Source organism: Colius striatus, chromosome 4, assembly GCF_028858725.1.
Source record: "Colius striatus isolate bColStr4 chromosome 4, bColStr4.1.hap1, whole genome shotgun sequence".
Classification (NCBI taxonomy): domain Eukaryota; kingdom Metazoa; phylum Chordata; class Aves; order Coliiformes; family Coliidae; genus Colius; species Colius striatus.
The window spans coordinates 34321985-34465761 of NC_084762.1; the positions used below are offsets into that span (position 1 = coordinate 34321985).

A 143777-nucleotide genomic window follows, 5' to 3' on the forward strand; every position below is an offset into this window, starting at 1 on the left:
GTGACTGCAGAATTGATTCGGGGGTTTTTTTGGGTTTTTTTTTGGTGTGGAGTAGGGCTGCACTAGCCAACAGTTGAAAAGTTACTGTGCTTTGGAACAGCTCAACAAGAACGAGATAAAAGTACTTCTTGTGGATACAGAGGGCAAAAAAAAAGTGCTGAGATGCTACAAAATAAGTCATTGAGGAAGATAACTTTTGTTAGACTGGATGGTTAAGATCAGTAAATAGCAAAGACACAGGCATACAAACTAGCAGGGAAAAATTATGCTGCCTGAAATACAAAGATGGAGCAGGGAGAAGGAGGGCCCAGGTGTCCATGTGAGGTGAGCTGGTTTTATTTATGTTAAGTTAGCCTATCTTGAGGGAAGGAGCAACGTGCTCCCCTGGGGGACAGATTTCTGGAAGAAAAAGGCATACTGCAAGTGATGTAGGGGAGGCTGCTGTCAAGGGAGGATGTGGAAATGGGAACGAATCAAAGCAACTCCTCTTTGTGCATCTCCAATTGAGACTGAATCATTGCCATTTATCACCAGCCTGGCTGCTGCGTTCATTCTGGTGACAGTTGTTTTCAGGAGAGAGGACAGCTTTTGATGCCTATTAATTCCCCAAAAATAAAGAAAAAAAGAGCTGTCAAGGTAACAGGCATCCAGAGAGGCTGACTGAAAACAGTGGGTAATAAAACAACTTTAAGTCCCAGGGAAGTGCAGCAAAAAAGGGAGCTGCCACAAAAACCAGGACAGTGTGGCTTGTTCCTTCATGTTTCTGGAGGAAGCAGTCAGTGTCTAAAACTTTCCATGCTCAATTTACAAGTGAGGGCCAGTTGCAGGACAATACATGAAAGTTAGCATTGCTGTTGCAGAGTATTTTCTCCAGGTTTCTGCCTGCTAGGCTGTCAGTTTTTAGTCATTCACATATGTATGTGTAGCATTGCTCATCTTGCAACTTATCCAAATCAAGCCCCAAAGCCCTCCTCAGCAGGAACAGTGAAACCTCTTCTGGCCCACACCACTCCTCAGAGACTGATGTGCTCCACAGCACCCTGGGGCAGTTTAGCTATTGACATTCACGTACCGCTGTTTCAAGGAAATGATATGGCAGCAGCCACCCATTGCCAGGAAGTTTTAAGGGAAGGTACACCCTGTGACTGGTCCTTCAGAACTTCTCCTTTCCCTCACCCCTGGCAACCTTCTCACATGTTGGCCCTGACAGGCTTTGCAAGCTCATCAGTTTCCAGCTCCGACCCTGGGAGCCAGCACTCAGAGAGGTATCATCACCCTGAGTTAGCATCTCTTCCCTCCAGATTGATGCTTTTCCTCTGCAACTTTCACGTCCCCATCTTGATATTCCTCTTCTTACACCTCTCTCCTTTTCTTACTGATACCCTTTTCTGCTCTGTTTCCCCTCATCATCCCATAATGCTGCTTCTCTCTTTTTACAATCTACTACTACATTTCCTTCATCTACTCACGAGTGTGGCAGGAGGGCATTACTGATATGCAGCTACCGCCTAATCAGAAATGGCTCTTGCCTGAAGAAATCCCTTCAAATAAGCAAGGCAGGAAAAAGTGCCAGGGGAGTAAGTCTAGAAAGAAGAATTATCTTCCACAAGCCTGTCCAGCAGGGCAAGAAACAACTAATCTCTCTTACCTGTTGGTCCAAACTATTGTCTTTACTCTGTGGGGACTTAAACAAAGAAAAGCAAAGCACCAGAGGGCCCTCCTAGGAACAGAGTTCCCCAACGAGCCTTGCTGCTGCAGCACAGGAAAAAACAGGTAATCGAGACACACTGCCCCACCAAAAACCAGTTCTGGAAGGGTCTTGGCTTTGGCCACATCCACAAAACACAGCTTCCCAGCCCTGCAAAGACAGCAGCCTCCAGGCTGCATAGCCAAGACGTCCAACATGACAGCAAGGGAGAGGTATGAGCTCTGCAGGAAGCAGTGCACTTTTCAGGGACCAGAAGGTACCTTACCCTCAGCCCAGGGGAAGGCTGTGCTTGGGGTGAGATGGTGATTTTCCCCTTCCTGTGATGACCAAATGGCTGCCACATGACTTGCTACAGGAGCTAATGAACCCGGTCCTAAGGTGTGGGCTGGCATTAGGTCAGGTACTACAAATGGACTTGTTCCATCTTCTGTCTTCTGCATCTGGACTAGGTCAAGTGGTGCACTGCCTAGGAGACTAGCTGTCTCAATTTTCAGTCCTGCAGAAACCCACTGCTAGAGCTTTAAAGAAAGTCACAGAATAATTAGAGAGAGGCTCATGATATCTGCTTGTGACACATGTACAGGAAGCTGAAGCGAGCACCGCTGTTGTGCTGGAAGTCTCGCTTTCAGGGGAGTGGCAACACATACAACTACTATACAGAATAATCAAAACTCGCTATAGGTTTACTCTCATTACACATCAACTGCTGGTAGCAGAGATGTGAGGGACTACGGGTGTTAGGCCCCATGTCTATATGTGCACACACATGCACATGTATATATCTGAGCGCTCCAATGAAGTCAGCAGGACTATGCAAGGCACAGATACTACCTAAAGCCCAACTGCATTTACATCTCTCATAAATTGAGAGACCTGACAGGGAGGAGTCAACTTGCTTTATAAAGCTCAGGAAACACCAGTGTGATGCAGAATTAGTAGTGACAGATATATTCAAATAGAATCACAGAATCATAGAGTTATTTTGGCTGGAAAAGACCTTTAATATCACTGAGTCCAACTCCTAACCTCACACCGCCAAACTCATCACTAAACCATGTCTCTCACCACCTCATCTATGCATCTTTTAAATATCTTCAGAGACAGTAACTCTACCATCCCCCTGGGCAGCCTGTGCCAGCGTATGGAGTATAGAAGATGCCTATTATTGACAGACAGCAAGTTTTACTTTGATGTTTTCCTCTTGTTAACCTGATTGTCAGGGAGGTCCTTAGAGTCACCAAAGACAGTAACTCAGGAAATCCTAACTGCTAGCACCAAAACTCTGCTAGTGCATGTGCTGACGGGACAACTGGCATCACCTGAAGCTTTCCAGCCTGTCCTTAGGTCCGTTGCCATAGCTCACTCCAGTGTGGGTGAGGGTGTGCTGTCACTCCATCATGCTAAATTAAAAAATAAAATCCCATCAACACAGGCACTGGGAGAGCCTGGGGGTTTACCCTGCTTAAACTATCGCTGGGGTGAAAACGAGCTGCTCTCTAGATAAGCAGGGTGAGTGGTTCCCTGGCTGTACCTCTGCCACCAGAAAAGATTCACATTCATATGCAAAACCCCTACACCACGGGCTACCAGGGCTGCCAGCAGCATTCAGCATTTGCAGCAACAGGGCAGGGTGCTTTGTAAGCCCGTCCTTCCTGCCTCTGCTCTCAAAATCAACTTCTCTCTCAGCAGTAAGGACACCCCACCTCAAAACCCACCTCAAAGGCTGTCAGCAAAAACAAGCAGCATTATTCATATGAATGGGGCTATTTTCATAAGTGCAGATGCGGAAGCTGTTGCCACCAAAATGTGGAAACCAGTGAAAGGAAATAGTCGAGCTGTAGCATAGGAACCAGTTCAAGCACTCGGCTCTGGCTGCTCTCGGAGCTGTGTCCTTGCCACCATGCAGCACACCCAAGAAGATCTGACTGCACCCGGAGAAGAAGATGATGCCTTTGAGGAAGGTAAAGTCATCTTTTATCAAACTAATATTTCTCCTTTATTCATATTAGAGACCAGTTTCTAGCTTGGGTGGTATTTCTTGGGTAAATCTGAAGTTGTCTATGAGCTCCAAGGTGATAGGGTGATCAGACCTACTTTTTCTCCTGAGAGAATGAAGAACAAAAGCACCACAAACAAAACAACCTTCACATTGGTTTAGCAGCTTGCTTCCTCACTGCAGAATAAGGTCACTGCAGAATAAGAAAGCTCAGGGGACACCAAGTGTGTTTTGTACAGTGGCTGCACTATGCAAAGTCATATGCCGGGCATTCAACACCACAGGTATAGCTGTCGTTAAAGTAGTAGGGGCTTTTTACAGAGGAAGAATCTGGCCCACAGTGTCTAATTTCTGCCACTGTTCACAGCTCCCTTTTGCACTTGAGCAGGGGCCAGAGAAAGAACTTGCTCATGCAAATCTCCTGGCCCCCCCTCAGCCCTTCACAATTTCCAATGAAGTTGAAGGCACAAAGAGCTGACTGGATCTGCTCCAAAGACTGTGAACCTTTAAACTCACTTTCAGCTCAGCTTCAGCAAACTTCATTTAAACAAAGCTCAGCTGTGGCTGGTATGAAAAACTTAGCTGTGAATAGTGCCAAATCAAGTTATTTGAGCCCCAGTGAAAGGCAACAAGATAGAAAAGCAAGGACTTTCAGTGATGTACTGTCTGTACTCAAACACGTTTCTCACGTATATATGCCCCCACTCCTCATTCTGTGTCCCACTCCAGGCTCAGAGGGAAATGGAATTGCAGAGGTCAGAGCATTTGCATTCAGGAAAAAAATTCTGATAGTCCAGGGAAGACTTGATGCCATTGGGCAAATCAACTGGCATGGAAAGCACCCTGTTGCATTCCCTGCATCCTGTCCTGTGTAAACCAACTGCGTGCTCCGATTGGATATGGAAATTTTCAAGTCCTCTGAAGAGCCAGTAGGATTTAGGCTTCATTGCTGTTTCTGAAACCTCAAGCCCATATTCTTAATCACAAATGTAGGAGGGAAGGAGATTAATGTGTGCAGGTTATTTGACATTTATATTGTGTTATCTAAAGGGAAAGATACAATGCTTAAGAACTTCTTTCCAGCCTCTCAGCTAAGTTGTTCTTGGCAGGGCTGATCCAGCAACAGCTAGAGAACACTGGCTTTTCAAAGGCAGGAACATTTTTAAAACCTCCCCATGACCCTGCTCAAAGCAGGAGATTGGACTAGGTAATCTCCTGAGGTCCCTTCCTACCTGGGTTATCCTAAAAGCCTGTGAGTGGGTGACAGCCTCTTCAAGTCATCTGCCTGTATTTGGGAACAAATCTACCCCAGCTACTCTCGGCCAGGCAGTCTGGTGGCTCCCAAACTTGCCATCTGGAAAGCCCAAACCACACAGGCACAGTGCTAGCCTTCCCCTTCAGCCTTCTCTCCTCTCTTTCCAATGGGTCTGGACAACACAGCACATTCCCCCGGGCTGAGTGGGATGCAAGGTGGGAGGAGCGAGGCCCATTTCGGTCACCCCACTCATGCTGTAGAGACCTATGCGCCAACAAAAACTCAGTTGCAGATTTTCAGGCCAGATGGAGGCAGTTGTCAGGTGCTGAACTCTGACTCCCAGCTCAGCACAGACCACAGCTCTTAGGGTGTGGGCTATTTTCTTTTATTTCCCACATCCGGCTTGATTTGGAAAGCAGCGATGGCAGATCTCCCACACACCTTTTTCACTTGTCCCGGTGCTTAGCTTCTCTCACAGTTAAAGATAGCTGCATCTTATTTCTTCCAGTGTTGATTTATCTGGGTTTTTTTTGAGTCTGTTGTCCTCTTGTCTAGAAGAGCAATTGTATTTGCTCGTACTATTGCTTGTACTTAAAAATGTCTCATATAACTATCCACAGACTGTATTCAAACCACTCGTACCCATTGCCAAGCGGATTGTTATCAGTGATTGTTTCTTTATAAAGTGAGAGTTTTAATCCTTTAAGCTTTTTCATTGTTCTTTTTGGGACCGATCCCTTGGAGTTGTGGAGAGTAGCATGGAGCCTTCCTCTCCAAAACTATTTCACCAGGGGCAAATCTAAAAGTTACAGATCTGTACGCTCATGCTTTATAATATACATGTTTGTCTGCATACATATATACTGAGATCAGTTCAATAGTCAGTTAATATGTACAGGGACTGTGAGTCCTTTTGTGTCCCCACATCATAACAGGGTCACCTCTTCATCAGGTTTTTCTCTATAATCCTCAGGTCTTTCGACATCACAGTTTCTCCAGGTAGGGTCAATACTATCACATAATTATGGCTTATCTCCTTTGCTTCCAGTTCAGCTCCCTTTCTCAAGTATTTCTCAAGTAGTCTGTTCTTGGAGTGATTTACTGCTTCCCCAGTCATTGTGCCAGCTGCATTACTGTTTAAAGTTCCCTTTCAGGTCATTGACATAAAAACAGTTAAATACCATAGGGACTAAACCAATCTGTGAAGGTACTCACTAGAAACAGGCTTCCCTGATGGTTCCTAAGCTGAATGTCAATACAATTATTTTCTATAAAACCCTAATGAGTGCCACTGATTGTTTTCCATCTCTTTTAATTTGTTTATATGACCCCTAGCTCAGCTATTCTGTAAGGAGGCCAGGACCACTCCCAGGCTATCACATCGATAGTGACAAAACTTTTAACTCATAGCTTTCTGGAAATCCTCTGGTGTTTCAAATCTTTTTTTAAAAAAGCTACAAAGAGCTTAATGAATAGCTCTTTCCAAAGTTATAGATTCAAATTCTCCTTTGGGAATGACAAGGGGGAAAATATTTTCCCATTGATATAGACTGTAAGATGGCACTGATATTTTCCTACATCCAACCAAAAACATTTCTTGAAAATGTCTATATTTTCTGCAGCACCAGTGATAATCCCACCATTGTCATCTACTTATGCTCCAATAGCATTCTTTTTCCTTATTTTACATTGAAATCCCACACTACAGAGCTGGGTGTGGCAAAACATACCATAATGTATCTTCACAAAAAACCAGGCTGACTCTTGCAACAGCTGGAAACCTTTATACTCAAAGAAAACCTGGTAGTTAGTTTTATTGTTTTCTAATAACAACCTTGTACTTACATTGCACTGTCTCCTTCAGAGGATTGGCAGAGGCTCTATGAATGACTGTGCTAAGGTTCTGTGAAGCACAACTCCCTCTCCTCTGCCAGTTTAACAGGGCACAGCTCTGGTATGCAGAAGTTCCAAGAAGGAAACATTTTAGCCTCTTGAAAGTATGGGTAGTGAAATGTTTTGTTTCTTTGATGGCCTTACTCTCTATGTTAATACAAGGCATATGACTTCAGTTATTCTTATGCCTTTGTTAGGTCAAAACACCCACTTTGGAGAAAATGCTTTCTGATTTTTAGTTACTCTAAGTGCCTCAGGTTCTGAAGTTTTAGTTTGTGAAAAAAGACCAGCACAAGGCTTCCCTTCATCCCTGCAGCCAAACAGCCATGAATTTTCCTTTGGTCAGTCAAAGCTGAGGAGCCAGGAAGGGAGGGAGATTTGAGCAGGAGTCAGCTTTCTCGGCAGACCCTGGTCTTCCCAGGGAGGAGAGCTGATCACTCACGTGGAGATATGACGCCACTGCTCCAGTACAGCCTCTGACCAGGAACGGGGCCTTGGTACAGCAAGAGCTCCTTGATCAACATAGACACATCCATGCACAGAGTTTTAAAGCACTCAGCAAACACAGCAAGCATATGGGTCCAGGTATTTTGTTACCAGTGATCAATATATCCAAATTGAGAATGCACAGGAGAAAGAGAAATTAGACCGTGATTTAGTACAGATCTTCTCATACAGCTGCTCCACACTGACCTCTCCTCACATCTCCACTTCTCATATCGTTTATGTGCCCTCCGGTTGTACTCATGGTAGTCACAATCTGCCCCTCAGGCCAGAGTCAATGCAAAATCCCATCTGTGTTTACAAGTATGGATTAAAAAAAAAGCAAAGATGACGTTTTCATAATGTTTGGTGAGATTCATATGTACATATTAGTACAGCATTCCAGCAGATGTCTGCCTCAGAGATACCATTATTTTCTTATGTTACACTGCAAACAGGGTTTGATACATCTACTTTCTGCAGTATACGAGTGTCTAATATCTAAGGAGGCTGTAGTAACGATGAGCAGCCTTGCAATGTATTAAGCATGGGAGCTTCTCCTCCCTGGCTCCTGGGAGACTACAAATCATTGTCTTTAAAGTATTTTCAGGTCCCACCAGCCCTAACTATCCTTTAAGCTTATCTTGCATTCCCAGAGACTGAGAATGTGTGTGCTGGACTCACTGCAACCCAGAAGGAGAGAAGGCTGAGAATTATAGACTTGTTTTGGTTGGAAAAGACCTTTAAGAGCATTGAGTCCAGCCACTAATCTAACACTACCAAGCCCAGCACTAAACCATGTCCCTCAGCACCTCATCTACATGGCTTTCAAATATCTCCAGGGATGGTGACTCCATCACCTCCCTGGGCAGCCCATTCCAGTGTGTAACAACCCTCTGGGGGGGGGAAAAGCATTACGTAATATTCAATCTAAACCTCCCCTGGGGCAACTTGAGCCCATTTCCTCTTTTCCTATGACTTCTTACTTGGGAGAAGAGACCAACCTTGCTACAACCCCCTTTCAGGTAAAGAGTGATCATGTCTCCCTTCAGCCTCATCACTAAGGCAACTGTGTCTGCTTCAACTGGAGAGATAGACCATAGTAACAGGTACTTGGCCTATAAACTGGGAATGAAGGACCTCTCCCCAAGGGCATGGGCAGACCTCTTCATGTGCAGCACAAGGATGATGTGTCTCTTATAGGGCAGCTTTGCTTATTCCTGTCTACGCTAAATGCTTCACTCACCTGCTTCTTGCAGCTGCTTCTTTTTGGTTATGGTCCATGGGCAGATGCAGAGTCCTGCAGATGGGTAAGAGAGCTTTTTGTGGTGAGAGGAATCAGTGTGAGCTGCCCATCCCCACCCAAGGCACCCCTACACCCACTTACCCACCCATGGTGCTTCCAGCTGTCTTGGGCAGCTGGAGGGCTATTTTTAACAGGGCATTGCACTCCGTGTCTGAACCAGAAACACTTGAGTCCATGAGGCCTGGAAAGAAAAAATTAAATGAGAGACATTTTCTGCTTTATTGTTTCCCCTTTTTGTAATTAATGATCTTTGATCTTTTTCTTGTATTCCTTCTCTGTGTCTCAAAGGCAATTTATTTGGTTCATATTTGTCGACAATGCCTATAGATCACTAATAGTAACAACAGTGAGGGGAAAAAACAGGTCAAATAAACAAGTGGCATTTAACAGTCGCTCAGAGAAAAGAGGAGAAACCACTGATTAGCTGTGCTCAGGCCACCTTCTAAGTTTTGCAAAACAAGTGTCTCACCAAAGGCTGAAGCAAAATCACCTTCCTTCTCATTCATTTTTTTTTCACTCCTGTTTTTAGGTGGCATCTTTACAAAGCTCAGTGAAACACAAGGTTTTTGTCATCCAGTCACGTCATTAAGGTCACAAAATAAATGTGGCTTGGCTGGCATGAGCTGGTGGTGTAAACAACTTCAAGCCCTTTAACAATTCGAGGCACAGCTCAGCTGCCTCTGAAATGAGCTTCCTGCCTGCCTGGATGCCTTGTGGTCGGCATACCAAGGGTGTGACAGTCACAAAACAACCGGGTCAGGAAGTGCAGAGTTAAAAGGCTACGAGTGAAAACAGCCTGAGAACAACTGAATTAGAGAAGGGAGAGTAGTCAAGCACATGACAATGTCACAGAGGCACTAAAAAGTTGATGGTGGGATGATTTCCTGATGGTAGGATTTCTCCTGTATCTCAGCATAGCTTGGGGGGGTGAGGGGTGTTGTCAGAACAACCACCCCCACATACCCACACCCCCCCCACCCCCGTAGAATTTTAACCAATGCTGATCTTGATCTGGCATGTAAGAGTAGGGAAATGGTTTGAAGAGGGGCCCTGCTATGTCTGTCACCTAAACAATCCTTCCGTGCTGCTGAAATTCACAGCTCAACCTACAGACCTTCTGCCAAGAGGAATGGGTTTATGTGTGTGTATTTGCACCCCTCAAAAAAGATTGGGTGGGGAGGGTGCACAAAAACACTTATGCTGTGCAGAACCACCATGTCTTTGACAACTGGAAAGCAGGTGAAGAAAACTGCTATGGGAATTCTGAGCACACTAGGCTTAATGCTGCATAACTTAGGGGGCTAATAGTGGCTTACTCTGGCTTAATCACAAGTAGTCTGGGAAGTGGGAAGTTCAGAGTCCCAGAGATTGGAAGTGAGCAGTCGGAAAAAAGATTGAAAGGTAAAAAGTGAGGTGGAAAGAAAGGAAGCCACAGAGAGAGAGAGAGAAAATAAAGAGGGGTTTGGAAGACAATCCTACTGTGACCCAGTCCCTGACCAAACAAATGGCCAGTGACAAACACATCTGGCTGCACACAAATTGGGGCAGTTTGAATCACCTCTATTCTAACCTTTGCAGATATTTAGAATCCTAAATCTTCAAACTAGTTACCTTAAGTTCCCATTACAGTCAATACAGAGCGTGTGGGCAGGGACGGAAACAAGAAGTGCCTCCAGGTGCCAACTCAGAGCATGGAAATGCAAATCCTTCAGTGCTGGAAGACCCTAGCTTTTTCCCTGCCCATGGTAGCAGCCTGGCAGCAGCAGGCACAAGTGTGACTGGTGCCCAAAGGGCAGCATGCATGTCCCTGAGGGTGGCTGGTCCCCAGGCATCTGTGGTGAGAGGTAGATGCACTCTAAGAGCCAAGCAGACTCATCTTTGAGACAATAGGTCCCAGCTATGAAGCCCTGCAGCAATTGCTTACCATGAAAGTGATACTCTACTTGTACTTTGCCTCTAAACAGGTTTCAGTAGCTGAGATACTGCCTGCACAGGCCTAGAGTAAGGTTCCCTCTGTACACAGAACTGCTTTTAGTAATGCCTCCCTGGGAAAACTGCCTACCCTTGTTGCTGCCCTGTTGTACAGTGGTGGGGGAGGTCAGTGCCCAGGTTGCTCCTGCAGCATCACTCACCAGACCTTTGCCAGGACAGCACCTGTCCTGCACTGCCCACATAGTGGCATTGAATGAGCCTCCCTGTAATCAATAACAATCCATCCCACAGAGAAGAAAAGACACTGAAAATAGCCCAGCCCCATGAATACTCAAGCCCATAATCCCAGGTGAAATGAGTGTCCTGGGAATCAAAATCTAAAACTGCCCCAAAAACTCTGAACTGTCAGGTGCATGTAGCACTCACATGCAAGGGCTTGCAACATCTCCCCTTTCATCATGCTCTCTAGGCCAGCCCTGCCTTCCTGTCTGTCCTGTGCCCAGCCTGCGGGGAAGTCACCCACAGTGAGGAAATTTTGTGCAAGTGATACTCTCTTTGCCAGGCAACACTGGAGAGGAAAGCCCCTTGGGATTCCCTGGGGAGTGTGCCTATGATTTGGGAATAGCAGCAGTCAGTCAGCGATACAGGAGATTTAGCAGGTCAACGGGGGTTCTGCTCCCCCTCTACTGCTCCCTGGTGAGGCCTCATCTGGAGTCCTGTGTCCAGTTCTGTGCTCCCCAGCTCAAGAGGGACAGAGAACTTCTGGAGAGAGTCCAGTGCAGGGCCACCAAGATGATCAGGGGACTGAAGCATCTTCCTTGTGAGGAAAGACTGCAATACCTGAGGCTGTTTAGCCTGGAGAAGAGAAGAATGAGGAGGAACCTGATCAGCACTTATAAGTACCTAAAGGGTGGATGTCAGGAAGATGGGGTGACACTTTTTTCTGTAGTGTCCAGCAAAAGGACAAAGAGTAACGGACATAAGCTGCAATACAAAAAGCTCCACTTAAGCACAAGGAAAAATTTATTTCCTATGAGGATGAGGGAAGTTGTGGAGTCTCCTTCTCTGGAGGTTTTCAAAACCTACTCTGGGGAGCTTCCTGCCCTTTCTATTCCTGTGGTCTGTTGTGAGGAAGGGTTAGCTCAATCATTTCTGTGCAACCTGACTGAGGTGAATTTGCTTTAGTAGGGAGATGGACTAGATGATCTCTAGAGTGCCCTTCCAACCCTACCATTCTATGATTCCCCAGAAGAGTTTCAGAGCCACCTGCGGGAGAAGAGAGACAGACTCTCTGAGGAGCTTGAAAGGATGGCTAAAAGCTCTGTGAATATTATGTGAATATAATTAATTAATTAATGTGAATATAATTACCACAGACATTAAGTTTTCAAGGAATCCTGCAGGATCATCTTGGAGATGAGCTTAAAAAATCTTACGTCTTTGCACTACAGCTCTCTGAAGTTTGTGATTAAGATGCTGGTGACTAACAAGTTTGGCCAGCATTCAGGCTCCACAGCATAAACAGAGCTTTATTTGCATTCTTGTCACTTCATGGTAGCTCGGGGGGGGGGGGAAAAGCTCTGCTATGAACTTGGATGTGACATACAAAGCACCATGTTCATTTTAGCAGGGTGGGTGTGACCGTGTAGAAGTCCAGTTTGCCAAATGAGAGCTCCTTGTAAGTTTTGGAGTCCCACTTGATGCATTTTCTGACTCAAGAAAGAAGAAAAGACTAGGATAGGGTTCAGGTAATGTCACAGAGCTAACAGAGTTATCAGTGAGCAAGTAACATCTTTTTTTCTGTCTCAAATACCACTAGCAGACCAGAGGTCCCTGTAGTTTCTTAATAGTGGAGATATAAAGAGCAGAGGAAGTACAGTCTGCTTCCTCTGGAGAACGCCCGAGTTCTGGGGTGGCATCTGGAGAATCTATCTGGTTTACAAATTGAATAATGTGAGGAGTTTGGGTTACATCAGGACTGAAGGATAGGATCATAATGTGCAGCCTTCACACTGAACTAACAGATTTCCTTCTCTTGAGAGTCTTTGAGAAAAAATAAAAGTTGTTGTAGATGTCGATAGATTGGAAGCTAGATAGCATCACAGAAATCCTCCTACAAACAGATGCAAGGAGTGGCACACTACCAATACTAGCATACAATTAACAAGTGAGGCACTTTTTTATGGAGGGGAGCGGGAATGTGGAAAAGAGTCCATATAAAAATATTTTCAAAGTGAAACGGAGCCATAGGAGGAGCAGAGTCCTCCAGCACCGCTGAGCTCAGCTCTGGAGTTGGATTGCTACAGGGTTGGGTTTATTTAAAATGTTCCTGTGAAAAAGCATCTCGGGAGGTCCTGATCTGCTCTGCCTCTTCTGTCACTCTGGGGAGCTTCCTGCCCTTTCTATTCCTGATGCCTGTTGTGAGCCAAGGAAGAGTTAGCTTAATCAGCAACACCAGCCACTGATTAGTGCCAAGCCTTTATCATTAATCACTTCAAAAAATCACTGCGCTGAAAATAGTGCCCAGGGTCAGATGTTCAGAAACTGGTACAGTTTAACCGCTGACATTTAACCTCAGTCACAAAGCCAGACCACACCCCTAAAGAAACACTGTTGCTTTGCTATCCATTGCATTTGTGATTTTTCAGTTCAGATCCACTCACAGGCCCAGTGTGTTCTTCACCTTCCTTAGAGGAAATGACTGCTGCGAGTGGTTAAACACCTCCAGCCAAAGGCGGGCTGGACCAACAAGCAACCTGCATTCCCTCCAAAAGATGCACAGGGACACTTGCCTGAGGGTTTGGTCTTGAGCTTCTTCGTGCTGTGGCTCACCCCCCTCTCTCCTTTGGAATCTCAGCCCAAATACTTGGCAGATGCACTTGGGGCTCATTACATTACAGAGGCAGCGTGTTCATTGCGCTCCCCCGAATGGCATTTCGTGTGTGCTGCACTTGTTTTATATTTGCTATATTTAAGCTACAGAAATATGCACTGATGAGGAAAAGAGGGCTGTGGTGATATCTAGGAGGCAGGAAGGAATGCAAATCATTTCTCAGAGCTGCAGTCCTCTGTGCAGAACTGTGGCCCAAGAGAAGGAAAGAGGACTGTGGTCAGCTGGGGTCACTGGCCACACTGACCCCAGCTGGATCACCCATACTGCTGTCCATCTGGAAATGATTTCAATGCCACTCCAGTTTTATATTAGCACCAGTGAGGATGGAAATCACTTGGAGCCTTTGCCCCAGAGGACTCTTCCGAGGTTTCTATTATGAGACTGCTATGTTTGGAACATGCAGGAATACGGGTGTACAGGACTGCAGAGTTTGTACATGGAAACTTGTCTGGTATGATTTACTCCTTTCCCTCCAGCCCAGCCTTTGCATCCTTCTGCTGTCTGACCATCATTTTCCTCAGATGATGCTCCTCATCCCTGCAGCTCCCCCCCTTCTTGCTATGACCTGTGGGACCTGAGGGTGAGCAGGAGAGAGGCAGAGGCTGTCTCTACATTGCTACTGGAGGGCATTGCAAGACCGGCCAAAGCCTTGGCTACTCCCGACCAGCTCTTTCATTCATGGACCTAGGATACCTTTGGTGGTTCCTAATATGTCTCACAATGTCTTGTCCACATAATAACAGCTATTCTTTGTGATCCTTGGCCCTCTCAGACCAATTGCCTGCTTCGGCATGAGGCGGGCAATGATGAGGCTGACCCAGACATGCCTGGAATTGCTAACCAGAGTGTGCTTACACATGTACAAAGAAAGGCTTCCTCCTCCTCTGTGCTTCAGAGCTTGACTAAAATGTGCCTCTCACGTGCAAGTGAGGCTGAAAGAGGAATCTTGAAGTGAATATGGTCTGGGTCCACATTTTAACTGCATTCCTGATGTAGCCAACAAGTTTCAGCGGCAAGCTCTACTGCCTGGTAATGTGAGTAGAGATGAGCATCAATCCCTAAGAGACTCCCAAACAGTGAGGAAGCTCAGTCAGCTGCTGTGATCAAAGATGAAGTGTGTGGCAGCAAGTCACTGGAGAACCAAGAAACATGAAAAAGCCAAGACATTATATAAGATTCAAGAGGATCCCAATGAGGAAGCTAGGATCAGATTAACTTTTTATCTACAAAGCTCAATCCTTTCCTGGACATGGTCTAACAGGGTCTTCATGATACATATTGGTTGTACTGGGAAAAGCAGCCCTGAGCAGGTATCTCACATGTTGCAGACCTGTGGGGAGCACCGTGTGCCACTCTCCACACTCCTATGGGCAAGGTGGGAGAGAGGGTTTTAAAGCCATCCAGCAGCAGGACTTCAAGCTAGCCCATCACCAAGTGCATGGAAGAGGTTATCTGACAGCCCTGCTCTCAAGTAGGCTGACAGCACCATGCCTGTTGCTTCAGATCTCTGATCACTACCACAGCTTTGATCATTGTGTTGCATAGCTGCCTTCCAGCTGTCCAGGAAAGTAAAAATAAATTTCCAGCAGTTTTTCATGAACCTTAATTAGAAAACAAAGAAGGCTTTTCAAAAAAAAGAGAAGGGGAAAAAAATAAGGGTAGAGCTGCAGTGCTAGACATGCCATCTACACACTTGGCGTGCACTTAAGAGCAGCTCAGCTGGCCCTGGTTGCTAAGCAGTCTGAGAAACTGGAATGTGCTGTTCCCTCCAACCCTCCACTAACATTTCCACTCAAAACTTGCCCTGAAGAGGCATCGGAGATGATTTTGAAATGAGGACAGAGGCACAGGACATCAGTGGGAAGTGTTCTTGCCCTGAAGGTAGCTATCTCAGACCATCACAAATGCAATAAGGTGGGACAAAGAAGAGATAAAGGGAGGTTTGCCTATGGAAAGTGTTATCTCTTCCAGTACATTACAGGCTAAAGGCAACTCCCTTTTCTGTCCCTAGACCTCTCCCACAGCAGCCATAGCTCTTCTCTGGTATCCCAAGTGTGTCCTGACCACCATGGCACAAGGCCCAACCACTGTATTATACTTTGGTCATTCCCAAAGACCGAGCTGTGCTGAGCATCTGGCCTAAAGGCCCAAAAGATTGAATCTGTTTCTGAATCACTGCAGAAGATGAGCTCAGGTAACTTGGTGCCCCAAAAGCTGCAGGTCGAAAGCTTTGCAAAAGCAGCATCGAGAGAAATGAGGAACTTGAGGGTGGAGCAGCAACACAGTGATGGGAAGTAAAGGGGGAAATGGTTGCATAGTGGTTAGAGGATGTCAGCTGTGAAAAACAAGTGTATATCAAACTCTTTTAGAAGAAGAGCAAAAAGTTTTACAGGGTGATGAGTGCAAGTTACATGTACTGGGCAAGCCAGAGAAGGTATAAACATGGGAATGGAGTCAGCCCAAAGAGCAGCATGGGCACGGTGTAGTACAGAGAGTAGAAAAGATGTGGCAACACTTCCATGCATTTAGCTAGAAAGAGTAATGGTGAATTCGTGTGCAGTCAGCAAGTTAAAACTCACATCTTACGCAGAGTGCACTTGTCTTTTACGTCTTAGGTCTTAGGCTCTTGTCTTTTATGGCTCCTCTAAAAGCCTTTACAAGTGATGGCTCTGGCATCTGCCATCCTCTCCACTCTCCAGTATGATCATTCAGCTCTTTTTTTTTTTTTTTAATCAAGGTTCCCAGGTTATGAACATTTAGGTTTGCTACCTGTGCTCCCACAGAGGCTTGCCTGAGTGTGATATGTCCTGTGAAGTGTCTGTCAGAGGTGTGAAGATGCCATGTGCTTCCAAGCATCCCTTTCTAAGCAACAGAGTTACATGGAAACAGCAAAGAGGAGCCACAACAGAAAAAGTCCATATACAAACTTGTCTTCCTTAAAGGTTAGGCAGGCTTGATTCACTTCAGATATCCAAAGCTCAAAGCCATGGTCTACCCAGCCATTCCCTCACCTCCTTTGGCTTCTTGCTGATCTGAACATGCTAATGAGAGACCTCCATACGAATTTCCATCTGCATGGTCTGCTGAGCTTTGCCACGTACTACCATCCCTTGCTTTCAGGTGAATGTAGTCACTCAGGACTGGGATGACTCTTGATATCTGTGTAACAGACACATCCTCACAGTAAGCAGGGAAATTGAGCAAAATCTCAGGCTTCCTCACACAATTCTTTTGCAGAGTGTTACATGGTGGAAAGCGGGTTTCCCCCAGACCTCTGTCTGGCTCCACCTTTCCAGGTTTCTCTAGATGTATCTGCAGTAGATTTGAAAGCCAGGGAGTCCTGCTCTTCTGATTCAGTAGATGCTGTGGGCTGGAGCCTCTGAGGCAATGGGAAAAGTGAAGTACTTCTCATTATATCCACCCCCCAGAGCGATTTGTAACTGATGCTTATCAGCCAGAAAATCCTGCTCAGCCCTTCTGAGAAGCCTGGGAGGAGCAGGGCACTGAGGTATTCTCAGACTATAACCTCTTCTCTGATAATCCCGATTTACAGTTTGGCCTGAGACCAAAGGCTAATAGAAAGCAAAGTGCTCTGGCAAAGCCCAGCAGGTAATTTAGGGATTCTGGCTTAATTGTGTCAAGTATGAAGCAGGATTGCTGTTACTGGGAATTAGTATTTGCAAAGGTGCACTGGGGCTGGCAGAGAGATGAAAGTGCAGCATAATTTGCAAGTTACTGCTTTGGAAAGGTCACTCTTTTCTTGAGAAAGCTAAAGTCAGCTCTTGTCACTTAGAAATTTCACTGGGGACGTTCACACTGACCTATTTTTAACATAACAGCAGATTACACTGCAACACAGTGAATAATGCATAAGAGTAGTAGCATGATCATAGCCACAATACAATGGCAGCTTTGGTTCCTGCCTAATGATGGAGGGAGGCACAGCTCTACAGCATTTTGCACTGAATTGGCAAAACAAGACACATGTAGAACGACCAACCTGAGCCTTTTGAAAGCCTGTGTGTCGGGATAAATACATGTCCAAAAGGACTAAGTGGGGCAAAGATCTTATCTAGAGCACCAATAAACTGCTTCAGCAAGCTACAGAGCTGGGAGCAGGGAAGTGGGAATGCGTGTAGTGTGGGGGGTGATGGAAAGAAGGAAGTTATCTTTCTGTGTTTGCTATGCAAAACTATATTGAGAAACCAAGAGAAACAGATCTTACATCCGTAGCACATCTATTTGCATAGGACAGAGAATATTTCCTTGAAAGAGGAGGCTGCAAATGAATGAGGTATTTGTATCTCCAACCTTAAATTTCAAAAGTCTTCTGCAAGACTAAAAGGGCCAGAGGGAATTTGTAACATGGGTTACACATGGAGTAATTGCCAGGAACTACTGTAGGAGGCTCAAGGTTGAAGTAAGATGCTTCAATTAGTACATAGCACAGAAACCCTTCAACGAATTAACCAGGCTTCCACAGTGAGAGCTGCCACCCCCTAAAAGGCTGAAATGGACTCAAAAGCATATTAAGTATGCATGATGAGACATTTATAGCTTTCAGCATTGCCACAAATATTCCTTCTCCTCTTCCCTTGGCATTCCACAGCCCGAAGCACATTACAGCTGCTTTTTTCCAGAAAGCAACTTCCCTTCCCTTGGTCTCAAAGCTCATGCCCTATGTGAAATGCACAAAACGGGGGCACAGTCGGTTCAGCTAGAGACATGGAAAGATCGCCCCAAAAATTTCACCCTGGAGCTACAGCAGTAGCACTGTGTTGGCAGCTTCTGGCAGTGAAGAAGTGAGTGCCTCTGGAAATGCCACCACTGTGATCGCTGTAGAGCCCATCTGAACTCAGAAACCTTGGAAACAGCCCCCAGGCCCCAGAAGTCTGCTCATCAGTGTGAACAGCATCCTTTTCTGCTTTTGATGAATCTGGTGTTGTTTTCTCTCATTTTTATTTCCTAAGGCTACAGGGTGCTGTTTATTTTCAGCATACAGTAAGAATAACAGATGTTCATTATTACTGTTAAAGATTACTTAAGATGATAGGTCAGTTGGAATTGGCAACTTGGATGTTTTTATTCAGAGAGGGTTCTTTTTTTTTCCATGCACAATGCTCTGTGAAACTCCAGCTCCTTTTCTTTGTTGCCACTTCCTAATCATCATCAGCATCATCCTCTCCGTGACAGGCCTCTGTGTTCCATGAAGAACATTTGTGTTCAAACAGGTGACTCTACCTAGCCTGACTCAAATGGGCAAAGATATAGGGATAGAGGGAGGGTATCAGTATTGCCTTCTCAAGCCACCTTCCCAATGGTGTCTATTTACCAGTCCCATAGACTTGCCAGGGATTCCCTCTGCCTGCCCTTCTGCCCCCACCATGAGAAGATGCGCTTGCATCTGTTTAAGAGGCACAAGGGAGAGCTTGCTGAAGGACTCTGCAACAGCTTTAAATGTTAGAAGAGGAAAAGCAAACCATGTAGAAAATATAACATGGGTGTTTGGTACTTCAGTTGGGTGATGGCTGATATTAAGTTGCAGAAGAGAAATGGAGAAGTCCTAAGGGCAGCAATAAGTGAGAAATACAGGCAGAATTCTTATCTCTGTAGAGATATATTCACAGTAGATAGGACTACACATTTTGGAAAGACGACTGTATTTACCCCATAATCTCTGAGAAAACACACTATTCCTGCCTTTCTTTCCCCCCCCCCCCCCTTCGATCTCAGGCTAATAAAGGGAAGATGCTCAAGGGCAAAAATGCAAGGTCCATTCATTGCAATGTTCTTTCATTTACATTGACCTTTAACTGCTGCTTTCAGTCCTCCCAATGCTCAAATTCAAAGCCTGCTTTCACACACACTCCTTAAGGCAACGGAGGCTATGGCTAGTAGCCCACCGGCCCCGGGGGAGGGAAGGGGAGCGGCGGCAGCCCCTTCCCTGCCCCAGTCCCCGCGGAAGGCTCAGACGTATTTTGCAGATGTCCCTGCTTTTGACCAAAGCGGCCGAGGGGCCACAAGCAACCAACGACAAAACGGAACAGCCCCGCCGCGGCCGCTCCCAAAACAGTCGCGGGGCAGTGGGCAGCACCGACTGCCCCGTGTCCCACGAGGTGACCTGGCGGGTGTCTCCGGGGCCCGGAGCTCTCCATACCATTCCTCATCGCCCACGGGGGCCGCCAACGGCTCCGCAGCACCCGCGGGGGGCGGGCCACGGCCGCGTAGCAACAACAGCAGCAGCAGCTCCAGCTCCGCCTCCTCCTTCTCCTCCGCCTCCGCCTCCTCCTCCCGCAGCTCCACAAGGGAAAGCCGGCAGCGGCTGCCCTGGCTGCCAGAGCGGCGGTAGGCTGCGAGCGGAGTAGGGTCATCCTCGCTCCTTTCCTTTTTCTTTCCTTTTTTTCTTTTAACATTTTAAACGATTAGGTTTTAGTTATCGTTAGCCTTGATTAGCTTTCCGGCTGCGGGCGTGCTGCCGGGAATGGGGGCCTGCGGTGCCCGAGGAGCGCTCGGCAGCAGCGGCGAACGAGCGGCGTCCCGGGGCGGGCTGTGAGCAGCGGCGGGGCCGGCAGCCTCCCGGCAGCTCCGGACAGGTACCTGGCTGCGCTTGGCGCGGGGCAAGAAACACGCGTGGGAAGGAAGGAGGGCTGGCTGCCTGCTGCCGAGGCTGGCCGTGGCCGTGCCCAGCCCGAGGGCTGCACGGAGCGGCCCCCAGCCCCTTTCCTCCGTCGCACCCCGTTTAGCCCTTGCGGAGGTTCTAGGGGCTTCAGTTGGGCTTCTCGGGGTATGGTTTTAGGCTGGGAAGGTGAAGAAGAGCTTAGTTGTGGATTCTTGCTGAGAGACGTGAAGAGCTGTGCCAGAAAACCGGTTTAATGTTTTCTCTCAGCCTGGCTTCCACCACAAAGTAAAAAATAATAATTTTTTTAAAATCTCAGCGTTTCCTTGGATCTTGTCTATTTCCAGTGAGCTTTTATGGTATTACTCATTGGTGGAAAGCTTAGACCTTCTTAAGTTCTCTTTTCAGTCTCTGGCTCATTCCCAAGGACTGAAGCCAACATATTACACACTGGCATTGCACTTCAGTTTACCTTTCAATGCCCTGGTTACAAAAGGTCATCCTAATCCTGTGACCAGTCTTTCTATTGCCGTGTTAACTGAGTGTTTTGCTGTCTCTCATTCAAAGTTCCAAAAAGCTTTCTGGAAACTGTGTGTATGTGCCCATTTATGTGCGTGTGGCCATTCTGCTTTTGCACCCTTTCGTACGTCTCCCTGGGAAGAGCTGAGTGTGTTTACAGCGTAATTTCTGGATTAATTAATCTGGCCGTGCATTCAGCCACGTTCATTTTAATTACTGTGTTAGAGCTGCTGTCATACATCTGGAGCCTGGGGCAGGGAATACGCTCCCAAACAGAAACATTATCTTCATCTCCTCCAGTGGCTAATTAGATTTCACAGGCAACCTTCTCCTGAATAAACAGAAAGTGGGAGCGTACCCAAACAGGGAGCTTGAGGAAGGAGGTGAGAGGAACGTATCTTTCCTGGAAGATGTCTGTGCTCTCTGCCTGGCCATCTCTGAAGTCTTTGCACCCTGGGATCTGGTTTATTGTGGCCAGACTGGAGGAAGGTATCCCCCACAGATATGGGTTAGGAGACCTGCTTTATAACCATAGTGAGCAACCATGACAAATTACACCTAAATAAGTCTGGGTGGAAGTATATTACACAATGGGAGTCTAAAGGCAGATAAATCTATCTTTTCTTCCATAAATTCAGCATTTTCTCAACCACTGACTAAATCACTAGGGCTGTCATTTAAGATGGTGTCTATGCTGCTTATAAGTACAGATAAGTGCTTGTGCAACGTGAACTTTTAAAATCTCAGCATCCATAACCTGATGCTGGTTTAACTTTTGACATCCCAGCAGCGTTTCCTTGGCAAGTTGTGGGCTTTGAGTTTTTGTTTGTTTGTTTACTTTTTAAGAAGCAACAGGTTGAATGTCTTTACAACATGCTGTTGCAGGAACAGAGAATTTCCCATGTTGCTATGGCTCTTTAGAATGATGGCACAGTTATATCTTGGAGGTTTTTCTGTAGAAGAATTAGTCTTTCTCAAATACTTGGGAATGTGTAAAGGGAAAAGTCTGTGGTTTGTGAAGGACATCTCTAAGTGCAAAGGTTGTTTTACCTCCTTATGGTCTCAAGGTCCATGACCATTTTATTCCCCTGTATCATAGAGCACACACTCAGGGTAAGAGCAGCACAAAGTATGGCCTCAAAACTCCCAGCAGGGCGTTCATGAGCCACGCAGGGTTACCTTGTTCTCTGTGGTGCTTTTCAACCTGACCAAGCAGAAGGGTAGCTTTCAGAGACAGCACACTGCTGGGAAAGGTCTGGTTCTGGGCGAAGCCACCATGCATCCCTACTGGCAAGAAGTGGGAGTGAGAAATAAAGGCAGCGTTGGCTTTTTCCAAAAAAGGGATGGCTGGTCTGACTGTTTCCTCCCCCCTCAGCCGCATGCTGTACATATGGCAGTAAGAAGCTGCTCACAGACAACCCGCTTATTGGGGTAGTTTACATCAGCTGAGCTAAGCTGCAAGCAGGGGGGAGGTAGCTTGCACTTGTGGCCATTAGGTCAGCACAGAGCATCACTTGAGAGCAGGCAGTGAAAGGAGAGCAATGCCTGAACACACAGGTTTGTTAGAGAGGACTGGATGTGATTCCCTATCAAAAAGGGATCTATCTCATCGCTTCCAAGCTATGTAGTTTCTGGATGACCTTATTAACAAAATAAAAGGAAACCTGGTTCTTTTCACACTTTGCAAGAGCATGGAGGTCACTGTTTTGTTCACTCAGCTTACAGTGCTCTCTGCTCTTCAGGCAGGGAGATTGTTACTGAAGTTTCTCAGCAAGAGATTTTCAAAATTAATTAGCAAGGGCATGCACTGACTATTTTTTTTTTCCTCTGCTAGTTTTTCACAGATTGTTTCACTGACTCCAAGATATGCTTGCCCTTTTAGAAGGCAGAAAGAATTGAGGCCACTGTAAATTTAAATCAAATTTAAAGCCTTTTGACAGCAGAAGCAGCTTTGCTCCAGGGGACTTCACAAACTGTGGTGGCGCCACCTTGGATATGCAACAGTTTAAATGACAATTTATTTTTTTCCCTGTAGCAAAGTTCCAAATGTGTTTGTTTCCCTTGCTGTCCATCAGACAATTTAGGTTTATCAGAGCAAGGTGGGAGGACAGTCAGTGTGGAAAGGAACCATGTAGCTGGAGAAGGAATGGCAGGATGGGCTTTGCGAACTCCCCGGAGAGGGCTGGAAGGAGAGCGACAGTGGGAGCCAACCCTGAGTGCAATAAACTGGATCATATTGTATCTCTCTGCCTAATGTCAGGAACGGCTTAGCTAAGGATGGGCAGCTAGTTCACTTGGAACTCCATGACTGTCCTTCTCTGCATACCCCAAATTAAAGCAGAAACTGCATATTTTCCCAGCTGCAGCTGCTCAGCGGCTTTGTTTCTGCTCCTTGGTGCCAACACTGCTCTTGCCTTTGCTCCCCGGCACCCATGTGGGCTGCACTAGCAGCTAGGCTGTGGCTGACTCACTCCTGTCCCATCCTGCAAAGCTGTTCCCCTGGCTCGTGCTGCAGACAGGTATTTCAAGGGGAAAGAAAGCAGGAGATACTGAGAAATAGTCTTTGGGAGCTGGTTTTATCCCAGTTTGGCAACCTAGAGACAGCTGTCATGCCAAAACTTTGTTGAGCATCCTCCTGTGAGTGAGCACTGCAGTTTGTTTCGTAGAGCACCTTGAGCTCTTGTTTTACTGGTAATAGGAAGCAGTTTCTCAACTTCAGTAGAATCATAGAATGGTTTGAGTTGGAAGAGACCTGTAATGTTCATCTCGTCCAGCCCCCCGGCAATGCGCAGGGAGATCTTCAACTAGATCAGGTCGCTCAGAGCCACGTTCAACTTGGCCTTGAATGCTTGCAGGGATGGGACATCTACCATCTCTCTGGGCAACCTGCTCCAGTATTTCACCACCCTCATCTTAAAGAATTTCTTCCTTCCTGAAACTGCCTTTTAGCTTAAAACCATTACTCCTTCTCCTCTTAATACAAGTTTGCATCCAGGAGACTTGGATTCAGTCCTGAGTTTTGGCTGTCCAACTCTAGCTTTGAAGTATCTGTGCTGCTGAGCCTGGTGCTGTTGGGAAGAAAGCAGACCACCCCATCCCTGACAATATCCTGGTTAATTAGGGAGCAGCAGTGAGGCTCCGGGAACCAGCTGTATCCCAGCCATGATCAAAACGCAGGTTGTGGTATGCTGTGCCCCACTCCCCAGAAAGTGCAGAGAAGAGCAGGTTCCCTGCTGCTTTTTGAATTACTTTTTGGCAGCCATGACCACAGACCTTGCCATGGTCTTTGAATCCAGACTCTGTACCCAGAGGCCTCAATAAGAAGCAAGTCCTCTAAGCATGACCCAAGGAGTACCTGTGGGCTTTTTTCTTAAAATTATCTTTTTCTGCTGTGTTTTTATGTTAAAAGGAAATCCTGTAATTTTTGCTCCCCAACCAGCACAAAAGAAATGACAAACTAGTACCCAAGTATGTGAGCATCTTTCTTTTTTTCAATGGGAGGAACAAATTGGAGCTGACAGTTCCCTGGAACCAACACACTACATGAAGTAGACACGATAATACATTTTATTTTCGAGCCCTTTTAAAGCATCAGAAACTCTCCAGTCTCTGATGCCTCCAGTAAGCTGACCTTGGCTGGCAAAGCCAGCCACCTCATTACTGCTGTCCCACTGCTCACAGCCTGCCCTCTCCCAGCCCTCAAACAGCCAGATTAGCTGCAACAGCTAGAGCTTCCCAGATCAGACAGCCTGCTGGTAACACCTGCTTCAGTGATACCAGATCCGTTTCAAATAATCCCTTCTGCAATAAACCATTTATTTTTCTTTTAATTAAAAAACTCATTGAGGTACAACACCCAGAGATTCATCTGACTTGATTTTATCCTGGAAATATCACCAAAAGGAAAACTTCAAGCCATCCATCTACTCCGAAGAGCAGTTGCAGCAGAGAAAGTCTATCTAGTCACTGCTGAGGTTCTGGTTTTGCTTGTGCCTTCACCCCTACAAGAGACCAGGCTAGACTGACCCTATCTATTTAAACCTTTCTATTCCAAGCTGACCAAAGGGAAGAACTCATTTACAGTGAAATCTGTTGGAGACAGACAAATACACATCTGCAAATAGCTATAAGTGGCTTGCTTTTCCATAGAGAGGACAAGATTGAACACTGAAGCATCCTACCTACAAATTATCATCTCTCTATCTGAGCAGCCAAAACAGCTTGATTTGTCCTTCAGTGAGGTGTCATTCTTCTTTGTCAAATTTATCTTGCATCTTCTGGAAGACTGAGGCAAAACAGAGGAAGAGAAAATACGGTTTCCATTGAACACACCCTGTGGAGATACCTCAGAAGTCTTGGGGAGTGGGGCATGTGCTTGGGGTTGAGATGACAGTACAGCCTCGGGCAGGCAGGTAGGGCAACTGATGTGTCTCAGTGTTCAAAGTGATGGGCATTTTCTAATTGTGTAACAAGAGGGAAAGGGATTCTTCTGTAATTAAGCAACTTGATGTCCTCTGTTGGTATTTAATTTTAAAATATTTGGGTTTGTAGTTTTGGTTGTGGTTGGGAAACAAGGGTATATGTGACAGCTTTGTGCAGTAATAGCCCTATAAGTAGTCTTTGGTCAGAAAGCCTCCCTGGGTATGGAGACACTTTCTTCTCTGTTCAACCCTGCAAGCATCCCTGGATTGTGGTAGCAATAGCTGTCCCTGTGCACTTTCCCAACCATACTGGCACGTCTGGGTGACGATCCTGCTGGAAAAATGCCTCTGCTCAATTAAGTGTATAATGTGTGAAGTCCTGCATGGCTGACTGCCCTTTTCTTGTCTTATTTGGTACATCTGCAAAATACTATTTTGCTAGTTCAAAGAAAGACTTGGGATTTCACACAGAGATGATTGTGGTATAGGAAGCAACTGGCTGTGAGGTGCTCTTTGAACCGTGAGGCTTTTGCCCCAATTCTGTGTAACACTCACAGGCTGTGTCTGCTTAAATATACACAGAATCTTATGAATAAGAACAGACATCTGCTAAAGTAGAGATGAGCGTTTAGTTTATTAGATGTTCAGTTTAATAAAGCCAAGAGCTGGAATTGCTCACTAAATCATCTGTGCTACACAAAACCAAACTGAAGCCATATTAAAAATGCTAAGACTTCAGCTGAGGCTCGAGAATAATCAGCTTAAAATTCTGCCTGCATATACTAAGGTTCTGCATTCTTTGAAATCAGAGGGAGACGCTGCCATCATCTCCCCAGATGGCAGCTGGACCACAAAGCCCTGTTTCCATGCACGCAGGTGCTGGACTGCAAGTGCTTGCAATGTATTAGATTTCCACACCCTATGCTTAAAACCAGAAGCTCCCTGAAGGTTAGATGGCTTTTCATCTGCAGTTATCCAGCAAGGGGTTGCTTTTCCTGTTTTTCCTGGCTCTACCCTTAAGGAGAAAATAACATTCCTTCTTCCCGGTAGAGAAGAAGGCACCAGTGGGTGCAGGGTAAAAGCTCCTATGTGAGCGTACCCAAACGCTGCATGCAGGATTTCTCCAGCCACTGTATTTCTTGTGGGCCTGTCATGCTGCCACCAGGTGAGGAAGACAATTGCTTCCATTGGCAAAAGGACAAAATGGTTTTCCATTGTTTTATAAAACCATTATATCCTCCTTTTCCTATACCCAGAATGACAGTCCATTACTGTGATGTGAATTGGAACATGCAGAAATGTCAAAAGAGAAGGAAAGGGAAAAGAGTGGGAAGGCAGTGGAGGACAAACCATGGGGTCATTCCTATAAGCTTGTCATTGGCCTACAATGGCTATGATGGGCTTTTACTTTAGGTATCAGGCTGTGGGAAGGCAGAGCTGTGCTCAATTTGTGTGCTGCCTTAATTTATGCAATGAAAAGCTATGCAAGATAATCGCCTTGTAGTTCAGTGACAGTAAATACTGTCAGATTGGTTCAATACATGCTTGGTTTATCCATAGGGTCTCTGTGTCTAAAAGATTCAAATGGTAACTAAAATACTATAGCATGACAGGAGCATATGACATTTTAAATTCAAAATTTCTTTTTAATGTAAGATTAATTTGTCAATTTAACCTGACTAGATTGACATACCATATATTTAAAGAGTTCATCAGGTTTGCATTGGCTGTGTTTGTGACAGCAAACTATTGTCATTTGGGGTTGTTCTCAGACACTAATGGCAACTGGCACAAACTAGCCTGTGTATGGCATTAAATTCCCCTGCCCCCCCAAAGAGGGAAGCACATGAACACTGCTTTGGGAATGGTCCTTGGCCCGTGCTGCATCCTGAGCCATGCCCAATAGTTGCATGGAAGAGTACTAACTGGCCCAAGCCAAATCTGTACTAGGGAATGCTCAAACAGTATAACCTCCTTTGCCCGAAGGAGCAGGGAGCAGAAAGCAGAAAGCCCTTGCAGATCCAAGAGGGAACAGCTTTTCTGTACTGAGCAACTTAGAATTGTGGAGTAGTTTGAGATGGAAGGGACCCTTAAAGGTCATCTAGTCCAACCTCCCTGCAGTGCAGGGAGCAGGGACATCTTCAACTAGATCAGGTTATTCAAAGCCCTATCCAGCCTGGCCTTGAATGCTTCCAGGGATGGGGCATCTACCACCTGTTTAGGCAACCTGTTCCAGTCTTTCACCACCCTCACTGCAAAAAATGTCTTCCTTGTAGCTAGTCTAAATCTACTCTCTTTTAGTTTAAAATCGTTACTCCTTGTCCTATTGCAGCAGACCTTGCTAAAAGGTTTGACCTTCTCTTTCTCATAAACTCTCTTTAAGTACTGGAAGGCTGCAATAAGGTCTCCCAAAGCCTTCTCTTCTCCAGGCTGAGCAACACCAACTCTCTGGGCCATTCCTTACAGGAGACGTGTTCCGTCCCTCTGATCACCTCTGTGTCCCTCCTCTGGACCTACCTCAAAAGGTCCATGTCTTTCCTGTGCTGAGGACTCCAGAGCTGCACACCATACTAAAGGTAGGGGCTCACCATAGTGGAGTAGAGAGGCAGAATCCCCTCCCTTTACCTGCTGGCTACACTGCTTTTGATGCAGCTCAGGATACAATTGGCTTTCTGGGATGTGAGTGAACATTGCTGGCTCAACTTAAAAGCTCCTGAAAGGAGATGTGGTTTCACAAAGTGGCAGCAAGGACAGCAGTTCTCCATAAAATTCTAGATATTTTTTTGAGAGGTTCCTTTAAACACTTGTGTGTATATAAAGCTCTCCCTTTTTTGTGCTGGTAGCCTATGACTTCTCAGTGCAAAAGAGCAGTGAGGGACAGGGAGCTGGCATACCTGTGCTTTCTGACAGTCCCTACATAGCGATTGCCTTCCTGGTTTTGCTCAGTTGCCCTGTTGGTTATCATATCTCTTCTCCATTAGTGTCATCATTAACACAAGCTTTTCCAAGAGAGACTCTGTACCTAGCACAGACTTCTCTCAACCCATTTATCTTGCATCAAATTTCTTTCAGCTCCTTTTTATAGCTCATCAAATGATCCTGGCTAGAGAAGGCGGTGGTGGTTTGGCAGGTCTGGGGGAAGTTTAGGCTGTTTGGTGTTATTAAATGTGCATTGTTGTCTCCTCTATCTTTGAGGGTTTTTTAAAGAACACAGTACTTTAGCCAGAAGAATAATAACCTCTGTTATAACTTTAAATGAAAGTTCTGAAAGTCATAGATATCTTCTGTAGCATGAGATTCAAGTTTCAAATTTAAATGCATTGGAGAAAAGATAGTTACCTCAGAGTACACAGGCTCTCTTGGTTGTGCATAGACAGTGTTCAGCTACTTGATGTACTGGAAGATGGCTTCAGACACGTGCTATAGCCAAATAGAAATGAAGTAACACAGGACTTTCATGGCAGTGCTCTTTAAATAACCACACTCATGAGGTTTTGAAAAGATTAAATAAATCCCTTGCTGCAATGCTTGTGTCTGGGACAAGAACACCCAGCTTTGAAGGTCTTCCATCCTAAAACATGTAGCGGTGTATCCTCAACATTTCAGTGAATGATGCACCAGCAAGACACGCCTTGAAACAGAATGATCATGTAAACATCCAGGGCGTTTTAAGTCACCCTAATCCCATATATTTAAAGAGGAGCAGCAAAGCATTTTGATCTCATTAGCAACTGAAAGGATTTGACAACGATGATGTTCTACTTTCCTTTCGGGGATGAAAAGCCTGTCTTATTTGTTTAATTTAGCTCACTCATGCTATTAGAGCATACCTGAAGTGGATACAGAGTACAGCTACAGTTTGTCCGTCTCTGCTGAAGCAAAAACAAATAATCTCTATTATAATAGTCCACAGGTTACCTAAACCATCCTACATGCATTTACTTTATATATTTGCCTCCCTGCAGATGTAAAGAGGTAGTAACTTCAGCTTGCTTTCTGTCCTTGCCTGTGCTGCTGCCATCGGTATTAAATGAGTGTTGTAAACAATACAAATACTGGTGCAAAGTAATAAAAGAAAGCAGAACTCTGAATGATGATTTTACGCTAAATGTTGCTGGGTCATTGCTTTTCTTTCTTGCCAGTGAAGAGGTTTTTATGATCATTGCTTAGATAGTCTGAGAAAGTGAAGCCACTCTACTGCTTGCACTTGACACACAAATTTGGGTCACTGCTCAGAGTCAGCATGGATTATACCAAAAGGCTCCCACTGGAGTTGCATCTGTTGACATCAGGGCTGACTCACCTGACTCATTCTCAGATCTCACTCATGGACTCATCTAAATGTTGCTGTTGGTCAGTGAGGGACAAGGGAGGGTACCACCACCACACATTGTTTCTGAGGCCTCTTCCGCTAATGCTTGCAAAAGTGAAGAACAGGTTGATCACTTTTTGTGATCTGAGCCAAGAAATTGAAATTCCACCCAAACTGTGTGGTCAGCCAGGCAGTGTTCAGAGGCATATGCCAAAGGAGACTGAGAAGTAGCCAGGCTGCTGGTGGGCAGAGCAGTTCCCACAGCCTCTTTTGCGTCTTGCTAGTCTTACTGCATCTTAGGAGATCACTCCTTATAGTTTATCTCCTAGTATCAGGACAGAAAACAGAACTGCACAAAGCCTTCCACCTTTGCTGCTGCATGTCACTGCCAAAATGACAGGTGTGATGTTACATGCGTGGGTCACTCGTGACAGATTTGGTGTGAGGTGAGCTTAACACACCAGAAGATTGGTCTCAGTCGATTTTCAGAAATGCTTTTTCTTTAGATTACTTACTGGCACTTGAATGGTGGGGGGGAGGGGGTCGGCTTTGTTTTAATTAAAATCTTTAATTGACATAAAGAATAATCAATGGTGAGTAAAATTGGAGTTGACTTCTAATCAAAGATAATCCTGCATACCCGGTTGGGTTTGAAATGAGTGGACGTCACATCCAATTAGATGGCTGGATTCTGATCCCTCAACCCCTCTCATACATACTGTTACAGACCCAATTCTGCTTATCTACACTAACACCAGCTGAGTATGATTGCTCTGTGCCTCTGGTGCCGTGAGGGAATGGCATTAAGGGAGGGCACTACGTGTGCTCGTGCACACAATTGCTCTGGCTGCCAGCGCAAACCGATTGTTGGAAGGAAGAAAAAGGAGGTCAGCTACCACAAACCCATCTGTCATGCACAGGAGGCATTTAGGATCAAATGAATTTTCTTTGGGTTTCTTACAGGAAAAAAAAAGCCTATTTGCATTCTCCTCTTCTTATGTTTTCAACACATGCTATACCAAGGGTAACAGGGGTACTGTAGGTGTTTCTCTGAGGGGAAGTTAAGCAGAGGAAAAGACAGTCTGTGGCTCCCTGGTTGGAGAAACAGGGCATATACCAAGAGCTCTGTGAAAGAGTAGCTACAAAAAGGGCAAGACGAAAGCTAATCTTGGTACAAAACTGAAGGGGTGTTGCTTTTTCCTTTACTGCTGTCAGTCATTATTGCTGTGCTAGTGAGGTGATGAGTTAGAACCAAAGGCGACTTTTACATGAAAAATAAAAGATGAAATTAATGAGTCCCCACACTAACTTTGTGAAAGATGACTGATGCTTACTGAATTTATGGTGCTATATTGTGGTGGGAGTATCAAATATCAGGGCCTGTGCATTTAGAGACACATATTCTTTACCATTGCTATTGACCTGGATTCTTAGCTTTTTTTGTTACTATAGCTTTTTGCTTTATGTACTTCATCCAGTTTGGGAAGGAGGAGCAGAACAAACAGCATGAGCTATTCCAGATGGTCGACAATTTGTTGTTTCTGCTCAGGGTGTCTAGTGATGAGCTAGCAAATACTGTAGTGTTTGAGTTGAAAATGTCCTTACATACAACATAAAAAATGTTCTTAGGGAAATCGGGAGCACAAAGTACAAGTCTTGCTATTACAATCAAGTATTGGGGAAAAAAACCTTATTTGAAATGAAAGCTAAAATTTGGTACCAAAATACCCAAAGCTAACATTTCTGTTTGTTGGAAACAAGTAAGGGCCTTATGCTCATTTGAAGGGATTTCTGCATGGCAAAGTAAAACCCTCAGCTATGGGCTCAAGCAGAGCTATAAAAAATGCAGGAGTTGCATAAACACTTCTTTGTGCATAGTAAAAATTGAATCTATCCAAATTGAAGTTATTGAAATACAACTAATGAAAGAATTGCTGCACGTGTCACTGACACAGATAAAGCTGTCAGTGGAAAGTGAGGAAAAGCCTTCAGAGAGATCCAATCTGGCTGGATATTTGGTGGCAGGGTTTGGATGTCCATGGTGGGGGAAGAGACGCACCTCAGGCTGCCAGCAAGGGCAGGACAAGCTGCATTGCATTAGACTAGTGTTCTTGTTGCTGCAAGAGGCAGGGCAGAAGTTTGTCTCCTTATGCTGGCGCAGGAGTACAGGTGGCTACCAACCGTGTGAGCCAGGTGCTTCCACATCTCCCATTTGAAGGAGAGTGTGCAGTCCTGACTATAGCTCCTTCTCTGTACAGTACCGCTCTCCACAGCCATGCTGGTAAGCCCACATGGCTCTTTCTGTATGCTAAAATTAACATTTGAAGCTCACAGATCTGTTGGCCTTTCACCGCCTGATGTAGGCTCAGAAACTGTGTTTGTCAGTGTAGCCATATGCTGCTATTTAGGAATATCTTGTAGCCTTGGACTTTGATGGAACAAATGCACATGATTTTGTTCTGGAAACCAAGAATAGTTCATCAGATGGACCTCATGTTTGTAGAACTCTGGCAAATGCCACCCTGCACCAGGGCACTGCAGCCCAAACACTGGGAGCATAAAATCTGTCATTAAAGTTGTAGTTAATGTAATCTAATGACCAGCAAAGATACCCTTCTATGAATGCTTCCAGAAGATCTGAACCCTCAGAAATGTTTTTGGCACATCTAGGATTTATAAGCCTGTGCACAAACGCTTAAGAGTTTTTGTCCTAAAAGTGTAAAAACTCCTGTACAAGAATTAAATTTCATGCAAAACTTTTATAATGCTCCTGAGTGCTCTTACCCATATATTATTGTCAAATTTTTATATGAAAAAAAACCCCAAACCATCCCCAAGAATGTCTACATTCTCATCCAAGATGCATACCTGTAGGTGTCTAAAGAACATGGAAACCATAAATTCCAGGTGGTTATTTGGGCTACTAGCCATGCTGGCCTCATATTGCCAGGGTGACTCAAGTCAGAAGGAAGAAGCTGGAAAATAAAAATTACTAGACTTTTTAGGCTACAAAAGCAAGCGATGCCAGCTTAAGGTGTACTGAATGAGCTTAGCATTGAACTGAGCCTGAGTAAGTTTAGAATTGAATTGTGCTCTTTGGGTTTATCAGTGCAAAGCAGAAAGAATTGGCTTGCTGGGAGGCGTACGTGACTTCTCGGGTATAATCAGTTTCTTCCCTTATTAGGTTTATTCCTTTGGAAATGCACGCTCCTAAATGTGATATTACAAAGGTAAAAGCTTTTAATTGTAGTAAGCTGGCCATCTAGCCTGATAAGAAGAACATAGACCTTGACACAGGTGAGAGAGGAACATTATTATTAAAAAAGATATCAGTTTGTTTATTAGATTTACCCTGGATTTGCACTTAAGAAATGTTCCTAGCACACAAATCAGGATCAGTTGACTTCTGTAGCTATGCTCTCATATCTGTTTAGCAAAACCCCTCAGCTTACCTTAACCTAAGTAATTATTGCCAATTTTTAATAGACAGCCTGCAGACCACAGATTGGCAAAAGGAAAACCAAGCAGCAAACTATCTCATGGTTGGGATTGCAGTTGGTATTGCAACTCCTTTGATCCAGAGTGGACCTGTAAACGTCACACACAGATTAAAATGGGAACAAAGGAAGATCAAGGATCCTTTCAGTCCTACACCACATTCCCGTTTAATCAAGGGTTTATACGTAATCCTAAAGTGTCTTCAAAGCCTCTATTCTGTGAACCATCATCTGCAGATAGCTCTCTAACACTGTACAGCAAACCCTAGACCCAGAGCTGTAACTATAGCTGCTACAGTGAGAGAACAAGAGGGATCAAGGGCACCATCACCACTAGTGCAGTTATTGCAGCTTTATGTGGTTGCTAGCTCATGTGGAGCAAAACCAACTTCCCCATATCGTATGGTCAACAAAAAATATCACCTCCAATCTGTCATGGGGAAAAGGCAAACAGAAAAGGAACATGCCAAAGTCATTCTAGATTTAGCAAATGGGTTTCTGACTGAATTTTCCCCCTCTTAGCTTGGATTGAAGTCCACACTTCAGATTGCCAAATATTTCAGCGTTATGGAAGGTGGAGGTCTGTGCTGAGAGTGATGAAGAGAAGGCAGCCCCGTGAAAGTGATGGGCTTGATGATTCCTTCCCCTCTCATTAGCTCAGGCTCAGCTGTTTCCCCTTTTACAGACTGAAAGGAGAGATGAGAGAGGGGGACTTTTTATTTCCCCGGGGACAGAGACATCATCAATTATCTGCCGTTCCCTGCTGCAAGCTGTCAGTGAATAGGGCAGAGAAAAAGTACTGATAGGATTTCACCTTATCCCTGATGGGCTCATCCTTCAACTGCCATGCACTTAGCACAGACAGTACTAATTACATTAATCATGCTCCTACACAGCGCATGCTTATATGAGCAGTAAGCAGGCTGGTGACTTTTTTTAAAAGCAAAATGTCAGTGGTTCATTAGATGTATTGTTTGAGAAATCTAAGTGTACTCATTGCATCCACTGCTCAGGTGAATCTCTCGAATCTCAAAAGTATATAATCAGAATACAACAATATAATTACATTCAGAGGTAGGTTTATTTAGTTGATAGCACAGAGGTCTGACAATGGTTTAAGAGGCTGGAAAATAAATCCCCCTCTGCAAAGTATATTACTGCAATATGACAAATACTCATCACTCAAAGTGTATTTGCTAGATGTAGGTATCATAAATAATCCATGGATGTTGTGCCCTTATGCAGCCACCATCTATATGAATCTCAATAAGGGGCTGCTGCTGCCAGGCAGAGTCACTACAGTTTTGTGAGGACAGTTGGAAGTATCTGAGATGTCAGCAATGTAACTTCAAATCCTAAGAACAGATTGTGTTTATACAAGAGTCAACCTCTAACCTGACCAACTGCAAAGTAATAGAACAAAACTGGGAGATTTAATCAGTTCTGACTCTGTTACCTCCTTTATTCATAGTTTACTTCTGCACAGAAATTATACATTAATCACTGAGATTATATATAATATATAGAGAGGGAAAACAAGTGTGTCTGAGCTCTGACCACTTTATGCAAAAGCAAATTAGCTCCAAGCAGGTCTTCAATTTGCATTTCAATTACACTTCTTCCATCTTCCTTCTGATGGGGCTTGGACTACATGATCTCTAAAGGTCCCTTCCAACTCCTACCATTCTATGATTCTACCATTCTATGATATCTTGAGGAAAGTCTTAGCTACTAAAGCATTGATTGCAAAGGCATCTGAGCGCTTCAGCAAAATAAAGAAATAAATACTTAAAAAAAAAAAAAATAAAGTTTCCCCAAAGGAAAAAAAGAAATGAAACACTTGCAGTGTATCTGCACCTGGCCACACTAGGACACAAAGAATTTATTAAGAGTGAAACCCATTCATGTTGCATTCACATTAATACAGAAGATGCTGATCATGTGGAAGATGCTAGCACTCTGACAACAGTTTTCAATCTAAAGCAATTACATTTTTATAGTCAATGTGGTCATGATTAGCACTCAACTATGTTTGGGTTTATTCTCTTATGTTTTGAGGAATGGTTGATGCAATTAAATCTTTGTCAGTGTTGTTTAGCTTCTACTCTCATAGGTCTCCAGATGCTGTTAGGAAGTGTGTTGATCATCCTGTCAAACAATGCAAATACTGAAGAGTTGGGAGGGGTTTTCTGCTGTTGGCACTCTGGATTCCAATTTCAATGCAAATCCTTGCATGCAAATGGTAGCATACAGCAGCAGTCTAATTGTCTTAAGGTTATTTGCAAAACCAAAGGGAAATTGCTGCATAGAGCCCCAGAGTGCTGTGATGGGGTGGTTTCCTATTTGTCTCTTCAGAGCTGGTTCTTGGTAGGGTTAGAGCTGTTAGATGTCAGCTGACACGAATAAGCACTGTAAAGTGTACAGAGATGGGAGTTTTGATCCTGAGAGCTGCAAAGTCCCTAGCACTTCTACTGAGTGCTAGGTATCAGCAAGGCCCCTGCAAAGGTCTGCTGAGAGCCTTGAGGAGCCAAGGGTGAGCATAGGGCCAAATCTGGGCTCTCATTGACAAAAGACTTGAGTATGTCCATCTGTGGCTGAAGCTGGTTTATCGCTGTGTGAGTTAGCTGAGGTGCACCCTCACTGCAGTTTCTCCTGAGCTTTTGAGGAGCAGCTGTTCCTGAGTCCTTTCTGCTCCCACTCCCTCCCTTTTCCCCATCTCTCCTGGCCGTGTGTTTCTGTGCAGCATGGGAGCTCACAGCCCCAGTCTGTCCAAGAGCAACTTCTCTGTCCCAGGGGTTTATCCTTGCTGTGGTTAAATTGGGTCCGCCCTGAGCTGGGTTCTCTGTGCTCAGGCTTGGCTTGTGACACAAATGGTGGATTGTCGTAATTGCTGGCCTCAGTGGAGAAAACTTGCCTTAATTGCAAACCAGGTGGTGTGTCTGAGGGCTGTCCAGTCAGAGGGCAGTCTTTGCTTCCAAATCATACAGATGTACACTGTTTTGGTTGTACAATAGAGGAAATTTCACATTACCAGTAGTGCTAGCAATGCAAAGACTGGAAGAAGTATTTCTGACACAGCTTTTGCAGAAATATTCCTATCAAAGCAGCTGCTGGGTCAATGCAGTCTTCTCCGTGGACAAGCAATAGCTTGCAATGACACCTACTGCCACCTCAAAGAATATATTGGCCCAGCGTAGCACTCCAAATTAAACATAACAACTGGATGTTGCACAACGTTTCCCCTTGTATTTACTTACCTCAGTGAGTGTTTGCCATGCAGGCACCAGGTAGCTCTGGTACTTACCTTTAATAAATACATTTAGTTGCAAAGGCTTACACTGCAAGTTCATGGCCTTCACAAGTGGCTGCTTTTTGCATTTCTAGGCGCTCGTGATCATTCCTCATCTGTGGGGATGAGAGGGAAGGGTAGGCACAATCTCCCCCTTAGCCTTGTAGGTCACAGTTTCTCAGAGCACCAGCTCCATCACCTGCAGGCAGCTCCAGGTACCATCCTGCCTCAGCACCAAACTCTGCCCCTCTGCCCAGCTGTTGGAGTTTCACTCAATTGGAGGCACACCAGCTCCAATTTTTAAAATAAATGAAAAAAAAAAAAAGATAGTATCTTTTTCATTTTTTCCAGATTATTTTTAAGCTGTCCTAGTTTCTTGATTTGTTTCACAGTGTGGTGGCGTTAGCGGCCTTGGTCGCATCTTGGGAAGGAAGGTGGGGGATGGGGTCCTGCAGGACTAGGGAGCTGGTCTCTGGCAGCACCTGAAGACCAGTGCTCCCTTCTCCAGCATTCCCCCTCTCCTTCGCTGTCTGCTCCACAGCTATTCATCTCACCAGAGCAGCGTAAAACCAAGGCAGCATAAAAGTCTGCTTCATTGTCTGACAGGAGCAGTGAGTACTGGGGTTGGGACACGTCAAACGGCAGAGCAAGGAGGAAAGGAAGAGGGAGACATCCTCTTCTCCCCTCATGGCAGCAGCAAACTCATCGAGCTATTGTGAACCATAGCACTTGTTTGCTATTCCTTTACAGGCTGATTGAAGCCACTTTAGTTTGGTTCAGATGCCAAGCTGGGCACTGGAAAAAAGCACACACACAGAGCATGCGCTTCCTCCCAGGGTGCTGAGCCCCCCTGAACACATGAAATGCAGAGCATATACGGTGCCTGGAGCTTGTTTACTCACCTCTCATCATGGCAGCGAGCATCACTCTCTCATCACAGCATGCTGTGGCTACGTGTGCACCCACTGCATCTTCCTTCTCATCAGCCAGGCAAGAACAGCCACAGGGAAAATGAGTAAGGATCAAAGGAGAGCTGCGAGACTTGATCCATACTGAAGTAACCCTATTTGGTTTGGGTGGTTTTTTAATTTAAATATATATGCAATGACACTTCACATTGATGGTAAGAAACCCCTAATTGCTCTGCACAGTCCAAAATAATCTCCGTGACACGCTGATGTAGCAGATGAGGATGGCAGGGCTGAGGGAGAAGCATACTGGGCGCCGCAGAAATGGGGGATGGCACTGGGATTAGCATGCTGAAGCATCTGGTTCCTAGTCCTGCATCCAGACCCTCTTTGTGTATCCAGCACATTTTTGGTAGACTCTGAGCCATAAGTCAAAAGTGAAAATAGGACCATTTTATTATCAATATGGGAAAGTTTGGCAGTACAAACAGATTTGTTCTGTGTCTCACAGCCCAGGGTGGGGTTCAGTTAGCCCTTACCTTATCTGATGGGCACCAGGCAGTCACGGCCTTACTGTCTGCCTCTTACCTTCCATCATCATGGACCTGCTTTCTGTCGTTTTTTTTCAGGAATATCATCCAGGCTCCCTGAAATCATGTCAATAGGATCACATTCATTCTCTCCAGGAGGTCCTAATGGGATTATTAGAAGCCAGTCCTTCGCTGGCTTCAGCGGCCTTCAGGAGAGACGCTCCAGGCAAGTACTGTGCTCTCTTGGGGAATTTCCAAACCAGGCTCTAAGAAAGGGTGAAGGTGGAAAAGAAGCAAGAGAGGACTGCAAAAGAAAGTCATCTTGGCTAAAATCTCTCTATATTTTTTGTATAATACATCTGTTACTCTTTGTCTTAGCTAGCAAGTGCCTGTTTGCCTCTCCTCTGTTAATGCAGGGCTTCCTCACACGTCTCAGAGCTGTGAGAGAATTTCAGAGTCATTTGAATTTACTAACTTACGCAGTGATATTTTCAACATCTGAAATGTGCAGGAACATGATATACTTCCCACCACTCCCAACGGAAGACTGTTGGTACCTAAAAGACTGTTTTCATGCTGCTATGAATTCAAAACAGCTCCATTTCCCTTGCAGAGCTGCCTTCATGTCCTGCTAGAAACAGGGCAGAGCTTGGCTGAAGAGCGTTTTGTTACACCACCCGTTAGCTATATAGGACTTGGGACTTTGAGTCAGATGTTTGTCATCTGTTATCTAGTCCCTGATGCGCTCAGAGGCGACTTTACAATGAATTTTAACCTGTAAAGTCTCTGGGTGTCAGACCACCAGTTGGCAATCAAGGAAGAGTGGCAGGCAAAGGGTCACCTCTCATCGTCAGCTCAAGTCAGTGATGATTGTTAAATGTTGACCTATCCCCAGAAAAATCACCAAAGAGGCACCTATATGCAGCACAACTGTCCTCCCTTTACCATACAGAGCTACCTATGGCCCACGCTCAAGACAAGCAGCATGGTGTTGTGCTCCAGACACTCCTTTAACCAAGCCCTGATCTTTCTCAGGAGTCCCCAGGCGTTACGCCTGAGATTATCCGAGTTCCCCTGTGTTTTTTAGTGCCTGGCTGTAGCTCAGCCCTTTTATGGCTGCAGCTGAGCAACGTGAGGCAGGACAAGTGTGGTATAAGACAGAGAAACGTCTGATGAGCTTCAGACTTATCCTGGCAATTCCAGACCAGCATTTGTATCTTGGCAAGGCAACTGGCACATCAAAAGCTGATGGCGTGTCCCAGACTGCTCAGACCTCTTAACCTGTAAACAAATGCAGTCCTTTAACTGGCAGGCAGAGAAGCAGATTTGTTTCTGCTAGCAGAGATAATATCAGAAGATTTCTTCAAGCTACACTCCTTTGACATCGCTATGATTTATAGGGCTTTCCTCCTCTCTTAATGTTCATTTTGCAGGTGTAACTCCTTTATTGAAAATTCCTCTGCACTTAAGAAGCCCCAAGCAAAGGTGAAGAAAATGCATAATTTGGGCCATAAGAACAGCACCACACCCAAAGAGCCCCAGCCTAAAAGAGTGGAAGAGGTCTACCAAGCCCTGAAGAACGGCCTGGAGTAAGAGCCTTTATCCTTCTCATTGATTGAAGCTTTCTGTGACATTTTAGAGCCCAGAGAAACATATCACAGGGACAGACATCCTTAATCATAGGAGAGGAGTATAGACTTCTTGGGGCTTGGATTGTAACACTTGGGATCAGAATTATTTCTGTGGGAAATGGGGCAGAATCACATTTCCACTCCAGTTGCTAGGAAAGCTCCCAAAAGTTGGGATTTAAACTTTTTTTTTTTCCTTTGAATTTCCTAGAATCCTATCAAAGGCTTGTATTGCCCTTAAGATAACATCCCAGATGATAACAGGGCTTTTAGCATCCAGATAAAAGAGCAATGACTGGAAGACACCAGCCCGTAAACTAAGCAGCAGATTAGCTTACTTGAAACTGGTTGTTCAGCAAAAGAATGCTGAGCTCTTATACACAGCTAAATAAGTGGCTCCTATTTATTCCCACAAAGGCAGCCAGGAGCTGAGGTTTTGTCTGAAAGTGCATCCACTGAGGAAAAAGCATTCATTGGGCAGATTTTCTATTAGGCTGGTCGGTAGCCAGCTCGGTATGTGCTGCAGAACTCATGCATCTCTTCTCTGGTTTGTGTTTACAGTGAGTATCTGGAAGTTCACCAGACAGAGCTGGATAAGTTGACTACTCAGTTAAAAGACATGAAAAGAAACTCGCGCCTGGTACGTGTCAGGTTTGTTTTTAATTGTGTGGATGTACAGTAACCTTCTCGAGGTGCTGGAACAGCGATGAGGTGGTAGTGGGATACAGGGAATTGGTAGTGCTGCTCTTCTTCCCTTCCAACCCTTCCTCTTGTGTGTGATTTCCATTGACTGACAAGCATAACTTTCTCGTGGTGCTGTTATGTCGCAAAATTAATCACAGTTTGGTGTTTTCTGTTGCAGGGAGTCCTGTATGATTTAGACAAGGTACGTTACTCACTTTGGCACTAATTTTTTAAGGAAGTGTTAGTATCTATATGGTGTACATAGCTGGCCTGGCAAACTGACCGCAGACGATCAACTAGCCAGGCCAACACCATCGAGGGAGAAGTTACCTGACAATTTGCACTTGCAAAGGAAGAAGTCCCACTTCTCAGGGGCTTTGGTATTGCCAAGCACCTGCACCAGCCAGCTGTGCCACTAACTCAGTGTCGGACTTTACCCGATCAGCAGTTTTCACAGCGTCTGTTGAACTCAACAGACCTGGGAGGGGCACAGGGAAGGAGGGAGACTGAGAATGAGACCTCCTGTTTCTGTCAGCTTCCAGGTATTAAATCCACTGCTGTGTGCAACATTCCCCTGCCAGCTCCCAGTGGCTGGGAAGCTGGTGGGGGCACACTGTGGGTGGCTGTGGGAGCCAGGTCAAGCCCTGGCTCAGCCCTGCTCCTGCCAGTTCTAGGGAAGGAAAAATTAAAAATATTTTTTCCCCACAAGAAAATTTGGGTGAAACGAAAGGAGAGCTTTCAGAAATGTTTTCTTCAACAAGTCTGGCTTCTTCTCAGTCAAAATACAAAGCTTGGATTTGCTGTCAAAAACAGTTTGCTGAGGAAGAGAATAGATTTTGAAATGCGAAACCCGATCAATTTTAATACAAGTTTTCAAACTACTGAAAATACGGTATTTGGGGCTAAAAAAAACCTCTATTTTTTTTTATTTTAAAGAATTAAAAAACTAGGGAAATCCCATCAAACAAAAACATTTCCATTTAAAAATATATTAGGCACAGAAGTCAGTGAGCTCCATTTTCAGCAGCAGATTAATGGCCGTAGCGTGGGACAGCTAATTCCAGATTCACGATCAACAAAACCTCGGGTGTTTTAAGGAGGAGTTTCTCATCCTTAGGGGCACCTGAATACCCGAGCAGAGCTAGCATGGTGGTGTCTTACTAGTTGATTTAAATCCTTCTGTCTCTTTCTGTCCTACAGCAAATCAAAGCGGTCGAAAGATACATGAGAAGGCTGGAGTTCCACATTAGCAAGGTAATGAGCACACCTATCATCTTTCTTCTGTATCTGTTCCTATGTTATTAGGATAACAAACTCTTGGCCTTCTGCTACCCCTCTGCTCCAAGGAGACCACCTTGATGAAGCCTGTTCCAAATTCAGTATTTTTACTGTGATGGGCTGGTGGTCAGAGCCAGGGAAAAGGTTTCCAGGTGATTTGTGGTCCCCAGGGTCCATCCATGCCCTGAGACATTCCCACCCCCTTTTAGATGCAGAGAGAATATAGGGTCAGGTGCTTGTTGAGAAAAAACTCATGGCATGCTCATTGTTAAACTGTATCTAGAAAGTCTGAAAGTAAATTAATTCAGCAGTTGTCTCTACGGTACACAGCAGCTAGATGGGATTTATTCCTGGATTTCACTGCTAATGCTTTTGCTGCATGGTTTGGGGCCCACATCCACTTGATTACGTTGGTGAGAATATTCAGTAGAGGTAGTTGTGATTTATACTAATACATTTTAAAGCCGGATAAAATCCATGGCGTGTGTTCTCTTGGTTATAAACATATCTACTAGTGATTAGTTGCTTTTCTGAGCCTGACAAAAGAAAGAATTATTTTTGACAGATGAAATGTCTTTTGAGAGTCATTTGAAAAGCGTTCACACAGCTTCAAGTGCTTCAATTATGACAACCTATCCAAACCTTTTGATTTCAGTCTTCTCTTGGAACCAAAAAAAAAGTCACAAGGCGATAAAAATTTTGTTCCCCAAACCACCTTCTCTCTTGCTGGCAAGATGAATGGCAAAATTAGTGCTTAAGGAACATTTCCATTCAGGTCCTTCCCACTCCAGCCCGCTCAGAGCTAATGGTTTCTGGGATTATAATAGGACTAAAAAGCACTGAACACAAGAGGTAATGCTGGTCAGTATTACTCAAGCTTGCCGAGTACATTAGTTCACTTCCCGTAACCCACAGCAACAGAGACAAAAGGAACCGAGCTGTGCTGCGTTAAAGCTTATGAGCTTGGACAGGTAAAGAAACCTTTGCTTCTAAGAACAGAGAAGGCATTTTTCAGCTGTGCCAAATCAGGACAGCAGCAATGACTTCTGCCATCTATCCACCACCACTCCATGCAGGAAGCAGAACGAAGAAAATGGGATGCACAGCAGCAGACCTCACATATTTTAGGGGGCAGATGAGCGGGCCCTAACCATGCTTGCATAGGGAAGTGCAGGACATCAGCCCTGAGTTAAGTGTCAGCCCTGGGTTAAGGCTCAAACCCTGATGGCAGAAGTAAATACCAAGTGACAGCTATTTATAGTAGCTGTCTTTAGCTCAGTGACTTGGAAGGGGAACAGGAGCAGATATGACTCCAATAAACTTTTTTTGTAACTTTGAAATGGCAAAACACTACCTGTGCCTTCGTTTCTCTTTGCTGAACTCTTTTCACTCTGCAAAACGGTCCCTATTCTGGTTAGAGGTCCCTCATGTCAGGGGCTTCAGCCATCAGGAATCCAAGCTGGCCTTGTAAAAGTTGACCTATGGCTTTGAAGCTGTCAGGAAGACCAGTCCCGTTCCAAACAAATAAGCAACAGCACTTTTTGTTAGAGGTTAAGCAGGCTTGGAAAATGAGATTTGGAACATGCCTGGATTGTCACATCAGGCTCATCCAATAATGCAGCAACACAAAATCATAGACTGAGGAAGCCAAGGTACAGGATGCTTTCATAGAGAGAAATTGTGCTGTGAAAAGCCACTGCTGAGCAACAAGCACTATGAGTGACTGGTTGATGTTAGAGAGAACAAGTAAAAAAAGTTATTCTCAGTAAAAAAACAAATATCATCCTGTCTTAGTAGAGACATTAGAAACACAAAGAAAAGATAGCTCCTTCTATTCCTTTCCTTCTCACCCTGATAAATTCAAGTTAGAAAAACCTACATCTCCTGTCTCCAGCAGATTAATTTTGTGTGAATGTGTATCACTATATACAGCTATGTCTATGTCTATAGACACACATATATGCACCAGCTGTAGACTGTAGCCTCCACTGTAGACTCCTATCAAATAGCTCAAATAGAGTAAATGTAGGGATTACAGGGAAAAGGGAAAACAAAGCATGTTGACACGTGTAAATCCACTGCATTCTGAAGCTAGATCCAGATGAGAAGATGAATAGGAAATTATGTACATGCCTTGGGGCCTGGAGTTCAAAATACATCCTTAATTTGACATCGTTTCTAAGCCCTTGTGCTGCCCATCTGACTACGACTCACAGTTTCTGGAGGATGGACAGTGGGAATTAAAAAAAATCACTCCCTGCTTCCAATACTACCTGTTAGTAAAAAATTGCAACAGCCTCAGTCTGAAGCTGGCAATACAGAGGATGTTGCTAGCCCTGTTCAATATGCCATTTAGCATATGCAGTCCCATGTGTCAGTGCAGATGTCACAGTTGCCTTTCAAAGAGCTCTTCCACACAGATAAAGTTGAGAAGCTCACTGTATGCCTGCCTTACCATCATGATTGTACATAGCCCAGGTGGAGGAAAGGGAGTAGCAATGGTCAAAGGCACACAAGGCAAGCAGGTGAATTGCTGGCAGCATCTAGTGTTGCTGTAATGAGATTTTCACAGTGGAAGTTATTTTCATCTTGTATTTCTTTTTCATGCAGTGTCACAGCTTCATTTGCTCAGCTCCTCCATTGGATCTAACAGTGGGATCGAGTTCCCTTGTAATGCAGATAGCTTAATTGTTTAGTTTTATTTTGATGAGTTTTCTCAGGGTTTTTTTTTTTCAATACATTGATTGGTTCCCACTAGGTGGATGAGCTTTATGAAGCCTATTGTATCCAAAGACGTCTCTGTGATGGTGCCAGCAAAATGAAGCAAGCCTTTGCAATGTCTCCTGCCAGCAAAGCAGCTCGAGAGAGTTTAACTGAAATCAACAGGAGCTACAAGGAGTACACAGAGGTATGTCCTCACCTGTTTAGTCTTTCACTCTTGCACTGTTTAAAGGCTATGAGAACTCTGCCACTGTTTTCAGGTAGAATTTAGTCCAGATAAAAGAATTAAAAGCAAAATCATCAAGGAGCCATTATTATTTCTTTGTTCAACTTCAGATGAATACCTGATGACTTACAGACATGTAAGTTACTTGGAATAATAATATCTATACTCTATGAGAGCAGGGTTATATCCAGGAACTGCTGCACAAAAATAAACCACAAGTCTGCCCCAAACTAACATGAATGCTTGTCTTCCCCATCCTGCAGTTGTGTAGAGACATCTGCTGCATGCTATCTTGTTTTACTTGCTGGGATCAACATCTGTTTTGTTAAATAGGCAGTAGGTGAACAAGGATCCAAGCTGTGATAACCTTCCTAAATCTGAAGGAGGAACAGGAGAGGATCTGGTACTCATCTCCCACAGTCTTTTTTCTTAATGTAGCACGGTCTTCTTGAGAGATTAAATCATGCTGAGAGCCACTTTGACATGCAGTTGCTGCTGGCATATGTCCCAGCTGGAGAGGACCAGGACAGTGTCCGGGTCCACGACTGCTTTCTGCCAGCAGGAGGATTAGAGTGCAACAGAAGAGCACGGGGTTACATTCAACTTCAGCATGAACAGGCATAGCTCAGCTGCCATTTTTAGGGTCAGACCTAGCTAAGCAGCAAGGATGGCACTGACAGATTGATTTTATTGCAAAATATTTTTTGTCTGTGTAACAGAATCTTTCCCTCCAAATAGACTTTAAAATAAAAAAAGGCAGAAAAAGGGTTTGTCTGACCTCACTGTTCTCTATTCCAACACAGAACATGTGTACCATAGAAGCAGAACTGGAAAACCTATTGGGGGAGTTTTGCATCAAGATGAAAGGTAACAGTCTTTTCACCTCTCCCTTCTTTCCCCCTGAACAGTAGTGATCTCTGTGAACATTAGTGGGCACATCAAGACACGCTAGTGTGACATGTATTTATGTTAGGTGTGTGTTTCCCCCTCCACACCCATGGCAATATAAAGCTTACAGAGATATTTTTCTGAGATGCTGCTTCTTGTTTTCAAGGCTAATTATCTCCTCTCAACAGCCAAAGCAATTCAATTTTGAAGGCTGCTGTACCTTTTGCCTTTATTTCCATAATCCTTTAAGAAGATGACTGGGATATTGTGCAAATGCCTGCAGAGATGAAGTTCTAAATACCTTCTCAACTGTTTCTAAGTCCCTTACTTTTACTGATTCTGACTCCTACTATTTTTGAACAAATGTAAAAAAGCAAAAACCTGGGAGTAGTTTACCATTTAAACACCTAGGTGACTCAGCAGTGGCATTCACCTTTAGTTTTATTCCGTGTCTTTATGACAGGGATCTTTATGGGTTTGAATACAATAGAATCGGTTTTACTTGAGTTTACCTGAAGCCTCAGTGAATCACTAGGTATTGTTGATGCTGTTATCACTTTAAATGTCTTGAAGATATTGTGAGGGGATATCTTTTTGGGATCTTCTAGCATGAAAGTAGTTCTATAAAACAAAATCAACATCTAAACATTTGTGCACTCTTAGTTCTTCACTTGAAGTCTCACCCATTTAAAAAAACTAAACACGGTATTGCTGGTGTAATTTTTAGAGCTGACAAATCTTATACAGGGTTTTGCTTTTGCTTGCCCTGTCACAGCTGTGAGCTAGTTGTGTCCAGGATTTGTGGTGCATGGGGCATGATCTAGCTCAGATCAAGTTAAAATAGTTACTACAGACTTCCATACCAGAGAAAACAAGTGCAGCAGCTGCCATAGTTCTCCTAGCTCCGTCCCACAGCACCAAACCTCAGGTTTAAAGCCCCTAATCTTAGGTACTGGAAAGGCAGTCAAAGATGCATAGATGTAAAGATACAAGATGGACACAGAGAGCCTGAGACAGATATTTCTATACAAAAACCCCCAGCAGAACTGCAGCGTGGGCATGCTGAAGGAAATGTGAGGTCACGCAGTGTAGAAAGATAATTGCATCAGGCTACGTCCATCAGAATGTTTCCTTACTTCTTGTAAAAGCAGTGCAACATACAGTTCCTGACTGCAAGATACGTTGCAGAAGGTGTTATGATGCCACAAATGGTTGGGCTGAAAAGCTCTGCCCCCTTCTCTTTTGAATGTCCAAATACTCCAGCAAATCTCAAGGGCTCTAGAGAAGGCAGGTGCTGCACTCACGTGCAGGGCACAAACTGCAAACAACAGCTACTTCTGAACATAGTTGTCATAACATAAGGCAGCCCAAAATAGAAAATAGTCAAGAGGAATGCTATATCATTAAGCATTCTCTTACTAGAACATATAAGATTTCTATCTAGCTAGTTTTCCCAGAGAATAGGTATCTGAGAGGACAGTCCAGCTATTGCTAAGGCTCACAACAGCTCTAGCACAAAAGCCTACAGTTCACACAGCAAGCTTCCCCCTTACATTATACTGCAGCATATCCAGCTAACTTTAGGACCTAATTTAAAATCAAAGCATTCCTCTCCCCAAAGCTTGTTTGTTCCTAGCCATGCCAGTGAAAGTTATTTTTATTTTGTGCCCTCTGTCACTTACACTGAAAGCAAGCCAACCTACACAGTGCTGTCAGGAAGCAGGGGACCCACACTGTGGTTTTATGACTGATATTAAAGCAAAAAAGAAAAAAGCCTAATCATTTTTCTAAGTAGGGATAATAGACTTCCCAGCAGGCTTAAATTACTGCTCAGGATTAATTGGCTGTTGAAACCAAACAGAGGAACTCAGTGTAGAAAAGTAGAAGTTCGTGTCGTGCTATGGCATATAGGGAAGTGTGCCTATAGCTGTTGGAAAGACAGCAGGGGCTGATGTGCCCAGCCCTTTGACACAGGGAGAGCAATAGGCTGGCCTGATGTACCAGGGGCTCCACAGCATGGAGACCAGCAGCAGCAGCCTTGGTCCACGTGTCTGGGCACCCTGCACACGAGCAGAGCTGCCTGAACTTCAGGTCGCCCTGCTGACTTACCATAGCCATGTAATGACTCTGTCCCCTAAACACTTATGCTGACACCCCAGGAGCAGTCTCATGTCCCATCTATATTACAAGCCCAGTGCCTTAATAAAGCTGACCTTTGAAATGGAATGATAGAGCTACTGGCTCCTGCTGTGCCTCTAGTCCTCAGAGGCTCTGAGGTACCAAAAAATTGTTTCCTATGAAAGTGCTTATTCCCCTGTAATCAAATCAGTGCTTGGCCCCTCTTCATCAGGCTGAAGAGACTTGACCAGCCTGGGTTGAGCCAGTGTGTGCTCATAGACCTGGACTCCAGACAACATCCATATAGAGTTTTAAGCTGTATTTCCCCACCTTCCTGCCCCATCCTGTGAGCAAAGTATCTGAGGAAAATAAAAAGTCCTTTCTTTTAGTGATGTCCCAGCAGAGATCAAATTCACTTATAGAAGCATGCCTGGGGAGAGAGAAGCAGCAGTGAAGTGCTAGTAAGCTTACATTATTTATAAATAGTACATAAATTAGAAAAGAGTTGGCAATATGAGCCCTGTGCAAGGGACACTGTTCTGCTAAACAGTAAGATAAGTGAAGAAGGCTCTTTTCTGGTCAAAGAAATGTAAGAGAAGGATCAGCAGATCACAGAGAGAGGCCACGAATGCACACAGGGATCTAGTTGCTCCTACAATCCACCTAGCAGGACTAATTCAGCCTGCTAAAAAAAAGTCAGCACTAGGGCTCATGATACTTGCTTTGATCTTAATGCACTTATGTATGTTCAATCATGGCATTTTAGAATGAATGAAGCCCAAAGACCCCAGTAAGTTTGTTTTCATTCCTTTATCTGCTGCAGGCTTTGTATGTGTCCTCAAGATGGTTTCTTTGGGCATTGCAACACTAGAAGCCTAGTTCTACCCTTACCCAGGCAAAGCTAGGTAAAGAATTACATTAAATCAAGTGCAAGAGCTACTTATTGAGGACATCCATGAGAAAGGAGAAGATTCCTCTGTGGAGAGAGATGGTTAGGTTGATGAAAGACGGTTGAATCCTGTAGAAGAGCAGGTTGCAAGGCTGGGAAGGGAATGATTAGTTCCCTGGTCTTTCAGCATCGTCCCTCGGGGAACTTTCATTCCATATGCACAGTGCCAATATAGAAATAGCATCATCATGCTATACATTTAAAAAAAACCCAACCAAACAAGCAAGCATACACAAAAGCTTTGCTGCACTACTTCTCCCCTTCTAGGGAAAGGTGGGATAAATCTCATATTACATATGTCAGTCATGTTTTGTGATGTACTTACTATTGAAAGATCACAGAATCACAGAATCTTAAAGGTTGAAAGGGACCTTGAAAGATCATCTAGTTCAATCCCCATGGCAGAGCAGGACCACCTAGAGTAAGGTCACACAGGAACTCATCCAAGTGGATTTTGAACATCTCCAGAGCTAGGATCAGAATGGTAACGTTATGGAAACGCCAAGCAGAAGGAGCCCCTCTCACTTATCTCTATTAATATGTACTGAAAAGAAGTCTATGTTAAAATGTATAGCTTGGTCTGATTAGTGTAAAGCTGCAAGCACTACATGGTAATCAGCAGCTCACCTCCACCTCATGACAGTAAGAGTGTTAAGTTGAGCTTCTGAAGCCATGTGACATCACGAAGCTGTTCCTTCTTTTTCTATAATTGTTATATTAAAGGAAACTTCAAACTCTTGTAGGAAAAAAGCTGGAAAGTGCAAATCTGTTATATGCAAGAAAGCACAACCCCAATGAACTTTAGTAAAAAAACTCAAAGAAACCACCAAAAAAAAAAGAGAAATGAAATGAAGACTGGGGAAGGGGTTTGGTTTGGCAGCAGTAAGAGAAGAATTAAAACCAGCTCGCAGCGTGTGCCAGCCGAAGGGCTGTGTGGGTGGTGGGGGCTGCTGCCCACTCCTCCCAGCACCTCACTGCACCCCGCTGCTGGACACGGGTGCACTTGGCAGCCCCAGCCCTCCCACTGCCCCTCTGTGTCTTTCCTTCCCAGGTCTGGCTGGCTTCGCTCGGCTCTGCCCAGGAGATCAGTATGAGGTAGGTCTGCATCACCTTACAGTTTATTTAACAGCAAAAGGATCAAAAGGAGGAAGGCAGATTTCTGCTGCTTTTTACCTCCCAATGAATAAAGCCTTTTCATATCAGCACCCCAAGAGACAGCTATTATTTTCCTGTATATGCTCTGAAAAATAGTGCAGTTCTCTTTATGTCTGCCTCATGCAGGACATCTGTCAGGGCACTGGATGATGGCTATTTGAAGAACTACAAGTCTGAGTTTTGCAAAAAAAACCCCAACAAACAAACCCACAAGCAAAACATCTGTATCTCCCAGAATGAGGGCACACTTCTCACTGTCTTATTCATGACAAACATTACTAATTCCCCTGGAAAAAAGCATAAAGGCTCCATCCCATACATGCAAAACTGAAGAAATTGAGCAAGTCCTTGCAAGCATCCTTTACTGAATGTTTAGGCTTTACTTCAACATGGCCTAGAGTAGCAGAAAGACAGAATAACCTCGTCTTGAGATACAGGTGTTACCTGCTGTGAGGCTGCGTCAGGATCTCTGGTCACTGCAGCATCCCAAGAGCAGGTTAATTAGAGATGGATTAAAATAAAAGCCTCCAGCTCTATCCAGAACAGAGCTATCCCTCTCAAGAAATTCACAGCAGCTTGACAACAGATCTCTCCAACCTATACTTCCCAGCTGTCTTTATCATCAATTCATTTGCTCCCACCCTCATTCCCAGTGTCAAATCTCTCCTGCAGCTCTCATGCCTGCAAGCAGCATGTGCTTGCTCTGAGGGGCTGGTGATTTGATGCTGGTCTCCCCCAGTCAGCTCCACAGCCCAAAATTGATTTGCTGCTCTCATCACTTCAACTTGTGTTACTGCACAGTGGGTCTCATTCATTTCCATCATCAGACAGCCAGAATCTCACAACTGATGGGGGGATGGCCAAAAGCTCACTTAACCTTCCCAACTGCCTGTGGAAGGCAGTGGATCCCATAAGCTATCAGGAAAGGCCATGAGGACTTTCATTCTGCCCTCTCAAATCTCTTTCCCCACCCATCGATTTCCCTATTCTATTTATAGAACAGTTATTCTATTTATAGAATAAATAGCTAAAACTTCTGCAGCTTCTCTGTTGTGGGTCAAAAAAAAGGGGTAATTAGGAGCAGTGAGAGGCAGAGATCCTACAGGATAGACCTTTTCCTCTGGCTCAATGGGAAGCAGAAGGACAATACCTACACTACTATCTCTTCCAGCCTACTTCAGACCCTTTCCCTAGTTCTGTTTCTGACATTTGTGCATCATAGAATGGTAGGGATTGGAAAGGATCTTTAGAGATCATCTAGTCCAGCCCCCTGCAGAAGCAGGTTCACCTAGATCAGGTCTCATAGAAACATGTCCGGGTGGGTCTTGAAGACCTCCAAAGAAGGAGACTCCACAACCCCTCTGGGCAGCCTGTGCCAGGGCTCCCTCACCCTCACAGTGAAATAGTTTTTTCTTATATTTAAGTGGAACTTTTTGTGTTCCAGCTTCATCCCATTACTCCTTGTCCTGTTGCTAGATACTATAGAAAAAAGGGATGTCCCAACCTCCTGACACCCACATTTGTAAATGTTAATAAGATCACCCCTCAGTCTCCTCTTCTCCAGACTAAACAGCCCCAGTTCCTGCAGCCTTTCCTCATATGGAAGATGTTCCAGTCCCCTGATCATCTTGGTAGCCCTGTGCTGGACTCTCTCCAGAAGTTCTCTGTCCCTCTTGAGCTGAGGAGCCCAGAACTGGACACAGGACTACAGATGAGGCCTCACCAGGGCAGAATAGAGGGGGAGCAGAACCTCCCTTGACCTGCTGCCCACACTTTTCTTGATGCATCCCAGATGCCATTGGCCTTCTTGGCCATGAGGGCACATTGCTGGCATCGTGAAAATGATGAGAGAAAAAAAGAGGATTTTTCTTTTTCAGATTTTCATGCGTTACGGTCGCCAGCGGTGGAAACTCAAAGGCAAAATAGAAGTGAATGGCAAGCAAAGCTGGGACGGAGAAGAAATGGTTTTTCTCCCTCTCATTGTTGGATTGATCTCCATTAAGGTATGCATATTGACTCTTTTGCCTGCAAGCAAGGTCATGAAACTCTTTGGAAATGAGCCATTTGTAGTACTTCCAACACACTTACTAGAATGAAGTACTATAACATTCTCCAGTCTACATGCTACAACACTGGAATCAGTCTGAAAGTCATGTAGGAGAGGTTGTCCTAACTTTCCCCAGACTGGTGGCATAGCCACACTAACATGATCCTTGCCTCACATCTATGTTGCCTCCAGCAACATAGATTATTTGCACCAAATCAAGAGAATACTTAAAAGCCCATTTGCTAACAGCATTCAGGATAACAACAGCAATGAAAAACCCCAAACCAAAAAGTCCTGCTACTGATGAGTTTGTTGATGCTACTCAGGTGAAAGAGCAGCATCTTCTATCTGGAGAAATACAGGGGACTGTCACTTGAAGACACAGGGGGCCAGCTGGACATAGGCTGGAACAGCCCTGAAGTCCGGTCTCATTACCCTGCACAGAACAGCAATACTACAGCATAAGATGGCACCACTCTGAGGGTTCTGCTCACAGTGAGATGGGGATGTGTAGAAAAACCACTCTGACTTCATGGCCACTTTCTAGAGCACAGGAGTTCCCAAAATTTCCTAATGAAGACCATCTGACTCCATGCCCTGTCCCCCAGGGAAAAAAACACCTCTGTCAACTCCTAGCAGTTGGCAGTACTTTTATCCTAAACTGGAGTCTTTCCTCCACTGCGCCATCACCTTTCATTGCCCCAGAGTTACAGGAGACAAATACATAGAATAGGACTCCTTTGGGAATTGCTAAGTAGGCCAGCTACATCAGGAGACTCTGTGACATTAAAATTGAGAGAATATTAGACATGAAAACATCCCATATACTCTCCCTCTTTTTACTGTTCCCTTGGGCTCCACTTATGGTCGCTGCAAAAGACCAAATACAAGGTTGGAGACCCTTGGTCTGAACCAGTAATGTTGCTCTTTTCTGACACCTATAAAAACATAAAGAAAACACAGAAGCATGATCATATGCAACTATCAATTTATTTTTAAAAAAATAGGAATTTTCCCCTTATTTATGAAGAAATACAAACATAGAAATATTTTAGAAGCCTTTTAGCAAGAGGTACAGTCCAGATAACCGATACCATTGCCTTGTAATTAAGGACTGCAATGCCCTATATAGTCCTGGATATCCTGTTCTTGTCTCTTCCAGGTCACAGAAGTTAAAGGACTTGCTACTCATATCCTTGTGGGAAGTGTTACCTGTGAAACAAAAGACCTGTTTGCAGCTCGGCCTCAGGTGGTTGCAGTGGACATTAACGACCTTGGCACAATAAAGCTGAACCTTGAAATCACCTGGTAGTAAGTAGAGCTGGTTGGTTGGTTGTTCAGTCACCAGGTCAGGCAATTGTAAAAATGCAGTCCTTCTAGAGAAAAGGTCCCTCCATGTGCTCACTTCTCGCCATTTTGCACTCCGCTGAAGCAGACAGGGAAGGAATTGTGGCCCTGGTTTTAGAGATGATAAACAGTTTATGGTCAGCCACAAGTTTCCAGTGGTAAAAGGGGTTGTGCCTGCCTTCTCAGCTGTGTCTAGTTTCAGCTGTTATGATAGGCATGGTGAGTTGTGACATTCCAAGGTCTATGAAACAGATAGTGATGAGACATCATAGAATTGCCTATAGTGTATACTTCTTCCCCAAGCTCAAGAAAGGTATATAACTGGGTCTTCATGTATTCATTAAAATTTTTGATGTTAATATAAAATTCAATAGGGCTGCTCTGGATTTAAGCTAGTATAGTCAAGTTCAGCAGTCAGCCCATCTTTAAAAGCTGGCTTTTGAGGGCTTCATAGGATGGTGGGAAACCTAGCATTGTCGATTGTAGATGTGGTGCTTGGGGACACGGTTTAGTGGTGGACGTGGCAGTGTTGGGTTCACAGTTGGTCTCAATGACCTTAGTGTTTCTTCAAATCTGAATTCTATGATTCTATCTGCACTGGTCAGCGAGAGTAAGCTGATAGTGTTAGGATTCAAACCTAATTCTCAAAGCACTTGAATAAAATTGATAACTGTCATTTCTAAAGAAGTGTTGTTGCTTTTAGCTTTCATAGTCATGTATGCCGTTTCTTGTAATGCAATAAACATGAATCCAGCACTAACAGCTACTGCTTTCTTTTGTAATGCAGCAGCTCTATTAATAGTAGAGCACCTTTCTCATTAGTATGTGTGACACTTGTCAGCTCAAATCCAAGAATACTTTTCATGTGAGAAGAATAACATCAGACTATGCTACATAAATGATTTCTGAGAGTAGAATGCTTTCATCAGCACCTAAAACCTCACTTCTGAGACTGCTGGCTAATTAACAGCGTTTTCTTTTAAACATTCTGTTAAAAAAAAATCTGCTACCTCTGGGTTTTGATGTGCTAATAAACCACCTTTTCAAAAGTCCTTTCCATAGACCTGAAATTCCTTCTCAATCAGCCTGAGACTATTTTTTTTCCTGTTTGTGTGTCCATAGCCCCTTTGATGTTGAAGACTTGACCCCATCCACAGGAAATGTGAGCAAGGCATCTGCTCTCCAGAGGAGAATGTCCATGTACAGCCAAGGCACTCCCGAAACACCAACCTTCAAGGACCACTCGTTCTTTGTAAGCTCTGTTCAGCTTCATGTTTATGTAATGAGAAGGCCTATTACAGTTCAAACACTGCAAACAACTTAATAGTTTTACATATCTTAAGCATTTTTTCCCTGGTTCCCACAGGTTACCCTTACAAATACTTATAAAGCAAGTGCGTTCCTAGCTGCTAATCCTAAAAGAAAGTGGCTGTGATCCTAGCATCTTTGAAACTGTGTGACCAATTATTGGATACCTGTTCTTCTTGTCTGACTTGAATAATCTCTATAAAACATGTCTTCATTTTCCAACAGTAGTTAGCCGTTATAGCACTAGTATTTTTAATGGATCCCATTATAAAATTTGCCCCTATACCAAAAATATTCTCAGAGTGCTCCTACATTTTGCATGAATCCAATTCTGAATGCTTAGTCAGGACTGTGTATAAACTGAATAGGCCATCTGTACAGATATGAATTTTACAAATGCTGCATCCCATGCCTGTAATTTAGTACTCTGCTACAAAGCATTCACTCACCCTTCCTCACACACTCTTTTGCTTTAACTGTTGAAGAAATGGCTGCATCCCCTGCAAGACAGGCCAAAGTTGACAATCTTAGATGTTCTGCAAGACACTTTCTTTGACAAGCTTCGTCGCAGTCGCTCTTTTAGTGACCTGCCATCGCTCAGGCTAAGCCCAAAAGCAGGGCTAGAGCTATATGTGAGTCCTGTTTTTTGTTTGGTGAAGGATTTTTTCAGTCCCTCTGTGGCATCTCCGTTCCCACGCATGCCTCGTGTTGCTCTCTGCTGCAACTCACTCATTTTGCTGACTGATTAGAGGGGCAAGCATAACTGTGAGCCCATGCTGCTCACATTAAATCAAAATTGCTCTTGGTTTCTACAGGGATAATGATCAGAAGGCAGCTATCTGTGGGCAGAGAGCAAGGCAGGAATACGAGCCCACACAGTACTCTTAAAATTTGCCTGCTACACTGCTTGATGTTATACATTTGCCTAGTAACATGACTTTCAGATGCTAAAAGCATGTCAAGGGAAGGAAGAAATTAACCTTTAAGTATAATTATGTTTAGGAAAAAAAGCTGCTGTTGGTGCTGGGAGAAAAAGATAAAGTTTTGGACCCTTAAACCTTATGTGTGCCTTACCAACATTTAAATGTCTACAGTTCTTTCTAGTAAACTGTCAGCAAAATAGTAGTTGCTTTTCATCTGTGCATTTTCTGTTAGTTGTTCACATAACAAAGCAAGATCTGTATGTCATGTAGGCAGATTGTGAGTCCCATAGTGATTTCTGCCCATAGGTCAGTCAGAGAGATGAACCTATGTGCATGCTATGGTCTATACTCTGGATTTGCTTCCTCAATGATGAATGTCCCAGTCAATATACCACCCCAGAATTCTACTGTTTCAGCAGGAGCAGGACTCCTATGTAATTCATGTTCCACAGTTATTAGAGATGTCCATGCCCCACGCAGAACATACTTTCACCAGGAAAGGAATAGCATAGTGATACCGCAATTAAAATTCCATGACACTAGAGACACCTTTGGAACAAACTCTATTAAATTTTAGGGACTGATACTTTAGAAGTCAGAAAATAGGTACAACAGAAATCTGTAATGTGTAGGAAAATGCAGACAAGGTGGCTTAAGGACAACCTTTTTAAAAAGACATGGCGCAGGAACTAGAGCAGTGCATGGGAAATGCTGTCTGAGGGGATCTGTTAGCATGAGCAGAATTCAGGTCTCTGTTCTGAGACTCACTTCCTGGAGCTCTTTGCTTACCAGAGAGATGCCGAGCCCAAGTTTTTGCAGCAGTTTTCTTGATTAGATGAGGAGCTGTGCCAGATGAAAGCACAACTTGGATTTGAAATGTTTTTCCAGTCTTTTAAGTCTTGAACATTTCTTCAGTCTTTTTCCTCGCTTTTTTCTTCCCTGAGCACAGACTATTTTTTTTTTTATCATCTTTCCAGTGCTGAGTGAAAAACATTTTCTCTCTTTCTGTGTTATCTTTTCAGTCGAATTTGCCAGATGACGTCTTTGAAAACGGAATGGCGACCACCGAGAAGCGGCCTCTTTCTTTCACTTTTGGAGACCTGCCTTACGAAGACCGTGTGCCCCCTGCCAACTCAGCAGAGTCCTCTTCTACTCACGTCAGCTCCAGCCCTGACATCACTGCGACCCCCGCCCAGCATCAAGCTCTCAACTCCTCCAAGAGCTCAAGCCTGGACTGTAGCAGCAGTGACTCCCGCAGAGACTCTGTCACCGAGCCGAAGGACCTGCCGTCGCAGGGAGAGGGGGCGGTGGTTGAGAATGAGTCCACTCCAAGGGCAGCTCCTGAAGTTTGCCAAAAAGACTCTGATGCTGGGAGTGATCATGTCTTTATTGAGACAAGTGTCCCGGTGTCTCTCCTGCAGGACACGGATGAAGGGTCAGAGCTCAAGCCTGTGGAGCTGGATACCTATGAGGGCAACATCACGAAGCAGCTGGTGAAAAGGCTTACATCAGCAGAGGCACCCCTGACCCTAGAGAGGCTGCCGTGTGAGGGATCAATTAGTGGGGAATCAGAAGGATATAAGTCTTATCTCGATGGAAGTATTGAAGAAGCCTTGCAAGGGCTTCTCTTGGCTCTTGAGCCACATAAAGAGCAGTATAAAGAGTTTCAGGACCTGGACCAAGAAGTGATGCATCTAGATGACATCCTAAAAGTGAGTATGTTTACAGAAAATACTACCCTAAAGAAAATCTGAGTGGGTAGAATCTCCTCCCTTTTCTCGCAAACATCAAAGTAGAGGTTTTGGAGGTCAGTAGAATTCCTCAGGAGCAGTAGATATGTTCCTGCTCGGAACATCCTTTCACAGTATTACATTTTTAAACCTTTTTCATCAATGTGCTTACTGTAGCCTTGTAACCTCAAGCAATGGATCTTCTAATCTGCTCCATACCTGGGGGAAAGAGAAAAAGGTGCAATGGCAGAGGGGTAGTTAAGTTATACCCTTCTCTGGAGAAACCACTTGTGAACCCATTGCTTGTGCCATACTTGAGATCAGATCATAGCGAGCCTTCTGCCTTTGAAATCCATGGGTCACATCCTCAGTGGGTGTACTTTAGCATACTATCCCCTGAACTCTGTGGAGCTGTGCAAAACTATACTAGTTGAGGATCAGGCCTTGTAGCCAGAGAAGCTGAATTTTCTAACTTGCCAAAGGGATTTAGAAGCGCAAGTCTCACAGAAGGTTACCATCCCCACATCACCTAGGCTTCTTCCATGCCTTTTTCTTTTTCCTTCACCTATTTTCAGAATAAGAGACATCTTGTCGTTACACCGGGATGGACAGAAAATGTAGAAAATTGGGAAGAAAATAGTTTTGCATGTGTGTTGTTAATATGTTTACTGCTGATCGATGTGACTTGTATCTCCCCTGTGGATAATAACTTGTGACGCATATGGGAAATAATCATTTCAAATGCTTCATATTCATATGCAAGTTGGTCTGCTAGTCATTTATGCTCCATCATTCAAAAACATGACTGAGGAGGAAGGAGGGAAGCTTTTATCCTTGGCATTATCTTTTTACAAAGAAACTTGGTTAACATGCTTATTTCCATTGGTGTTTGCAGCTGCACAGTAGTTTCCCAAGTGCTGCTTTGACAGCCTGCAGTCTCTGTGGGGTTTTTTAACGATTATTTAACTATTTTAAACTGTTACTTTCTAACCTCATGGCTGCTATGCAGCTTGTACAAAGAGGTCAGCTATCCAAACAGCAGAGGGACAGTGGAGACTTACTTTCCATACCTCTTATCAGGAGTTACAAAGGGACAGACATGGGATGGGGCGGGAAAGAGGATGGATATGCTCAGACAAGATTCCTGCACGGTTGAGTTGAACACTTCTTCCACATCTGCTTATGTCTGTCCTGTTGCCTATTGATAAGCTTGCAGACCAACACTCAGCATTGCCAGCGGCCTTGCTGGGCTCCCTGTGTAAACAGGTGGAGCTGGAATCCAGCTGTGGCTGAGGAAATCTCTCTTGACAGTGTTAGATGGGCAAAGGAGAAGCTCATGTATTGCTGTTTGCCTGAAGAAGCTGCACCACCAGCCCTGAAAGAAAAGGTAGCTAAAACCATGGTTGCTGTAGAGGAGGCAGCATACAGCACCCACCTCTGTCAAAGACGTGTTGAGAAGCATGCTGGATGAACTAATAACTGTACGGTCAGTTTAAGGCGTCAGTCATCGTTAAGTGCTAACATGTGATCATTACAGCATTAGTATTGTGTGCAGATGAATTGGAAACAGAACTTCAGGCCCCCTCAACTCTAGAGGAGCTGGTGTTGAGTCTGAACTCGGAGGCCAATGCATTTATTTCTTCAAGCTGAGACAATGTCCTGGCTTCTTCCTGGGGCTGAAGTATGTGGCTTGTGCAACAGTGACTCCTGGCTGTTTCTAATCAAATAATCATGCACTGCTAAAGGTGTTGAAGTCATTGCACAAACCCAGTGGAGGTGATTCCTCAAGTTACAGCTGATTCAGCAAGATGACGCTGGAAGCAACCGTATGGGCATGTCTGGACAAATCACCACATGGAACCAAGGCCTTTGATACTTCCTTCAGCAACAGCAAGGTTTCCATCACATTCCTTCCCCGCAGAGAGATGGGATGGCTTCCCTCGTCTCTAGCACTGCTAATTTCTTAGTTATGATACTGCCTTTCTGTCTCAGCTAGAAATCCGATACCTGATTGGCTTTTCCTTGAAGTCCTCTCATCCCATAACTAAATGGGACCAAGTTCATTCCTGGCTAAGGTCTGTTGGAGTTACATCTGGAATAAACATGACAGTGATGTTAAATATGTATAAACTGGCTTCTGTAGCTAGAACAGCAATTATGGAACTCACCTTCCTCTTTCAATTTCCAGTGCCATTGATTGCCATCTTGCTTTTTGGAGGATGCTGAAAGGGGTGTCACTTAGATTCAAGATGTACCTCTCGTTTCTATAAAACACATCAAATTTTACCTTTGGGAAAGAGACAGGGTAGGGATGGGTAAGGGAGGAGGAATGGAAGGGGTTTTCCAGTTCTCAGGCTTTGATTGTATATGCTATGAATATGAAGGTTTGAAATGAAACACCCAATAAACTGAAGTTTTAATAATAAAATGAAGAATTTTAAAGTTTTAAGGAAATTTCTCTTGACTTTGTATTCTTTTTTTCTCTTCTTTCGGTAGTAGCTAATATCTGGGGTTTTCATTGGTTTGTTCTGCCTTTGCAGTGCAAGCCAGCAGTAAGCCGAAGCAGGTCCTCCAGTTTAAGTCTAACAGTTGAAAGTGCTTTAGAAAGCTTTGATTTCCTGAACACCTCTGACTTTGATGATGAGGATGGTGGTGGTGTGGAGGTTTGTAATGGTGGAGGAGGTGCAGACTCAGTATTTTCAGATACTGAGATTGAGAAGAATAGGTAAGTTTGTAGTTACCTCCAGCTATGCTTATGCCAAACTGATACCCTACCTCTTTGTTGCTAACAGAGGATCCCGGTGCACACGTTATTCAAGGAAGACTTACTACTCCTTGATGAGTTTGTAGGGTCAGAGGACTCCCTGTGACTGCTGCATACAAAATGTTTAGCTTCCAGGATCATTTCTTTTTTTTTTTCCCTGTTCAAATATATGCAATCTGTCCTCCAAAGGAGAAGGGTAAATTAAATTAAGCTGACATCAATATTTGCAGAGACTCTTCCTTGACATAGGTTTGGACCTGGCTTTCCTTGGATGCAATTACTAATTCCTCTGTGGTTTTTCCCCCCCCTCCCTTTGTCTTTTCTCTCTAGCCGAATGAGTCTTTGCAGTGGATTAAGCTTGTCAGTAACAATAACACAGGGCCAGATTTAAGCAGCATGGTGTAGGTTTCCTTTGGAATGTAAGAGTGATGAGTGGTACTCTGTTCATGGCCCTGCGTGTTACCTGCCCTTCTTTCATCACTTCTGGTCTTTCTGATTAAAAAAAAAACAAAACAAAAAAGAAAGAGCAAAACTCAAAAGCTGTGGTGTTTGTGCCGTGGCCTGCCATTGTCGTGTGACCTTAAGATGCTGTGTTTGAATCATTAGATCCTAAGAGCATGTTCGCATCCCGGGAGCTGTCACGACGCCCAGCAGGCACGTAAGCGGCACTAGAGCTGGAAAAAAAAGGAAAGAACGTGGCTCCCTCACACCCCACACTTTCCAACCAGGGAGCTATACTTCTTGCCGCTTATTCAAAACAATTTTGTGTGCAAACAAGCAACCACTGTGCAGTTCTCATCATCTCACTGCATATCCTCTTTCCAGAATAAGACTCACTGGAAAGAAAAGCTCGGAAAGTTGTATTGTGTGCTAAACTGGCACTCTGAGCTCAGTTCAGACTGAGAATCTGTCTTTAACCAGGCACTCCAGCATAAATTTAACTTAAGCAGCAAAAATTTAAGTGAGTCATGAGCTAACTTAGAAAGCAATTAAAATCTTTTAAGTTAAAGTAGAAGTTAACATTTCCTTTTTTCACCTCTGGCACATCCCCAGACAGTGCAGATTTCCCGCTTCCATTTTTAGACGTGTGTGTGACTCAGTGTAAAGACTGCAAGTGCTGAAACTTATGAACTTACAGCCAAATACACTTGCCATCTGGGGACTGACCTCGGGCTTTGCATTTAAACACTGAGAGGGCCATTTGTGCAGCAAGACAATGTTGGAAATAATGATTTAAAACACAGTGAGACTAGCTTTACACTCTTGCAGAAACAATTGGCAAAGTAAGCTGTATACGTTGTGCCTAAAACAACATATGAAAACATCATGTCTCTTACTCCAGCAGTGGTTTGCCTTGCCTTCTGCAATGAGCATTACATTTGGCAGAAGGAGGAGACAGAAAGCACAGGGCTGTTCTCAGCAGATCGGTGCTTGGGATGGCACAAATTGTAATGGTGCTTAATCCAGAACAAATGGGGAGATGATTCACCAGCAGATGAGCGAAAACTGTCAGCACTAAGTGACAGTAACTGCCGGCTAAGAACACTTTTGCTGTCAGGGCATTGCATTGCTCAAGGCAAACCAGTCAGGGGACAGAGAGCCATCCCCTCGATGAGTGCAGCCCTTTTGTGCCTGACCAGGGCAGCACTCCTTTGTGATATGATGTGTTCATGGCAAGGTTTCTGTCTGCTTTCAGCTCTTCTGCCGTGCTCGTTGCTTATCACCCTGAGTGAGCGTGTGTGTGTGTGTGTGTGTGTGTGTGTCTGCTGCAGCAGTGCCCGGCCCTGCACTGACCTCCCTTATCCCTCCCTCCTCCCCAGTTACAGGACAGAGCACTCGGAAGCCAGAGGCCACCTGAGCGAAGCTCTCACTGAGGACACAGGGGTGGGCACCAGCGTGGCCGGCAGCCCTCTGCCCCTGACCACAGGGAACGACAGCCTCGACATAACCATAGTTAAGCACTTGCAGTATTGCACGCAGCTCATTCAGGTACCAAGCCCAGTTCATTTGGGGCACATAATGAGCACAGCTCCTGGGAGGCAGTGGGAGTGCAGGGCTGGGACAGCTGCTGTGCCAGGGGAGGAATGTAATACCCCTCACTCCAACCAGAAAAGCCTCCATCATTTCCATCCTGGCCTGCCTCAGAGCACACCTGCCATGCAAACCATGGGGCAGTGTGTAGGTGCTGCCTGGCAGGACTGATGGGCAGCACAGCAGATGACAGGCAGCCCCTACTCTAGGTCACAAACATTCATTGGCTTTGCCAAGAGGTCCCCAGTGAGATCAATCACTGGTTAAGGCAGTCCATGTCTTCAGAGGTAAAACAGGAGCCTGTGGCCCCACTGTTTAACTGAGCCTCAGACAATGCTGTAATTCTCAAGAGCAGAAATGAATTTCTGCAGGTGAGCTGGAGAGATTGTCTGCAACACACAGTGAAGGAAGTGCACGACAGCCCCCTTGGGGCATCAAAATTGTGCCCACAGCTAAAGTAGCACAACCTCATAGAGGGTTTATTTTCAGAGCCTAAACACAGCAAATGTGATCTTGGACATCCAGCAAGCTACTCTAGCAAGCAGAGGCATCAAGGTTTTCCTGACAAGTCAAAACACACCACAGCTTCCTCTTTGCAATTATTTGACTCTTCAGTTTTATATATATTTAGCTTTATTTTCCCAAAGGCCTGATGAAGCAATGCAGAGAGATTCTGATTCTGGCAGTCTTGGTGCTGAGCTGAACACTGCTGACTCACAAGTATGAGAAAAAGGGAGGCTTTGGGGTTTAAATACAAGAGCATACAATAAATATGCAGCTGGGGGAGGTGTGCTTGCACTATGTCCACACGCGGAGCAGATTTGATATGAGCAGTATTTACGTGGACTGCTGAAGAAAATGCAGATGTCAGAGGCAGGGAGTATTAGCAAGGAGAATGTACCAAAAAGGATACTTTACCACTCTCTACAGCTACCTGAAAGAAGGTTGTAATGAGGGAGGTGTCAGGCTCTTCTCCCAAGTAACAAGCAATGGGACAAGTGGAAAAGGCCTCAAGTTGCAGCAGGATAGGTTTAGGTTGAATATTAAGAAAAGTATCCTTCACCAAAAGGGTTGTCAAGCACTGAAACAGGCTGTCCAGGGAAGCGGTGCAGTCGCCCTCCCTGGAGATATTCAAAAGATGTGTAGATGTGGCGCTTATGACATAGTTTAGTGGTGGATGTTGGCAGTGCTGAGTTAATGGTTGGACTCAATGATCTTAAAGCTCTTTTCCAACCAAAACAAGTCTATGATTCTACGCAGAAGAACTCAACTAGCTCAGGAAGCAGCTAAGCTAGAGAACTGTAAAGCCACTACTAGTAAAAGCACCTGAGTAGTTGATCAGAGCTGAAATGGAAAAGGAGTGACCTATGGTCTGCCTTCAGGCAGGTATGTTGTAAAAATCCATGGGCTATGTTATGCAAAAGTCAGACTAATATTCTTTTCTGGCTCTTAAAGCCAGAAAGGCTTATGAGGATGGATTCCTTTAGCTTTGCAAAATTGTCTAGATCAGAAATTACTTACGTAAACATCTGCTTTGATATTCAGTTGTTTGGATCTGGATGTAGACGTTAAAGTCATAAGCAACAATGCTAATCAACCAGGACCATCAAATAAAAACACTTGAAATTATAGCGATCCTGTGATTCCAGGCAGTGAATTTGCCATTGCATTTCAGGTGCTGGGTGTTTTCAGGTTTTTGTTTTCTTCTGAGGTGTTTGGTTTGGGTTTTTTTTTTTTTCATTCAATAATTCCTTTTTCTCTCTTTCCATTTGTCTCACCAGCAAATTGTGTTCTCCAGTAAAACACCGTTTGTGGCAAGAGGACTCCTGGATAAACTGTTCAGGCAAATCGTCGTGATGGAAAATATCGCAGACATCAGCACTGAGAACTTGGGAAACATCACCTCCCTTACTGATGGTAAGTGACAAGTCAGGGGGTTTCCTTCTGAAAAGGGTTTGTTTGGGCATGTGTGCTTGCTGAAGTAATCTCTGCGAAGAGCTCACCATCAATGCAAAAGCTGCCACTGTGGTAACGTCAGCTCACAGTTACCAGCATATGTAGCGGTCTCTGGAGTTGGTCAGGCGCCTTATTCCATCTTCAGCACAGGTGTCCAGAAATAAGTAGGTAAGAGGAGAAAGGACCTATTCTTGTCCTGCCTGATGTGCAGAAGATGCACAGAGGTTGTCGCTATGGTGGTATGGGGATGCTGCCACCTGTGAAGAACCAAATTCTTCCTCCACCTTCCTGAGGAAAGACAAGATCTGCCCTGTACTGTCAGTGGTATAATACAAGTCCTCAAACATTTTGTTTTTAGTCTTCTGTATGGAGAATTATTTAGTTATTTTTCATGTTGTTCCATCTACTTTAATACCTTGGAAGAGTTTGACAAACATATAGTTACTCACCCTCATGAGCACTCTGGTGGGATAGGTAAATACATCATGGTGTATTTGCTTTGTTTATCAGAAAACTGAGGCAAAATTAAGGGACTTACCCAATGCCACAGAGCAGTGGCCAGGACAGGGACCAGTCTTGTGTAGATCATTTGCAGTATTCCCTTAGTATTTCATCATATTTAAAAGGATGAGATATCAGTGCCCAGTACTGGATCCACAGCAGATTTTCTCACATTCTGCCATGGGAAATGGAAAAAACACCTCACTTTACAACCTTGGGGTGAACACACGATCACACTCTGTGAAGGTAATGGCACAGGGCAACCCACCGAACAGTATCTGTCAGTGGGCTGGGGTGAGATTTCCTCCACTCTTACCATGTCTTCTCTGCTAGAAGTCAGTGCTTACAGCATGGCTTTGTTTCATTGTTTGTTTTGTCTTCTCCACCAGCAATTCCAGAGTTCCACAAGAAACTGTCACTGCTGGCATTCTGGATGAAGTGTACTGGCCCTTCAGGTGTGTATCACACATCTGCGGACAAGATGATGAAGCAGCTGGATATCAATTTTGCTGCCACTGTGAATGAGGAGTGTCCAGGACTTGCAGAAACAGGTACCAACTGCTGCAAAACCTTTTGTTGGTCATCAAAAGGGAGAACAGTTGTGTGGTGGGTTTTACTCAACCTTTCATGTAATGTTTTCCAACCCCTTGGGAGTCTTTTTGGCCAGAGCTCCAAGATCTCATTTGAAAACTAATGCTACAACTCTTGCGACAGGTTTGGCCCAAAATAATAAGATCACAATATGAGAAAAAAGTGATGTCAGCAGAAAAGAAAAATTGTTCCCAAACACAGATTTGTAAGTGATTCAATGAAGTAGGAATCCTCCCACTTAATTTTATGTGCCTGTCTAATATCCATGCCCCATTACATTTCACTGGGATGGAATGAATGCATATCCTACTTGGAGTGAGATGTCCCATGTTGACTAGCTCTCCCTAGGCTCACATGGGAACATAAAAACAAGCAAAGCCAAATCCTGCATCACATCTCCCCTACTTGGGTGGCATCGTGGAGATGTAACTGGCAGTGCATGTGGATATGTATTTAGTAATTCAGGCTGTCATTAGGGTAGAAAGGACAGAAAGCTACACTAGCCATCTGTAAATTGGCAGAGGTTCACCCTTACAAAGATATCCTCTGGTGATTACAGCTAGACAGGGAGAAGGTCTGTCTAGCTTCCGACCTAATCACAGTTGAGGTTAGAAACGTTGGGCAGTTTCTGGCTTTGTAGATACAGCTCTTCCCTTCTGGCTTAGAAGTGGATGGTGACATTTTGCCAGCAGCTTTTCCTCTCACTAACACATCCCTTTGTCTGTGGCTGCCTGTAGTCTTCAGAATCCTGGTGTCTCAGATCCTGGACCGGACGGAGCCTGTCCTCTACTCCAGCATGTCCTCCGAGATCATTACTGTCTTTCAGTATTACAACTATTTTGCCAGCCACAGTGTTAATGACCTTGGAAGCTATTTGCTGCAGCTCGCAAAAGAAGGTAAGGTATATAAATTCTGTTGGGAAACAGCAAAGTACATTGTTGTCCTGAGCTCAGCAGCTCTGAGGCTGATTTTACAAAAGAAGCAGAGAAAGGAGACAATGCCTGAATGCACCTGGACAGTTGTACATGTCAAGGGAAAAGAGATGATGCAGATATACCCTCAGTCATTTTTATTTGCATATTCAAATGAGAAAAAATACATTGGAAGAGTTAGTTTTTAGCAAATGAATGATGGTGGTGGGCTGGGCCTAAGGGCTGGAAGGTTTCTGTGCCCACAGCTTGGATGACATTCTGATCTTTCTCTGTCTTTTATGGAGAGACCTTCTGAAGCACTGAGCAATTCTCGGGAGCTAAGGGATTGCAGCACCTCAGTGTTTGGCAAGCTTTACCACCAAGAGCCAAGGAGAGAAGCAGATGCTCCAAAGAGTGCCCTAGATCGCAGAACCTGGCAAGCCAAGTTTTCTTCTCTGAGAAGGAATTTGAGGAACCTTGCCTAGTTTTCATTGTTATTTGGGCATATGGGGAACTTTCGCTCAAAAACCTGGAAGGAAAAAGGTGTTGCAGCCCATCTCTGAAACATGTGAGCCCTGGCTCTTGGTGGCAGAAATCAATCTGCCAAGGAAAAGCTCTCACAAAGATGGTCTGGAAGTTAATACACCGAGAAGGATATTGGGTTTCACTTGTTAGGGGGAGGATTTCCATTGTCCATTAGGAAGGGAAGATGTGACAGGTGGGCCTTTAGCTCTGGGTAGGTATAAGATATAAGCACTGTGGTGTCCCACCAAGCCCAGAGAAAACAGCCCAACTTAAAGCCGAGACAATTTCTCATGCAGACACACTGCAATGCTGCAGTTGCTCAGATGGGGAATTTTCTTTCATGTCCTTTGTGCATATAGTGTAAATTGAGGATTGCTAGAGGAGAAAGGAGCAATGTGAAGTACTGAGAGGATAAAATCAGTAACAAGGACTTTTCCCTTGCACTTCTAGCCTCTGTGGTTCAGGTGCTGCAGTCGATGAAAGATGGAAAATTGCAGCAAAATGTGGCCAAAATAAATTCCAACAACCTTCCACCACAGCAAGAGGTTCTGAGAGCTTTGGCTCTACTTCTTAATGAAAACAAAAATGAAGTCAGTGAGACTGTGGCATCACTTCTGACAGCTACTGCAGAAAACATGCACTTCAGGGAGAAGGTAAGTGGCAGAAAATCTATCACGTAAGGGACCTGTGTTATCATGACATTTTTTCTGTCTCTGTATCTGAAATGTCTACACATATAGAATAATTGCTCCAAGCTTGAATTAAACTCATACAGAGGCATTTCCTGTCTATTTTTTCTGCAACTATGCAGGTCTGTTTCTGCCATTTTGCCAATCTGCTTCTACCTGTCATTACACTAAACAGGTACTAACAGTGTTCTCTGCAAATACTTACAGGGTGCTGTGCTCTCCAGGTATCTTTCACACTGCAGCATTTCTGTTGGCCTGTCTCAGACTTGGCTTCAGTCCAAGGCTTCAGGGCGACATTCCTCAGCATCAGGAGCATGTGAAGACGCAGCTCTGAGATTTTTAATTTTTTTCCCAAAGGAGGCTGACATTTGTGGAACCTCTCACCATTTCTAGAGGGGATGGACTGCCTTGGGCAACACAGCTCAGCTGTGAGATCTAAGATTTGAGTCTATCGCAGATACCAAAAGCAACAAGCAGTGCCAGACTAAACACAGAAGTTAAAGAAAAGGGAAAAAAGGAATAAAAAGAAATTATGGGTTGGCTTCTACTCTTTCATGCCACACCTTTCAGTACTGTCCTGTTTGTTCCCTGTCAGGAGACTGCCACTGACATTTACTGCTTGCACTGTTTTTTCCTCTGCACAGCAGTAGCTACTAATTTCTAGGACTAGGCAGTAAACTGGTCTAGCAGCTCATGCTAACCTTGTAATAATTACTTGCAGTCCCCCTGGAGTCTATCCCAGCCCGTTCATTACTATCCCTACATTACAGAGACTGTCTCAAGGGTCAGCTCTTGAGCTATTTAGACTCCAAGGCCCATTTAAAGCTCTTTGGTGATTTATGCAGAAAGGCCCCCAAGGGTGCCAGGTTGTGCTTCTCACTCTGACGTGAACTTTTCCTCACCAAAATCTCACCTGAGACACAGATTCCCACACAGCTCTAAATCATGGCCTAGCCCGGATCTGCTGTGGGGAAGATCCCACCCAATTACCCATCTGTGCCTTTGTCCCATACACTCATCGACAGGGAGGTGGGCTGCACTCCCTCTCTCTTTAGCAGGGTAACAATGCCTCCATGTTCACCCTTCTACTCCACAAAGGCACAGACATTTTCACTGCTACATTTCTTTATCTGTTTTTAGGCCTTGATTTATTACTGTGAAGCGCTAACCCAGCCCAACCTCCAGCTGCAGAAAGCAGCTTGCTTGGCTCTAAGATACCTCAAGGTAAGAGGCAAGGAATTCAGTTGTGGCACTTGGCTTTAATTTAAAGAAAGGACATCTGAGAGGTACAAACAACAAAACAGAAATCACAGTAGCGGCGGGTGCAGTACCTTTGTTTTGCATTGCTGCACTGCAACCTTTTACAGATACCATGTGCTGTTTGGGAACAGTTCAGAAGCTTTGTTTCAAAAACAGCTAGGTTCTGTGACAATAGCAGAGTTTATCTTTTCCTTCCTATCATATTGATTTTAAGAAACTTACTTTCACATCACAGAGAAAAAGAAAAAATAATTATTCATGTGCAATGTACTGATTGAGAAGGGAAAAAAGGTCACCCTCTCCCAGATACAATTAGCTGTAATGCCCTTGGGTTGCAGCAGAAAGGAAGAGACAAGTCACAGGTCCTTTTGTCAGATCACACAGAGTGGCTATAAGCAGCAAGTGCAAAGTATACAGACAAATAGCTGATACTTCTAGATGTTACAGCTTCAACTAGTGTCTGGTACCATTTCTGTGCTTTCATGACAAGAAGGAAAAATGCTGCTTTTGTTTTGGCTGTACAGAGCCATGGGGAACAGCAGCTGCCTAAGCCTGACTGGTATGGGACACTGGGTAAAAAAACCACGTGTTCCATGAGACAGACCTACTGCAGACAGACTGTTTCTCCCTCAAAACTGTCCTCTGGAGAAGACAGCTCTAAAATGTAACTGCCTCCCAGCCAGAACTGATACCAACCAATACATAATCCAATATTATTTAAATATTGTTTTCCCTTCAACGACATGCTAGCAGACATCCCTGAGAGGCCATGGTGAGGGGCATTACACCTCTGCTGCAATGCAGAACACAGTGGGGTTTTTTGATCTCTGAGGAAAAGCCAGACTAGGAAACAGTGGTGGGAACTGGAGCTAGAAACATTTAACTTTTGCAGCGTGGCTCTGATGCACCTTGAATAGTGAGATTGGCAATTACTGGGAAGAAAACCATACTGAGAGCAAGTGTCATCATTTGGGATCTTCAAAGAAAAAGCTGAAGCCTTCCTGGAAAATATTATTTCAAAGACAGGAATGCTAAAATGGATAGGTGGCTGTGGATGAGCTAACCCAATAGCAGTCATCTACATCAAACTACGTCAGCTGCTCAAGGTCCCACTGTGAGTCTCTGAGGGGTTCTGTGGATGGCAGCAAGTTCTGTGTGTCTCTGGTCCCATTACTCATAAGCATTCAAGCTATAGTCACTAGTATGCACCCAATGCAAACTTGCCCTCAGTCAGGCACAAGTGACCATGTTGAAGATGGAGTGGTGAGATTCAATGGCCCTGGTAGCTAAGCCATCAGAGCTTAGCTCAGAGCATTGTAGACCAGACCTGTGCCCCTCAGATGAACAGGACTTGTACAAACTCTACCCCTGTGGCTCAGCGCCACTTCCCTTTGTCACACTGGGGCAGTACTTGCCTTTCCTTTCACTCATCTCTCTATCTGTATTAGCCTGCCAGAGACACTATGACAGCTGCTCTCCCCAGAGGCCTGACATTTCTGTAGCAGAGAACAGGATTATTCCTTTCTTTCTTCCCAAAATAGCAGAGGCAAGGCAAAAAAAAGAAAAAGTGGAAATGTTTGTGAGTGCAGGTGTTGGTGAGGAGCCTGCGCTGAAGTGACTGGGCTGGCCAGACATGTCCCTGTAGAAGGAGTTAGGCTGGTGAGAACAGCCTTCTCAGACTAAGCAGGTCTAACATGCTGAGTTTGAAACACATTCCCTTGACGCCTGTCCCCCGTTTGCCTTCCTGACATACCCTTACCTTGTCACTTTTATGTCCTTGTCCCATGGCCCATGACTCAGCCTACGGGCAAAAGTGGCAAACTTAGCCAGTCAGTCAGATTTATGTATGTACAAGACATAGGGTAGGAAATTTAGAAAGGGTCCATACTGACAGCAGAGGTGTCTTTTCCTAGATGCTCTCCCTCAGGAAAACGCCATTCCCCATGTCCCCTGCAAGGCCCTTCCCCTGGAGGAAAGGATGGTCATTACTTCCAGGCAAGGCTGTGAAGTAAAACCCTGGCATACTTTGTGGTGCTAACATGGTTCTCTTTGTGCTCCCCAGGCTGCTGAGAGTATTAAAATGCTGGTCACGCTCTGCCAGTCTGACAATGAAGAGATCAGGAAAGTAGCGTCCGAAACCCTGCTCTCACTCGGTGAGTTGCCTGGTTTAGAGCAGCGTTTCATTTTCTCTTTTAACAGAGCAGCAAGTAAGATACCTGAGTTATACAAATGCGAGACTCTAAACTGAAACAAAACTTTACCTGGAGACTTGGACAGTTTAGAAAACAGATATTCTTATAAATAACTCATTTTTAAAACCACAAAAGTGGACCAGAAGAGAGAAATAGAATTGTGTGAGTGGAGGGAGGAGTAAAAAGGGGAAAAATAGCAAAGGAGCAGTTGATAAACATAATTAATTCATAGTGAATTTGAAAACCAAGCAGCCTTGAGCAGGCAGGATACTGCCTGTTGTGTATCAGATACTCTCCTCTTGGGGATCTCCTCCTGTCACCCCCAGAGTGCCATAGTCACACTATCAAGTGTCATTGGCAGTGCCAAGTGCTTATTTAAAGTTACCTTTGTATGCTTATTTGGTCCAACCTTAGCCTGCAAGTCCTCCTTCACACAGTGCTCCGGGAGCTTGCATTGTTTGTCCTTGAGACAACAAATAGCCTGTTCCTTAACCTGTAATCTGGCTGCATGGCAGTGTGTGACTTCAAGTGTGGTGGCAGTTTCAGGGCTTCCATACTTCAGTGGCACTGAAAAACTGTATTTTTCTGGCCTTTAGGCTGAGCATGAATTTCTGCTTCATGGGTGTGTGTCCATCTGTGATTGTAGTTAAGCAAACTCTTCAAACCTAACTCTTTGGTTCCCTAGTTCAGCAGGAATTCAGTCTACTGCTGGACATGTTATTGCTTAGGTGATAAGTAGCCCAAGGACACTTTTGTAATCTTTCGGAGATTGTACTGCTGTTCATCTAGATGACATACAGAGACCATTTTGGCTCCTAACAGTCAATTGAACACACTAGGCTCAATGCTGTCTTCGGGTGCATAGAAATGAAGGTACCTAAGAGAAAAGGGTTTCAGACACATAAATAGTTAAATTTAGAAAATATTCTGCTTCCTCTTTTTCAATGGTATACAAGTAAAGATGTGTCTGGACTCACTTCTTTAAAGTGCCAGGAAGTGAGATATAAACTTTATATTATCCAAAGTAGACGTGGATACACAGCATCTGCCTTGAGTGTGTCACAGCTGCAGCTGAGACCTTGGCAAGCACCATCAGGTCATTTAATCGGGCAAGTGTACAGATACTGTCTGTCTAACCATACAAGCCACATCTGCTTCCGTTTTGCTCTAGGCAAAGCCAGCAAAGTACAGGAGAAAATTTTAAAACACATGATATGACCATTCAGAGCACAGTTAATTTTTCCAAGTAGTTTCTGAATTTGCCATCAACAGCCTAAGAAATTTTAAGAAGGGAAAAAAGTTACTGGCAGATCAGTACTTTCTAACAGCAAAGAATCTGGTATTTAACTGTTATACATCAATGATACGATACGTTACTATGCTTTAACATTGTGCATTCAGGTGAAGACGGGAGATTGGCATATGAACAGCTGGACAAATTTCCCCGGGAGTTTGTTAAAGTTGGAAGCCGCCGTGGAACTGAAGCTGCCACAGCTTTTTAGGTGGAAAGGAACCTGCCTACATTTAACATTCATTTGTGTAGAATGGAGCCACGCTTCAGTGAGGGAAGCAGAAGGTAGACTTTGAAGAATTCTATGAGAATGTCCCAAAATGTAACAGTTTGCAGAGTTCTTAAGGAAAAGCAAAAAAATTCAACTCAAGAGTTCCTATTGGCATCTCTTTGCAGCTCATGATGGAATGGTTGGATGCTGAGGAACAATACTTTCTTGACTCATTTGTTACAAATAATGTAATTACAGTGATTTGGCTTCAACAAACTTCTTCGAGTTTTTAGAATCTGGCATCTTCATCTGTTTCACTGAGTCCTACATTTACTTCCTTGAAGTTGCTGTGAAAGCTTGAGACTCTGTATCTAACAGGACAAGTAGGAGGCCACCCAGGCAGGACTGCAAAGCAGCTTTCAAGCCCGAGCTAAGTGTCAGCTGCACAGCAGCACCACTATGGCTGCAGGGAATACCACTCTGCTCCCTCAGTTTGGTCTCAGTAATGAGATATAGAGGAAGCTTCTTCAAGTTTTGCCTCTAGAAACAGCACAATGTAAACCCTGAGAGGTGTCACTTTGGTGACTCATTCTGAAGGCCTCCACTGCTCTTTTTATTTCCTTTCTCCTGCCCTTCAGCAACAAGCCATCATTAATCCAGAGATTTGAGAGGGGAGTCAAAAAATCATGTACGTTTCTGAAAATGAAATGGAAAGGTAAAGTGCATTTATTTATTCTGAGAAGGAGTGAGTACAGCCAATTGCACGAGTCCCCAAAGCCATTTGGTGCTGTAAGTTGTAGGCAGGATTGGATTTCATACACTCTAATTAGTGGATCATAGCTGCTATAGAGTGATTTCAAGATAAAGAACTAGAACAAACTAAAGTGGACCGCAGAGGCAGTAACAAACAGAGGGTGAAATTAATGCATTCTCCCCCCTCTATTGCAAGAAAGAAAGACAGCAAGTGCTTCAAACTGATTATGAGCCTTAACAGAGGAGGTGAATAGAATTTAACAGAGTGTTCCTGTACTGTGTTCATTATGCATGAAATGCTATTTAGATGTCAATTAAAGTATCCAAATTTGCATAGGCTACATAGAAAAGATTGCAAACAATTCACATCAAAAAAGGAAGCCTTGTGCACCAAGCACATTGGCAGGCAGAGATCATTTTGGCTTGTTTTTTTTTTACTGTGAATGTTACAGCAATGTACATATCTGTATATTTATAAATATATATATTCTTCCTTTAATTAAAAAAGTACATTTTGTACAGTTCAAAATGCTTACCTGTTTACTGAGAAATATAGCCTCTTTTTGCAGAAGGTGAAACAACCATGTTGTGGTTTTTATACCACACCTATCCCATCAGCTGAATACTTCCAAGGTGTCCTTTTGTAATGACTTCTGTTTGGGTTTTTTTAATTTTTTTGGGTTTTGGCTTTTAGTTTTGTGACATTTGTACTCACCATATTTCCTATCACATTTAAGTTATAATAAAGATTATTTTTCGATTACTAAGCACATCAGTCCATACGTATAGTTTCACTCTTTCTGTCAGCAGCCTCTCCACGGTGAGGCTCATACAGCCTTCAAATACCACTGCAAGACAGCTCCCAGTATCAGAGGTAGTTTGCATTACTTGCAGGTGGATTTAGGACAAGCCCTTAAAGGTGCTGTTTAATCATACTAAGGGAAACCGCTTATGGGGAATATTTTATCTTTTCAAGCGTGGTCACCAGGACAAGACTTTGCAACAAACAGTTTAGCTAAAATGATGTGAAGTCATCTGATAGATTTCTTACAGCATAGAAATAATTTGTGTTTCATACCATGTCAACTTTGTAAAGACTTAGAACAATACTTAATTAAGATCTTACAAAACCAGCTAAATTAGAGCAAGTGAAAAACACATGTAGCAGGGACTGCTACCTGAGGGCAGAGAGAGAACTGCAGCTTCTTGCGCAGACGGGGAAATGATGCAGTACTAGCTTGTGTTTGAGCATGCCCAACTCTTGTTTTTTCCATCTTTCTGCTGGCCAAGGGGAAGTGGCAAACTATTTTAGCAATTGAAAAAAACATACAAACCACAAAAGTGGCAAAAGTAGAGACGGGATGAAACTATAGTGAAAACGAGTGCACTGAGTTGTACCTCTGTTGAGGTGAATCAAAGCACATAATTTAAAAAGACAGTTTTTAATCTAAAATGCCATTTTGGAAGAAAGGGGAGGACTGTGCCCTCTCAGCATTCCTTCTCTGGTCACTGCAATGTGTGTGTGCAGGCCCAGAGCATCAGCAAGAGGCATACACTATTCAAAATTATGAGACTAGTCTTACATTCCCATACCTGTGTCCTACCTGTAATATATACTGCCTGTCAAAAGCTTGTCTGTAGCCTATGTATCAGTGCTGGACATGATTTTATTAAAGCAAAAGCTATGATGTCATCAGCTTGTAAGTGCTACATTCTCATGTGGTGCTTAGGAATGAGATGAGTTTACTTTCTAGCCAGCACTAGCACCCTACATTTCTACTTAAAGTTCAGAGCAAACCAGTTTTGTGTATCATTCAAGATACATTTCAAGAAAGTCTCCACAAGGACTAGCAGAGAACACGCTGAACCAGGACTGTTACCAGGCCTTCACTGATTACTACTTCCTTTCTGAGAAGACAGGCTCAGGCAGAAGACACTTTCCCCTTGCAAACATTCAGGCGTACAGTGCAGACCGGAGGAAGGCAGAACTGCCCATCAAGCAGAACACCACAGCTGCTGAGAACACAGGGCTGCTCACATTTGCAGGTACTACACCAATTGGAGTTGTATCTATCTACCTGCATCTACGTTCATCTCATAGTTTAAATACACCCTTTCAGAAGTTTATTCACCTATATCTGATCCACTACAGCATTATAACCATTAAAAGAAAACAACTTGTACCAACCACATAAGAACAAATCCTGCTCTCAGTAAAGTTAATGAGGAAATTCATAGTAATTTTAGTGGGAATGGTTGGACCAAATTTAGTTCCTGTTGTCAGCTCCAAGACTGACAAGCTTGAATCTGGGATATAGATTTATAGAGGTTGAATTTCACTTTGAGTGTTAATATTGTTGCAGAAAACTTAAACACATTCTGATGTGATTCATGACAACATGAGCCAGCAATGGGCCCTTGCAGCCAAGAAAGCCAATGGCATCCTGGGGTGCATCAAGAGTGGGGCCAGCAGATGTCTCCCTCTGAGCCTGCCCTGGTAAGGCTACATCTGAAGTCCCGTGTCCAGTTCTGGGCTTCCCAGTTCCAGAAAGACAGGGAACTTCTGGAGAGAGTCCAGTGGAGGAGGACTGGATCAGAGGACTGGAACATCTTTCTCATGAGGAAAGTTTGCGAGACCTGGAAGTGTTTAGCCTGGAGAAGACTGAGAGGGAACCTTATCAATGTTTATAAATACCTAAAAGGTGGACATTGGGAAGATGAGGAGGGTCTTTTTTCTGTAGTGTCCAGTGACAAGAACAAGGGATAACAGGCACAAACTGGAACACAAGAAGTTCCACTTGAAGAGAAACTTCTTTCCTGTGAGGGTGAAGGAGCCCTGGCACAGGCTGCCCAAAGAGGTTGTAGAATTTACTTCTCTGGAGGTTTCCAAACCTACCTGGATGTTCCTGTGTGACCTGATCAAGTTGAACATGCTTTAGCATAGGGTTGGACTGGATGATCTCTAGAGGTCCCTACCAGCCCTTACAGTTCCATGATTCTGTGAGCATACCAAACAAACAAAAAAACCCCACTCTTAATTTAAGACCAAAACCAAACAAAATCCCAAAGTTTCTGTCCTCAGGGTAACAAACCCTTGAAAAACTGAACAAGCCTTACAGCTTCCAAAACCAGGAGGCAAATAAAAAGGAACATACTGTATGTATGTCTCATAACTGTCTTTATGCTTGCTGAGTTGACAATGTTGCCCTTTCCAACCACATTCATTCAAGAGCTCTCATTTATGGAGTAGTCAAAACCAGACACATGGAGGAGACTGTAACAAGATGGATGCTTATCAACTAGCAAGGAAGGAACCAGCAGGCAGTAGCTACAAAGCCTCTCAGGGCTGCCAGAGGTTAACTCAAACAAATGTAAAGGTCTGGGCCACTCCAAAAAAAAGTATGTTAGGAAAATGTTCCTGTTCCAAAATAACTCAGAAGCATCACAGGCTGAATAAATAGGGAGCTCACCAGGAAACCCTGGGGGTTTTGTTAGCAGCTTGTTACCTCCTGTTCGTGAACTGTGGTGGTTTTCACTATCCCTGCCACATTGCTACGGTCTCTGCACATTACATACATAGCCATAGTGCCTCTATACTACCCTAGCTAAAGCGGCAGCACTGGGCAGCAGTTAGCAGATTGACACTGCTACCAGCAAGATTCCTGCCATATCACTTTCAGAAAAGGTATGGACAGACCTGCCAGATTGTATATGTTAAGTATGGACACCTGGCTTTGCTGATTTGCAATGGAATTTTTCCAGTGATGGGATCTGCAGCACCCTTTCAAACAGCCACAGTGTCCCTGAGGGTATCATTCAAAAACTCTCTAGATTAATTTCTGTGTGACATACTCTGGTTGGTCCTGCTCTGGTAGGGGGGGTTGGACTAGATGATCTTTCAAGGTCCCTTCCAACCCTTAGGATTCTGTATCACCATATCCAAGGGCTTGACCTTGAACACAACCAATCACATTTAATTACAGGCAGCAGTTGGCAGATCAACAGAGCAACAGCAAATCAAAGTTTCTCAGAACACCATTGTCATTTGCTGAATTACCTTGCGTGACTATAAGAACAGAAAGAGAATTAACAATACACAGTAACCTTTTCTGCTGAAGAAAACATTGATAACAACACAACTCAGCCTCAAGAATACACAGTCTTAGCAGATTTGCAAACCTTCTGCTCAATACCTCAACTCTGGTTCTGAAAACAAAACTACCTCACAGACCCCTTAAGGAAAGTAAAAGAATATCCATCACATTTCCTTGCAAAAAAAACCCAACCACCCAAAACTTGATGACCAACTTTGTTACTTAACACAGGCTGCAACACATCACAGGGCTGTAGGCCCTGACATAAGCAATGCAATACCAAGCATCAAGTTTTAGTTGCCCAGTTAGGTAGTTATCACCTACTCTGCCCTGGTGAGGCCTCATCTGGAGTCCTGTGTCCAGTTCTGGGCTCCCCAGCTCAAGAGGGACAGAGAACTGCTGGAAAGAGTCCAGTGCAGGGACACCAAGATGATCAGGGGACTGGAGCATCTTCTTTATGAGGAAAGGCTGCGGGAGCTGGGGCAGTTCAGCCTGGAGGAGACTGAGGGGGGACCTCATTAATATTTACAAGTATTTGAAAGGTACATGTCAATGGGATGGGGCAGCATCTTTTTTTTTGGTAGTGTCCAGTGATGGGGTAATGCACAAAACCTAGAACACAAAAAGTTCCACTTAAACATAAAGAATTTCATTAGTGTGAGGGAGCCCTGCCACAGGCTGCACAAGGAGTGTGTGGAGTCTGCTCCTGGGGAGGTTTTCAAGAGCCATCTGGATTTGTTCCTCTGGGGCCTGATCTTGTTGGACCTGCTTAAGCTGAGAGGGTGGACTAGATGATCTTTAGAGGTCCCTTCCAACCCCCACCCTTCTCTGATTTCACTTCTCAAGCCATTGTCTTAGATACAAGGGGTGTTTACACAGGAATTGTTATTTCTGCTAAACCAACTTAAAGTTCTTACTCACATAAAGCACTTGCCTCCCTTCATCCCTGCACAGATGTTCTTTCCTGAATCATCTGACAGCTACAAATGGCCCATTCCCCCACAGTTTTAATCTTACATATCTTAAATAGTCATGTTAGGACACACACACTTTATGGGAGAAGTTCTAGGATGCAGCAGATGTATCCCACTTTGGAGCAGCCTTAGGATACTGCAGTGAACAGCAAGATTGTGGCTGCTGACTCTGCAATGAAGAGTCAGTATGCAGGTCAAGTTGGTGCATAAAAGCATTTTTATTTCATTGTGCTAGACAGTGTTCTCAGTAACTTAGCTGGATATGAAGTTTCCTTCTTCTCTTCTCTTAAGTGATATTTATTTTGAGCTGTTATATAGCTGTGGTAAACCAATTTCCCTACATATCAATAAAAGATCAGATGGCTGTAAGAATTAATTACACAAATCTCTGCGTAACTTCTACATATTTGACAAGCCTTTCACATGTGCATACAAAGTTCCTGGACTTACCTGATAACATTTCTGCTGTACACATTCAGGAATTTTCCAGACAATAAAACAAAACCTGACCCTTTAAAACAGCAGTTAATGTAGAATCATAAGACTTCTGACAATGCTTTCATACATTAATATTTCTGCTAACAGGCATGGAGAGATTGTTTGATTGAAGTCCAATACATCCGTGACAGAGACAGAGCATAGATATGGGTTTTTTTCTTGTACCACTATTCAGCTCACATACCCAGTCTTCCACAGCATGTATGTTTCCAGGGTTTCTACAACAAACTAGCATCTCTGCTAAGATGATAGTTGTAAGTTATTAACTTATTAATAAGTTAATAAACCCATGGCAGCCCCAATTTGAAGACTTTAGGTGCAAGTGCATGTATTAAGTGGCAGATATATTTTTTGATGTAAAAAAGCTCTATTACAGGTCAGCAAAGTGCTGCAGTACATCCATTCATCAGCCTATATGAAGAAGGTGTATGATTTACTTTGTACACAATCCATTTCAACAGAAGCAAGCATCCAGCTACTCAAGGGACTGTTATCTCATTTAAATAAAAAAAAATCAAGACAAAGCACAAGACAAATCTAATCTAATCTTCTCAACCATCTTGATAAAAATAAGAACCAGATGCAGATAACACATGCAAATTCTGCATTTGATATCTCCTGGCAATTCTTTGTTCTAACAGCAGCCCCTGCATCACTGCCATTTACAGAGCAGGAGGTGAAGTGGGAAAGTTGCGCTTGCTGTCTCAGTTGGATTTGTCTGTCTGGACAGCCAATTATGCAGCTGTGCTTTCTTCCCCCAAAGAAGGGAAATACAAATGCAAAATACTCAATGTTTAAAAACAAAGCCACCTCTGAAAAAAAAAAATTACTGTTAACTATTAGTAACTAAATACCATTCAAACAAGTGAAAATGGATGTGTCCTTATTGTTGAAGAATTACTTCAACAAGAAAATTACTTAAGAGTCTGATACAGAGGTTTAAGTCACTTGACAGTATTACCCGTTTTGAAAGCAGTTATCCAACATCTAGTTGTCTGTGTTCTCTTAACCACAGCCACCAGTGCAACTTAAAAGGACACACCTTTGTCACCATTTCTGCACTGTGATAGAAAGGATTATGACTAAGCATGCTTTTTGAGCACAAATTGAAGGTGGTACCTTTCGTTTACAAAGCTCTCAGGAAGACACCATGCCTTGCCTTGAGGTTACCAGATTCAGAGGCAAAACAAACCAAAAGGTTCCTACAATAGTTCTCACATTCCTCGAATGTCACAACTGAATTAAGTTGTGAAACATCTACTGCCACCCACAGGGAGACAGCAAGACATGGAAGGAATCTAAAGGTGCCCATCTGATAGCTCTGCAGATGTGTTTACACATAGCCTGAAGCAGCCAATTTGGCACCCACTACTCTGATGTGTAAGCTGCTTTGTCTCCATCTAATTTTCAGTACAACTGCTACTAGGAGCAGGAACATCCCATCTTTTCTTTTAGAAATACATGTATTGGCTTATAAAGAGACTGTTTAATACTTGCTATTTAAGCTCTCACCTATACATCTTAGAAATGGCTCCCTTAAAAGACAGCCAGTTGTTTAAAAAACCCAAGCAAAAAACCCAAATGAACTTTAGATCTTGACTCTTACTACAGCAGCTCACAAGTACTACTTTGCTTTCCCCAGTCACCAAAACTACTCTGGATCTCCAAAACTGCAAATCTAAAGAGTTAACTGTCAAGGCACACCCTAAATACTCAAAAGCTTCCATCTACAGTAGCCACAACTAACTTAAAGCTTAGAAGCAGCCATTCTCCCCTGAAGTAAGAGGCTGTTTTGGTAAGGCAAAGATTTATTTATTGATTTTCATGGATCACTTCAGGCCAACTGCTAAGATATTTACACAACAGTGAAATACACAGTATTTGCATTTTATACAAGCAACTGAGGGTAGCCTGTAGTAAGTCTTCTATGCAGTATCTAGATACTTCCACTGTCACATAATTTCAGTTAAAAAAACAACATCTTTGATGCTTCCACAGGAGTTTCTATACCTGAGAAGTTTTAATATATCCTTTCAAGAAGTCTGCAATTAAAAGCCACATACAGAAGCCTATTTACAGGTTGTCATTCCAGTTGCAAATTATTTTCTTCCTTTGAAGCAAGATGTGATATGCTCTCCCTGAAACCACACGATACTTGCGATGGCCCCTCCTCAGACAGGCTGTCTGCATTGCCTCCACAGTTAAGCTCTTCATTTTCCTCTTTGGATTCAGACAGACTCTTCAGAGGCTCAAGATTGTCAGGTGCTTGCCCAGTTAGCCTCTAGAATAAAGAGAAGACAAGTGAACTTAATATTTTCTACTTAACAGCCAGTGAAATAAGATTGTGCATATTGAAGTGAGCAAACTAATTCTCTTCATTTGGAGATTGTAGATATAATTAAAACATTCCTCAGTCACATGAATATTAGACATTTGAGTTCAACTCAAATTGCTACCTCTAACTCACAGACCTCATTTGCTTTATTGACTGCTAAGTCTTCCTTGGGTTCTTCAGTAGGACAGGTTTTATCTTAGTATCTAAACAGTTTCAAGTTAAATGTATCTACAGCATTACATAGGTTTCATTTTAGAAAGAGTACTATACTACAGATGAAATTCCTATTTTTTTAATCAAAGATAATGAAGCTATATTAAGTCTAGATGAACTAGAAGACACAGCACTTCCTAGATCTTGATGATTAAACCAAAAGTACATCACCTGACCTGCCCTAAGGAAGAAAAACAGGACTGTAAGAGGGTGCTTTTGAGGCCTCTTGTTTGATTTATCACTTAAGGCTCACTAAAGCCTCAGAAGTGATCAGCTTACAACTCATAACTGAATGTAATGAACTGCAGAGAAGTCTCCAACTACATTAGTTGAAGTGCTTAAGTAATTTAATTTCTGCCAGTCTGTTTATCACCAACAAGCAGCACTCCCCAAGTACCAAAAAAACTCTGATGTAGCAAATTAGTGGAGTCCTTCAAGACTGATCTAAAGCATTACACTTACTGAAAATTAGCTTGATCAAGTTCACTTCTTGATTAATCAAGTTGCTTGCAATCATCTCCCATTTTGTTTCCATTCAGTCTAATCACAGAATCAAAATATTTATTGCCAGGTACCCTGCCTCATATCCCAGCTGACAGCTTAATCCCTACAAAGGCCTGTACTTTTGGTATCAAAGTTTCATAGCTACCTAACAGCCTCAGCAGCAGTTACACACCAATCTGCTGCTGGCAGAGAGTCATGGTATCAGTGACACATCTACCTGTCCCCAAGGAAACCCCAGAGGAAGCAGGTCTGGAATTCAGAAGTTTATATACCCTACAGACTTTATGCATTAGCCCTTTTTGGGTCACAGAACTGGGAATTTCTCAGAAAAAACATGACTTTAAAAGAGCACAGGTTCTCTCTCACTGTTCTTTGCTCAAGTTTAGTTCCTCAAAGGACACAGCCAAAAAAACCAACTTCCTTTATCCAGAAGCCTCACATAAGCTACCGAGTATGTGAATTTAAGTCCTCTCAGAAAAGTGAAAATTAACTCTTCCTTCCCTTGTCACCACCTAACATACAAACACTGTCCTCTAAAGACAATAGGCTGTATCTCCCCTTCAGAAAACATCTTAGTAATTTCTCATTACTCTGTGGGTTCTAGGGTGGAAGAATTCATCCCCTAGAATGGGCTTTACGCCTCTGGATTAGAGCAATCCCATAGGAACCAAGTTGAACAATCACTGAAAATTAAGAGTTGTGTGAGCACACAAAACAGAAGTAATCATTCATTAAAAAAATAAATCTCTGCTGTTTTCTCTTTTGTTCTACAACATGAACTGAAAATTCCTATAAATACCTCAATCACACTGGTCATATAATGCACATGTTCAGCAAGGGACATTAACTCTTCATTTTCTTCTTTCAGGCGGGCAATTTCACCATCCTTCTGTTCAATTTCTTTGTGCAACTGAGTTAAAAAAATGACAAAATGTTATAATAGGAAGACAATAGCCCATAGTAAAGAAGTTGCTTATCTTTCACTAGCTACCTTTTCATTTTCTTGCAGCACTTCATACAGAGCCTTCCTCCTTTCTTCAGCCACTTCTTTCCAATATTGAGATGAAGGATTTCCTGAAGTAAGAAGCTTCAGTAAGTCTGTACCAAGACTGAATTCTTGAGATAACCTTAAAATCTCCAATTTGAATTCAAATGTTCTATAACTGTTAGAAGAAACTCCCTCCACAGTGTTTTCCCCAGAGATTAGTTGTGAATTTAAAACTAGACATAAGGTTACTAAAAATAGAGATCCTACTTAGTATTAATGGCTACATGCAAAGAGTACTCAAGAGGCTGCCTCAAGCATGACAGCAGGCTTTGCAAGATAGACACACTTGCAAATGTAAGTCTTCATTGTACTTTGTGGAAGACAGAAGTCTTATTATCAAGTCATTGTCCATATTGGGCTTAATACAGCACACCATGCTATAATGGTTGTTCATTTCAACTTCATTAGTCACTTGAAAGATCACAGCCAAGCCAAAGTAACACACTACAGGACTTCTTACTACTGCTGCACAGTGTTTCTTAGCTACTAGTTACCATAAACTCATTCTGAAACATTAGCTATCTATACTGTACTTACTATACCATACAGGTTAAGTATCATTAATATCTGCAAGGCATTACATTAAAAAAACAAAGTCCTCAACTGACGAGGGAACCATGATTCAAGTTATATTCCATTGGCAGCACGGCATTTTAAGTGGAAGAAGACACGTACCTTTTATCATGAGATCTACAGCTTGAATGACATCACTCATATTCTCATTTTCTTGCTCCTTGCCCACAGATCTCTCTGCTTTAAGAGCCTTTGAGGTGAACTTGTTATTCCGGAGTTTGCTTGTGACTGAAGATTTCTTCTGCACAAAGCATAGGCAAGTTTAAATCCTGAGCAACTTTTGAGCTTTTCATAAAAAAACCACCCCATATATATAAGTTTTAAGTATTCTCACTCAGGACTGCAAATAAATCTTTAAAAGTCCTGCTTTCTTCACATTATAGTCCTGAATTAGACATATTCCTTGATACCCATAGGTTTAAGAGAAGAAAAATCTCATTTTCCTTAATATTCAGAAATTGTTGAGTTTATTAAAAATTATTCTTGCCAAAGTAACATATGCTTACCTCACATCACACTTGTTAGTGGGTTATATGTTTTTTTAAATGTATCAATTTGCAGTTAAAAGCTCAAAATCATTTCACTAGAAGTAGAAACAATTACACATCCAACAATTATCTTCTAATCCATACCTCATTACCTCTGCCAATCAGACAACCTGTTGCTGAAGGCTGAATCATTTTAAGAGTCCGTCTTGGAGCAGCACTGCATGTGGCATCTGTGAGGTACTTCTAAAAAGACAAATACAGCTTCAGACAGTTGCCACTCTTCTCTACGTGAACTGAAACTTGAAATAGTTCCCTTAAGGTACACATCAAGACAAAAAGGTGATACTTTTGGCAGCATTAAGGCTTGTGTAAAAAAGAATCTAGTCATTTGTAGCAGAGATGGATCTTAATCACAAAGCTATGCTCAATACCTGCCTCTTAGAAAACCCTCACTCTTCATAACAAAACTTGGAGAGCCCTTATAGCAGAAATATTCCAACTAGACTTCAAGGCCAGTTAGAGTGCAGTGACACATGTAAACTTTAGCTGACCGCTCTCAAAGTTGTATTTGACAATAGCAGTGTTAAGACTCTGAGGAACAGTGACAAAAGTGACTACAATTGCAGGCTATGTGGTCAAGTCACACAGATCACTTAGTAGTGCAGTAGTTGTTTGTGAGGTGCGAACACACCCTCCAGTGGTGTTCAGTTAAATAGATGTGTTGATTATCCATTAAAATGGACCTAAAAGATTCCTTGCTTTGATCCACAGTTTTGTATAAACTGTATGTTTATCACATTTGCTGTCATGCATAAACATTTATTTCCTGCATTAAAAGCTTTCTGATCAGGTTGGTTACACTGCCACCATGGGATAGCAAACAATGGCAGACAACCAAGCAAGAACAGCCAGAATACAATGCCACACCAGCGTGAGAAAGTTACTGATTCACACTATACTTCATATGACAAGAGTTCGCCTTTCCCACGGTAGTTTCTGCCACCAATTATCCTGCTGTTGAACTGAAGGACAAACACTAACTGCTGTGGGAACAAGAATCACACCGTGTATCAGACATTGCTTGCTGCTATTGAAGGTTAGAGTTAAGTATACCCTGCCAAGAAGTTACTGACTAATACTTGAGTTAACCCATTGAAAGTGCAAAAAGTCACACTGAGGAATTTATACCCTAGAGGCAGTATAGGACAAGATTATCACACATACAATACATGCATATTTTCATTACCACCAGAAATTGTCATTATAGTCACTCTATCCATCATGCTAATGTGTATTAGCCTCTTTTTTAAGGTATTTGTACAAATATGACTAGAGCCTACCTTAAAGGTTTAACAAGAGTTTTATTGAAGACTAGAATAGGTATAAACTTCAGTAACTTATTGGTTGCTTTTTAGAAATCTACATCCTTCAAGCATTTCTACCAATTCCAAGGCTATGGTTTATGAGGGTTACTTTTTCTTAGAAACAGAACTGCCTGCATGACTACTTCCAATAAAGTATGCTCAAGTCGAGACCAATGAGCTCAGTACAAAGGACAGACTAGAAAACCCACTCTACAGTCCCTTTGCAGCCAGGCTGATTCAGTAACCAAATTAAGGCAGGTAACTGGCATCTAGAAAAAAAAAAAACATAGACAGTAAGCTCAATGTCAAAAGGATTTGGTGAGTGACAAGAAAAACGTAGTCATAAGCACATATGCCCAAGCAGAACAGAGTGTTCCTAAGACATACTGCCTGCCAGGATGTTACTCAAGCCAACAGGACATAAGCCAGGTGGAAGCACATTGCAAAAGATCCTTTTGTGTTCTTTCAGTGGATACAAAACTCATGTCAGACAGAGGGAGCATTTCCCAGAGAATTGAGGGCAAACCTCAGAACAACACAAATTCTGTTTGAGAGTCTTGATAAATTCAAGCTTCTACTTTTTATGCCTTATCTGCTCAGTAGTGTAGCTTCAAAACTTCAGAGCCTATACCTGCAAAGATCCTGAGGGCTTCTCTGCATTCAGTTTCTGTTTCATTTTGGAATTCATAGGATCACTGAAAAACAAAAACCACAAAGCAAAACATCAAGCAAAACTTCAATAACATCTGGCTGCAACTGAAGGTCAGTTGATTCATATGATGCCAAAGTGGAAAGTTTTGTTCTTGCTGTGAGTTTATAAGCTTAGTTTGTGCTTGCTTCAGCTATCTTAAAACACCCAGGACACAGATATCCTGAGATATCCAGGGTATAGATGTAGACACAGACTATGACACAAACTAGAATACTGGAACTTCGTGGTCAAGGACTGTTACAAGAGTTTTATGAAGTGATAACGTGCAGACTCTGGACTGACAGAACACCAAGATGATGATCACCAGAGGGTCCTGAAGACCCCCAAAGACCCATTTTGTGATTAAGAGCGTATGCCCAAAGGGGACGGACCCAATGTAAATAATTTTTGGGAGAACAATGAATACTCATACCCATTCTGAGAAAACGGATGCACACCCAACAGGGTAATATCAGCATTGCCCGAGGCAACATACAGCATGTGCGACAGGCGGGATTACCTCCCGCGCGCTCGGCGCCGCAATAACGAACGGCTGCTTTCTAAAAGTCCAACATAAAGAGCCTTATCGTTTCCATAGGCCGGTTCTTACGGCATCACGGGGACACTAGAACTACAGAACTTCAGCTTATCAGCTTTAATGACAACATTAAGCATTCAGCCATGAGCCACGTGGTCAGCAGACTCTGGAAGCCCTGGGAGCCCCTCTGAGGGCTTCTCCCCCGGTAGGCGCCGAGTCCCGAAGTGACAGCCCGTCCCGCGGCCACAAGAGCCCACCCCAGCTGCCACCGCAGCCCCGCGCAGCCATTCCGTAGGGACGGCGGAGAGAGGGTCACGGACGCACACCCAAGATGGCGAGAGCGGAGCCCGCATCCTCCCGCTCCCGCCAGCGGAGCCCGCAGAGCCCCTCCTCGCTTGCCGGCGCGGCCAATGGGGAAGCGAGGCAGGAGCCCGCCAAGACCCAAACGCGGCCATGACAGCCTGCGGTCCCCTCGCCCCCACTGGCTCGGATGAGACCGAGCCTCTCGCCTCCCATCCCAAGCCTACCGCGGCTGCCTCCCGCCCGCGCTCACCTGCAGCTGCTGCCGCAGAACTACCCGCACCACACACGCAGCCGCCAGCTCTGCCCCGGCCTGCGCCTATAAGCCGTGCAGGTGACGGTCACATGATCTGCCGCCCGTCTCTCCGAGCCAATGGCAGGACGCGTTCCCCCACCCCGCCGGCGGAGCTCCGCCCCACAGGCAGCTGGCGGGAGGACGGGGACTGCAGGGGCGGGGCGGCCTGAACGGGCCTGAAGGGGCCGAGGGGTCCGACAGCAGCCAGGGGTCAGGCAGAGACGGGGCTGCTGCAGGCGGCCGCGGGACAGCTTTTCATCTCGAGGAAGGCCATAGGGAAGCTCCTACTGGACAGTTATGAACTACAGATCCCAGCCCTGCTGCTGCCTCAGCGGCACGAGGGGCACGGGCCCGTGTGACACAATCTGCCTCTAGGCAGGAGTTGCCTCAGCTAAAGCTGAATAACAGGATCCTATCTAGTGACAGGACAAGGAGTAATGAGATGAAGCTGGAACGTTCCATTTAAAGATAAGAAAAATCCTATTTTACTGTTCAGGTGAGGGAGCCCTGGCACAGGCTGCCCAGGGAGGGAGTGTGGAGTCTCCTTCCTTGGAGTTCTCAAGACGTGCCTGGACGCATTTCTGTGTGACCTGATCTAGGTGGACCTGCTTCAGCAAGGGAGTTGGATTAGATGATCTGTAAAGGTCTCTTCCAACCCCTACCATTCTATGAAGCCATTGTAGGAGATACAGTGCTACACAGCACTGGAGACTTGGGGATACATGGCTAGAAAGCTATACTGCTGGAAAGGACCAGGGGATGTTAATCGACAGCCAACTGAACATGAGCCAGCAGTGTCCTCAGGTGGCCAAGAAGGCATCCTGGCCTGTTTCAGGAATAGTGTGGTTATCAGGGACATGGAAGTGATTGTCCCCTTGTACTCTGCTGGTGAGGCCACACCCCGAATGCTGTGTCCAGCTCTGGGCCTCTCACTACAAGAAGGACGTTGAGGTGCTGGAGAGTGTCCAGAGACGGGCAACAAAGCTGGTGAAGGATCTTGAGAACCAAGTCTTATGAGGAGTTTCTGAGGGAGCTGGGGTTATTTAGCCTAGAGAAGATGATACACAGAGGAGCTACAATTACTCTACAGCTACCCAAAAAGAGGTTGTAGTGAGGTGAGAGTCAATCTTTTCTCTCCAGTAATGAATGACAGGACAAGAGGAAACAGCATAAAGTTGCGCTAGGAAAGGTTTAGGTTGGAGATTAGGAAGAACTTTTTCACTGAGAGAGTTATTAAGCATTGGAATGGGCTGCCCAAGGAGGTGGTGGAGTCACCATCCCTAGAGATATTTAAAAGACACATAGATGAAGTGCTGAGGGACGTGATTTAGTTTAGTGATGTGCTTGGCAATGTTAAGTTGGGCTTGAACTTGATCTTATTGGTCTCTTTCAACCTTAATGATTCTGTAATTCACTGCCTGGTGCTCATCTTGGTTATCACGACCATGCCTGGGAAGTCTACTGGTTCCATAAGCAAAACGTCCAGCTAGCTTGAAACTAGACTAGGTACAAGGTGTCTCTGGCCATTTTTTCACTCCTATTATTTGTTGTATTTTATAAAGATGTTTTGCCAAAGCAAATTTAATCACATATGCACTTTGTTGCATCATTCCTATCTCAACATGGGGAAGAAAATGAACACAGTTAAGCCATAACTGACACACAACAAAGAATTTACATATGATATAGATGACAACTTGCCATTAATTATGCATTAGGTATCTTGTTAAGTTTGCTAGAGGCCACTTCACAATTATGTTCTTGCAAATATTTGCATGTTTATCTTTTATTTATGCTAATAGTACCTCTAACTGACTTGTGAGTAAATGTCTGTAGAGTTAAGGACACTTTCCTTGCAATTAAGGTCTCAGAGCTAATGTAGAGCAGCTATCAATGTGTTTTCTAGGCAATATGGTAGAGCTATTAGGGTAATTACAGAGAGAAGTATTTATTTAGCATGCCACTCTGTCTTCTCCTTGGAAATAAACTGTACAGCACTTAAGAGAATGTCTTAAGGGAGATGTCACGGTCTGGTGAAAAAAAGAAAGGCAGAACATAAAAAAAAATTGAATTAGGAAATCTTTAAACAAGGATAAGGAAATAAAGTTGGTCTTTCTTGCATATCTCCCATTGACCCATTTAAACTTTCATTGTCCACAATATCCTTTGGCAAGTACTTCTAGAGCTCAAATAGCTATTGTCTAAGGAACCACCTCCATTTTTTTCTTCTTTCTTTCTTTTGAACCCAATTGCTATAGCTTCATTTGATGTCCCTAGTCCTTGTACAGGGAGACAACAAACCATTGGTCCTTATCTAGGCCACAGTTACACAGATTCCTCTCCACTTCTCTCTCCCAGGTCTACTTAGCCAAGCTTTCCTTGAAAGCTGTTCCATCTTCTCTTTTGTGAACTGTATGTCATTTGATTTGCCTTTTTAACCACTACTGAACACTGGGCTGACATTCTTGTGGAGCTGTCTGTTATAACTCTGACATCTTATTCTTGAATCATGGGTCTTTCCAAAGCCTGTGACTTGGTATGTGACTTTTCCCCTATGTGTGTTCCTTTAGGTTTATCTGCATCAAATTCTATTGACTGCTGTACTCAATGTTACTCAATTCCATAATGTACTTCTGTAGTTTTTCAGACATCTCTGTTACTATTGCCTTGAATATTATAGTGTCATCTCAGTAAGTTTTTTCCACTATCAAGAAAATGAAAATAACATGTACAGAAACATTGCCATCCTTCTCTTACACTACTAAAAAATAAAGTTAATGCTCTTCACAGAATCACAGAATGGTAGGGATTGGAAGTGACCTAAAGAACATCTAATCCAACCCCCCTGCTCAAGCAGGTTTGCCCAAATCAGGTCACAGAGGAACCTGTCCAGGCAGGTTTGAAGGAGACTCCACAGCCTCCCTGGGCAGCCTGTGCAAGGGCTCCCTCACCCTCACAGCAAATAAATCTTTCCTTAAATGGAACTTACTGTGTTCTAGCTTTTGTCCATTACCCCTAGCCCTATCAGTGGACAGTAGAGAAAAAAAAGTGTTGCCCCATCCTCTTGACCTTTTAAATACTTGTAAGTATTAATGAGGTCCCCCCTCAGTCTCCTCCAAGCTGAACAGCCCCAGTTCCTGCAGCCTTTCCTCATAAGGAAGATGCTCCAGTCCCCTGATCATCTTGGTGGCCCTGCACTGGATTCTCTCCAGTAGTTCTCTGTCCTTCTTGAGCTGGGCAGCCCAGTACTGGACACAGGACTCCAGATGAGGCCTCACCAGGGCAGAGTAGAGGTGGATGCTTCTTTTTGATTCTGGTTTCTTGTTGATTCTGGAAAAAAATTTGAAATGCCTGTGTTCCAAAAGACCAGCAGATATGCTAAACTCCAGTTGAATATACACATAAATCTTACCAGCATTAAATCTCCTTTCAGAAAGCTCTGGATACAGATACTGTGTGCATAAATGCAATATCAAAACTTCCATATTTTATGTTTTGTCTATGATTATATAACAATATAAATATGTTATATAAAATACATGTTACAAAACATTTACCTTATAAACATGCACAGATTTATATACATTAAAGGCAAAATGTGTGCTTTATGGCTGTGATACTGTTTTTGTAATACTAATGTTTTCAAGTGAAACTTTCTCAAAGATTTCCTTCTGAAAATGCATTTTTAATTCAGAAAAAAAATCAGGTAGGTTTACAGTTCAGAAGTGGAATAACTGCTTTTGCAAATGCTGATAACCAGAAAGGGCTGAGGTAATGGGAGATGGTTCTGATGTGACAGTGCTGTTTGTTTTTCCTTTTAATTTGTTCCTGGCTGGAGGCATAAGATCTGGAGGTTTACTACAAAGGTGCCACTCCTTCAATTTATCCAGCTGAAGAACATGTCTTGTTACAAACTACTGTGTCTCAAAATTCTCTTTCAGTTCAGTTTGTTCAGTTTGAAGGGTTTGTAAGAAATCCTTTCAGAAAGACCATGTCAGAAGGAGCACTGAGAGCTTATTATTAGAGGCTTATTCATAGTCTTAACTGTGAGAAACCAGTATAATTGTAGAAAAATCTCATAAAAAGGTTTCAGGTTATTTTGTTGTAATAATTCCCATTTTTGTGGCTGAAGGTTAATTTTAAATAAGGGTTATGGCATTTTTACAGACAAAAATCTGTCAATCCAATGCTTGCAGAATGTATGTCTCTTCCGATTGAGTGCAATGTAGTGCATTTCAGCTTGTTTGCCTCATAAAAAAATAAAGCTCCCTGTCATGAATACTTAGGACTATTTGCACTTCAAGGAGCCTAAGCAAACGTGCTGAGGTTTCCCATAGATCTCAGCCAATTTGTGGGATTATTCATGGCATTAGAGAATGTGTACTTTTTAGAGCTTTTATACTCCACTGATATTGATAAATGTTATCAGTTTTTATAGCAAATGACAACTGAAAAAAAAAGAAAGGCTTCTTGAGGGCTTCATGTGCCTGGGAGCATGGGAATAATTGAGAAGGTGCTACCCAGTCTCCATTAACTCTGGGGTCCTTCCTTGCTTTGATTCCTGCATGTAGAAACTTCCCAAGCATCATACAAAGAGAGAGTTTGGACTTGGCTGTCTGAGTCAAGTAGTGGGAAATTATATTTCTACTTGACAGCCACCTTGTGCCGTTTGTCAGGGCCTTTATTGGGATTCACTGATAATTATCTAGTTCTGGGGTACTTAAGGACTCTTTATTTCTACCTGCTACATTAAGTGCAGGTAAATTACATTGTCATTTCATATTTTGTGGTGTGCATTGTTATGTAAATATCATAAATGCTTTCCTATCTATTAGTATTTAATGTAAGCAGCTATTATAACTGTTTTAGATGCAAAAATCTACTGTGTAGAGGATCAAGCCAGTGCAGTGCTGTGCCTCTGAGGCATGTCAGCATCGCCACTCAGTCCTGCTCTGGGTGTAAGCCTTGCCAGAGATCCCAGAAAAGGAAGCCCCGAGGCTGGATTTATAAATAGGAACGGTGGCTCTCGGAGTCCCTCGCTGCTGTTCTCTGGGCCTTTCTGTCCAATAAAAGACCGTTTATTTCAGGGGTAGAAGGTCTCCCCGCAACCCTCCTGGTAACACTAGGTGGCAGCGTGGCATCACGTTCCCTAACCCTTCCCTCCGCCTCTTCTTTCTGAGGCGTTACATAGTACCGTAGAATGTCTCGTCCATGACCGACGAGAAGTTTGTGATTAGTCTTCTTTTCCCAAGGTCAGTCAGCACGGAAGGCTGTAGAGAAATGAAACTCTGTGAAGAGGGATCCTTAGTGCTTCAGAGGGGAAGGAAAAAATCTAGATCTCACCATCTGAACTTTCCCCTAGTTAAATACTGGGTGAGTCACAGAGACATCCCTTAAAACACTGTTAGTTTTAAACCTTCTCAGATATGGATTTATCTTGAAAAAAACAGTACATATAGTGCCTTAAGATTTAAAATTGAAACATTGTCTATAAAGGCTAGGAAGCACTAATCTAGAGCTAATCTACTTCCAATTCTAGTGATTATAAGTATTTAGAATATTATTTATAGACTGAACAAATCAAACAAGTAGTTTCAAATGTTATTCTTGTGAGCACTTGCTGAGCAAACTCAAAACCTACATTGGAACACAATTTAGTTGTGATAGATCAAATCAGGCAAAGACAGACAAATGCGTTTGCACATCTGCTAACCGAGAACATAAGTTAAAGATGACACAGCACAATGGCAGAGCCAATAGTGTTTCTGATACCAAAACACTTTGTCCAATGGAATTTGAATCACAGGTCTAGGTACAAAGAGCAAGCAGGGATCCTTGTTTTTAAAGTGCATTTCAGACATTTTCAAAACAAATGCAAAGTTTTAGAGACAGATGTGCATTTGTTATACAAAGCAAATGGCCAGACTGTTAAAGAAATCCTGCCATGCTCAAAGAGGCAATTGATTGACTGTCAGCTTTTAGGGAAGGGAGCTGAGAGCCTTTAGTTACTTTTGGTATCATAACTGCACATACTCAGCACTCTTAAGACAGAAAAGCACAAACTGGACAAGCACAAAATGAGGACACACATCATGGAGTGCATTTAAGTGTGTGTATATACATACAATTATTAAGATGGAACAAACCCAGCAAGGTAGTAGGTACAATTCAGCCAAGGTTTAGGATCAATACCTCCTGCGCCCAAGTACATACGGCCCATTTGATGACCATAGCCCTACAACTGGAAGGCAGGACTTAGGGAAGTGATGACCAAAGCTTAATATTGTAGCAATAGCTGTGTAGTGGATATCTAGTCATACACAGCATGGAATGTTTTACACATTAACATTTCTCCACACAAAAACTTTCCTGTTATGTGTCAGAAGCAAATGTGTTCTCTAAAGGCAGAGAAGAGTTAATCACAGTGTGTTCAAAAGTATATTAAGGAGTTTTAATTGCCATCTAATTTGTCTTGTTTGAATTTAGAAAGAATTCTAATTTATTTTTGCCCAATATATAAACATTTGGCACTGAATTAATCATAGTTCTGATTTTGTAGAAAGTAGCTTCAGGGCTGATACTGCTTCCAACATACACAGCTGGCACAGTATGCATGCAAAGCATAAACAGAAAGATAACAGAATCCTTCTCACCTCTTCCCACCTGTATCCATAACACATCTATCAATTTGCTACAATCTGGTAAAAACTTATTATTAACTAGAAAATATTAAGTTTTAAGTAAATAATTGTTAAGATGGAAATTAGCAGAGACATTACAGTACAATCTTGCCCACATTTAATCTGAAAACAGGAGTTAGACTGTGAAATCACATAAATTTTGGGAGAAAAAAAATCCCAACAAGGTGTTTCTATAAAGTTATCAATCCTTTTCAACTTAGAGGAAAAAAACCCCACAACCTGTTATGCAACTGAAATACAAAAAATGCTATGGTGCTGAAATTGATTGAAAAGAGAAAGGAAACAATCAAATGGTGACTAGAAAGCATAAGTTTCTCAGAGCAGAAAAGGAAAAAATATACAAGCAACCAGACATTCTAAATTTCCAGCATGTCTCAAAACTACATTATCTAAACACTTTCTGTCTCGCAAGAAATACATTTTTGTGACAAGGTCTGTCCTGCCTTTACACGGGCTGCTGCTCCTGCTGCCTGACTCTGCATTTCTCCAGGATGAGAGCAGGACAGTGTCGGGGGGGGGGGGGGGGGGGGGGGGCGGGGGGGGTGGTGAGGTCCTGAGGAATGTGAGAGCAAAGACTGCAGGACTGTGGCTACTTGGACCCGTACACAGTCCTTCTTCCTTAGAGTGGGAGAAAGACTACCGGCTGATTTGTCTGTGTCACGTTAACCAAGCAGAAGCTGACCCACCTACTGACTGTTTTGCTCAGCCTGGATTTAACATGCACTAGAAACACTGTTTTTGCTGCTCTGATGGGATTGAAGCCTAAACAAAGAACTAGGACATATTTGGCACACACTGCCACAACCTACTTGCTTGGTTTGTTTTGTTATACTGCATGCACATTTCCCTCTTCTTTATGACAAAGCTTACATTGTTTCAAACCATATTTGAAGAGAGGCAGTCTGTCATTAGACCAAGTGTAAAAACTGCAGAACACACACCAGCATTCAGGCACGCATGGCTCACTTGTTAATGACACAACGTTGCATAACTGGGAAGAAGCATAACAATAGTATACAATTATCTGGTCAAGAGAATTATGGATCAAAATCATATTCATCTTTATTTTGCTAAGTCTTAACTCTCCATTCACTATGAGATGTTACTTAATAATGTATATTTTTAACTAAGACGCTGATATCTTTCTATTCTTCCAAGCTTCATCTTTGTGTATGCAGGAGGAGAGGCACAACTGTATAAAAGTAGGACAAGACTCAGCCATTACTCATGGCTTTAATAGTGCAGATATTTCTGCAGATATAAGCCTAATAAACATACTTTGGTTGGTTGATAGTTGTGTAGACGTTGCCAGGGTATCTTTGCTAGCCAATAAGCAAAAAGAAAAATAATTGTGTCTGAGTTTGGTAAGGAAGGTAGTTGCCTGTATAAGGAGAGACAGCAGCCTATGCACAAGGAACCTGGAGTGATTTCAGTTCCCCATCTCCTTCTGAAGTGTTGTGAAAGGATTTGAGCAGCCTGACTTTGCAGAAGATGGCTGATGGCTGCTTAACATGTAATACTCTGCACTCGATCCCCCGTTTCTTCTAAGTATGCATCTATATATATCTGTCCATTAAGTATATATATTCCTCTCCTCCTCATAGGTCTTCAAGAAAGTCCTCCAGAAAAAAATGTTCTTGTGCCAGAACTACATTTGACTAAATTTTTTTGGATGCTTTCCTCAACCTGGGGTTAGGAAGCTGCCCAGTCCCTTGAGACAGTCACTGTAGCTGCATCCCTGCACTAGAGAGGGCAGCTGGAGTTATTGGGCTGGAAGAAAACTCCTTCCTTTCTCCTCCACAGGCAGGCAAGGCGCCAGTTCCCTCCGAGGGCCTTCTGCGTTGTCTGTGCCGGCACAAAGAGGGTCACAGGCCAAGTGTGAGTCACAGCTTAAAATAGCAGCGGGCACAAGGCAGAATTCCAGACTGCAGCACAAAATGCCGTACAGGGCAGCAGGGCAAACAAAACCACTTTGAAAAAGCAGGTATCTAAACACAGCTCTCGTTAAAGCCAGACTGATAGTACAGTTTAAAAATGTTGGCATTTTTAAGTAGTCTCAGCAGTTGTAGAGCTAATGTAACACTCCTATTCAGATGCTTTACTTTCTACCTCCAAATACAGCATTATTTTCATTTGGCATTGCCATTAGGAGTGAAGCTGCAGTTTGTAAGTGGGTAAAAATTATCTTTTTCTGCTCTGTTCCTGTTTGAGCAGGGAGTGTTCTGCGTAAAGCCCGTGACAGGAAAGGCAGGGTGGACTGTTCATACTGGAGGGCAGGGCTAATGGCAAGTAAAGACAACAAGGTCTAAGGGCTGTGACGTGGCAATTGCCTGCAAAACGGGTAGGAGGAAAGTCGATGGGGTGTCCAAGGAAAAATGTGTAAAGGAAAGGTGTGATCAAGGGCTATAACTGACATGAAGGTCAGAAGAGAACAAAGAAAACCAGTAGAGACAAGTGAGAGCAGAGACCAGGGAGAAAAAGTAAAATCTACTGGAGTTTATTGGAGAGTACTATTGTCATGCTGTGTGGGCTTGGAAACACAAATGAGATAGATGATGCCTGCACTTGCCTTTCACATGTGATATTTTTAACATTGTTGTTGTTCTAGGCAGTCAGAGGCACCAGCTTCCAGACGGAAGGTTGGTGAGATGCCTTCACCCATTCTGGTGGCCCGCATCTCGGCAAGTCGCCGTCGCAGCACAGTGCAAACCCGTGCAGATAGGCATTTTGGAAGTGCCTCCAGTCTGGGTAATTTTGGACATTGAGGCTTTCCCTGGCATACCTGAGGGGACATACGAGGAGTGGGCCATCAAAAGCTTGGGCCCAGTGCTGAAGATGGCAGTTCTTCCTACTCACCTGAGGACTCCCGATATACAGAACCCAGGTGAAAGTAAAACGTGTCCTCGCTTTGCTTTGCTTCCATTGTGGGGAAGACAAAAGGAAGGAGGCGTAAGCCTTTACTTGTAGCATAGAAATAAAACGCCAACATTTCCTGCCCCCCCCCCCCTCCCCCAAGGATTAGGTTTGGTCTCTGGAACAGCAAGTACTGTTAATTAATAACAACTAGCCAGCCTCCTCAGGAAGCGTTGTGACTGTCGCAGAGGAACAGATTGCTACACACCAGCCACATGCAGGTTTCTGTTGTCAGACCAGTACTGGGGACAGGCCGTTGTCATGTCATCGTTAAGAAAAATGTTACATTTTTTTTAATGTAGTTGCAGTTCACTTCACGTATATACGATGGGCTGAATACAAACTCCAGAGACCAAAACTAAAGTAATCAGGCCACTCGCTACAAGAACTGAAAGCTGTGTTCACCAATAATGTTAAGGCGCTTAAGGCTGAAAGAAATATAAGCATTCCCTTCATGAAGGACAGCAGCGCCGCAGGGGAGAGCGGCCGCATCCGCAGACGAGGTGCCGGTGCGGGAGGCGAGCGCTGCCCCGGCTCGGGCACACACCCCCTTGGGGAGGGGAGGGGAGGGGAGGGGAGGGGAGGGGAGGGGAGGGGAGGGGAGGGGAGGGGAGGGGAGGGGAGGGGAGGGGAGGGGAGGGGAGGGGAGGGGAGGGGAGGGGAAGGGAAGGGGACAACACCCCCGCCCCCCCTTCCGAAAACCGCGTTGAGCAACTCCATCCGGGTCCTTCTCCCGCGGGCTGTGCCCCACTCGGCATCACGTGGGGCATGAGGGCCTTCGCACGAGGCCTTGGGGGGGGATGCAGGAGTGGGGAAGAGTGACCCAGATACTTGGTGCGGTGATAGGTCGGACATACTGAGCCGCTGTTGCACCCTACTCTCTTTCTCTACCGAAAAGGAGCGTCTATGGTTGTCGAGACTGCCCCCGAGCCCTACTGTTTGGAACATAGGATTCTACCTCCTCCCCCCCGACCCGAGCGCTTGGTAGGCGCCGGCAGGGAGCGCGCGCAGTGTGGGCAGGGCGGTGCCTGTGTGACTCAGGCGCTGCCATTTTAGGTGGTGGGTGCTGGCTGCGTAGCTCCGCTCCGCTCCCCTCCCGGGACGAGGCATAGGAGCAGCACCAGGCGCTTCCGCTCGCCGCCGCTACCGCCTTCGAGAACGTCTCGGGACCGCCGGGGCGACGAGAGGCTCTCCACAGTCCTTCTACCCTTCTCCTGGCCATCCCCGTCCTCCGCCGCTCCGGGATCTCTATGCCCGTCGCCCTCCGTAGGACCCACTAGCGCAGGGACTCGCCGCCGTCTCCTTCTTCTCCTTCCGCCGCTGCCACCGCCGTCGCCTCTTCGTCCTCCTCTTCCTCTGTCCGCCACCATTTCCCCTCTCCCCGGCACCGGGGCGCTGAGCTAGACTATGGGGACGAGTTTGGGGCTGAGCAGCGGCAGAGCGGGCGGTCCGGTCACCGTGTGCGCTGCAGCAGGCATGGGGGGGCTCCGTGGCTTCGTGGCTTTATCTTGACATGGCCCCTCTCCGTGCTGCCAGCAGCGCCGCCGCCTCCACTGCTCCCCCTGCGCCCGCCGGTTGCGGGTAGCGAGCGGGACACGGCCTCGAGCTCTCATCTGAGTCTCTCAGTCTCTTGCTTAAGTTGAGGGGGGAAGGTTGGGGAGGGCTTCTTTTTTTTTTTTTTAATTTTTTTTCCCCCTCTTTTTGGCAAGAGAGGAGGGGGGAATACTTTTCCCCCTCTTCTTAACCTGGTCCGACGAATTTGCTAACCGAAAAACTTTTTAACCCCGACTAATCAAACAGCTGGGGGGGGGAAAATGTCTGGAGAGAGGAAGAAAATAACCTGATAATTGGGGATTTACTTTTTGGGGGGAGAGAGAGGAAGAAAATAACCCGGTAATTGGGGGTTTGCATTTTTGGGGGAGGATGTTTTAGAGGCTTAAAATTGCAATCTAGAGTTGCAATTTAAAATTAAGACCCCAAACCTCACAAAAATTTAGACACCGGAAACCTATCTTGCCAGAAAAGCAGGAACAAACCTCTCCATGTTGTCCAAGTCGTGACCATGAAGTGAGAGGGGAGCCGCTGCTCTGTCGCGGGTGTCCCGCTGCCCTGGGCACCGGCTGCCCGCTGCAGCCCCTGCCCGCTGTGTAGAGAGAGGCCAGAAGAGGAGCAAAGAGCATTGGCCATGCACAGCCTCGGCTAACCGTGCTCCCTGCGGAACGCACCAGCGGCAGAGAGAAAAGGATCCTAGGGAATCAGCAGCCCAGGGGGTGTGTGAGGTGTTGGGGGATGTAGAGCTCTCCCACTGGTAAGGAGCCCGGGTTTGGGGCACTGATTTGAGTGTCAGTCTCTAGGTGAGATAGCACTGTCCCTTGAAGCCTTTGCCCACCCCTCGTCTATGGCCATCATGATCTCTTTTCTCTCTGGCAGCAGTGGCCTCAGGGCAGTGATGTGCCTGATGATGAGCAGAATGAAGTTAGAAATTACTCCACTGTTTTTTCTCTTTGCTCCCCTGCAAACCAGCACTGTGTTGTCTGTAGTTGACTTTGTTGTGGGCAGAGAAATGTCATACCTCTCAGGATGTGCACTCGTTTGCATCCTTTTCTCTGCTCTCCACCAAGTGTAATAATTTTAAAGAGAAAAAAAAAAGACGGGCAGCATAGCAATAGTGGAAAGCTGAGAATAATAATCAGTAGAGTCATGAGTCTGGCTGGGGTAAACGGCAATTTGTAATTTCAGCTTTTTTTTTTGTAAGCAGAGCAAGAGCACCCCCACACACCCCACCCCCTCATGGATTGGGCTTGTGCCAGTTGCTTTTTATTGTACACATAAATTGTGGTAAGATTATATTTTTTCATTCTTACCCACTTATTCCTGCAGCTAAACTGTTCAAATTTTTGTCTTAAAAATTTTTAGGTTTTTTTTTTCTTGGTTTATTGTAAAACCTGTTGTCCAGCCATGGCTGGACAACTACTTATTTTGTTTCGTGGTCCCTCCGATACCACAGTCTCGTAAAATATTGCCTGAGGTGCGGTTTTGGGTTACACTAGCGTTTTATCTATCCAGTTGTATTAGCAGGAATAAAACATCCTTTTTTTTTTCTGTTGTACTCGAGTCTTAATGAAAAAGCGCCCATAGTTTAGTGTCAGTTTCCAAAGGCTTTAGTACCACCTGTGTTACAAAATGGGGGACCCAAACTCCCGGAAGAAACAAGCTCTGAACAGACTTCGTGCTCAGCTTAGAAAGAAAAAAGAATCTTTAGCTGACCAGTTTGACTTCAAGATGTACATTGCCTTTGTGTTCAAAGACAAGGTAACTTGGTTTTAATGTTTTTCTCTTAACGGTGGTGTCTGTTACCATGCATGTGAACTAGTCTTGCTGCCTCGTGGTTTATCCATCAACTTGGTAATGTTTTTGTTCAGTTGTTAATTGCTCCAATATTTACTGAGTTCATGTTTGTCATTTGGACTTTTCCTGTGCTTGTAGTTTTGTAATGCAGGGGGTGACAGTGCCTCGTTAAGTGATCACTTGCTGACTTCACTCTTGGATAGATATTTTTCAGAGTTCAAAATGTAATTCCTTAAGCCTAATTGAGGTCCGAATTGCGTTAAGTGTTGGCGGTGAACAGTTGAGTTGAAAAGGGAGGCCTGGCTTGAGTGGTTACCGAAGCTACTGTGTTTATCTGGTTAAAGCAGAAGGGAGAAGCTGGCAGTTAAAGGGAGGAGTCACACAATGGAATATTGGAACAGCCCATGTGCGCAGGCATATGTGAAACTGCTGCTGCCATTTGGAAAGGGAGCAGGGAGGGGAAGAAGCAAGTCTTCATTTGCTTGGCTGCCTTGTCTGCTGCGTGTCTGGGCCAGGGTGGGGGAGCCTGGTCACATTTTTCAAGCTAGCTATAGACTCAGAGTTGTAGGAGAGTTTCTATCCACAGAAAGTGAAGGTGCTTGCAGTAAACGAATGTGCTGAGCAAATGATGCGGAAGTGAAGATAGTAGCAAATGGTTAGAGAGTACATAATGCAGTAAAGACATGTAGATGAGCAGGGAAGTTGTTTATTCTCCTCAGATATGTAGGTTTTGCATTTGCTGTAGTATTTGTGGGTTTCAATGAAGACTCTGCCATTTTAACTTCCTTATTTGAAAAGTTTCCCTTAAAATTCCCAAGTTCTCTTTGCTTTTGTTCATCAGTTCTAGTACAAACAGAGACGGATATAGCAGGATGTAATGTCTTGGTCCTGTCTCATAGTGATAGAGATATCAATGTTTAAGCAGTGGTAACAGTTAGACTTTTTAGAGTTTATAACTTGAATCGTTTCAGTTGATCTTTCATACCACATTGTAGAAGTTTATTGCAAATACCTGTTTTAAATCCTATAAAATTTCCTTATCACAGTGAACTAATGTGTCCATCCAGTACCGGTTTGCTTAAATAAGAGCTTTGCTCAGCCTGACTTGGTCAGCAGATCTTTGTCTGTTACGTATGTTCTTGCTGGGGTGCAGAGGGTTACTTGGTAAAATGCTTTGTTTGTCATGTAGTTCTTAAATAGGTCAAGACTTCTGTATGAGCTATAACAAAGTTGTTAGAAGCAGACATACATACCCCTTCAAGCCATTTTACGTACAGGGAAAACTGTTCTTCCAAATTCCCCATAATGTTTTGGGCTTGCTTGAGAAATACTGGAATATTTGTAGGAAGTAGAAAATTAATTAGGAAATTTAAATAGTTGTCCTTTGAGAAGGTTATGACTTGTAGCTAACTTAGATTGGATCTTGGTCAGTTGCTGTGCCCAGACGTAGCATTAAAAGACTACTTTTTATAAATCTTGATGTCAGGAGGTTGGGACATCTCTTTTTTCTATAGTAGCCAGCAACCGGACAAGGGGAAATGGGATGAAGCTGGAATACAAAAAGTTTCACTTAAACATAAGAAGAAACTATTTCACTTGTGAGGGTGAGGGAGCCCTGGCACAGGCTGCCCAGAGGGGTTGTGGAGTCTCCTTCCTTGGAGGTCTTCAAAACCCACCTGGACATGTTCCTATGTGACCTGATCTAGGTGAACCTGCTTCAGCAGAGGAGTTGGACTAGATGATCTCTAAAGGTCCTTTCCAACCCCTACCATTCTGTGAACTTTAAAGTATTGAAAAAGGGCCAGGGGAAAAGTGTTCCTTAATTTGCAAAGAGAAGGTCACAGAAGGCTCTCGGTCCGCCCAAAGTCATGTACACTGCTCCGTAACCCTCACAGTGAAATAGTTTTTTCTTATGTTGAAGTGGAACTCTTTGTGTCCCAGCTTCATCCCATTACCCCTTGTCCTGTTGCTAGCTACTATAGGAAAAAGGGATGTCCCGACCTCCTGACACCGTTTAGTTCTTAGGTGTGTCTTTAACATTTGCAAGATAGGTGTGTAAATTTATATCTTTGAAAACTGCAAAACCACAAACTTTTTTATAAGAAGTTGTTGTAAAGATTCTGTTTAATTTTGCATGTAAATTTGTGTAGTTTGTCAAAGTCCTATATACATGTGCATTTTATACATGAATGCTATGAGAAGGTAAAAAATTGTGAAATAAACTGTTGTCTATAACAGCCTGGAAAGGATTGTGATCTCTAATGTAACCTATGGTTTGGTTTCTTTCTTTTTTTAGAAGAAAAAGTCAGCACTTTTTGAAGTGTCTGAAGTGATACCAGTCATGACTAATAATTATGAAGAAAATATCCTGAAAGGTGTGCGGGATTCCAGCTATTCTTTGGAAAGTTCCTTAGAGCTTCTGCAGAAGGATGTAGTACAGCTCCATGCACCCCGCTACCAGTCTATGCGCAGGGTAAAGTTCCACTTCACACTACTGAATTTTAGTTTCTCAGCATTTGTGCTTTTCTTTGTGAATGTTCAAGGTTAATCCTGTTCTTTTAGTTTCTTGACTTTTCTGCTACATGAGGGTTCTGCAGGCATGTTTTTTGTGGTCTAGTTTGAAGGGTAACAGCATATGTATTTTGAAATTTTGTTTAAATATGTAGTGCTGAAGCTTTGCCTTTCATCTGTTGCATTCAGATGTGCCTTGGAAATTGTCTTCTTGCCATCCTTGTCCTTTAGTAGATGTGTTAATTCTTGCAACAACTCGTGCTGTACAACTAAGTGGCTTTGCTTTATGAATATTGGAAGATAGTCTTTGGGAATGTCTTCTTAAACTTGGAGTTTATATTAACTGAGCACTGATATAAAACTTCATGGAAGGCAAGGAGGAGTTTAGTTGTGCTGTGAGCAATACAAATGGAAAATTACACAGACGTGGTAACAAGTACCGCCTTTAAGCTATGTACCTGTATAGATAAATTGCTTATCTGTGTCTTTGACGAATGGAGGGAATGTAAGCACAGAACTTTACTACTTGCAGGATGTGATCGGCTGTACCCAGGAGATGGACTTCATTCTTTGGCCTCGTAATGATATTGAGAAGATAGTCTGTCTCCTCTTTTCTCGGTGGAAGGGATCTGATGAACCCTTTAGGCCTGTTCAGGTATTTGGTTTTGTTTCTTAAGTTCAATAAGTAACTTATCCTTCCCCCCAAGTGTAAATACTCTCTTTTCTTAAGCAATTACTTGGTTAAGGTACGTGACCTCTGTAGATATTAAACTATGATGTCTGTCTGTATTTCTAAAGTAGTTAATGTTTTCAATGCCAAATTCTGATTCCTGTCTTTACGTGCTGCTGTATTAGCGCTTGTAAAATTTCAGCACCTGAAGGACCTTGGCAAATGGCGTGTATGTATAGATGCACATATCACGTTACTATTTATAGAAGTGTTAGATGGGACTCTCAGTACAATTTAATCTTGATCTAAATATGATGTTTAGACTTTTTTTCAGTAGCCAACTTTAGCTCTTTACCGTCAAGTTTTTGAACAATATTGTTTGTATTTTTCTGTGCTGGTTCTGCAATAATAGTAAGTTAGTGAGAGCAATGTGCTGTATTGATGATGCATAGGGACATTCTGCCCTATCAAACTGCATCTAGTTTTATGTCTGCAGTTCGTGCTGTTCCTTCCCATTGCTAATATGTCACTGCAGTAGCTACTGTAGCTACTGGCAGAGTGAAACCAGGGAACTCTTGAAGTTGTGCCAGGACTCAGGTATATCTTTTAACTGTGGTCCCCAATATCTGCTTTTCACAGATGAGAAAAAGAAACAAAAATGGTTGTAAAACCCCAGAATGAAGGAAAGTAATTGGTTAGGTGTGAGATTTAGCTTAAATATTTTGCTCCCCTCCTCACACAATGCAGGCCAAGTTTGAATTTCATCATGGTGACTATGAAAAACAGTTTCTGCATGTTCTGAGCCGAAAGGACAAGACTGGAATTGTTGTCAACAACCCTAGCCAGTCAGTGTTTCTCTTCATTGACAGACAGCACTTGCAGGTAAGCTATTTTGTCCCTCATCTTAGCAAGTGTGTTAATTGTAAGATGTTTTTTTTCTTGGGAACATCAGTAACTCTACTGCAAAATTCCTACTTGCATTTCAGCAAGTTTCAGAGGAAGCTGCAGATTGTATTCATACACGTGGAAACTAGCTGTGGGTCACAGATGTATCCGCATTGACTTGATTTAATGTTCTTGCTTTAAAAAGTTATTAAACAGACCTTTAACAGTGTTTTGGAAAAACTAAAACACTGGCTTAATTTGGATGATATTACAGAAGTTACTCAAGCGAAGAAAGAACAGAATAGTGAAAATGTTTTAGGTGCTAATAGTCACAGACTACTTTTGAGTTCAGGCTGTTCATGTGGGTTAGTTGATGACTTTGAAATGTCTACGTAGCTCCTCCTCAACTAGCAGGAAGCTTATAATCAGGCTGGATCGCTGGGGATCTGTCTATTAGTCTTGCATTAATTTTCACATTTAACAGCTTTTTCTTTGGATTTTCTTTGTCTCTAGACTCCAAAAAACAAAGCTACAATCTTCAAGTTATGCAGCATCTGCCTGTACCTGCCACAGGAGCAGCTCACTCACTGGACGGTTGGTACCATAGAGGATCACCTCCGTCCTTACATGCCCGAGTAAGGCACTGGCCAGCAAAATGGGGAAGATCACAGAAGGCAGCAGTGGATTTTTCACTTTCCTCACCACTTTATTTCCGAATCTAGAAGAAAATGGACTCATGTTCAGAACACTATACATTGTGAAACTTGATCATCCTGGATTTTATTTAATCATTTGTGTCTCAGAACTTTACAATTTTTTTTAGATGTTTTCTGCATGGACCTTGTGAAAGAGAGGATGCTCTGCACGCTTCTGCACTGCATCAGCATCTTACTAAAATGTGAAATGAAGGGACTGTACACTGAAACAAATGTGTCCGAAAGCACAAGGTGATCATTTGTGGTGGTGTTCCCATTTGTGCTGGTCATGCCCACTAATATCTATAATGTTAACCATGAGTATTTGGAGGGTGAGAAGTGAATGTAACGGGTATAAAAGCCTTATAGCTTTGCTGTTAATGATTGTATCAAAGAGCACTATCATTCGTTGTAGTGAACAGGAAAGTGGCTACTACAATAGGAAGTAAGCGTGGGAAAGAAATCTTTTACAAGCATCTCATTTAATGTGTAGGCATTTTTGCCTTTTTTATTTTGCTGGGCCATGTCTTAAGTTTCCTGGCACTTTTGTTTTTGATCTCTTTCCCCAAGTTGCTGTATAACTGTACGAAACTATTCTTTTGAGTTGGATGCATTTATACAGATGAGGCAGACCTGGAGTCTGAAGTTGCTAAAGCAGCTAAAAATAAATAATAGCTGCAGAAACAATGTTGGTAGAGGATTATTTTTTTTTCTTGAGAGTTGAGACTTGTAAGCTTGCAGGTGAACTGTGCAGGAAATACTGGTTTCTAAAACATTTCTTATGGAAAACCCATTGAGGTTTGTTTTTTTTTCTTTTGGAATAGACATTATAAACAATGTAAAATAGTGTTTGGAGTGTCAAAAGTTGGTTCTGATGGAACATTTTAAGATTGTGCAATGATAAAAGGAAGACTACTGTATAGTTTTGATGACAAGGCTCTGCTTAAAAGGTTGAGTACTTTACTGGAGTAAAATTGCATAAGCCTGCTCCCTTTGGATAAAAATAGTGCTTACCTGTTTAAAACTTGTATTTAGCTTTTGTTTGGAATTGGAAAAAATTGGAATTTAAATAAATTAGGTGAAAGATGACTGGTTTTCTTAATGCAAATCCTATTAATTGATTTTTAGGAGTGTCTTACATTTTGAGAATGTCACCCGTTACGAACACCAGAAATGTACAGACTGTAAAAGAGTATTAATCTCAACAAAGATTAGTGGCAAAAGTGTGATTACGTATGTGGGCAATATGTTTATTTTGAAAAGCAGCTGTCAGAAGTAATATAATTACTAGCATACTATTGTATTGGTACATGGGTATTTTTAGTTCTTTGGTCATAAGGTCCTACAGGTTAAATTAGAACACCCTAGAAACACACTGCCTGAAAACTGCAACTTTTCATTAAAAAATTCCTTGAGTTACAAAGAAGTATCTTGAAAATGCTGCTCTACAAAATGCTGAGACTTTCTAGTTTTGTAGGGCATGCACAAGATGCACAGGCTACATTATTTGTTCTTCATGATGGTGATTCCAGAGTTATTAACTCTGCTTTCTTGGGAGAACGTAGCTCCATAACACCAATTTTAAGTGGGTCTGTTCTACCCAGCTAACGATTGTTACGCTTTTGCTGGGCTGCCAGATTGAGCTGTTAGCCACCTGCATTGTGCAAACAGAGTGGGGGGGAAAGACAAAGGGGAACAACAGGCTTCTGAGTGACACTGAGAATCATGGGGTGTATGAGAGCATTCTTAATTCATTTGACACCTTTGAAAGGTGTCTGTACTTAAACTGAAGAACTTTTGAGGGAAAAGATTAAACTGGAAAATTGTCCCCCTTTCTCAGTGCAGCTTCCAGTTGAATCTCAGTGTTTGTGTGTCATGTTACTTCAAGATGTCCTTCAGAAGTGAATGGAAGCAGTTCACAGTATCTGGTTTTGGGTTTCAGGCCCTCCTTATATCAGCTTAGTGGCTTTTTGGTAGGTTTTGTTAACATCCCAGTGTAGGTTTTATCTCCCAAAACTAATGTTTACAAAGTGCAGTTTGTGGCTGTAAACTTACTTTGTTCAGTGGAACTGATCATAAATACAAAAAAGACTCTTATTATAGGACAAGAATTTTGTTAACTCTCTGTTGTCAGCTGCTTGTGTGGCTGTTTTGGGAATGTTAATACTGAGAATTGAAATCTTGCATGAATATGGGAGTTTTACCAGGCTTGAGGATTTGTCATGTGAACTTGTCAAGCGCAAATGGGGCAAGGATAGATGTAGAGGCAGCAAAATTAAGTAGACAGAGGCCTGTTAAATCTTTAGCACCAAAACAAAGTCTGGTGAAGGGAAGTGGGGGTTAGATGCTTCCTAGATTGAGAGGAAGCTGCTCAAAATGTAGTGGCTTGCATGTGTCTGTGTAGTTTCCCTTCACTTTTCAAGCTGCACAGATGGTGTAAAAAATATGGTAAGATGGACAGAACTGTTTGTGCAACATTACCCATATGCAGCTAGGCCAGTAGCTAGTTTGCAGCTGATGCGGTCTGTCACATCTGTCTCAAAGCATAAAATGCTTCTGGAAAGCTATTTTGTTACACTAAAATTGTTGCATTGAGATACATCAGGGAAGAGAAACACATTGGGATTACTCAGTGTTCTTGTTAAGAATTGGTTACTCATACTGGAACTAGTCTTTTGAGAACTGAAAGCTTCAGATGAAGGTACTGATCTCTTACAAGTTGCCTTTTTGCATGGTGAAATGTTAAGCCTGTTAGAAACAAAGCTACTGGGAAAATGGTTATTTTGCCAGTTTCAATTTTTTAGACTTTAAAAAAATTGAATCCCTGACAGACTGACTTGATCTGCATTTACAGAATACAACACAGAGAAAATAAGTCTTCATGACAGGTAGGTGCTCTGCTCCTTGTGAAGTACCACATCTTTTTGTGTGTACATCATGCCATAATATATTAGTTTTAAAATGACTTGAAATGCCATAAATTCCTGCCCCTTGTACATACTCCCAGGTTGTGAGCTCTGCGGGCATCCTTCCCTTCCCCTTTCTGCTTGGCTGCTGGGAGGACGCTGCTCTTCCTTGCACGTGTCCTGTGCTGAATCAGGGTACTTGCAGTTAATGAATGCCATCTCGTGTGAAATCTGAGTCTAGGAACAGTGAGAATGGTCACTTCAGGGTTTTGGACTCCTTAAGTGCAAGATCATTTCAACAGCCACTTTCAGATTTCTTTTAAGATTATGGTAAGGTTCTTGCCAGTGGCATGGTAGTTTGTCTAGAATTGCTGCTTACACCCATTAAGCAGGAACATGTAGTGTGACAATTTACTTAACTGTTGTTTTCTTCTATTAGCTTGGAAAAACTGCTCCTATTTTAATTCTGCAGACTTGTATTGCAACAGCATACTCAGAGCTGTATAAACCTACAGATTTAGGAACAGCTCTCTGGAAATGAGGTAATGAGATAAAGGGCTTTGTTAGAGTTTTACAAAAGGGAAAGAAGTTTAGCATGAGTGTTTCAGGCATGACACTGCTCTGAATCGTGTTTATTCTAGAATTCGTGTTGTGGAAAGAGTCACATATAAACCACTCTCTCCCAAACCATATGGCTGTGTTAACACACAAAAACCTGTATGCATTTCTGGGTATAGGTTTGGCACCTTTACAAGTTGTTGCCATGCTAGTGGTGTGAAAGCAAGGCCAGAGCTTGTCAGTGTGTTTCACACCTGCCAGGCTACTTGGCTTGGTTGTAGGAGTTTGGCATGACTGTGAGTTAAAAAGTTCAGATAGAGCCTCTACACTGGGACAAGAAGTTCTCTTAGCTTTGCTCTCTCCTACTGGGAGTACACAGGGGCTGGGAGCTTTGTATTGGTTTGGAGTTTAAACCTTCCGTATGGTGTTCTTGGAGCACAGACGAGCTCAGTGCTGTACTGAGGAGCAAACCATGGTTCCATTTACAGTAGCAGGTGCTGCTTTCTGCTGTGTGTAGGGCAGCTGGGAGTTTGCAGGGCTAGCTGACAGTGCTGAGGCTGTGCAGGGCTGCATCACTTCTAGAACTTAACCAAAGCCAGTAAAGTGATAAGCATAATTTCTCTTCTGCATGGCTGACTGGAGTGATTTTTAGGGCTGAAGATATCTGTGACCTAGTTCTGCTTGGAAAGAATTTACATATGGAAAGGTCCCTTAATTTGAGCACAATTACTGTATGCTAGAGCACCAACTCTACGAGCTGCTTTTCTGGACTCTTGAAATCTATTCAAGCAGCTACTGTTTTAAGCAAAAGAAATCACAGATCCAGAATCCTGCTACAGTGGTACTCCAGGTGCTGTTTTGACGAACAAAAGAAGGGAATCTATGTGTGGTTTTATGGGTTTTTTCCCCCCCTCTTGGTGGTTAGCCAATGTTTTTTCTTTGATTAGAGCTTGCAGGTAATTTGCTCTAGTTTTGGTAAGAGCTATATATGCCGCAGTGTCCCACAACCATGGCAGCTTGGGACCAGGGGATCTGGCAATGGCAGGCATTCAGTGAATGCATTACAGAATCAAAGAGGTAATAACTGTCATCATGTTGTCTCTGAAATCTTAATTAGCAACATAGGAATCAAAGTGCTTTTTTTTTTCTTTTATTCCCATGGGCAGTGAGGTAAGGGAGAGCTTTTAAAGTTTCTTTCTACTGGTTGAATGGTTTCTGCAGTTGGAGAATTCTAAAATGATTAGTAATAAAATGGAGATAGAAATTCTTCCATGTGCCCTGGCGGTGGCTCAGAGCCAGTCAGTGAAGCTGGACAGAATTGGAGTCCTGTTCAGAACAGTTACTTAACAGCCTAATTCTCCCTGCCCCCCATCCCCTTTAGGTAGTTACACTTGCCAGTTTGAGAATTTTAAACTAACTAGCTTGTAATTAAATTGGCAGAGTAACGCAGGTGAAGCAGCTCCCCTGTGACAGATGGTGCAACTTGAGAGACTAATGAGGAGTCCTGATAGTTAAATGCCTGTCTCAGCAGTGATGCCCTTCCTTACCCTCTCCACTCCCCATTTATCACTGACAGGTTGCTTCTTCCCAAGACCTGGAATCAGTAATGACTGAATCCCTCCTCACAGCACCTTAAATCTGTGATTGCTGTTTGTTCTGATTAGTATCTGGACTCTTGGGTTCAAATGGCAGTGAGAACAATTCTGTTCCAATTCCTCCTTTTGTCAAAGAATTTGTAAGGCATGGTTATGCCTTACTGCTGATGCCTGGGTGCTGGTCTGAATGCATTTGTGCAATAGCAGTGATGGGAAATGCTTGGCTGACCAAGGTACTGCACTGAGAGTGAAGCTGCAAGCGCTCTCATTGATGAGACAAACTGTTCCTCAGTGTGTCACATACTGCTGTGTGAAAAAGTTGGCCCTCCGTAAGGGCAGACTTCTAGACATTAAGGAGAACGGTGTAGGAGTTTGGTATGTTTAAAAAAAAAAAACAAACCACAAAAACCAAACAGCATGGTATGAAAGGGATGGTCTCGTTTGCACCTCTGTGACAGGGAGCTCACAGATGTCTGTCAGTTACTGGTTATGTGATCTGGTGTACTAATAAGACTCTCAGAATTATCTGATCAAGTCACTTTGCTTGTTTGTAAGAGAATCATGCCTAAATCTGCAGTGGTAGAACCAGGTCAACCCCACAGGAGATCTGTTCTGCTGCCAGCTGGAAACTTGTACCATTTGTCCTTAGTATGGTAATTTTCCCCCCATTACTTCCTTTGAGACTCAGCTAAGGTAAGACATGGATTCTTCAACATGTAGGTTAGGATGAAATCAGTAAAGAACACTTCCAAATGTTACACCTGATGTGTGGCAGTTTACTCCCAAAGCTAGGCAAGCCCTATGGTGACAATTCCTTCCAAGATCTTCTCCAAGCCTAAACTGTGAAGTAAAGTATGAGGTTAATGTGCTGCTGTTGCTGGAGGGGTAGCAGACAAGGTTGTCTTAAAATAATCAGTTCAATGAACCACTTCTAAAATAACTGTCCTGCATATTAACGATGTCCCTCAGTAATTAGGCAGCACTAAAATACCATGTTGAATAGCCTGTTATAAGGGAGAAGAGAATTCACTTGTCACTTCAGGAAGGGATGGAGTTTTTTTCTGTTTCCTTCTTTGCCAGCCAACAGTCCTTGCCAGGCTCAAATGGGAACAAGAGGACACTTGTTCCATGTTGAAGTTTGCCACTCTTAATTTGGCTGGACATTTTTCAGTTGTAATTATGTAGATAGGATGAATGCTGAGTGATAGAATGAGACCACTTGACTATGGTAGGCTCCTGAGGCCACCAGCTTTGACTGAAGGAAGCTCAAAGTGAAGCTGCAGTGGGACAGTTACACAGGGACAGAGTTGCCCCAGTGCACAGAGCTGCCAGCATTCTGAACCTTTCAGGATATATTGAACTTGGCACCTCCTTCATTCTTGCCCTCTGCCTTTGATTAGTGAAAACCATGCTTGTGTTACAGTGAGGGAGGGTGGGTTTTTAGCAGTTGAGAGAGTAGTTTCAGTCCTTGCTTCTGTTTCCTTGCAGTCTACTACATGGGTAACCTATGAAAGAGAACTGGTTAACTTAAGTGAGAAAAAAAAGGTGACTGGAGATGCCAGAACATGTTAATAGGAAGATAACCAGAACAGTAACTGCTAAAGTCCCTAGGTGTGTCCACATGCTATGAGGAAACTTCCCTGTCTGCTCATGCTACTAATTGTAGAGGTGCCTTAAGATGCTCAAGATAAGAGGTCTAGGCAGAGGAAGTTGTGAGATACAATTTAATGGAGTGAAGCTTATAGTCCTGCTGAGCAAACACTTAATACAAAAAAGGTTGCTACTGTGGTAAGTATCTTCACAGAAGTGCTTTAGCAAAGCTTTGTGTTTCTGTAAGTGAGAATTGGGGATGATTCTGAGCATGAGTGCAAGTAGTGGTGAAAAAATGATACAGATGTACTGCTGAAGAGAGGATGCTACTATTAAAAGTTCAACTAGCTACAGGCACGTAAGCCACTTATGCTTCTGAGACAGCCTCAGAGAAAAAGCTTTTGTTGAGAAAGTATCTACCATGAACTGCTGTAATATTGCAGTAAAATACATGCTGGTAGCCTCCTGTAGGTGTGTGTGTGTATATATATATATGTATATTTGAGAACTTCCACTGAAGGGTAAGTTACCAGCTACAGCACTTGTTTTGAGAGTAATTTTGGAAAGTTTGCTAATGTATTAGTAAACTTGTTCAGTTTAATATTGAAAAATCTGTCTGTGTGAACAGGTGACTCACTGGAAATAATTTCTTTAGGTTTCAGGATGCACAGAAAAAGCCCTAGCTGCCCACTGAATTACAGAATTCAAATCACCGAAGGCAAGGAGACAAAGTCCATGACAAAAAGAAGTATCCATGCCCTTTAACTAGTGTAGATTAACTTTTTCAAATCACCCACTGAAGAAGAAAAGCTGAGGTCGTGGCTTATGCCAACTTGTAGTGCCTGTGTCAGATGGCTGGTTTTACTACAGCGTGCCAAGGATCCTTTGTCAGCAGTTTGAAGAAAGTGGTTAAACCTGTCCACAATGAGCCTTCAGCTGATGAGTAGCAACTTAACTCTACCACCTTCAACCCACCTCGATCTACTGCCTTACCCCAGTGAAAGGCTCATCAAATTTATTTTGACATGTCTGTAACTCTCAGATGATGATTCTGAAACAAATGTGTAGCCAGAACTTCAGGTAGGTAGAGGTGAAAAGCCCTGGTGATGTAACTGCATTTTCACATTTGGGAATCATGGAGAGATGATGAAATAAATCTCACATGAGCTTGTGTGCAAGGGTTCCACCACACCCTCTCTCTCTCCCACTCTCTGCTGGCAAGCTTTTATTTGGTGCAAAGAGATTTCAAAAACTATTAAATAGTTATCTTTTAAAATAATTAAATGTAAAATAATTTAAGATAATAAATTATCTTTTAAAAAGTAGTTTCATAAATCTTTATTCAATACTTTTGAATTTGTAACAGCGTCAGTAAATTACATTTTTTTTATTAGCCTCCTTTACACTTTCAAAGCAGTTTCCCGCTATGTTACAGGAACTCTGTACTATCCTCTTACAAAACTAGTTGTTTGTGAGAATATAGAGTGTGGTGTTCGTGTCTGCGAGAGACCTGAAGACACAGGACAGCACCCCAGGCCAAGAAAACAGAGCTCTCTTAAAACAGTCATGCTGGTAAACCATATGGCTGGTCCAAAGGTGCTTTCCTTCTGCTATTTTGACCCAAAAAAAGCCAGATGCATCCCCATGCTGTCATATTCTGTTGTTCATCTCAGGCACTAAATAGCAATTCTGGTGGCAATTAAGAAATATGTTCATTTATTATAGAAGTGAGACTAAATTCAGTTTATATAGACCATCATAGCTTTGTGCAGATGATGTATTGTATAAATGAGGAAATTATTCTATGTGGGATTCTTAACCCCAGCATTGTTATTCTTTAAATCTCTTATTAGCTGCCTAGATACTTGGTATGTCTACCTTGTGCAATTAACTTCCCTGTTGCTTTATTTGTTAAATCCACGGTGGCAAATGCCAAATTTCTTCCTTGCTTCAAAATCTGAGCTGTAATCAGTATCTCTTCTCCAATCTTAGCAGCAGAAGTATATCTTCAATGAAGGAAAAAAAAGGAACAGGTAAGAGGCTGTAGAGAGCACAAAATGCAACACTATTCCAGCATTTTAGATTATTATGAAGGGAATTAGCAAAAAGGAGTAGTGAAGACACATCCCTAACGGCCTGCTTGCAGATCCCCACCTCCTAGTAATTCACTGTAAGAGTCCTCTGAGAAAATGAAGGATAAAAAGAAACCCATTAGCTTGGTTCTGAGGAAAGGTGTGTTTTTTATTAGAAACCATTAGGTGTCAAAGACCTCAGCTGAAACTTCAAATCCTATTCCAGCCACCGCTGGCTCCTTTACAGCCTTTCTAAATCAGTTTGGGCTGGTTCAGATGCAAAATGTGTCTGTTACAAAGGCTTCACTTCTGTATGGAACTGAAGTATAGGTTAACTGCTTCTTGTACCTTGTTCAGAGAAAAGTGATGGAAACCTGGGAGGCCTTTGACCTTCTCAGGTTTAATGCTGTTTCCATTCATTAGAAGTCTTAACTTTTATTTACATGAGTCGAAGGGTGTACTTTTAAAACACACTCTCCGTGAAATAGGAGGAAATTCCCCCACAAAAAGCCTGAAAAGAACTGAGAGGAACATGATCCAATCATGATCTGAGGTAAGAGAACAATATTCAAATGTTGGAATTGCAGGGGAGAATGTACAACTGGTGGATATAAGTCTTAGTGAGATAAATTGCATCGGTTCATTTTTCTACATGATGCCATGTCAAAAGCATGTCAATCATGCCTAATGCAGATGTAGCACAAGCCCCATTAGTTGACAAGGGACAGGGTTTCAGTCTTCTTTCATTCTCTGAGGCTGCTGCTGACTCTCTTGCGATTGAGATGTCTCCTTGTTTCTCTCAGTTCTTTCCATTACCAAAATAGTTTCCTTGACCTTCTCAAGAAGGAAAAAGTTGTACTATGGCAATATTTGATATCCAGTGTCCCTTGTTCGATGAAAGCAGTAATCTGGCTTAAAGCTATTAATTGAGGTTATATGACTCAATCATTTTGGATCACCTCTGGAGAGAGCATTTACTTAAGGTTTTAGACCTTATGTAATGGACCAGGCATGCTTAATAGTAAACAATTCAGATGTTGGCCTCTTGTATGTACTACTGTAGGGAAAACCCCATAATCATAGGAGAATTTCAGGATTTAATTTCCAGTCATTTCCTAGTCATCACTGTGGTAGTATAAGGTTTAAACAGCTGCTCCAGTCCCACCCACACAGTGAAGGAATCAGAAAGTGCTGGGACTGAAAGGAGGGAAACTGGTAAAGATATAGATCACTCCCCACATACTTCTAAAGCTTTTAAAATTTTTTTCTATGACAGTTTCAATGAGGGGTTACTTTTCCATGATTTTTAATGCTCTGTGTGTTAGTTATTCCAAGTAGGATTACTTTAGTTCCAATCAGTCATAATCTCTTCATTAAAAGTAATGAATCAAAGCTGACAAGCTATTACAGCAGGATCAAAGAAAGTTTCAGAATGACTTTTTTTTTTTTTAAGACAGTGCTTTAAATTTGCATTAGAGGAAGAACTATTCTCAGTATAAAACTACCTTTAAATGACCTAGAGCAAAGGAATCTTCCTCCACTGAGAAATTCTGACTCAATCTGTAACTCACCCTCTATGTGAGCATCCAACAGAACTAAATCGTTTCCTGATTTTTTTGTTTTAGCATTTTATAGACTTGCTTAAAAAAGGGTTTAGAGAAAGCTGCTTACCCTAAATCTTGGTATTTGAGGACATGCTCTTAACATATCTTCACAAATGAAGACAGAAGTTGAGCCCACTTCAGAAGACTAAAATTTAGCCCATATCAACATCGCTTTACATTCTGTGAACATGTACCATCTTTTAAATGTGTGTAACAAATAAAAGCTTAAGAAAGTCCCAAGTTGAATTTTGCAACCAAATGGTGAAATCCCCAAATAAAATTCCCCCCCGAGTTTATCAAAATGAAACTTCTAAAACCAAACACCTTTTCAAAGTGAGGATTACAGCACAGAAATGAAATGCAATGGAGTCAACACCTCATTAGGGGAAGAAAAGCTACTATGTTCTGCTAAACATGGTGGATGATACCTACGTGATGTTCATGTCCACACTGACCCCAGGAACTGCTCTTTCTGTGTACAGCAACGCTGCTGTTGACACCACATCCACAAGTGTAGCTGTCAAACCCCCATGTAATGTGCCACCTCTGTTTGTATGCTCCTCCTCTACTTTCATTTCACAAACAAGTTTTCCAGGAGTTGCAGAAAGAAGTTTCACCTGTATTAAAAAAAAAAAAAGGGGGGGGGTGGGGAGAGAATAAAAAGCTTAGTGACAAGAGTACCAACACCTGATACTGTCCTGAATCAAACTGAAGGCAAATCTTGTTTAATTCTTGACTCATGAGACAAATCATAAGATGGAAAATGTAATGACTCAACTGTCATATTAGGTATTTCCATAAACTTTGAGCAGAAGACTGTTGCCTTAGGAAAAAAAAATGTATTTCTAGTGCAGATAAATATTTTAATTGACAGCTTAACAGAGCTTCAATACTTGCTGTGCTCTCAGGAACTGTTTAAGAGACAGCATTCTTCAGTTTTCCTTTTGCTTTAATCTGTGACTGAAAAAACAGATTTGAGGGAATACAAAATGTCTCTGTTGTGTAACATAGTTACAAAGAAGTATTTGCTTGCTCACAAAATGGAAATGAGACTGACAGCAACTCCTTATTCATTGTACTAAAGCAATCTCAGTAAAAATCAGTATTTTGAAATGAGCACTGGAGATGCTACTCAGATTGGCCTCCTTCAAACTGAAATTCGTATTCCTGGGTTGAAATATCCAAGGTTGTACCACATTGTATTACAGCATCATGATTTGCACACAGACTTTTATTCCAGCCCATTGGTGTTAAATAGAAAATTACAGTACTTCTATGGAACCGAGTTTTCCCCTGGAACCAACACAAGAAGATTTTGGAGATCAAACAGTTACTGCAATTCAGAGAATCACAAAATGGATTGGAAGTGACCTTTCGAGAAGTCTCATCTAGTCCAACCCTCCTGTTAAAGCAGGTCCATCTCAGTCAGGTCATGCAGGAATGTGTCCAGGCACGTTTTGAAAACCTCCAGAGAAGGAGGCTGCACAATATTTCTGAGCAGCCTGTGCCAGGCCTCCACCACTGAGTATTTAAAAAAATATTTGTTTAAAGTTTCTTCACTTAGTAGCACTATATTCAAAATCTGAAATAGATTCAAGGTCTGAAAGCAGATGCAAAACTGGGGTAAGTTCAGCAAATACATTTACACCTACAACTAAAACTTTGAACTACCTTTAGACTGTGAGAAATTACATTAATGGAATCATGCAGTACACAGTCTATCTACGAAGGGAAAAAGCTGGAATTAAGCAGAGGGGAAATCTCTGATGCCATGTCCTAATACAGAAGTAGCACCTTGATTAATGAAAATCTCAAGTCCCAAACCAGGCATGCTGCACTGCACTGACTGCAGACCTAAGTTCCTGACTGAATTTCTAACGAGGGCTTTTGTGATGTTTGACACTGGGAGCAGATGGTTTCCACTGCTGTTAAGGAGTGTTTCAGTCCATCAGCGAGGCAAGGAAAGTGTCTGGTTTCATTTGTCATTGCTCCGATCTGGCACTGGCTGCCTGCTCTCCTTGACAAAAATAGTTCAGCGTTTGAACGCTTCCAGGACTGCCACAGCGAGAGCTGCTGGTTTGTACTTCTCAGAGCCCTCCTGTGCTTGTCCTCCCCCACGTCTGTCTCGGTGAACAGTATGCTGCTTTGGCTTCCAGCCGCTCCTGCAAGGCACTGCTGCTTTGGAGAAAGGGCTTGAAAGCCCACAGTCATTAAGCCCATGTAGGTACCATGTGGGAATTACACTAGAAAATGTCTGTTCTGGAGATGAAAGGTTTCCAACTAAAATCTGTCTTTTCCAGAACAGGAAAAATCTTGACGCATATATAGTTACAGTAAGAAAGGCTTAACATGTCTTCCAGAAAAAAACAGCAAGTCCCTTAAATTCAAGCAAAAAACTACTTTTATTATGATTATATTCACAGCATCATAGTTCTAGGAGATTGCAAACTATTCCAGAGCAAGGTAGCAAGCCTGTCTCCCAAGGCTCACTTAGCGCCAGTTACCTTTATGAACTAAAACACTACACTTGTTCTCCACTTCACAGAATTGCAAGGTAAAGGAGTGTACAGTTATTACAGTGAAGAGGTGACTAAGAACTAATTGGACTCTATAAATAAAATATGCTCCTTAAACTTAAGGCTTTACACTTTCCACATACAAGACCAAAACGCCTTGGGGAAACAAGACAGTAACAGTTTCTTTGCATACAGTTGCTTTCTATTACATGTATTGGATCATGGAGCTCTCACTGATAGCACTGCTTCCAATGTTACATTTGCACCTCTGCAGTGCAAAACCTACACATTTTGCCATGTTTGGTTTTCTTGGATGTCTCTACTGCATCACTCCACGTCACAGTTACACAAACCAACGGAAACTAAATGCAGAATTCTAGCACTGTGAAATTTAATGGGAACACCGAGACTGCTTCACAAGACCACCCTACACGTCAGCAGCTACACTACAAAATAAGGGCACACAGCAATATAATTTCAACCTTTTTGGTCCTAACGTAGCGCTGCATTGGAGCTGTACCAGTTGGGTACGTCTCTTAACACTAGGCCTTGTGTAGAAGCTCACCGAGCACTGAGGTGCTCACGCGTTCAGTCTGACTTCAAGGTGAGGCGTGACACGTTCTGACGAGTTACTTTGAAAAGAAGTATTATTGTTTTTAAACCGAGAGCAATGATTTCTTTTGTAATTTCACAGTCCTGAAAGCCAGCTTAGTCCCCGGCTCGTGGAAAGCTAGTCAGAACAACCGTCGTCTTCAGTGAGGTGCTGGAAGGTAGCTTTAGTGTCAGAAACCAAACACTTATGGAATAAGAGCCGTCTCTCCGGGCAGAGGCTGTGGCTGCCGTTACTGGCCTTCCCTGCCGCCGGCCCTTTCCTGGCGGCCGCCTGCCTGCCCGCCCGCCGCCTTCTCCCTGCGGCCCGCCGTACCTTCTGCAACACCCGGTCGAAGCCCTTCGACTCCACCATGTACTTCATAGCCTCCTTCAGGCTCTCCATCGTGAACCCCATCCTGGCCTCCCCGCCGACCCGACCGCCGCCTGGCCGCGCCCCGGAACGGCAACCCGGGCGGGCGGGGCTTCCCTCGGCTTCCTGCCGCAGCGGCGAGCCGCGCCGCCCGGCAGCCATGGAGGCAGCCGAGGAGGACCGGCGCGAAACGGAGGAGGCGGTGCTGGCCCCTTGCCCGGAGACAGGGGAGCAGGAGGAGGAGGAGGAGGAGGGAGAAGAAGAGGCGTTGCCCGTCGCCAAGCGGAGGAAGGTGCTGTGCTCCGAGTTCGCCAGCATCACCAGCAGCGACGCGGCCGTGGCGCGCACCTTCCTGTCGGACAGCGGCTGGCACATGCAGGTACGGCCCGGGGCGGCGGCGGGGCTGCCCCGGCGCACCCTTCCCCGGCATAGACTCACACCGTGGCTGGGGTTGGAAGGGACCTCTAGAGATCATAGAGCCCAACCTCCCCTGCTAAAGCAGGTTCACCTCGGTGAAGTCACACTGAAATGCATCAGGCTCATTTCTCCTTCCAGATGCTCACCCCACCTTCCTGACATCCACCCTTTAGGTACTTAAAAGTGTTTATGAGGTTCCCTCTCAATCTTCTCTTCTCTAGACTAAACAGCCCCAGGTCCCACAGCCTTTCCTCATAAGAAAGATGTTCCAGTCCCCTAATCATCATGACAGCCCTGTGCTAGACTCTCCAGAAGTTCCCTGTCCCTCTTGAGCTGGGGAGCCCAGAACTGGACACAGGACTCCAGATGTAGCCCCACCAGGGCCGAGTAGAGGGAAAGGAGAACCTCTGTCAACCTACTGGACACACACTTCTTAATACAGCCCAGAAAACATCTACCTCTGTGTTTCAGAGGGCGCTGAACGCCTATTTTGAGACGCCAATGGAGAAGAAGGAGGAAGTGGAGATGGCAGGCGAGGTGCCGCGAGCCCTCAGCGAGCCCAGGAGCTGGTAGGTGACCCCTAGGGCCAGAGGGCTTGGTTTAGCATGGCAGGGGCTCGAAATTCCCCCCACAGCTGCACACAGCCACCTATTGGGACACAGCGTTCCTCAGGAGCAGCACTCCTCTCTCTGCCTGACTTGATGCCAGCCCTAACATGTGAGGCAGGGAGTTTCTGTGGCTGCTCACGCTAGTCCTTGTTTCCCTAGGCAGCCCTCTCCAAGGGAAACAACCTGCTCCTCTTGAGACATTGTGGCCTGCACTTGCACTCTGTGGGTGCTTCAGACACCTTCTGCTGGCCTGGTTGATTATGAGCCTCTCAGAGAAGGGACGAGGGCATTTTCTTGTCTTTTGAGGCAATATGTACCCAGATTTTGCTGTCCATGCATACATTTGTGTGTATAAACTGTTCATGTATGTCATATACAAGATGTACAAGTGTTTTTATTTCTGTCAATAAAATTGAGCCATACATGCACATCTTGTTAAACGTACCTATGGAAGCTAGGATCCAAAGTCTGTATCTTACATACAGAGACCATCTCGCAGCATACCGATGCAGCATACCGACAGTATTGAACTGCATGTGGAACTGAACCTTTGCAGATGCCTACCATTCACAGTCCCAAGGAAAGCTTTTTCCCCTGTAGTTTTATTTATCACAGGCTTGCATGTTATATGGAAGAGCCCTTATGATCTTTATGGATAAGCTGTATTTCACAGAACCATTTTGGTTGAAAAAGACCTTTAAGATCATTGGATTTAAGAGCAGCCATCGGAGCCTGTCCCCAGGCAGGTCGGCAAATGGAGCACAGGAAGATTTCCTGAAGCCAGAAGCCTTGAGGCAACCCAAGGGGTCCCTGTCAGTGCCAGCATCTCTCACGAGAGAGAGGCGAGTCAGGCGTGGATGGAGCCGCAGTCACTAAAGTGCTACTTAAACACCCCAGGAGGTGAAGTGCATGGCTTAGTGGTGGGCCTTGCAGTGTTGGACTTAGAAAAATAGAATCACTTCACCTGTGTACCAAGGCTCTATGTGACTGTGGCTTGTATGTTTTAATTTTAGCGCTTTTAAATTATGCTGAGATCAATACATGTTAACTTGTTTGTTGGGAAGATTTTAGATGAGTGCTTGCAAGTTGTGATGGCTCTGAAGCATTTTTCCTTAGAAGATAAGGGAGTTAATTGCAGGAAGAATAATACCATGCATTTGACAAATAAACTCTCTCTCTAGTATTGACCTCACAGCAGATGCAGCTAGTAGCAATGCCACCGTCAATGATGCAGACTTGAAGCAACAAGAAGATGACAGCAGCTTCTCGCTGATAACCTGGAACATTGATGGGCTGGACGCAGGAAATCTGAAAGAACGAGTGAGAGGAGTCTGTTCCTACCTGTCATTGTACGTATAACTTCATCTTTGTAGTGTCATGTACCCAACTTTCAAGGAAAAAGCAAGCTTTTTGTTTTATATATTTACAAATAATGATGCCCAAATTATCTTACCAATAGATAATGCAACAGTGCAGTCACTTTATTCAGCTACTTAGGATTTATGGAAGTTGGTGCACTGATTGGAAGAAGGAGGTGTGAACTTATGTATCATCCCAAATGTTAAATATTTTGCGATGGATACTTTAAAAAGCTTTTTTATAGTGAGCAACATGGTTCAAGTTGCAATCATACATCAAGAGCATATGTCATACTTCCAGCCTGTACATGAGAGAAGGGTAAAACTGAAAGAAACTTGTTTCTCTCATTCCAGTAGTACAAATAACTCCACGCTAGAGCAAACTGAAATAACAAAAAGAAGCTTTTTAAATTTGTGAAAAGTGTCTCTCTGGTCCTTACTCTTTCGTATCTATCAAAGAAGAAAATGTGCAAAGTAAGATAAAAAAAATAGAACCTGTGATTACCTTTTGTAGGACCCATTAATATATTTATGCTCCATTTAACAATTACATAAATTGATTTATCTCAGTAGAGGAACTTAGCAGTGTAAATGAAATTATTTGACCAAATGATAATTTAAGTTCCTCTTTAAACAGCAGAAACCCATTAACTACATAAATTTTCTCTTGATATAGTTAATCTGGAGTGACAGTATTTTTCTTCTGTAGATAAGGCGTTAGATTTGTCCTTTGCCTGCTTAGAGCAAGGTTTTTCAGCAGTGTAGCAAAAATCGGGACAGCTTTTAAGTCATGTCTAAATCAGCATTTTCAGGTTTGCTGCCTCACATGAGCTGCTCCTGATTGCACAGCTCTGAGAAACAAGAGCCTGGCATCTATGAGACTGGAGAAATGAATGGCAGGTTACCCAGGGGAATCTGTAGCATGGGAGTGAGGTAGTGGTTGGAATACCCTGGCCAACTTTGATGTTGTAGAACATTTTCCAAAGCTGCTTTGCAGCTGCTTAAGCAGTTCTTTATGGGGGTAATGTATGAAACCTGTGCAACCCTTGGCAAGATCAAGGTATAAAGAAGTCATGCATTTTTTTATCGTGTCAGCTCCATGTCCATAATAATCATTGTTTCTTCCCTTTTAACCATGGTAATGTGTCCCCATGCTGCTAAATACGATGGAGAACATTCATTATTTTTTTTGGCAAACAGGTTCTTACAATATCTATGATAAATACGAGGACAAGGTGCATCTGAAATCCCCGGCCCTCTTCCATTTGCCCTCCAATTCTCACAGTACTACTTTTCAGTAATTATTTTTAAATCTTTTCTTGCCTATTTCAGATACAGTCCAGATGTTGTGTTTTTACAAGAGGTCATCCCACCATATCTCTGTTTCCTACAGATGAGAGCAGGCAATTACACTATTATTCCAGGTAAGAAACAACCCTCAATGTCTAAAGACAGAAACTGGAAAAAGTAAGTTTGTTTTTTACTATGTCTCACCTACCAAAATCTGTGACCATTTGTAGGAATGAAAAGAGTAAAGTGAAGAAGGAAGCACTTAAATTACTTTCTGTGTTTTGATATCAGGACATAGTTTGATGCAAGTTGTGCATGTAAAAGCTTGCTTGCCTTGCTGGTTTCCTTTGCATTTTTTCTGCATTTTGAAAGATATTTCTTAAGTATCTGCATTTTAAAAAATCCACACTGCCATTGTGCAACTTTTACCTAATGACTTTGTACATCTTAGAAATTAACATGGTTTGCACAGATCATAGTACTAAGGTCTTGTTTAGAACTTGAACTTCTTTATGGCATGGCAGAAGATATTCTCAACCAGCGATTTGTGTTCCTGTGCGACGTGATCTGGGTGAACCTGCTTCTGCATGGGGGTTGGGCTGGGTGATCAATAAAAGTTCCTTCCAGGCCCTACCATTCTGTGATTCTGTGTGATGCTGTGATTTCTTTGACTGTTCCTCTTTAGGTAACATAGATGGCTATTTCACTGTTGTGATGTTGAAGAAATCAAGAGTGAAGCTATTGAAACATGAGATAATACCTTTTCCAACAACCTCCATGATGAGGAACCTTTTGGTTGTGCATGTGAGTGAGTCAGGATGTATTGAACAGCTGTATTTCTGCCTTCAAAGTACAAAATCTAAGGAAAAGCTGGACTGGCTTTGTGCAATGACAGTCTCGGCAGAAAAACCTCTTCTCCAAACATACAAACTCAGTTGCATTTGATACTAACAAAATTATTTTATGTAAGTTACTGGCTATACTTTGTTCCCAATTCTCATAACTTCTGGAAACAAAACTAAAAGCCTGTTATCCTCCTGTAAACCCGCTTCTCTTCAATGTAAAACTAGTATTGACCAGAGCTCTGACATTCATTAATTTATTTGTGATTAGAGTTTATCTTTCAGCTTCTTACCATGGTGTGGATAGTAATATTGCTTCTTTGTTTCACGCACAGGTGAGCATATCTGGTAACGAACTTTGCCTTATGACCTCTCATCTGGAAAGCACTAAAGATCACTCCAAGGAGCGTATAAAGCAACTGCAGGAGGTGTTAAGCAAAATGCAGAAGGAGTCTGAGTCCACCACTGTTATATTTGGAGGGGATACAAATCTCAGAGACAGTGAGGTAAATAGAAGTAAACATCCTTGTTATTTTGGGAAGTTATTCTGACAAAATCTTCATGGGCTTTTCTTGTCTTTATGAGAAATGACTTGCTTAGTCAGAACAGAGAGATGCACCATTTATCCTTAGGAAGTGAGAGCGTGGTTAAGTGGCAGCTGTGGCATTGCTACGCTGAGGCACTGTTGTAGCTGAGGTGATGTATATGAAGATTTCTGGACTAGATGATCTCTAAAGATCCCTTCCAACCCCTAACATTCTATGATTCTACTTTCAGGTTACTAAACTAGATAACTTCCCTAAGAACATTATGGACATCTGGGAGTTTTTGGGGAAACCTCAACACTGCCGCTACACTTGGGATACTCACTCCAATACCAACCTGGGAGCAGGGTACAAGTGCAAGATGAGGTTTGACCGTGTTTACTTTCGGCCTGCAGCAGACGGGGGACATATTATTCCGCGAAGTATGGACTTAATCGGATTGGAAAAACTAGACTGTGGCAGATTCCCTAGTGATCACTGGGGTCTTCTGTGTAACTTCGATGTGATATTGTAATACAGAAAAAAAGGCTTCTGCTGTTAGTTTTTAGGTGATCTGTTCTTGTTTTTACAAAGTTTTGCCCTCTCAGTTTAAGAGGGTGTGTATAAATTTTCAGTGCTAACTTATTCTCTGCTCTTGACTTATGCTGGGATGGTTAATTTCAAGCCAGGGTTTCCTTTTCCTTGTTGTATGAATCGCATTTTAAAATATTTATTTTTAACAATGTACACAAATAAAAGAATAAAGTCTAGTTTCAAAATGGGAAGAAAAAGCCTGTAAATACATTCCGTAAACATACTCGGTGATTTAAAAGGGAGTTTTATTTGGGCAGGTATTATAATCTCTTAATAAATGCTGCTTTTTTATTTTAAGGACACTGTTGTTAAGCCTGATTTGTGTTTTTTGTAACCATTTCCATCATCCTTTATTGGCTTCTGAAGTCTGTGTAGCACGTATGTACACCTTCAGGCAAGGCAATAGAGGAGTTGAGGAAACAATGACTGGGTTCTCACAGTCTAAAGATTTATTAAGTAAGAATTAAACTAATGTTGAACAGATTTAAGAACTATATGCCTTCTGTTTGACAAGAAAAGGATACAGACAGATGCGTGGGAGTTGTTTGCTAGGGATGATGTATACCTTACTTTGTTTATTAACCAAGATAGGAGTTGCAGATTAAGATGTTTTGAGCTGCAGTTTAAAACATGTGAGCTTCTAGAAACAATGCCTTTATAAACTGCAGTGCAAAACCTGACCAACTCAAGGTCTCGCTGACTTTTGCAAGAGATCAAACAGACTTTCTTACTGAAATAACTGTGTATTCAGTCTCATAGAAGCTGTCATTTTATAGATGTGCAAAGTACTAAGCTGATTTTAAACTAAAAGTCTCCTAACTTTCTGACATCAAGTGCACAAGGCAGAGGATGTACAGATAACCCACGTCAATGATGCAAAGTGAACAGAAACTGACAGCCTAAATTCCTGTGCTTATTTTTGTTGTTTGTCTTTGGTCTTAAGCCCAAAGCATACAAACAGCTTGTGTTTTGCTGCACTTCTGTGGTGAGTTGGCTGTGGCTGGTAGCCAAGCTCTCACTCAGCAGCTCACTCAGTCCTCTCCTTCCCTGGTGAAATGGGAGGAGGAAATGAGAAAAACAGAAACAAGAAAACTCATGGGTTGGGAGATCACTTACTAGGAGATCACTTACTGATTTCCCTCATGGGCAAAACACACTTGATTTGGGGAAATTTACGTCCAATTAACATAGATACTTATTTACTGATTTGGATATCGGAAGCAAGAAGATGAACATTAAAACACATCTCTTTTCCTTTCCCTGTCTCAGTGTCACTCCAGGCTCCTCTCCTCCTCTTTGTTGTCGTAGATTCATAGAATGGTTTGAGTTGGAAGGGACTTTGAAGGGTTCCAAGCTGCCTGCAATGAGGAGGGACACTTTCCACTAGACCAAGCTGCTGAAAGCCCCATGCAACTCGGCCTTGAACACTTCCAGGAATGGGGCATCCATAGCCTCTCTGGGCAACCTCTTCCACTGTCACTCCAGGCCTGCAGTTGCTGCAGCAAGGTAGAGGAGCAGCACAGGAAATTACTGTTGGCACACAGACGTGCCTCTTGGCCATGGCCTCCCTCTTCCACTTCTCCTCTGCTCCAGGGTGGGTCCTCTGTAGGCTCAGGCCATGGAGCACCTCCTCCTCTGACCCTGGTGTTTCCTCTGCTGTTTCTCAACTCTTTTTTTCCCAAGTCTTCTGTCTGTCCAGCATGTTCTGCCCTTCCTTACACAGACTATCCCCAAGCCCTCTCAGCTTGGCTGCAGGGCTGCAAGACTACACTCCCTTCAGGGAGTGGGCTTAAGCTGGCTGGAAGCAGCTGTGGCATCTCCTCACAGAGTGCACCCGCCCCACAGCCCCCATTGGCAGTGCCAGGGTACCTGCAACATTAAGCATCTTTTCACACAGGCAAACAGTGGTGGAGTCCCCAGCAGCCCAGCAAGGAAAACTCCACTTGACTCCTGTTGCTTACCCTAACATTTCCGTCTGCATGCTCCGACCAGCCAAGCTCAGGGGCAGAAACGTGTCTGAACATCACACCTCATACCTCGGTCTTGCACCTTGAAAACACAGTGAGCAGGGCTTTCTGCAATACCAGGCAGCAGAAGGCACATTTGTGAATCACTACCCTGAAACAGTCAGAATCCTCAACCAGCACCTCCTTGTTCCAGGAATGAGGAGGCCTGGGATAGGTGTGGGTTTCTATTGATTCAACAGAAGGCTTAGGTGCCCTTACTGAACAAACAAACAAACCCCAGGAGCTTAATTCATCTTCACAGAAATCCACTACAGAAATCTCCAACTCTGCTTTTGCTTCTTCAAACATCAGATCCCAGTTACTTTTACTAAAGGTAAAAGAGGCTGACTTGTTTTGGGAAGGCTGTCCAACTCCTAGTGTCCTGATCACACTCAACCTATCCCATTATTTTCCCATTATTCAGTTTCAGAAATGAGGGGAAGTCACGAAACTTTTTAAAATCGCATCGGGTCTGTGATCTCTCTATCCCCAGATAAATAGTGTTATATAAAAAGTGAAGAATATCTACAATTGCCACAATTTTCCTTCTGAGCTTAAAAAGGGGCTAGCACAGTCACAACTGACTTGCTACATGCTCCATTCATAGAATCATAGAATCGTAGAATCATAGAATGGTAAGGGTTAGAAGGGACCATCTTGTCCAACCCCCCTGCAGAAGCAGGGTCACATAGATCAGGTTGCATAGGAACACGTCCAGGTGGGTCTTGAAGACCTCCAAGGAAGGAGACTCCACAACCCCTCTGGGCAGCCTGTGCCAGGGCTCCATCACCTGAACAGTAAAATAGTTTTTCTTACTTTTAAGTGGAACTTTTTGTGTTCCAGCTTCATCCCATTACCCCTTGACCTGTTGCTAGATACAATAGAAAAAAGGGATGTTCCAACTTCCTGACATCCACCATGTAGATATTTGTAAATGTTAATAAAATCTCCCCTCAGTCTCCTCTTCTCTAGAGTAAACAGCCCCAGTTCCTACAGCTTTTACTCTTATGAAAAATGTTTCAGTCCCCTGATCATCTTGGTGGCCCTGCGCTGGACTCTCCCCAGCACTTCCCTGTTCCTCTTGAGCTGAGGAGCCCGGAACTGGACACAGGACTCCAGATGAGGCCTCACTAGGGCAGAGTAGAGGGGGAACAGAACTTCCTTTGACCTGATGACCACACTCTTCTTGATGCATCCCAGGATGCCATTGGCCTTCTTGGCCATGAGGGCACATTGCTGGCTCATGATTAGTTTATTATCAATCAGGACTCCCAGGTCTCTCTCTGCAGAGCTGCTATTCAGCAGTTCAACCCCCAGCCTGTACTGGTGCATGAGGTTGTTCCTTCCCAGATGCAGGACTCTGCACTTGTCCTTGTTGAACCTCATGAGGTTCCTCGCTGCCCAATTCTCAAACCAGTCGAGATCCCACTGAATGGCAGCACAGCCTTCTGGGGAATCAGCCAGCCCTCCCAGTTTGGTGCCACCAGCGAACTTACTGAGGGTACACTCTGTCCCCTCATCCAGGTCGTTGATGAAGATGTTGAACAAGACTGGCCCCAGAACTGATCCCTGTGGAACTCCACTGGCCACAGGCCTCCAACTCGACTCTGTGCCATTGATCACCACCCTCTGGGCTCTGTCATTCAGCCAGCTCTCGATCCACCTCACTGTCCACTCATCCAAGCCACACTGCCTGAGGTTTCTGATGAGGGTGTTATGGGAGACAGTGTCAGAAGCCTTGCTGAAGTCAAGGTAGATGACATCTGCTGCTCTCCCCTCATCTAGCCAGCCGGTTATGCACTCATAGAAGGATATCAGCTTGGTCAAACAGGATTTCCCCTTGGTAAAGCCATGTTGACTCCCTCTGATAACCATCTTTTCCTTCATATGTTCAGTGATAACACTCAGGATGAGTTGTTCCATCACTTTTCCAGGGATGGAGGTGAGGCTGACCGGCCTGTAGCTTCCTGGGTTGTCCTTCCTGCCCTTTTTGAAGACTGGAGTGACGTTGGCTTTTCTCCAGTCCTCAGGCACCTCGCCTGTCCTCCATGATTGTTCAAAAATGATGGAGAGAGGCTTAGAAATCACATCAGCCAACTCCCTCAGTAGATGGAGATGCTGGGGGTTCAACCCAGGGCCTCTTACATGCAAAGCAAGCACCCTCCCACTGAGCTACGTGCCTTTAAACTAGTCTTGTTCACCAAGAGCCTTTAAAGAAATATTATGGGTTTTGTTTTAACCTCCTCCCCCACTCTGGTAGTTACAGCCAGAGCACTTGTGGGGAAGGTAAAAGCAGGGGATCACAGTTTAACTTTCCTAAAGGTGTTGGGGAAGGGGAAAGCAGAGTAAACTCTTGCATTATCACAAGAAACACCGGTTTATGTGTCTACCTGCATTATGGCTGCTTTTTTTTAAGTAGCTGCACCTTCTGGACTGTTTTGGAAGATATGAAAAGGGATGACTGCTGCTGTTGTTTTAAATAGGTTTTTAATTTTGGGAAGAAAGAACAGAAGAAAAAAGGATTCAGAGCTGTGAGTGACTTAAGCTCGATGCCTAAACTCCAGGCCCATCTGTATCACTGACTACCTAATCCCTCTTAACCTTTAAATTAGCTATTGAGTGGCAACATCATGTTTTTATTAGGAACAAGCAAAGATGAAACACTTTGTCAGGACCAGTTCACTTTTCCATTTATAAAAGATAGGCAAGAGAAGGACTATATTCAGTGCAATTAGTGATTAGTCATTCTTTCAGAATGAGGAAATTAGACATACAGCCTTTAAAACTCTTCTTCTCGAACTACAGAAAAAGTGAGAATACTTAAATAAATTTAAGAAGATATAAATGCTAAATATTTTGCAGACTATTGGATGTGAAGCAATATATCTTTAATTAAATATACTTTAAACCACTTAATAAGCATCTGAATTGCTGACAATGAAGAGAAGTCAAAGCCCTTAAATTAATTTGCCTCTTAATTTAATCAGTGATGTAAATGGTAAAAAAGCTGCTAAATATGCCAACTAAAATTTAAAGGAACAGAAACAACAAAGTTACACCAAGCGAAAGATTTCTTGGCCTAAAACTTGATTTATTTTCCTGATTCCGTAATGTAATATTATGGTGAGTATAAATCCCAAAGGACTTATACAGACATGTGAATTTAAAAAAATGCATTGATTCTATCCTATAAATAATCACCACCAACACTGAACCTTGTGGAACTTATGTACTATTGGAGGCATTATTTCATTAATATTTTGACTCAGGTATCAAGAGAAGCAATTTCTCCTGAGGATACAGCCAGACTTAATCATCTCTGTATCAGAAGAATGTGAACTTACTAAAAGAAAAGAGATATACATAGAATGAAATAAATAAATGTTAAACATCTAGGGTGATAAATAATAAATAGATGGATTTTTTTTTAAAAAAGCAACATCAGAAAACTACATTATCATGTCTGAAAGTATATACCTAAAGTATATGTATTTTCTTGACTGAAGGAAGTAATCTGAAACTGTAATAAAAATTTGTTTGCAAAGAGGAAGATTAAAGCTATATCATATACAGGTTTGGAAGTCAATTTGATACAAGAACAGACAAGAATATACCCAAAATTACTAGATCAAATTACAAACATCATAACCTATATTATGCCAACAGCTGCAGAGCCTATTGTTATGGTTGCTGTACAAAATAAAAGATAATTACACAGAAACAGATGGGCCGTGTTATGATAAGCAAATGGCATGATTTTCAGTTGTATCAGTTCAGCATGATTGAAAAACTGCACAAAAATTGTGTTGTCACTCCTACATCTCTTAATGTAGTTTTACCGAGTGGCATGTGATCTGATGCCAAAGACAGTGCCTGTGGATGCTGCCTTGAAATATCCAGTGGTGGTAAAACCCCACACAGCAATTACAGAGTGACTTAACTCCATTAGGATAAATTTCCCAGGGTTTTGTTCACTCAGAGCATAATAAAGATTCATTAATGTAGATTCATAAATAACATCCTTTTATTTCCTGGAGCCAAAACTTGAGGAACGTCATCTAAGAGAAAACAGACTGCCAGGGATTGAGAAGCCATTGGTATAACACTGCCATTTTCCTTTGCTGAGGAAAACAAGAGGTTTAAACAGGAGATGCAGAAGGCAGAAATGTTACTATATGACAACAATTGAAATGAAAGTACTGTATCTGCAACAAGCCACAGTAAAATCCCTCCTGTTATTATTATTTATGCATTTATGCACATATGACACAGAATTGGCCTCCTAACACAAAGATATATAGTATATCTATAGTTTTGACCAAGGAAAATGATGAGAGTATTTTTCTGCCTTGATGACACTTCGGTGAAAGAAACAAATGGTCACACTATAACATTCCAACATTTTGCAGTATCAGATTTCCTGATCCTGTTACTGATGGGGCAGAGAAACTAATAAAAACATACTCAGAAATCATTTGTTGAAGCAGAAACATTTATCTAGTAGGCTATTTGTTGGAGCTAGTGGTCTTTAGGTAGCATTACAATGCACTCAGCTTATTATTTTATCAGCGTTAAGCCTATTAGCTCATCGGTGTTACAAAAGGCAAGAACTGGCTCAGCAAGAATACCATCCTAGCCTCAGCCTTCTGTGGTAATACTGCTTTCTTGGTCTGCTCCTCCATATCACAGCATCTCTGAAGCTCACAGGCAGTGAGTAGGCACTAGGTGCTGCTGCCAGGTTTCTTGAGTGGAAGCTGTTTGCTCTGATGTCTTCCTGTTTGTGTGGGACTAGCTGCATCCTATTCGTGAGAAGGAAGTCTGCGTATGAGAAAGTCAAGGGCGCCGCATCACCTGCTGTCTGTCGTGCACAGAAAGCAAAGAGGGGCAGTTGCTGCTTTCATCCTCTTTTTTATCTCTGCTCTCTCTAAGATGGTAGTAAGTACCCCCTGACAGGATAAGAAGAGGGCTTATGTCCCCAGGCTTGCACTGTGCTAAGGAGCCTTTGGCATATTTTTGCACAGATGGTTCAAAAAGCTCCAGCATTGAGTCTCCAAGTGAATATTCTTTCCTGCAGAAGAAATGAAAAAAATGTGCAGCTATATTGGATGCTTTCACAGCCATTAAAATCAGGAACTTACAACCATGGAAAGCATTGGAGGACAATCATCTTCTCTCACTGGGTCTGTAAATCAATGCTTGGGGCGTACAGGAAGGCTGCAAGGCATGAGATATGGGGTTACCTCACAAAAGAAAGATAGCCAGGCTTCCTCTCTCCACACGTGCCTTCTCTTCAAAGCCAAACAATCTTGGTCAACATCAGAAAAAAATACAACATTCTCATTGATCCTTTTATGTTGCTGTTATTAGAATAATTGTTTTTACATCAAATAAGCAGACTTGGCCTCTATAAGTCTGGCCTAAACACAGAAATAAAAAAAAACCTTGGGCATCAGAACTGACACAAAAACATGGCATGAAAAGATATTTTCAAAAGTGCAATCAGACAATTCCTTTAGGCTTCTTCATGTACACCCACAAGCAGCTCAGTATTACAGTCCAGAGGCTGAATTCCTCATACCAAGAGAGATTTTTGTAACTGCAGGAAATGTCATAAAGCCTATTGTTAAAAGAATTGGTAAGGTGAGAATCGTAAGGCAAGTAAAATAGAGGAGGTAAACCCAGCTGTATGCTGGAGAGATGACATTTTTTACATCTTTAGAACATCTCCTTTTTGGTTTTTTTGGTCATCCTGTAGCACCTGCAAAATGCCATTTCCTCAAGTCAAGCATTGTCAATTTATTAAAGACTAAGCAGAACTCAGCAACTGACAAGAGCAGCCAAAAGGCAACCTGGTTATAATGGGGAAAATTCAGAACAGAAGATGCCTACTGAAATACTGGCAGGGAAAATGCCTACCAGCCTGGGAACCAGGAGTATCCTTGAGAAGTGCAGCTGGCATCTTTGAAGTGTGGCTGAGTACCAAGAAACTAGACATATCTCGAGATACCACTGGTAAGCACAAAACTAAAGAACTATAACAGCAAGTTATTATCTGGAGAGACTAAAGATAGTCTAGAAAAAAGGATGATATCCCGAGAAGGTAGGAAGTGGCAACCTTTATTGGCTGTTCTACCTGGAAGAAAAGGAAAGTGGTCTGGCAAAATAAGAATTGGTCTGAGAAAATAAAAACCATTATTATCTACTGGCTGTCCCAGGTGAAAAAATGAAATCAACAGCATTCATTGCCTGCTCTGGGTGGTGATGTTTTATTCCCCCTTCTGTCTGCCTTTGTGATATCAAAACAACTTACTTTTTATGCTAAGTAAAGCCCATCTGTCTGAGAACTTCCCTAGCATGAACCATTTTCTGTGAGATTTCCTTCACAAGCTGAACCCTTGTAAGAAACACCTGTCTGGCTCCAGATTCCACCACAGGATTATTGAGGTAAGACTTTTATTTATTGGTCTCCCTCTGGGCCTCCTTCTGAGAGCAACTGCAATTGCACCCACTTCTGGGATTCATTTGGTGAGTGTGGTACCAGTAGCACTTTGACTACTATAAGTGTATATTGTCGTATAGGTTTGGAAAAGATGAACATCTTTTAAATAATTTTTGATAGTGATAGTGATGACTTCTAATAATGAAATATCTACCATTTACTGCAAACAAGTATTTGCAATAATAAAATAAATATTTACAAAAAGAAAACAAAATTACTTGCAATATTTTTATACCCTCTGCTCGTTCTCCCACAGCAACTACACGGCTCTGCCCCGAGTTCTGTACTGACATCCTCCATTACACAGCTTCCAGACAAAGCTGCTGTGACAAGCAAGACAGAGCATGAGGGCAAAACGCACTTCATGGTAGTCAGCAGGATGCATCGTCCTTGGGTGCCAGGGCCTGCACATACACTTCAGACTGGCCAAAGGCAACCTTGGAGTTTGTGCCCTGGGAGCATCCTCATCATAAATGTGCTCGGGTGCATGTGTGGGTTCTGTGCATTGCTTTGGATATGGCACAGGCAATTTCTCCTTTAACTGATTCATCTGACTTTTGGGTTTATCTCCAGAATTCAGAGAGGTTGTTTTGACTGTGAATCTCTAGAAGATTAATGACATGAGTACATTTAGAAATCTGTACAAAGTAAACATTGACAAGGTGCCCAAAATTAAGATCTGCAGTGCTGTGCTACTCTGAAGTGCAACATCTGTGATGCATTTAGTGTCTTTTAAATTAATGGTTAGCTGCTGATCAGTTAACAGGATGAGTTTCTTTGGGACTTAGCAGTAGCTGGAAACTGGCTGTGCCTAGTGTTGTTATTTTTTCAAATATTTATTCAATAGGTTAGGCCTGTCTTGGCTCTTTGTTGTATTACAGTCTCTAATTCTGCTATACCCTGTTTGAATGTGTGATGTTAGTCAATGCAGTGAGAGAAAGACAGTTTGATTTTACTTTCACTTCTGTCCCAATAACTCCTAAAAATTCTCTTTGCCTTTTTGACTAGTGATGAAAATGAAACTGATTTCTTTTTAAAAGACTTGGCCACATTAGCTCCCATGTTGCCTTCTCTAGTGAAAAATTAGCCCAGCACTGTACAGGTATTTATGGTTAGGCTTCCATGGCACTGTTCTGCAACATGTCCTTGTTCTGGTCTATCAGATAAAAACTTCTCTGGTAGACTGTGAAACAGGAACAGGTCAGGAAGGAAACATTTTACTGGAGCAAATTATCCACTGCATCTCCACTGCATTTGGTTATTTGTTGACTCCTGAATGAGAAAACTATGAGAAAAAGAAACTGTGTTCCACTTATCTGTCCTCTTCATCTAGCTACTGCACTTCAGTGCAGAGTTTCCATAACTAGAGTATAAGTGATATTTTGCTTTTGTGGAAAATTCCTACCTTACTGACATCCTTCTTTTAGGGATGCCTACAAGCATGGGGAAAGGGTCAGGTCTGTGAAAACTTGGAAAGCGGGTTTTGGTTCAGGGTTGGAGAAATTTCCTTCTGTAAGGAATGGATTGCAACTTGCCACTGCAAAGCTGTCAGCTTTCTGGTGTTTGGAGTGTGGAGGAACCACTGTTCTCATCTTTGATTTTTTTTTCCTTTTTTTCCCAGAAAAGTAACTGGTAAAGTAACAGGGATCATTTACACACTGTGTGATGTAAGGGTAAACAGACCACCAACTCCACTGATTTTCAATCTGGGATAGTTAAAAGTTACTCATCCATCTAAACGTTGCCCCACATCTAGGTGGCTTAGCTGAGACATGCTAGACATGCTCTGTGTTATAGTACTATCTGCCATTACAAAATATTCTGGGGAAATCATAGGCATTGAGTGAAGCGCAACATTTTTTATTTCACTGCAAGGAAAGAGAGTTTAGCAGGACTACAAGGTCAGGCTGGCAAAGAAAGTAACTCTCTGTGGAAGACTTCTGTTAGTAAACTTCCACATATGGCTATTTGCAATCTAATTTGCCAAGCCAAAAGACAGTCTAAATGACCTGTTTCTCAATATACTACAGGATCAAGGTGAAGTGCAAATCATAGAGGATCCAATAATTCTGTTTCAGTGAATCAGCTTCTTAGGCAGTATCCTTAAGTTGAGACTTTTCAGATAAATAAACTAGGTTGAAAACAATTTCTGAAACGTAGTTTTCACAATGTGTTTTTGGTCTGATAGGAGCTTGGTAGCTTTTTTTGTCCTGTCTGAGGCCGAGCTGCACGTACTGTAGTCTCTCATAGCCCAGTTCTTTGCAGCTCTGAGAATGAAGTACTGCAGTTTCTCTCTTTGACTGACTGAAATAGTCTATGATGCATGAACAAGTCTAAATGAAATAATAATATCCTTAACAGTGAAAATCAGATTGATAATACAATAATTGAGCAGATTTATTGCCGTCTCCTTGGACTAGCCTGATGGAAACAGCCTGCTATTTTATTTAATCTCATACCAGAGGAATTACTGGCTGGTAATCCATCATTAAACATCACTTAGAATGATGGATGAAGATGCCAGCTTTTCCAACATGATCAAGCCATATCTCATTACCACATATTATTTATGATTCTTACAATGGGACCTGCAGGGGCTTCCATGGGGAAGATGGAGACATCAGCTGTTGTTGAAATGAGATGAGATATACTGCACCGATTGTCCTTTACCATTTTACAAATGAATTGAGTGCCTTGGCTTTCTGTCTTACTGTGTCTGGCAGCTCTTCCTTCTATTAATTTTGTTACTAATAATTGAGTGAGAAAACTATTAAAAAGCATATAAGAAGGATCATTTTGCAAATTATTTCTAGGACACAGTGTGGAGAAAAGCCTTTGAATGTAAAGTAATAGGGAATATTTTACTGCTGTATTGCTGTTTGCTAAAGACTTTGGCACTTTTTTCCCCCTCAGGCTTTATGAAGACAAATGAATACTCTTCTTCCACTACATCACAGTTGTGTTTTAAGGGTACTGTGTACTGTATCCTGCCTGTAAGATCAATGGAAAGCAAACTTTGATTCATGGACTCAATGCAGCAGATGGTGCAGCAGTACTCATGGTCACAATGTCAACTGTTGCCTCAATTAAACTACATTTGAGAGTCATTTTATGCTTCAGCTCATAAACATCAATAAAATGACTGCCTCAAGTACAAAAGACCAGCTCATAGTTCAGATGAAAATGAAGGCAAAATATAGGTTTGATTTCCCTGTGGAACTCCCATTAACGCCACCACTGGCAGGAGGGAGTTGGGTGTATAGTTGGCTGGACACAGGAAACAGTTTCTGTCTGTTCAGCAGCCAAAGCAAAAGAAAAACCATCACACTGTGATCTTTATCAGCATATCTTCATTACAACAGACCAACCATAGATGTATGCACTAAGTCATCTCGGGACACTGAAATTCCTTGTCCTATCTGTACTCTGGGCACAGGGTACTCAAGTGATTTGTTTATAGGCATAAACCACAATCAATGTTCATTTATCTCATTCTTTTTATAGGTAATCCATAACCAGCAACTTTCTCTTAGGACTGATTTACTTACTTAGAATTTTGTACAAAAGGGCTGGATCAAAACACGTCTCTCTTCCTGTTGAGGAAGAACCTGCTAGCACCTTTTGTGGTGGTTGTTGTTGAAGCTTGACTGAAAGATGTACTGCATATCCTTCAGCAAGTTCTTGGACAGTGTTTCTACTTTATTGCAAACATTTCTGGGTTTATTTGATCAGAGGCAACTGCTCTCTGGGAAGGAAAAACAAATATCTTCTACAAGCTGTTAGGTTTCCAGGCAGCAGCTTGCATGTACCGCAAACAACATGTAAACCCCAGTCATCTTGTATTTTTCTACACCCTACAGCTGCAGAGCAGAGCCATTTCTTGTCAGTTTTCTATAATTCATATAGCTTCACCTTAGTGTATGTGAGATGAGGATCTCTATACACAGGACAGCAATTTTGGCTTGGTTGGTGCATGGTTCTTGGAAGAACACAGCACAGATATAAAAATGTTAATGCTTGCAAATCTAGACAAGGAAGAAGAAAACTCACTTCCTTGTACAATGATAACATAAATTACATTATCAAATCCTCTAGCCTAAACCTAAAAGTAACCACATTATTTTTACACTTATTCAAAACTCTATCAGTGAGCTGCTAGAAACTTGGTTTGCGGAATGTCTCTTTAGAAATTAAAAAAAATGTTGTCTTCAGATTAAACAAAGGTATATTTTATGGCAGCTGAAGAAGTCATACATTGGAAGGTGGAAAAGATGTCCGACTATGAACTGTTTACAATTTAAAAACTTCAGAGAACAGGTATTTTCATGTTGCTAGAACAGTATCAATATTTTAGTATCATAGCCCCAGAAATTTTCTGTTACATAAACCTTTCCATATATTATTATTGCAGTACATTTCAACCTAGTGAAGTCTCAGTTTTCCCTAACAGAATGTGGAGATTTGGTTGAAGAATGTCTACCTAGCTGAAGTTATCTGTGATAATGCTGCCACAGAGAATTATGTAGTCTAATGTATAGCAAAAAGAATTGCCTTTTGTGTATGCTTACATTGATAAAGAGTATTTTGAGCAAACTTCCAGACTGGGAAAAAGTTCATAGATATAGTAACACATTTCACTGTAGCTGAAGACTCATGCAAAATGAACTTTTTATAGACAGTATTTCACTTTCTATTGAAATCTCGTTGGTGAACTCTGGGACAGAATGGGTATATACATTATGAAAAAATATTGGCAGTCAGAAAACAGTGTTGATATCTCTTGAGTAAACCAGAAAATGGGGACACATGTGGTTTAGTGCCTATCTCTAACATGCACACATGCATCAGAGAAAGCCTGAAAGTGGCATTTGAAGAATTTTTCTTATTCATCCTTTTGAGAGGAGGAAAATCAGAATAAAAAGTTGTATTTTGTAGTGTGTTCTCTCCCACACAGCCACAGTTTTCTCAAGAAAAAAATAACGCCTTTAACATTGATCCTGAAGGATTTTTTCAATCAGTTTAATGACAACAATGAAAAGATACTGCCCCTGGCAGCCCACATCAGATGGTTGTAAAAATATTAGCTGAGGCCACCTTGCTTGCCCAGCCCTCTTCATCAAGGCTACTACTGGGGCCTATTTGGTCTTCATATCAGATAGGAGATGTATCAGTAAGAGGAGATGCACAATCTCCATTTTCGAACAATCAGAATAGTTTTCCACAGAACTCTGATTTTTTAAAATGGAATGTTTTTCATTTCTCTGAGTTTAATTTTTACAATATTGTAAAGAATTGTAAGCAATCTGATGATTCAGTAAAGTTGTTCCTGGCTCTTTAGCACTATTGTGCTTTGCCAGCGAATGAGTCACTCTCAAGAAATATGTGGCTAAACTTCAAAAAAAAAAAAAAAGCAGAACAATTTTAGTCTGATCCTTCCATTGGAATTTTGTTTTATTAGTCTAAGCACAGGGAAAATAAAAAAAAGCACCAGCAGAGTGAGGCTTTTGGAAAGAAAAATCTGGGCAGCACTGATCACAGTCGTTAAAGCTAAATTTCATTCTGCTGCAAAGAGAGGCAAGGTTTTAAATTACTACAAATTTAAAACATATGACAATCAAAAACTGTGTCCAAAATGAGAAAAAAATGTTGAGAATCATCAGGCATTAGTGGCCTTTTTTTTTTAGTATGTTAACATTTCACTTTTAGTGAAAGAGATTTATTTATGAAGGTAACCAATGTGCATTCTTGAGACCAGATAGTTCTGAGAGAGAGAAGTTTGCATGCTCATTGTTGTTAAATTAGGTATAAGATATGAACAGAGCTACTAGATAGATTTTTTTTTTTTAATAGTCCTAAAAAAATGAAAAGTCAGAACTTGAAAAAGAGCAAAGAGGAAATAGAATAGAGGATCCAAGAAGCAGAGAGGCTGCAACCTGTTTGGGGTGAGGTTGGGGAGTCTGCCATTTCTGACTAGATAATGTAAAATTCCTCTGTGGGATGTTATTCTGTGATAAGTACTTCAGGGCAGTGCTGTTTTTCATGATTTGCTATATGGCTTATAACTAATGTTATATTATTACTTTATCATTAGACTACAGAAATAAGGGCACATCCTTCTTTTATAATAGTGGCTGATGCTTTAATTGACTTTTGAAAATGCAGATTGTGAAAGAAGAACTAGATGTTGAGCTTTGACAATACTAAACCACTGTCACAGACAAGTTCAGTGCTCAGCTAGGACATAGATGAGTGTTAAGGAACAGTTAATGTGGTACAGCTTTTATAAATATTTTCCAGGTGGCTGGAGCATTTAGTAGCATTCACAGAATCACAGAATGGTAGGGGTTGGAAGGGACCTCTAAAGATCATCTAGTTCAACCCCCCTGCCAAAGCAATTCTGCCTAGATCAGGTCACATAGGAACGCGTCCAGGCAGGTTTTGAAGAGAATGAGCCTCCACACCGTTCCTGGGCAGCCTGTGCTAGGGCTCCCTCACCCTTACAGTAAAGAAGTTTTTTCTTGTGTTTAAGTGGAATTTTTTGTGTTCCAGCTTTTGCCTATTACCCCTAGTCCTATCACTGTATACTACAGAAAAAAAGTGCTGCCCCATCCTCTTGACATCCACCTTTCAAATACTTGTAAGTATTAGTGAGGTCCCCTTCATCTTACTCTTCTGCTGAATATTTGTGCTAAATATTATTTCCTGGAATAAGAAAAAACAGACAATATAACACTCACTATTGATAATTATATTAATTACATGCATTATCTGTGTGGGCCATGATACATCAGATACAGTGTAGAACGAGTGTCTTCGAATATCACTGATTTTACAAACATGCCTTCTAAGTAAAAACGTCAAAATAGAGATTATTTTCTACCTTTTACTCTCGATATAAATTAGATTTCAGGCTTCTTTTTCTAGGAAGAAACTACCTCTTTTTGCATTTAATGGCTATGTAGTTTGTTATGTTGAATGAAGCAGCAGCATGCACTATTTCATGTCAGGAGCTATCAGTAGTAGGTAGCTAATATATTGTACTGGATAAAAATCTTCATAAATCACTTATACAAGTGGTCATACAAGGCTTCTAGTGTATTTCCAAAGAGTCATTAAACCTATAAATCAATGTATTTTTGATTAATCACAATATAAATGTTTTTAATTAATTCTATTTTCCTGTAAAATATTACAGTAATTATGAATGTTAAGGTTTCTTTAGAGAAGTTCAGAATTACCTGTCTTATGTGGACAATGATGAATGATAATGATCAGTGATACTGTGCATCCACAATGTGCCAAGCTGATTTGATATAAAGCTGAAGTCTCTGGAAATGAACTGTGAGTATAAGGGGAGATAAAGACATTAGAGTACACTAAAGGATGATTTCTACAGAGTAAATTATGATGGATAGAGTTTTCAGATCATTGCCAATGACAATTTGAGGAATACAATTCTTAACAAATCTGAGACTCTTCAGCTCAGACTGGCCATTTGAAAAGTAATTCTGCAGTAGAATCATTGGGAAGGAGCCTCTGGTCACAGAGATCCTCTGATTTACACTCCACTGGAGGACACAGCCCTTCAGCTAGAATATTTCAAGTGAAAGAATCCATATTAGTAGCTTTGAACAAAGTTACAGTTAAGCATAACTGTCGATGATTATTCATCTCATTACAGATATGAAACACCATATGATCAGTAACACACACTTCCATTTCTGAGAGGTATAAACTGATGTAACTGAAGGATGAATTGCTGCAGTCTTATCATCTGTTGTTTTGTCATGTTCTATTCTTCCCGACAAAACACAGCATACAATGCATTAGAGTAGACTGCAATTTCCTTTATGAGCGGAATAATGCTTTCAAATCCAGTGCAAGTACTTTAATACTACATTGTTCAGATAGAAATTACAAAATATTTCTTTGTATTACTAATTTCACAGGACTTATAAGGTTAAAATTTGGTTTATGGCATTGTTGACAAAAAACACATGCAGTGAGGCTTACTGGTTTCAAGGAAAGCATTTCAAAAATTGAGGAGAATAACATGAATTCTTTGAGCCTCACTGAAAAAGAAGTTCTTTTCAATACATAAATCAGCTACCCAGGAGCTTCCCTGAGAATATAAAAACATTTGACAGTAAACATGATAACACCCTACATGCTTCTCCAAGCCAAACTTTTAAATGAAAAACAATGAAATGTTTTTAGTGCAGCGATAGCAGGTAGGATCTGCCTCTTCCTCCTCCACAGAGATAATTCCCGTACAGTCTCACAGAAAACATATTCTGCTGCCATTCCAATAGATGTTTAAGTTGAATATACATCCACGGGATAATTACACATACATGGAGATTTCACTTTAGGTGTTGTATATATTTAGATCATTTCCTATAGAGCTCTATTAAGTCAGGCCAGTAAGACTTTCCATGTGTTTAAAACCATAAGCATCTGACAACACAGGTTGCAGAAGTGGAATCCTTTTTCTTCTGAGGACTGAAGGTTCTCAGTTCCAGACTTCCAGTCAGCTAGCAGAAGGTTCGCCTTGCATGTGCATTTTGCTGAGATTTAGACATAGTGAGGTTCTAGTCCTTCTTTTTTCTCTAGCAGCTTCTCTTCTGAATAAATATTCTGGATATTAGGAGAGCAATACATTAAAACCCAATAATATATCACTTAATGGGAGCCTTGCCATTGGTATAAATCTAGACAGGAATTCAACCCAGGAGATCATCCTTACATCCAAGTATTTGCAGGAATAGGATAATGTCTTTCACAGTAACGTGGAATGAATACTTCTGTTCTTGGTCGTAAAGTTTAATGTAAGAAAGTCTCATGGGGATGTCACATACTTCCAGGCTTCATGTTGCTTTTCCCTTCTTGCCTTCCAGAAACTGCTTGGTAGTTAACAGATGCTGAGGTACTGGTATCGTGGTCTTGCCAAGTTTGTAAGATATTTAGAAAAATGCTTGTAATTGCAGCAGTTTAAAAGGCTGGACTACTATTATAAGTAGCACCCTTGGACTAGATCTGGTAATGCTTTTTCAAAATAAATGTTTTGAGTAGGCTCTGTGGTGGAGTTTTAAATTCTGATTAATTTATGCAAGAAAGAGGCAGCCTTTTTAATTGATAGTGATTAGTGTACTCTCTAAATCTGTAAAACTTCAGCAAGCTTCAGCTTCTAATAAATACCACTGTTTATTTTTACACCACAGCTTCCATTTAATAGCAAATGAAATACATCAGCCTGAAGCTGCTGATGCTGCAGACACCAAAACCAAGCTTTTACTTCACCTACAGTGCAGCAGGAGTGTCTACCCACATCAGTTTTCATCTGACCTGCTCCAATGAGACAGCAAAACGTAAGAATTTTCATCACATCATCAACCATTTGCTCAATGGATGCTCAGTAGCTCCATTTGCTACAACCATCATCAGTTTACTCATTTACAATTTACTCCTTGCTACAATCTTGACACAAACTTCTCTTAAGATCAATGACTAACCAGAAAATAAATGAGGGTGACTAGAAAGAAGTTTCACTTTATCCTTTTGTTTTTCACCATCTGACTATAACTACTGCTGGTTTTATTTTTTACATTGGATTACACACATCTTGTGTAAGCTACAGCAACTTCATGATCTTCCCAGCACAAGCTCTGGAAATCTGAAAACTAAATACATGCAAATTATGTGACACCACTAATGTCCTCAGCTGAAACTCCTCTTTGCTATGCTTTGTGTAAATGCACTGGAATGCACAACAGCGAACTGGTGTGACACCAGCATAAAAGGCAGCAGGATTAGAGCTCTGTGGTTAAGGTACTTTCATATTCTGACCATAGCTGTCTCCTCATATCTGCTCTACACCACCTCTTACTCTGAGCAAATTGAGTCATCATCAGCAATACAAGCAGGGCTCTCCTCAGAGCTGGGTAAGGCTGCGCAGAGCCTTCCCCAGCTGTTCTGACTGAGCTTCCAATATCTCAGGGCAAATTGTCCCACTGTGTAACCACTCTTAACATGGAAAAATTATAGCTTAATCCAGGTGGAACTTTCCTTGATGCAACTGGTGTCCACGGTGTGCCCTATCACTGCACAGCTGGTTTTGGCAAGGGATTGAGTTCTTGGGATAAAAATAACAAAAGAAAAAGACAAGCAGCTTCCAAAGGAAGATATCTGGTAAAGTTAAAGTATGATAGACTACTTTAAACTAGGTGATCTGACCTACCAAGTTATTAGTAGGGAATCATTGCTCCTCGTGCGGTTTTGTATTGGTAAGACATTGTCTTTTTGTCAGTATTAATGGATTATACAAATGCCGTGCCTAACTATAAAAATTATCCTCCCTACTAAGTTGTCTTTGGAAAGATATGCTAAAACTCAATTGCATTAACAAGAAAAGTACCAACATAAAATTAGGCATAATTAATGAGAACATATACATAAAACAGAGATAGAGGGCAAAGGACATTCTCTCCATTGATAATTTTGAAGATTAATTACTGATATGCTTTAAGGACATACCCACTACTAATGGTTTTAAAAGGATCATTGCACAGAACATGAAATCTGTGTAACTATGAATATGTATTGCAATTTATCACCAGAAGATAATGACACTGTTCACATACCTCTAATTAGTCATTATAATTTTGAAGACTAGAAGACAGAGCTTAAAATGTGATATAAAACAAAGTCTTGATAAAGTCTGACAGTAAGGTATATACTTTTTTTTTCTTTTTTTAACTGATGCTTATAGTGCAAAGGCCCAGGACAAGCCACACTGAAGGTCAGGAGGTGGGCAACATCCCCACTACAGTATTCCAGGGGTTAGGGCCTTGGAGATGCAGGAAATTATTTTTCATATCTCAGTCATTTAAAAGACAAGGAGAGTATTCTTATACAATGAATGTGCACTTGGCATTTGTCAACCTATAAAAGATTTCCTTGAGTCTCACAGTACCGTCTCTAGAGTGTGTAGCTACTTTCTGGTTTTCACAGACTTACAGAAACTTTCATGGGCTTTCACTATTAATCAGGAATGTAAATATGAAGGTGAATTGCTGAGTCTTTTAAGCAATATATTTGTTAACAGAAAAATAGTTTTGTTCACAAGGTAAAGTCCTCTGTTCTGCGCAGAAGAGAAAGAAGACCCATCCATTAGAAATTCCCTTCTAAGAATGACATCTCACAGCAATCTTCTTAAACTGAATGCAAGGTACATAAAAGCATCTAATTTTAGGTAGCTGTGATATTTTGACTTTTCACTTATATTTAGCAGATTGAAAAAGAGAACAAAATAAAATTTGAGAGGCAATGCTGGTGCACAGCTGCAATTGCTAAAAAAGTACAGTTCTAAAAAAAGAACCATCTCTGGAGTTGCCTCTTGGGACCTTAGGGAGCAGATTATGGTAATGCAGATTCTCTCCAGAACCTCAAGGTTTCTCTCTTCCACAGGCTCCAATGTAATTACAGAAAACTGAAAGGGGCTATTTAAATGCCTGAGAAGAGAGCTGCCACCTGAAGTCTGCATCCTATCAGAGAAGCATGCCTGCATAAGAAGCAATATATCTCCTCATCAAGTTTGTTATATTAGCATGTGAACGACTCCTCTAAAGTGCCTGGAGAATTCTAAGCCATTTTCTTCACTGCTGTGTTTGATGCTCTTCAGGGTCTTTCTATGTTATCACTGGATAAACTGAACTCAAAGCCTGTTTGCTAATCAGCTGCTCAAAACTAGTTGAGGTTGTCACAGTTGCTTTTCAGGTTGTTCACGGCAACAGAGCAGCTGCATGAAGCTGGTTGATGTCACATGCTAGTCATGAGGCAGTTAGCAAAGAGGAGTGAAAAATCTGTTCTCATCCCTTAAGGAGATAACTCTTGAGCTGATGTCAGCTTCACTTTTCACCTACAAGATTGAAGTCACAATAATCTAGAAATGTAGTTCAATGTGCC

The 143777-nt window shown here is 42.9% G+C and overlaps 4 protein-coding genes across 5 annotated transcripts; 3 read left to right on the plus strand and 1 right to left on the minus strand.

The window, feature by feature from the left end:
* The first annotated feature begins 3442 nt into the window (after window positions 1-3442).
* On the plus strand, window positions 3443-73002 carry RIPOR2 (RHO family interacting cell polarization regulator 2). The gene is given in 23 exon segments (XM_061994481.1): window positions 3443-3669; window positions 37658-37784; window positions 38992-39147; window positions 39748-39826; window positions 40049-40072; window positions 41071-41124; window positions 43907-44056; window positions 44899-44962; window positions 49102-49145; window positions 51083-51208; window positions 52415-52563; window positions 53722-53851; window positions 55853-56542; window positions 59101-59285; window positions 61145-61313; window positions 63137-63272; window positions 64202-64363; window positions 65141-65299; window positions 66290-66492; window positions 67669-67752; window positions 69851-69941; window positions 71382-71416; window positions 71418-73002. Coding segments are annotated over 23 exon segments (3228 nt in total). The 5' UTR covers window positions 3443-3608; the 3' UTR covers window positions 71568-73002.
* A 4500-nt stretch (window positions 73003-77502) lies between these two features.
* Window positions 77503-86194, minus strand: GMNN (geminin DNA replication inhibitor). 2 transcript variants are annotated; one of them, XM_061995966.1, is made up of 7 exons: window positions 86109-86194; window positions 84958-85021; window positions 83107-83205; window positions 82577-82715; window positions 81845-81927; window positions 81653-81763; window positions 77503-80082 (listed from the first exon to the last, which is right to left on the minus strand). In XM_061995966.1, exons 2-7 carry the CDS (start codon window positions 85012-85014, stop codon window positions 79885-79887), a joined length of 687 nt encoding a protein of 228 aa, XP_061851950.1. In that variant the 5' UTR covers window positions 85015-85021; window positions 86109-86194; the 3' UTR covers window positions 77503-79884. The 2 variants fall into 2 exon arrangements, with proteins under 2 accessions (XP_061851950.1, XP_061851949.1); XM_061995965.1 differs by lacking the exons at window positions 84958-85021; window positions 86109-86194 and adding an exon at window positions 84536-84951.
* Window positions 86195-96806: 10612 nt separating this feature from the next.
* On the plus strand, window positions 96807-104962 carry C4H6orf62 (chromosome 4 C6orf62 homolog). Its single transcript, XM_010196410.2, has 5 exons — window positions 96807-99076; window positions 101409-101585; window positions 102156-102278; window positions 103041-103175; window positions 103692-104962. Exons 1-5 carry the CDS (start codon window positions 98948-98950, stop codon window positions 103815-103817), a joined length of 690 nt encoding a protein of 229 aa, XP_010194712.1. The 5' UTR covers window positions 96807-98947; the 3' UTR covers window positions 103818-104962.
* A 12392-nt stretch (window positions 104963-117354) lies between these two features.
* TDP2 (tyrosyl-DNA phosphodiesterase 2) lies at window positions 117355-123608 on the plus strand. Its single transcript, XM_061995323.1, has 7 exons — window positions 117355-118054; window positions 118564-118661; window positions 119882-120049; window positions 121391-121482; window positions 122034-122152; window positions 122526-122696; window positions 122968-123608. Exons 1-7 carry the CDS (start codon window positions 117677-117679, stop codon window positions 123247-123249), a joined length of 1308 nt encoding a protein of 435 aa, XP_061851307.1. The 5' UTR covers window positions 117355-117676; the 3' UTR covers window positions 123250-123608.
* The last annotated feature ends 20169 nt before the right edge of the window (window positions 123609-143777 follow it).

Coding starts and splice junctions, on each gene's coding strand:
- GMNN (XM_061995965.1), bottom strand. CDS start 84,595: ATGCCAGTTACCTGCCTTAATTTGGTTACTGAATCAGCCTGGCTGCAA. Junction 82,716..83,106: donor TGATTGGCAGAGGTAATGAG/GTATGGATTAGA, acceptor TGCTTTGTGCAG/AAGAAATCTTCAGTCACAAG. Junction 81,764..81,844: donor TGCTGCAAGAAAATGAAAAG/GTAGCTAGTGAA, acceptor TTTTTAACTCAG/TTGCACAAAGAAATTGAACA.
- C4H6orf62 (XM_010196410.2), top strand. CDS start 98,948: ATGGGGGACCCAAACTCCCGGAAGAAACAAGCTCTGAACAGACTTCGT. Junction 99,077..101,408: donor CCTTTGTGTTCAAAGACAAG/GTAACTTGGTTT, acceptor TTCTTTTTTTAG/AAGAAAAAGTCAGCACTTTT. Junction 103,176..103,691: donor TTGACAGACAGCACTTGCAG/GTAAGCTATTTT, acceptor CTTTGTCTCTAG/ACTCCAAAAAACAAAGCTAC.
- TDP2 (XM_061995323.1), top strand. CDS start 117,677: ATGTACTTCATAGCCTCCTTCAGGCTCTCCATCGTGAACCCCATCCTG. Junction 118,055..118,563: donor ACAGCGGCTGGCACATGCAG/GTACGGCCCGGG, acceptor TCTGTGTTTCAG/AGGGCGCTGAACGCCTATTT. Junction 122,697..122,967: donor CAAATCTCAGAGACAGTGAG/GTAAATAGAAGT, acceptor TTCTACTTTCAG/GTTACTAAACTAGATAACTT.